Raw genomic sequence first — 144,179 nt, 5'->3', positions numbered from 1 at the left:
TTCAGCTGGTATTCTGGCCTGGAGAAGTCCATGGACTATATAGTCTATGGGGTCACAAAGAGTCGGACACGACTGAGTGACTTTTGCTTTAGTTATCTTGATCTAGCTAGTTAATTTAGTTACTAAACTAAATGTCAAATGTTTGGTAAATTATCTCACTCTCTTCTTGCACATAAAATCTCTTACAGGTCATTTCATTCCTTCCTGGTATCTGTCCAGCAAGGGCTCAGCCAATGAAAGGCCACATATCCTTGTTTACTCCAGCCCTCCCAACTTCCTTTTCCTCTCTACAAAGCCTTCTCTTTCCTTGCCTTGCAGAACTCACCATGGTTGTAGATCCTGAACTGCAATTCTCTACTGATCTTGAATAAAACCATTTTTGTTGGGAAAAAAACCAAACTATCTTTGCTGGAAAAAGTATCCACCCCACTCCAGTACTCTTGCCTGGAAAATCCCATCAATGGAGGAGCCTGGTAGGCTGTGGTCCATGGGGTTGCTAAGAGTCGGACTCGACTGAGTGACTTCACTTTCACTTTTCACTTTCATCTATTGGAGAAGGAAATGGCAACCCACTCCAGTATTCTTGCCTGGAGAATCCCAGGGACGGCGGAGCTTGATGGGCTGGTGTCTGTGGGGTCGCACAGAGTCGGACACGACTGAAGTGACTTAGCAGCAGTCTGTTTCAAGCCAACAGGACATATATAGGGAAATATTTATAAAGCACAGTTCCTGTGGTACTTGTTATCTGGGAGAATCAAGGGGAACGTCATAGAACTAGTAATTCTTAAGTGGGGACTTGAGGGGTAAGTTAGAGTTTTCCAAGTATACAGGAGTAGGAAGAGCATTCCAAGCTGAAGCACAAGTAAGCTGTAGAAGCACACAAGGCTTTTTGGCAAGTGCAAGAAAAGAGTGTTTTGGTCTCTGTTATTTCCGGAAGTCCTGGACAAGAGTTAGTTTTGTTGGTGGGAGTCACCTGGGCAGCACCACTGAGCTGACTTTATAGTAAAAATAAAAATGTGTGGTTCCAGTTTAAGATGGGCTCAGAGCCTGTGCATTTCTCTCTCTTCATTCCAAAAATGACCTCTAAAATGACAGTGAAGGGATAATAGCAACAATAATAGTAATAATAAGGAAAATGACAAAATGTTGGGATTCCCTTTTATGCCTCTACCATTTACTGTTGCATTTTGATTCCTGAATTGAAACTGGAGAAAAATAGGAAAAGCGTTAGTGGGTATGTCTCCTTGGAGGAGGCAGGGCAGGCCTGAGAACTCCTTGGCGTCCACTGCCCTCTCACTCATCTGCCTGATGCGTGGCCATTGACGATGGGTAGTTCAGGTCCTAGGGTCTCTGGCTCTGTAGTCCTGCCCCCCGCCCCCCATACCTGTCTTCCCAGCCAGAGCCATCCTCCCAATCATTCATCCCCCAAATCTTAGCATGCTTAACATAGCATGCACTCCCATGCTGTCTCTGCCCTTCCAGCCCCTGCAGCCCGCCAGGCTCACAGTTGTCCCATGCATCCGGATTTGGTGTCTCAGCCACGTCCTCTCTCATGTCCTGGCGCACCCATTCTCCAGACCTCAGTCGCGCCTTCCTCACCAACTTGCCACGCTGCTTCCTGCTTCTGTGCAAACAAGAGTTGCCAACACACAAAGATGTGTCGATGGATCTCCTGTGTATTTATTAAACACATCACACAGAAAAGAGGAGTGGGGTTTTGCTTCAGTTAAATTCTATTTGAGTCAAACTCTCAATCCAATATTCCTCATGCAGTCAAGGAAGATGGTCTCGATTCAACTTTCACGTGAAGAGTGTTTCCGCTTAAATTCGGCTCCCTGAACGTCCCTCCTCTCCACTGCAACACTCGTCTGTATTCCCGCTCTGCTTTCCTACTCCTTTCCTGTGTCAAGGAAAGAAACTGCCCTTCACCCCTCTGTGTTCCTCCATCTGTGCCGCGGGCTGAATTCTCTTCTACCTCCTCACACGTCTAGCATCGTCAGTTTTCTACACTTCTAAATTTTTCTGCATTCTCTTTCTTTCCATGGCTCTCTTTTCTGTCTTTTGATATATTAATATTTTCCAATCTTAAAACACATATCCCCCATACTCTGCTATCCCCATTAACAACTCCCCTTCTTTTTACCTTTGGAATTCTTGAGCTAGTAGTCGGCACTTCCTGCTTCTTATGCTATACTCCGCTCTTTGTCCCTTCAACATTGGCATTGTTTCCAATATTCTATTGCGACTCCTTTCTGGAAGGTTATCCATGACCTTCAACCTCCGAAATCCAGGAACTTTTCTCAGGTATAATTTCCCTTGACCTTGCTCTAGCATTTAACATTGTTCATGAACTTCTCCAGCTTGAAATCCTCTCAGCTCTTTGTTTCCATGACAACTCACTTTACAGATTCTCCCCGTTTTGATTTCTCTTTCTTCTTCTTCCTTTACTCTTTTCTCTTTCCTCTTCTTCCTCAAATGTAAACATCTATTTATCTGTTATATGTATATACAATATTATAACTTTTGCCATCATTATTAACACTAATATTATTTTCTTGAGCACTAAGTATCCACTGTCCTTCCCAGTGCTTTCTCTGTGTTAACGTGACTAATGATTATCACTAGTGGCAGCAACTACTATTATTCTAATTTACCAGATGAGACTTTTGAGGGACAAAGAGGCTAAATGACTGATCAAGATAAGATGACAGGGCTAGTGAATGGCGGAGCTGGGATTCAAGTCCAAGTTTCTAACCATCTTGGTCCTCTTTTCTTCTCATCTCCAGGTTTTCTAGATTCTCTCTCTCTTCCCAGGCTTTGAAGCTCATCCCTAGCTTGTGACTACTCCTGTACCCTTTTCCCATTTCACACTACTGACTCCATAGTACAATGTGAAGTGAAGTGGAAGTCTCTCAGTCATGTCCGACCGTTTGCAACATCATGGACTATACAGTCCATGGAATTCTCCAGGCCAGAAAACTGGAGTGGGTAGCCTTTTCCTTCTCCAAGGGATCTTCCCAACCCAGGGATCGAACCCAGGTCTCCTGCATTGCTGGCAGATTCTTTACCAGCTGAGCCTCAAGGGAAGCCCAAGTGGATGCCGATTAACACCCCCGATGAGTTCCATCCAGACAATGCACACACAACAGTACGTACACAAAAGCACAACCTCTTGCAGAGGGTACACACACTTGACCGTGTAAGCCAGACATGTGAATTAACTTATGTGACTGGACATGTGAATTCACATTCTCATCTTTGAAAGTTTGCAACCTGAGGGTTCGTATGTAAGGGACTTATAGTATTACCAGCCTGATAGCATTACCTTTGTTAATGGCTCCACTTGGCTCTGCCCTCAGCATTATCAGTGATGTTTCTACACCGATTCGCCCCTGTGAATTCTGTCTCTTCAACACATTTCTTCTGCTGCCGTCACTCTGCTTCACTCTCTCTGTTTCTTTTTCTCACAACTTCTCTGCTAGCTTCTTGTTCACCAGAAAGATGATTTAGGGTGTATGAATAAAATACATTGTTGTCTTAGAGGGGGCTCTCATATTCGTCTGTGTTTGATGTCACCAAATGGCTGCTCCATTTTTAAGAGCCTTTTAGCTCAACTCTATGGGTCTGTCAGCAGGAGCCTTAGCCAGGCCAGGTCTTAAGTACAAATGTTTACAACTTTGAAAAATAATCTCCCGTCTATCTCTACAGAAAGATGTCAGCAGCTTCATGAGTGATTTCTAACCCCACTTAAGGGAAACCAATTCTGATGCATCCATTATATGCCAGGCTGGAAGAATAGACCCCTGTTGAGAGGATATCATGGAAGTGGGTCCTGATGCTAAGTCCTCTTGACAGACGTTGGCCGTGTCCCCTGATTTTGGTTCATTGTTTAGTCTCCTGTTCTCACAGCTGACCTCTTCTCAGGATGCTATATTTTGGATTTTACCTCCCCAGCCTTATAATTTCAACACGTGGATTTTCTTCTCTATATTCTTAACGCAAAGGTTGATTTTCATAGCAGCTTTGTTTAGTGACTAGGCTTTTAAGCTTAAAAAAAGTAATTTTTTTTTAAACGAAAAGATTTTGTTTTCGAGTGAATGATACATAAAAGAGATATACTCAGAGCCTGGGGACCTAGGGAGTCCAGTCCAGTCACTCCCTTCTCCTGTGGGCAGCTCTCAAAGAGGCCCTGAGGGTTGTTTTGAAAATATACAAAGTGTGAGGAGAAGGTATACATGGAGCCCTTGGGTGTGAGGTTCTTGTTCCTTGGTTTTCCTTGGTAAAGCAATCAGTCCCTGGGAACCTTACTTTCCTTCTGTTTACAGTATGTCTATTAAATAATACTTGCCTTACCTGATCCTACCTTGATCTTGCAAGTAAGGTACTTTTATTTTTAAGGACAATATGAAAAAAGTGAAAAGTCTCTGCGAAATGGAAAAAGTTTTGCAAACGTTAATTGCCACATTCGGATTAAAAGAACTTCCCTGAATTTAGTCAGTATCTGTTGACTTTTAAAATGGTTTTAACAAATGAATGGGTGCCTATAATTATTTTTAGCTACTGTGCATCTTTCTCATTGTGTCTCCTCCAGTAAACAATTCCCAAGGCTGCTGCACTAAGCAAAACCAATATAAATACGAATAGAAAATCTCATTCTTGTTAAACGAGAGATGGGTACGCGCTGTGGTGTCTTTTGTGCTCTAACTGTGGCAGGCTCTGAAAGCATATTGTTGACTGAAAAACAAAGGCATTATATTTGCTCTTATTTTCATTTTCCATGTTCTGTATCTGAAAGCCACAAGGAAAAATGCCCAACGGACCAAAGTAATGGGGGTTCATTTATGTATTTGGCCCTTTATGCCCTGCAATAGAATTCAATTGGTGAATGTACTTTGCATGATTTTCCCATAGAGCATGCTGTATGTAATAGCATCTGGCACATCTCGGAGAGCCCCATTGCATATCATGAGATGTTTAAATTGTATTGAATAGTTTATAGAAGCAATTTCCATTCTGTTGTGTTCTTTCCACAGATGGTGATCCGAAACAGTTAACAGTGATAATACTCTTCACTTTACTTATTTGTGACTTATTGCTGTTGCAGATGAAAAACAGCATTTAGGGATCATTGTTTCTATTCCCTGACTTGGAGGCTGACTTCTCCTCAGATGATACCTCAGACTTCACATTTAGGTCCCTGGAGCCAGATGGAAGCTAGCGTTTGTGTGCATGGACTTGATTTGTACCTGTAATAGTCAAGTAGAGTGCTCAATTTAATAATGACTGGTACCTACAGAGACCAATGAACTCGATTCTTAAGGTAATGGAACCAACACAAATACCGTTTGAAGAATGTGTCTGTCTTGCCCAATTTCAAATGCCCATGAGCACACACTTATTCAACCAACATTGAGCAGAGTGGTTGGCTCAATGGGGCTGTGCTGTTAATAAGACACTCTTCCTGCTCTCAGGGATTATATAATCAAGCAGGGAGGAGTTATTTGACAATAACAAGTATTTGTTAAGTGTCTCCTTTGTTCCAGGCATTGCACTATTTAAGACAGTAGCAATTGTATTTTATTTAGAGTATTTCCAGGTAAACTTAACAAAATGTCCAATTTGAAGATTTAAGTAGGAAAAATAAAGACATTGAAAGTTACTATGATAGGCTTAATTAACCTTGATTGTCCAAATAGCCCCACAAAATACAGTCTGCCTTGGTAAACTGGTATTTGGTTGGTTAGTAAGCCGATGGCTATATGTTAACCCATTCGCCAAAGAAGTCTCTAACTTCTGCTTTTAAGATCTTAAAGTTTTGATCTAGGGAAGAGAAATAAAATCAATATCAGTGAAGTTTTTTTCTAATTCACTTAAGGAATGTGGAGATTTACATTTTAATGATAATCTCTAAATCTCACTACATATATATTCACATCCAGAGTTAAGTGCTAAGATGCTTTTTATGTGTGAAGTAGAACCATACATAATGAAATTGATTGTAACACACTAGAATACACACACACCCTCCTTAATCTTTGTGTTTCTATAGGGCTTCCCAAGTGGTTCAGTGGTAAAGAATCCTTCTGCCAATGCAGGAGCCACAGGAGACATGGGTTCAATCCCTGAGTTGGGAAGATCCCCTGGAGGAGAAAATGGCAACTCACTCCAGTATTCTTGCCTGGGAAATTCCATGGACAGAGGAGCCTGGTGGGCTACAGTCCATGGGGTCACCAAGAGTCAGACATGAGCACGTGTGCACACACACACACACACACATACACACACAGCTGTTTCAATATCTCTCAAACATCTACTGTCAGACTCTATAGGTAAGTGTTACTGAATTCATGCTGTTGATGATAGAGAAGAAAAAAAATCTGTCAACATTTATCCATTTGTTCATTTAATCATTTAGTTAAAAAATCTGTATGCATTAATACACATATAAATGTTTAAAGGGTACCTATTAAATACTAAGTATTGACTGTTGGAACGATAAATGAATTAGGCAGCATCCCTGCCCTCAAATATCATGAAAATAAATGTATTTAATACTGTGTGATAAGGCCTCGTGCAGAGGTAAGCAGTGGGTAGTGTGTTTTCATGGGAGGAGAGAGATGACTTCCTGCCTTGAGGGCCTGGTGAGCGGTAGTGACTCTTTGAGTTAAGCTCTCTCAGAAGTTGCTGTTGTTGTTCAGTCACTAAGTCGTGTCCAACTGACTCTTTGTGACCCATGGACGGCAGCACGCGAGGCTTCCCTGTCCTTCATTATCTTCTGGAATTTGGTTAGATTCATGTCTATTGAGCTGGTGATGCTATGTAACCATCTCCCCTCTGCTGCCCCGTCTCTTTTGGCCTTCAATCTTTCCCAGCATCAGGTCTTTTCCAGTGGAAAACGTGAGCCATGGTAGTGTCATATTCAGCAGGAGAGAGAAATAGGAAGAGAAGCCATATTTGGTTGCAGAGTAATGCGCTTAGTTTTGTCCCTGTTGGTGCTGGACCATGGAGGAGGGGAACTCCTGCAGGCAGTTTCGGCAAAGTCTCACAGTACCATGCCGCCTGGGAACGTGAGGGTAAATAAAACATGAGCTGCTGCAGAGAAGTCACAGTCTGGCAGAGGAGTTAGTGTCCACGTCCTAGAGGGATGCATGACAAGGCTGGCCCTGAGCTGTCACAGAAGATGTTCCCGGGGAGCTGTTCCCACCTGTGGTCCTGCCTGAAGACCGCCTGCAGCACTCCCCCCTGAAATCCAGGCTGGACCGGGCCAGACCTGGAACACATTTTTAATTACATCACTTCCTGGTTAAAAACCCTTTTGACAGTTCTCAGTCACCTATGGAGTAAATCCCGTACTCCTTAGTGTGTCGTATAGGGCTCCTCAGGGCTCGTATTCCACACCTCCTCCAACAGCGAGAGTTGGAGCCAGTGCACCTGACTGGCTGCCACTGTGCCTGTGCGCTCCTGCTCCTGAACTTGGTCCAAAGTGTTACTTGGCTTGGATTGGTGTCCCCAGCTGCTGTATGGGGATGGTTGTACTAATACTCTCAGCCTTGACCCCTGCTGCGCCTAGAATAATGACTCCATAATAGAAGAGAATACAATGAAGAGTGGATACTGGTTGGAAGACCTGGGTTCTAGTCTTGATCCCATACTTTCCAAATCCCAGTGGTCACGTATGGTTGTGAGAGCTGGACAGTAACGAAGGCAGGGTGCTGAAAAATTGATGCCTTCTAACTGTGGTGTTGGAGAAGATTCCAGAGAGTCCCTTGGAAAGCAGGGAGACCAAACCAGTCTTAAGAGAAATCAACCCTGAATACACACTCATTGGAAGGGCTGATGCTGAAACTGAAACTCCAGTATTTTTGGTCATCTGATGCGAACAGCTGACTCGTGGGAAAAGTCATGAGTCTTTCCCTGATTCTGCGAAAGATTGAGGGCAGAAGGAGAAGAGGGCATCAAAGGGTGAGATGGCTGGATGGCATCACCAACGCAATGGATATGAACTTGGGCCAACTTTGGGAGATGGTGAGGGACAGGGAGTCCTGGCGTGCTGCAGTCCATGGGGTTGCAAAGAGTCGGACTTTGCCTATAAATTTCTTATGTTTGATTGCATCTGTAAAATTGAGTTAAAAATGCTCTTGCAGTTTTCTCTGGATGATGGAGAAGTTCAAAATGATATATAGATGTACAGTAACATGCAAATGAAGTGCTTTATAAATGTATTTTATAAGGACATTTCATTTTAGGCATTGATATGCCTATTTCTAAATAACAAGATGAAATGTACAATTAATGACATCTTCCAATGGCACACCTTTTTTTTTCCTGAGAAATTTTTGATGAATATATGTTAAAAATAGAGACTACCATCTATCACCAACCTAAATCGATCACTTACTTTGTGCTTGGTGCCCTGCTAGATATTGAAAATGCATCACTTACTTTCTCCTTTTGGAGATCACGTGTATTTACATGTCACAAGTAACTAGGCAGCAAATTGTATGCTTTGATATTTCAGGGAAATTCAACGTTCTCTCAAATTCCATAACTAACTTGTACTTAGGTTTGGTTACACAATGGGTAATAGATAATTTCTTGCCCTTTTGCTCGGTGGTCCTCAAATATTTATGGTCCATTATTCTTCTCTTCTGGCTTCCCAGGTGGCTCAGCAGTAAAGAATCCACCTGCCAAGCAGGAGATGTGGGTGTGATCTCTGAATGGGGAAGATCCCCTGGAAAAGGAAATGGCAACCCACTCCAGTATTTTTGCCTGGAGAATCCCATGGACAGAGGAGCCTGGTGGGGTACAGTCCATGGGGTTGCAAAGGGTCAGACACGACTTGGTAACTAAACACCAGCAGCAGCATTCTTCCCCTCACATTAATCTGACGGTGCTTGGAAGATCCCTTGGTGAAGACAGCGCAGCTGGAAAGACAGTGATGGGTAGCCCCTTTAGCAGTTGCATTAAACGTTTATCTGCTTGTCTGCACAGCCACAAAAGTGAACCCACAAACACAGTGGAAGAATTGAAAATGGGCTACTTCGGAGATAAAGGTATGAATGTGTCTTCTGAGCTGGAGTCCTAGCTGGCCCTAGATAGCTGCTAAAAACTTTCTTTGATCTTCTCCTTTGACCGGGGCTTCTGTGTTCAAAATGATTAGTTTTTCTATTTTTTCTGTATCAGCAAGCATACAAAATGTTTGCTTATCCGCATTTTCTGAAAAATTCACATTTTCATCCCTCATTTCTAACCTCTAAGCACTGACCTTTAGCTCCAGACATTATTTAGCAACATCAGTAGCAATACTTGTATTACTAATCCAGCTAGTTTTATTGAACATTCCATGCACAGGCTCTGTGCAGAGTGTTTTATTCACAGTATCTAATTTATTCTTCACAACATAGGTGGATGAGACCAATTATATTAATAGATAGGGATTATTTGATCCCTGTTGTCCTGATTAGAAAAATGAAGCCTGGAGAAGTTAATTTGCCCAAGGGCACACACCTAGGTTGTGGAAAGGCAGAGTCTAAACTCAGAACTTTCTGATTCTAAAGCCTGCCTAACTAACCACTGAACTACACTGTCTTCTGAGGCTTTGTCTCTGGGTCACATTTCTCTTTTGCAAAAGCTATAACTCTTCAAAGAACCGCACATTAGTTTGCGTGTGTGCGTGCCTGGGTACTAAGCCGCTTCATTCAGGCATGCTAAGTCACTTCATTCAGGCATGCTAAGTCACTTCATTCAGGCATGCTAAGTCACTTCATTCAGGCATGCTAAGTCACTTCAGTTGTGTCCGACTATTTGCAACCCCATGGACTGTAGCCTGGCAGCCTCCTCTGTCCATGGGATTCTCCAGGCAAGAGTACTGGAATGGGTTGCCATGCCCTCCTCTAGGGGATCTTCCCGACCCAGGGGTTGAACTCGCGTCTCTTACTTCTCCTGCAGAGGTAGGAGGGTTCTTTATCACTGATGCCACCTGGGAAGCCCTCACATTAGTTTGCATCACCTGTTTCTTCTCTCGCAACCTTCCCTCCACATAATTAGATCCCAGTCTATGCCTGCTTGAAAGCACAGTGTCTGACCTGGAGGGTTTCGAACGAGTGACCAGCAGTGATAAGTGAGCCATCTCCCCTGTCCCTGGTAGCTGGTGGCTCTGGCTGTCACTGGCCATGAGTAGCATCCTTTGGTGTGCACGCAGACAGCAGTCTCTGTTTTGATGGGGGAAAAGCTCTGTTAGGGTCTGTGTCAAGCCTGGCTCCTCCAGAAAGCTTTCATAGAATTCTGGCTCCTCAGCAATCATAGCATTATGTTCATATTCCCTCTTTCCAAATCCAGCTCTTGAGGGGTCCCTGTTCACGTTTTACTGATCTTTCTAGAGTCCACGTGTTGACTGCAATTAGAATAAAACTTCCTGAGGCCAGTGTGAGGCACATAGGAGCTGCTTATCAATAGATGAGCATTATAAATAAATAAGCAAATAAACTTCTGCCCTGTACAATGACCTGTTATTATTCTGTGACTAGGTTTCTAAGTCAAAGTGAAATGGAAAATTGAAGTAATTATCTGGACAATTTAGCAGGAAAAATAGTGGCAGGTGAAATTTTCCAGATAATGTGTGACTGCGGCTCATCTCACTGAGATTAGAGAGTCTGAATCCTGTTTGCACACCTGGGTCTATATGTTAGGAGTCAGCTCTCAGCCCTTTAGGAGACAACTCTGGATGTTCATCCCGAGAATGCGTCTAAATGCACCTCCCGCGCCTGGCCTCCGGTAGTCTAGCAATGTACACAGTGTGATCACATGTCACGTTGTCTGCAGTTCCCGTTGACCACCCTGTTGGAGAAGCTGGTAACCGTAACTAAATATACATGTCCCACGTGTCTCAAAAATATCTGTACATGGGAAGTGTTGCGAAATGCCATGAGCTACAATACACACGGCCTGGATAAAATGCTTTCTTTATAGAACCATCTCTAGTGCAAGAATCATTGTCTAATTAAGGCACCAGAGCCCACCCCACCAATAGCTGCAAAGGACACAACACTGAAGCATCTCTCTCTCCCCAAAGGCGTGTTATTTTGTGCTGGAGACTCTCCATAGGTGGGAAAGCACAAAGAGAGACAGCACAGAATTTGGGCTCTTCCATTAGAGCAGGACGGTGGGGGGTATAGGAGCAGGGCAAGAACGGGGGGCGGCGGGGTGCTGGGGGGGTGCTGAGACGACTTATTTCCATTTCTAAATAACACAGAAAATTGGCCCCTTTCCTTGCAGTAGCTACGATACCTGTGAACATTTCTTTCTCTGCCCAGATCTGCACTGAATGTTTCCTCCTTGATTTCTCAGCTCAGTCTGTGGTCGTTGGTATAAACCAAACAGATCCTTAGAGCCCTTAATAAATCCAGAAGAGGCTTATAGGGGAGCCCTTATAAATACATAATAGCTACCTCTGGATAACACGTAGACATTTTAACTCCCTGAAAGAGATGTTATTTTGAGGGTCTCCAACGGTAACATCAGAAAAACAGCCACATGGATGATGAGGAAAAGGAAGGAGGAGGCTGCATTTAAGATGGCTTTTTCGGACCACTCTTTCATCAACTATTGATTTGATTGCAAAAGCCTTTAGTTAGTGTAGGAATTCCACTGGTAATAATTAAATTTTCAAGAGAAACGCTCGTAGGAGAAATGAGGGGAGTTGGGGAGGGAGGGGCTGCCTGTGGAGTGGGTTCCACGAATGTTAATGACTCCGTTAGAGTTACATAAAATTAACAGAAATTAGATCTACGGTTATTGAAGAGCCTCCTTTATATTGAGAGGAGCCATTTAAGTATAACGATTGGGGATTATGGTTCAGTGGAGCCTTTTAACTGTTCATTTGCCTGCCTAACTGACCGCTGGGCGGGATGTGATAAATTCAGGATATTGTACGACGACTCCTATTTCCCTTTAATTTGGATTCTGTTACCCAGTTTTCTTCCCGACATCAGAATGAGGGTTAGTGTTGGGGTTTATCTGTTCCTGAGTGAGGTTGACTGACTCTAACAGTTCTTGCAAAGTGTACAGTCATTAATGGTTTCCCAGCGCCCCATTTATCGCAATTTCTGTCTAAAATACACCCTCCCTCCATTTCTGCAGCATCTACTTGGGATGTAGTTTGGGCATGTCCTTCTTCCACAGGGCCCATGATTGCTTTCAAATGTTACCATGATCTGAGCTTTCATTATCTCCAAGGTGGGGTGAGTGAGCATTCTAACGGAGGAAGGCAATGTTTAAGACAATGGAGTTCAGCTCCTGCAATTGACAGATTTTTTTTTTCTCCTATAGACATATTTTGTATGCTAATGTGCTTCTGAAGGCGAAACCTGACTTTTTACTGCAAATTCCTGCATTGGCTGCCGAGAATGTTAGCTCAGGTTTCATGGGAAAAGATATTCTTTGTGAGTAATGGAGTGAGAAGAGAGAAGAAGAGTGCAATCTGCCTGCCTATGATGAAGACTTGACAAGAAAGAGTTAAATCCCCATCTATTGTCTGAGGCGGGCTTACTGTTAGGAAACTGGGGCGTATAGATTAATTCACTGGGGGCCAACTGTTTGATTTCTCTCCCTGCTGCTTGGCAGAGGAATGAAATTGTAGCTGCGTTTATAGCAGAAGGTTGGATTATATTCTCTTTTGTAGGAATTAAACCCCATAGAATAATTTATGCAGAGCCAAGCAAAATTAAGTTGAAACACATAAAGAGAAGTTGGTGGAGTTATCTCGAGGCAAACACCCTTGGTGTCAGTGTCAAAATGGTGTTTGTGGTGTGCGCCATTCTTTGGGCGGTGTGTGTTCCTTGGAAGAGAAATGTGTACAGAATATTCTTGGAGTTTTTGCTCTGGGTTCTCTTTATGGTATAACCTAGGAAAGCTTGGCTCCTACAGAGAATGGACAGACTCATTCACCCTCAGGACTCACCACTACCAGACATTATGATACTTTATTGGGATAGGAGTCCATATGGAAAAGTGTGGCACACATTAGCTTGGGACCTAATGTGCACTTACTCAGGTTAAATAATTCAGCCAGTTCAGGGAAAGCTAGGTTTTTACATAAATATTAAAGGGCCTGCTTTATTTAACTGCTTGTTGTGCCACAATGCCCATGGCATATGAGACAGGGGTGGCCAATGTTAAACTGATAAATCAAGGCAAATGATGACTTTTGTTCTAAGGGGCTATGCAAGGGATGATGAAAGAAGGATAAATTGCAGGATGCTGTGTTCGCCCCCTGCCCCCAATATGCGATGCTATAGAGGTCCCCCTTATCTAGGGGGGTATACATTTCAAGACCCCTTGTGGATGCCTGAACCATGAATAGTACCAAACATTACATATACTATATCTTTTTTTCCCCTTGTAGATACATACTTATGATAAAGTTGAATTTATAAATTAGGAATGATAATATCCAAATTGCCAGCATCACCACCCTTGTGCTTTGGGGCCATTATTAAGTGAAATAAGAGTTCCTTGAACACAAGCACCTCAGTCCTGTGACAGGGGCTCTGATAATGGAGATGACTGCTAAGTGACTGATGAGTGTGGATGCACCAGACAGAGGGAGGGTTCACGTCCTGGGTGGGAGGGCATGAGATTTCATTATGCTACTCAGAACCATGCACAATTGAAAATGTATGAATTGTTCATTTCTGGAATTTTCCATTTAATATTTTCACACCATGGTTGATTGTGGGTAACTAAAACCTCAGAAAACAAAACCAAGGATAAGGGGGGAGCCACTGTATTTTGAGAAGTGCTTTTCCAGGTAGTTAGGTATGTGGCACTCATTGTCAGGGAGAAAGGGAATCTCTCTTGGGTCGGGGCCCAGGGCCTGGTTTTCTATCCATAGGCTGTAAACCAGGTTTCTCTGGAGCCTGAACATGCTGCTGGAACACAGACTCTGCTGCTGGGGGCAGGGCAGACTTTCAGCTTTCAGTTTAGTTCAGTTCAGTCACTCAGTCATGTCCGACTCTTTGCGATCCCATGAATCGCAGCACGCCAGGCCTCCCTGTCCATCACCAACTCCCGGAGTTCACTCAGACTCACGTCCATCGAGTCAGTGATGCCATCCAGCCATCTCATCCTGGGTCGTCCCCTTCTCCTCCTGCCCCCAATCTCTCCCAGCATCAGAGTCTTTTCCAATGAGTCAACTCTTCGCATGAGGTGTCCAAAGTACTGGAGCTTCAGCTTTAGCATCATTCCTTCCAAAGAAATCCCAGGACTGATCTCCTTCAGAATGGACTGGTTGGATCTCCTTGCAGTCCAAGCAATTGGTATTATTGTCCTTGTTTTAAAATCACCAATGAATTTTTTGAATATCATTTTTTTTGAGTTGCTTAGACAAGAACAATAATTCGATAAACTTGGAGGAAGAACACTGTTTAGCAAAAGACTAAAATATTTGTAGGTCAGTTCTGCTATAAGATTTATGTTGAAATCATGAGTTTGTTCCAGTGCTAGCGATCTGTTAGGGAGTGATTTGAACACAAAGTGAATTTCGTTCATGTCAGCTTAAGTGTGATTTCATCAGGAAGAAACACTATGTGAATGCAGAAAGCTGCACCCAACTGAACCAAGCCTTAGACCCAAAAGGCACACGCCTCAAAAAGTGGCCAGCCAACCTTGTCCGCCACGTGTGTGATGGGCCACAGCCATGCACAAGGTGATCCGTGTCACAACTTTCCATCTTGTTCCGATAACCTCCCTGACACTACTTCACAACAACTCACAAACAGCAGCCTCATGAAGCACACAACCTTAGGTTGCTAGTGTGCCATATTTATTGTATATATAACTTCTTAACCTTTTAACATAAAAACTAATGTTTTATATAGGTTCTTGTCTTCAAATTTGGAAAAACATGTCATTCAGTTTTTGAGTCTTGTGCCCTAATCTCATTTTCTCCATAAACCTTACATTTTTTTATTGTATGACTTTGCATAGTATGATGACATGGTGATATTTAGGAGCACTTGTCACCTTATGGGCTTCCCTGTGGGTTCAGATGGTAAAGGATCTGCCTGCCACATAAGGGACACACATTTGATCCCTGGGTTGGGAAGATCTCCTGGAGAAGGGATGGCTACCCCCTTGAGTATTCTTGCCGGGAGAATCTCATGGACAGAGGAGCCTGGCAGGCTATGGTACGTGGGGTTGCAAAGAGCTGGACTTGACTGAGCAACTAAGCATTCACACGTGTCACCCTATAGTATAACTGACTGTATTTGTGACAGTAATTCAGCAAAAACTCATTTTTTTCCATCTCTCTTCTTCAAAATTCTGGGTTTAAAGCCCCTTCTAGTTTTAATATAGAATAATATTCAGTATCATATGGATATTTAGCTTTGTAAAATCATAGATCTCTTCATATTGAGTGATCTGAATAAATGTTTGTTGAAATGATCTGAATTGGCTTATTCACTCTTTAAATAATAGAACGTATAATTATGGATGCTAAGATTCCTGTCTCAGATATCTATTCAACCTCACTACTCTCATACCCATGAATTTTCCAGAGCTTATTTGCAGAATTTAAATTCTATGGGGATAGCAATATTTCCAGATTGAGTTTAATAATGATATATTGAAAGCAAGATTTTAATAAAATCAGTTAAAGGATCAATTCACTTTCTCTTTGTTCTGTTAATGTTGTTGTTGCTAGGTTGTCTCCAACTCTTTTGTGACCCCATGCTCCTCTATTCATGGGATTTTCCAGGCAAGACTACTGGAGTGGGTTGCCATTTCCTTCTCTAGGGTATCTTCCTGATCCAGGGATAGAACCCAAGTCTCCTATATTAGCGGGCAGATGCTTTACCACTAAGCCAACCAGGGAAGGCTGTAAGTGTTACTAGTTTCAGCTTAATCTAGGAGTGGGTTGATCAGATACTCTTGGCATGGTTCTTCCTATGCTAATTTCACCCTTACGTTGGAAGTAGTTGCATTGGAGGCCCGGTCACAATGCCAGAACTGCAGATCATATTGACAAGGGCAGTTTACTTGCTGAATTACTTGCTGAATGACTGAATACATGGCTTATGAACAGATCTTATTCTCTACTCATTTTCAGTTCTCTCATAATTCCCTTCTTTCAGAGGAAGAAAAACAAATTACAGTATGAAAATTCCCAGTACAGCAAATACAAGTTTCTAATCTTGGTACAGGAAGAAAGAAGTATTTTTAAGTAGATACTGGAGGTATTCTGAATTTTGAATTTGATGACCACCTTCTTCCACTGAGGTTGTATCAAGTAGCATTTAGTACACTCCTGGAGCAGATCAAAATGCTCTATTTGGTAGAAGAATTTTGCAGGACTGATGCCTTTAAAACACTGTATCCCCTCTCACTGAAGTTTGAAATATTCAAAAATATTTCTGTGAGAATTTACACTTAAAATTTTTTAAATGTATTTTTGAAATTAAAAATTACGTGCATCTCTTGCATCTCACTGCATTGGTAGACAGATTTTCTTTTTACTACTAGCGCCACCTGGGAAGCCCTTAAAAAAATTGCTCTTGGGTCATTTTAATTCCTGGCATTGCTTTTTCTTGATTCTTTTATTTTTCTTTGCTACTTTATTATTTTTTGTATAGCTTCTATGCTGATTCTTTTTTTTTTTTTTTTTTTGTGCCTAACTCTTTGTAAGAAATTATGGTGACTCAGAAATTAAGAATCTGCCTGCAATGCAGGAGACCCAGGTTTGATCCCTGGGTTGGGAAGATACACTGCAGAGGAGAATAGCTACCCACTCCAGTATTCTGGCCTGGAGAATCCCATGGACAGAGGAGCCTGGCTGTCTACAGTCTATGGGATCACAGAGTAAAAGACATGACTAAAGAGGTGAATCAAGTGAAGAGGTCAGAATCATGTTTATTAGCAATTCTCATTTCATAAGGTCGTGTGTGAGAGGAGATTCTTTTACTCCTTACTTCTCTTCAGCTAGCAGAATTTGGTAATCATAAGCCTGTTTACAATCTGACTTTCTCCATCACTGTATCATTTTGACAGATTGCTTCCTGCAAATATGGCTTGTTTGTGTAATTCTTTGTTCAGACTCAGCTATTCTGCACCTGATAGAATGATACTGGAGAGGAAAACTCCAACAACAGGAAGCCAGCATGCAATTGGTGGTGAAGAGGGATGGGTTAGAGGGAGGCATTCAAAAATACAGTACTCACATAACTTGGACCTAATCATACTTAGACTCTAAAGATAATTCTCCAAATTAGTTTAAGCAGTATTTCTTAGTTCCCCAGTATTGAGACTTCATCAGAGTAGTCACTACATAAAAAAGGGACTGACAGTTCCAGAAATTCCTTTTGTCCTTTCATCACTCACCCTATGGAAACAGAGGTGACGTTAGGCAATAAGAAGGCTGCAGGTAAAGGGAAATCAAATGCAAGTCGCTAAGTCGCGTCTGACTCTCTGTGACCCCATGGACTGTGGCCCACCAGGCTGCTCTGTCCATGGGATTTCCCAGGCAAGAGTACTGGAATGGGTTACCATTCCCTTCTCCAGGGGATCTTCCTGACCCAGGGATCGAACTGGGTCTCCGACATTGCAGGCAGATTCTTTACCATCTGAGCCACCAGGGAACCCCAGGTTAGGGGAAATTGCAAAGTCAATAAACTAAACCCTAGTTGAGTTTAAAAAATGGACAGGTGTTGTAGCCAGGAAATTTGAACCAAAAAATATGAGGGCAATTGAGATAATGAGTGAATCTTGGAATTAAAGAGTTGCAGGTCATTCTTGTTATTCTGGTCTTAGTCTTGCTGTAGTCTTGAGTAAAAATCTCTTATCCTTCTTAACATACATACCTTGGTTTTTAGAGCCAGATGTTTCCCCCTCTAAAAACAATATATTGCTCTTGGTTCATGTGATAAACATGTAATAAAGTAGTTTTAGAGATTTCAAAAATCGAAAGTCCTAAATATCCACCATAAAATATATATATTGAAAAACTATGTTAGGTAATGATCTCAAATGTTCAGAAAAGAAGAACAGTAGGCAGTGGATGTTCAGAAATCGCAAATAAATTTCCTCAGCCAGGCTTGTTAACTTCCTCCTAGTTTGCTGAGCTCTCTTTTTTTCCCACAGACTGAGAGAGAGAAAGACCAGCAGATAAAATCATTTTGCAATACAGAAGCAATCACACCAACATTGTGCCAGATAATAGCCCTGTTTAAGTCTGCAGGTGGGTCACTTTATTGACTGTAAACTCCTAGAACCTACGCACAAATATTGGCAGGCAGGTAACCAGCTAACAGCTGGAAAAGGTAGGCAAATAGATGAAGTGGAATCAGTCTGAAAAAAAGATCTTCACTGTTACAGCCACGTCAGGGGAGGATATTTTTGCTTATTCCTCTGCTTCGACCTTACTCCTTGGTCATCTTTCTTGAGTGATTACTTCTGGGCACACCTTTGGTCTACACCAGTGGTTTTCAATCCTGGCTGCATGTAAGCCTCACTTCGGAGGTTTTGAAAAATACTGACATTGGGTTGGCACCTTGGTAGAGTCTGACTTCTTTGGTCTGGAGTGGGGCCCAGGACTGGGTGGGTTTTAAAGTTACCCAGGTGATTCTAATGTGTGGTCCATTCTGAGTGGCACTGGTCCCATCTGTTTCCTGGCAGTGTAGCAGTTCTTGGGTCTAGAGAAGTGACTCTTAACCTTGGCTGCAGATTAGAATCACCTGCACCAGCTTTTTAACATGCCAGTGTCTAGGGCATGCCTCTGACCAATTAATTCAGACCCTCTGGAGTTGAAATCCAGGAATCATTATTTTTTAAAACTCCTTCATGATTCAGTTGTGCAGCCAAGGTTAAGAACCGCTGATGCAGAATGCTGTGGGGGCCACGCAGGAGAACAGTCCAGGTGTGAGCGTACCTGTCTGTGGAGAGTTGTGCTTTGAGGGGATGACTGGCTCTGTCCGGAGGCAAGGAAAAACCCCCGACACCTAACAGAAAATGGAGAACTGAATTGGCTTCCATAGTCTGTCCTTTAGGAAGCTGGGGTTTTAAGGACTTTAAGAGGGCACCTGAGCTCCATGGGGAGGATGATGGAGGAGGACAATGGGGGATGAGGAGAGAGAATCTAGCAGGTGTGGTTTCCCTGGGGGCTGTACCGGAGAGGCTGGGGGTCTCTGAACCCCAGGGCTGCGAGCATTCATCGCCCCCGCACCCTCACTGCTTCTCGTTCCATGCGGCACCCTTCTCCTCATTCCAGAAGATCTATGGCTGCCCCCAATTCCCAAATGACCCTTGTCACAAACGTGTCTCCAGAACACCCAGGTACCTAGATCAAAGCTATGGCAAGCCCTGTAGATGCATCTTCATTAAAGAGTAAATAACCACGACCTCTCAACAAAAGAGCTTCCAAAGTCTGTGTGTCAACATAGGAATTCCTCACAAGCTGGTCTGACTTGTGGCTTCCTGGCTGCCCTTCTTGTGGATCCACTCAGCCCATCTGCAAGGGCCCAGGATCTGCGTCTTGCAGTGGGCATCCAGGCTATCCCAATGGCCTCGGTTCTCCAACCTCGAGCAGAGAAAGTGTAGCAGTACCTGCGGGCCTTTGACTTTGAGGGGAAACGGCTGGTCACCCAAACGAAGATCTGCAAGCTGTTCTCTTATACCACATTCAACTTTATTTTTAACATCTGGCTGTTTCTGCAGGACAGGGTTTGGGCCCATATCTGTTGTGTATTTCTATGACATTTGTGGTTGTCTTGAGTCATAAGCTGCATATCATGTGAGTATAAAACAAGTCCTTGTCCCCAACGCCCCCCAATTCCTTAATGATGAGCCTCTCTTCAAAAGCATGGTTGGACAAACTGTACAGAGGCCTCACTAAAATTCTTATGAAACACAAAAGGGGGGCAATAATGTAATTTTCTCGATAGTATGGTTCTCCCATACTATAGATGGATGGTTACATAGCATCACCAACTCAATGGACATGAACTTGAGCAAACTGGGATATAGTGGAGGACAGGGAAGCCTGGTGTGCTGCAGCCCATGGGGTCACAGACAGTTGTACACAACTCAAAAAGATCAACAAGTGGTTCTCCCAGGCATGGTGAGGGGATGCCTAACAGAACTGACTCCCATGCTGGTCCTTGGACTGACTACCATGAGTGACGTCACTGGTCCTTTGTGTGTAGATCTCAAAGATGTTTAGGCTTGAGAACATGGGCTGGGCTTTTCTTTGATGCGTGATCTTAGCCCCCTTCAGTCCATGCTAAACTTGTCTATATCTGAAGTTGGGTTTTCTTTAGCATGACTGGGGTCTGAGAAAATTGAGTGAAACTTGAGACTTTTTTTTTTTTTAACAGTCAAGTATATTAATATGAGGACTCTAAATCAGTATCACCAATTTTGGAGTGCCTGCTTTTTACAGTCAAGTGTATTAGTATGAGGACTCTGAATCAGTATCACCAATTTTGGAGTGCCTGCTGTTGACCAGCCTTTGTAACAGAGGGATTTCAAGTTCATGTCTTGTCTGCTCAACAACTCAGGATTACTCTAGTTTATTCATGAGAAAATGGAAGTGCAAATAGGAAAGTAACCAGTTCAGTGGCAGGTAGATGACAAGCGGTCAAGTCATGATCCAGATCCAGATCTACCTGCACACAAGCTTGTGTTCTCTTTCTACTACCCTGTTTCTCTGCAAACTGCCCTGAATGAATGGAGAGTGGAAGTCTTGTTGTTGTTCAGTCTCTAAGTCTTGTCTGACTCTTTGCGGCCCCATGGGCTGCAGCACACCAAGCTTCCCTGTCCTTCACTATCTCCTGGAGCCTGCTCAAATTCATGTCCATTGAGTCAGTAATGCTATCTAACCATGTAGAATCTGAAGTCTACCCTAGACTGATGGAATTAAAATCTTCATGTTAAAAAGATTCCCATGAAATTTGCACACATGTCAAAGTTTGAGATTTCTTGCTCTTGAGTAACAGTTACTGGAAAAAGACTGGAATGTAGAATCAGAAACCTCTGATAGAACAAGAGAGTGGTAGATTTGTCTTAGATATCAGATTGTCCCACAAAACCAAATGAATTTTACGGTGTAAAGCTTAACAATACCAAGGATAGAGTTTACCTTGCAGTGCAGTCCCCCTCCTTTCCTCCTCTGCTTCCATCATCCTAATCCATAGGCAGAGACTTTCTGGAATGCCCAGATTGGTTGTTGTGATGTGGAATTCAAGGCTGTGATATAAGGGTGGCTCAGTGAGGAAGATGAGATGTTTGGGACTGGCTAGGGCAAGGGGCGGAGAAGGCAATGGCACCCCACTTCAGCACTCTTGCCTGGAAAATCCCATGGATGGAGGAACCTGGTGGGCTGCAGTCCATGGGGTCACTAAGAGTCAGGCACGACTGAATGACTTCACTTTCACTTTTCACTTTCATGCATTGGAGAAAGAAATGGCAACACACTCCAGTGTTCTTGCCTGGAGAATCTCAGTGACGGGGGAGCCTGGTGGGCTGCCATCTATGGGGTTGCACAGTCGGACACGACTAAAGTGACTTAGCAGCAGCAGCAGCAGGGCAAGGGAACAGGGTATCACCATGGCTGTCAGTCACTTTTCAGTGTCTGAACAGCAAACCCAGGTGGAATCTGGTCTGAACCTGCAAAAAGGCTGGCTGCTTCATTAGCAATAAATCATCACAAAGAAGGCAGGCCCTTAGTACCTGCAGCTGAGTGGAACTGAGGCCGGCCAGGCTGACTCTAGTCATTGGTGAGCATTAGTCAAGAGCTCACATGGCTGATGTGGGAAGAATGAGTCAAACTAGTCGCTGTAACAGACACTCCCTCTTGTCAAGGTTTAACCTAATGGAAGTTTACTTCTTGCTTGGGTCCCAGCCTACCGTGGGTCAGGTGGCTAGCCCAGGCTTCACACTGGGGACCAGGACTGTTTCCTCTCTGTGGCTGTGCCATTTCCTGGCTTCAGGCCTCCTTGACCTCATTCAGAACTCAAGACAGGATTGTGTGGGATGCTTTCATGAATCAGACCTGAATTGGCATCTGTGGCTGCAACCTACACATCATCCAGAATTTGGTCATCTGGTTCTACAAAATTACAGGAGAGCCTGGGGAAATGGCAGAGAGCAACTTGGCTTGGTGGCCATCCAGCAGAAATCTGCCTTTGTCTGAATTCATAGAGGAACCAGGACTGCCTCACTCATCGGGAAAGTGATGAAAAAAGTCCCCTCCTCTCCCTGTGTTTGTTCAGGTGAAACCCATTTGTCTGAGATAATATGTATTTTTCTGCCTGTGTTCTATATAAATGAGTGTGGGGAATACAAATTTGACAATGTCCTACAACTGATGGATAAAGATTACATCCTGGGAAATTCATCCAAAGACCTGAAGGAAGAGAGAGGGACCCAGTTAGCGTCCTTCATGCCCTTTGACATGCCCTTTAAAATCAAGAGGCCGCACACTGCGTGGGCCTTCTTTAAGAAGATCATCTATGTGTTTCAGTAGTCAGAGGAGGGCAGGAGGCACAGGAGGAAAGGAGGAAGGTGGGGAGGAACGACTTCCAACAAGCTGGCTGGTCCAGCATGCTGCCCGGGAGAATCCCCGTGGCTGAATCAGGCTGGCCAGTCTTTGGCTCCTGGTCCTTCCTGGTTGTCGAGCGTGGCCTTGGTCCTGTGCTTGCTGTCTGCCTGTCTGCTGTGTCTCACGCAAAGCACCAGACATAATTTCTGCCCCAGCTCTGTACTGCCCTTAGCTCCTTTTCTTCTCCTGGATCTCACCCTGAATTTCTCGTTTTCACACGTGGACCAGTTTAATGGCAGAAAGAAGGAAACCAGTCCTCACTGAGCACCTGTCATGTTCTGGCTCTGTGAAACTGGCATCGTCATACTATCAGTCTTTGACATGGGTGTTAATACTCCCATTCAGAGGAAACTAGGGAAAAAAAAAAGACCCCAAAATCCTGACCCAGATGAAGGTTAAATTGTTTTTCTATGTCACCCTTCTAGTGAGGGCTGGAGTTAAACTTTGAGCCAGATGTTTAACTCCAGACACTGCCCTTTTCTATCCCAGTTCGGATCAGCCTGCCATGAACCCTCATTACCCCATCACCCCCACCCTGGAATTTGTCTTTATCAGTATCACCTTTGAAGCTCGGTTTTGATAGCCAGCTTTCTCAGCTGACAACAATAGAGGCAGAGTCTGGCCTAGACCAGGGCAAACACTCTGATGCTGCTGGAGACTCAGAAAAGAAGAGATGAAAAATCAGGCATGGGAGCTAGAAGGAAGAGGCCAGAGCCTTTATCTTTTGCTTCTTCTCATCTTCACTTGATTTTCTGTGGGAAGCACTCAATAAATTGTTGTTCAGTGAATGGACCCAAATCCCTGTGATGTTAGCCGTGGGGCTGACCAGAGGTGAATACCGGGATTTCCTGTCTGGGGCTTTGTTAGTGACCGACAACCAGCACTGAAGCGGTGGTGATCGGGGACCCAGAAAATCCTGACAAGGTCATTGCTTTTGGGAAGCCCTTCTGTGTGCTGCCCGGGGCAGCGGAGCCTAGCAGAGGAGCAGCGTGGTGAGAGGAAGCACACGGGTCTGCAGAAAGACAGATGGGTTTGAGTCTCGGCCTGACTCCTTGCTGACAGTGTGGCTTTGGGTAAGTCACAGAACAGGTGTGAGCCTCTGTTCCCTTATGTTAAAATTTTAATTAAGTAACAACTGTATTGAAAAGGCTATTGTATGGAGTGTATGTGTGTGTGTGTGTGTTGGCAAACAGCAAGCTCTCAATAAATTGTAGCTATTATCTTTTTTCCAAGCAGATGCAGCCTCTGCCCTGTGGAAATGTGTTCTCTGAACCAGCTAATATTTACTCTGATTCCTTACTGAAATGATAAATGGCAGTGATAGGGAAAGGTCCACTTTATGTGCAATAGGAGCTGGTGCCATCTAAGGCTTTGCTACTCAAAATTTGGTCCATGGATCAGCAGCAGAAACATCACCCGAGAGCTTGTAAAGGCTTCAGACTCCCAGGCCCCACCCCCGGCCTCTGACCCGGAAGCTGCCTTGTAACAAGAACTGCATGTCATTTATAAACATATTAAAGACCCTGGCAGCATCTGCAGGCTTAGACCCCTATCTTTAAACTGCAGAAAGGACAATGCTTAATTCATAGCACAAGGAAGAAATGTTGGCATTTTTCTAATTTTCTCCTTGGGGCACAGATTTGCTGTGTAGCTGAGCAACATCTGATGGGTTCTCTCCCACCACATGGAAGAGGTATCCACCCTGTGTGCAGTGCTCAATCTCAGTGTGGTAGAGTTACAGGGAAAGCAGCTTCTCGCCTACATTGACTCTGGGCCTCAATCTGACTGATTGCTTTTGGCGGCGCGTGGCTGGGATGCGTGGCCTCCGATGCTGAGTCAGGGCGTGCTGAGGAGGGGAGAAAGGCTTGGGTCTGCTGGTGGTGGCATCTGCAGTGGTGACCCGTGGCCTCCACGGAGCACAGTGCAATGGTTGCCATGGTAACAGCTGTGCATGGCCAGGGGTGACTAACTGAGCCGCAAGAGCTGGACCAATGGCCCCGCTGTCGCTGACACAGCAGTGTGAGTGTGGCTTGGGCTCCGCCCACAGGGGAATTTGACAGAGAGGCACATTGGAGCCTTCTTGTTCCTTGTTTGCTGTATGTCCTTCATTCTGGGGAAAACCCGGAGATCTAGAAAAACTGAAATGAAAACAATATGAAATTGAAAGTATTCTGTGCTAAGCACGATGAACACAGAGCACATAACGGGGGTAGGAACTGAAGGCACAGAGGGAGGGGCAAGCCTGGCACCCCTACTTCAGAGCTAATCAAGCTGAAAGCTCCCTGGGAGCTACTGGGACCGCCTCCTCACCCCTCATTCTACAGATGACACGTCTGAAGCCCAGAAAGGGTCAGCGATTAGCTCAACATCACACAGCAGTGGGTAAAATAAATAAAGGCACCTTATGGACGGAGGAGCCTGGTGGGCTGCAGTCCACGGGGTCGCGAAGAGTCAGACACGACTGAGCGACTTCAGTTTGACTTTTCACTTTCATGCATTGGAGAAGGAAATGGCAACCCATTCCAGTATTCTTGCCTAGAGAATCCCAGGGATGGGGGTGCCTGGTGGGCTGCCGTCTATGGGGTCACACAGAGTTGGATACGACTGAAGCGACTTAGCAGCAGCAGCAGCAGCAGCAGCATGGTCTTTAGGGGGCTTCCCTGTGGCTCAGCTGGTAAAAAATCCACCTGCAATGCAGGAGACCTGGGTTTGATCCCTGGGTTGGGAATATCTCCTGGAGAAGGGAATACTCCAGTATTCTGGCTTAGAGAATTCCATGGACTGTATAGGCCATGGGCTTGCAGAGTCGGACATGACTGAGTGACTTTCACTTTCATGGTCTTTAGAAGCTTTTGGTTTTGAGAAGCTTAAGAGAAGGGCCGATTCTAGAGCTCGGGGGTCCTTACTCCTAGTGCAGTGCTCTTTCCAAGGTAACACACTGCCTTTTTCTCTTATGATTTATGTTTTTTGGATCTCAGTGTTTCCCAGGCAGAAAAGAATAACGTCACCTGTATCTGCTTTTTGGTGGTGTGGGCCAGAGGAGTGTAGGCCTGTAGTTGCGCTAACTTGGATTCTAGCCATGGGTGTGTTACCTACTAACAGTGACTTTGAATCAAGTTATCTTCCTCGCAAGTCTTTATGTATACAGTGGAAATAACCAAAACGAGAACATCTCACTCCTAGGGGTGTGAAGATCATATATGTAAAGTGGCTGACGTAGTCAGTGTTCGATAAATGTTAGTTTTCATTCCTGACCTAACCTTGAGATGGAAGGGGCTTCCCCTTTGTGTACCTGACCTAATGACTAGGGAAAATTTGCAATATTGAGTGGAGTGCATATTAAATGTATATCATTAGTGTGTGATTTCAGAAATGATGAAGTGAAAGGCAAACAGTAAATGGGTTATAACCTCTAAACCTACAACAGTCTGTGGTTCCTATGTGACAATAGCTAGTACTTGAAACCACGATGATAAAGCCATACAGAAACGTACCAACAGCTTTCAGAGGTGTGAATAGAGTGTATTGAATTTGAGTCAAAGGGAATTCTTCTACCATTATGTAAAAGGACTAGCGGAGTCTCATTTAGAATATCATTTTCAATTCTTATCACTTTGGTGTAAAAAGGATGTTGTATTGAAGGAGAAGGTGAAGAAAAAGCAATGAAAATGATTCAGGGACAAGAGGAACCTGGTCAGATGGAAAAGTCAGAGAATCCAGGCTTGTGTTGAAACTAAGGTGATGTCAGAGAGGCATAGGCAACCCTTTTGAGATCGTGATGAATCACCACTGCACAGATACTGCATTTGTGCTCCTGAGAGAAGGGATCATGCAGGGGGCAGAAATTAAGTTTTGTGCTACATCCAAGCAAATTCCCGATGATTGTAGGGTTTATATGCATGGTATTAAATGCATTAGTTTCCTAAGGCTGTTTGAACAAAATGCCACAAACGGATGACTGAAAACAACAGAAATTTATTATCTCATAGTTCTGGAGGCTAGAAGTCCAAAGTCAAGGTGTTGGCAGGACCAAGGTCTTTCTGGAGGATCTAAGAGAGAAACTCCCTCGTCTCTGCCAGCTTCTGGTGGTTGCCGGGAATTCTTGGCGTCCCTGTGCTTGCATCTGCATCCCCCAGTCTTTGCTTCCATCTTCACACGGCCTCCTTCCCTGTGTGTGTCTGTGCGTCTCCTCTTCTTATAAGCTCGCCACTCATATAGGCTTAAGGGCCCACTCTATTCCATTATGATTTCTTTTAACTAATTGTATCTCCGATGTCTCTATTTCCAAGTCAGATCACATTCAGAGGTCCCAGGACTTGAACATATATTTTGGGGGGACACAATTCAACCTGTAATACATAGAGATCATTCACTGAATAGTCCACTGAAAATTACTGTCTGCTCCCATGAGGGTGACCATGGAGATTTCTGAACACAAGATTTTTTTTTTTTTACTTGAAAAACTTTTTATATTTTAAAAATTGTGGCAGAAAACACAGAACAGAAATTTTACCATCTTAACCATTTTGAAGTGTACAGTACAGTAGCATTACTACACGTAAGACCACAGGGTGTCTGGGGGCCGAGTGGTGGGCCAATGGGAGAAGACTCTGAGATGTGCCAGAGTCCAGCGCAGAAAGCATGGACAGAAAACCCCACAAATTCTATAGCACCGGGCAGCACAACTTCACTTTTGAGTGAAAGTTGCGGAGTGGGCAAGAAAACACACTCATCTGGAGATTAAAAGGAAAGAGCTGGCAAAAACAGCAGCTGAAATGCATTGAATGGGGAGTAGAGGTGGGTTGTTCGGCTGTGATCCCAAAGCAGAATGGAAGCTGAGAGCAGCGGGGGCTGGAGTCACTGGTTTCTTGGCTCCAGAAAGTTTCCCTCACTGGGCATTCCCACATCCAGAGGACGTGTGGCGCGCCATCAAGGAAGACAAGGGGCTTCCCGATGGTAAAGAATCTGCCTGCAATGTGGGAGACCCAGGCTCGATCCCTGGGTAGGGAAGATCCCCTGGAGGAGGGAATGGCCACCCGCTCTAGTATTCTTGCCTGGAGAATTCATGGACAGAGGAGGGCCCTCCATGGGGTCACAAAGAGTCGAACACGACTGAGCAACACACACACACACACCCCCAAGGAAGGCAGGGGGAGGGAAAGGAATCCTCCAAGATCCATACCAGCTTCTGACCTTCCTGCTGTGGTTTGGTGGGGATGACAGGGAGGAACAGCAGGCAAGGATCCCCCGGCAGAGAAACCCCTCCTCCCCTTGACTGGAAGTGGGGGGCAAGAGTGAGGACCACAGAGGGCGACCAAGACTTGGACTGCGTCCTCCATCTGCTTGTCCCCGCTCTGCTCTTCTTCCCTCTAAATCAGAAGCCTGCCATCCTTTTCCAGGGAGAGGGGGAGAGAAACAGGAGTCTGTCCCACCGCCTCTTTCCCTTCCTTTATTATAACTGGGTTGCAGGAGGCAACCCTCATTATCTCATGAGCTGGCTTGAAGGCTGTCTGAAGAGGAGGCAGGCACTCTGCTGTGTGTTGGGAGGCGAGGGTGCCTAGCACCCCTTCAGAGGGGTGTTAGGGACAGAAGGTGCAGGTCTGAATGGGAGAGGGCCCGGTGCTGGGAGCCCCGAGGGTGTATGTCCATCTGGTGGATGAGGCAGGGGCCCGAGTTGTGAGCAGGAGTACCCAGGTGAAGGAGGAGGCAGGGGTCGTCCCGTGTGAAGGGACAGTGCGTGTGTCCGGTGCGTGGAGTGTGGGGTGTGGGGGCAGTGGGCAGCCCCTGAGGCTGGAGGAGGAGGCCTGGATGGCATCCGGGTGATGAAGGTCCACTTCTGTCAAGAGGGCGATGGTGAGAGGTATCAGAGGATGACTTAGATTACAGGCAAAAAGCAAGACTGTTCCAGTATATTGTCTAATGGCAGGCAAACTCTTAACAGGGTATTATGGACTGAATGTAGTATCCCCTCAAAATTCATATTTTGAAGCCTTAACCTCTGATGTGATGATATTCGGAGATGGGCCTTTGGGGATAGTTAGGTTTGGATGAGGTGAGGCTGGAGGTCAGTGTTCTAGAAGAAGCACCCTCTCTCTCTCTCTCATATGAGGATAGAGGGAGGGCAGCTGTCTGCAAGCCAGGAGGAGGGCTGTCACCAGGAACCGTGTCTGCCTGCATCTTGACCTTGGACCCCTCAGCCTCCAGACTGGTGAGACACAAATGTCTGTTAACACATTTCGTTACTGATCCCCCGAGCGGTTTGTGAATTGGGTCTCATGCAGAGCTCAGACTGTAATGGAGAATGCCCAGATCTGTCTGAATGGGCAGAGAGAAGAAGCCCCTGGAGTGTGCCCAGTGCTGAAACCCTGTGGCTTTGAACCTCATCTGAACAGTTCCCAGTCGAACTGCCCCCACCCTGTACTGCGAGCTTCTGCGTCTCTGCTCTGCGTGTCCGGAGTCAGACCTGCCTTTCCCGGTCAGCGGGTCGGTAGCATCCGCTCCTCGCCCACCACGGCCACAGTGCGTGGGAGGCCAGGTCGAGCCTTTAATGCGCATGGCGTGGAGCCCTTCCATAGACTCAGATGAGATGGCTCCCTCCTGCTCCTCCTCTCTCTGCCTCTCTCCCTTTTCTTCAGTTCTGCGGTCTCGCTGGTCTGAACTCCTCACTGACCTACCAATGACACCTCCCTCCCTGCGCTCCTCATCTCGAAGCTTCATGCCCAAGGTGCTGGCGCTGCCTTTTCAAACCCTAAGCAGAGAACGGGTGCCGGCCTGGTAAACAAGCCTTTCCTGCAGCGTGGAGGAGAGAGCTCGCCTCGCTTCCAGGGGCAGCCGAAAGCCAGCATCGCTGGGCTGCCCGGAGCCCTGATTTCCTGGTGTGTTGTTGACAGTGAACACATGAGTGCCCAGCACTTGCTGACATCGGGAGCTATAAACGTGCCCGGAGAGGGGAGAGGCAGGCCGGCTGGGGAGCTGGGAGCCGGGCGGATAATACTGCAGCGTCGTGAATTATTTTTACGTGGATAATTAATATTGGAGAAACAATGCAGCGACACAGAGCCTCCCACGAGAGAACACTGTCAGTCTCCGTATTCATTTATTCTTTTCTAACCAAATTGATGGGCCAGTCGACCGCCTTTCTAGATCCACGCGGATGATGAAACTGCAAACAAGTTTCATTTAAATAATGGGCAAATCTTCCAATTAGTCAAAGCCTAATCCTCATGCCTTAAAAATGACAAACTGCTCCTACCACGGTTTGTTTGTTGAAAAGGTAGAAAGAAAAGGTGTGTGTGTGTGGGGGGGGAACCCAAATGAAAACATTGATTGAAAAAAAAATTTAGATGTGCAGATTCTATTGCACATTAATCTAGGGGGAGCTTTACAAAGTCAATAATTGTCATAAAGATTCATTGGTCAACATTTAGGGCCTAATTAAAAAATATATATTTTGATGGTTTTATTCCTTGAGCATCTGCCTTTTTTAAACTATTGGGATATTTTAATTTCCTTGTAAAACCATAGAGTTTTCGATACAGGAGCATGTGTAACTGATATAAATAAGTAACTTTTAAAAATAAGTACCTTAAAGTGAATTAATTTACTATCTATATGTTTAAAGTTTTCTGCTGCTGATAAAGATAAAATGAATCCTTTACCAGATAACTGCTTCAGTTCTGGTTTAGAAATCATTCCTAAATATGTAAGAACAAATACCCTTCAACATGTTCATCACTCCTCATCTACTCAGGAGGCATCTCTGAAACACCTAGTAAGTCACAGGCCCTCCTAAGAAACTTAGCAACACCAACTGCCTGTCTTCTAGGAGACTGATAGGTAAATAAGCAATTGCCGTGCCTTTAAGTTGGCCAGTCCCCTGACTTGTAGTGCTTGGCAAACCTTAATGAGAATAGGGATCACTTGAGGTCTTGTTGAAATGCAGCTTTCAAGGTAGTTGGTCTGGAGTAAGACCCAAGATTCCACACTCCTAACAGAATCCCTGGAGATGCCAGGGACCACTCTTGGAGAACAAGTTCCCCAAAGAGGCACAGGGGGTTGTAGGATAATGGAGAGGAGGGCGCTTCAGCATGTGGGTTGGGGCTTGGCCATGGCAGTGCTCAGGAAATGGCCTCCTGGAAGAGTATACAAGTGAACTGAGAGGTGAAGGAAGGAGGGGGCAGGCCTAGTTGGGGAGCTCTTGGGAAGAGGGTATGTCCTCACATTCTAGCCTCAGTTTCAGAGGTCAGAAAACCCCTGTGTTTGGAAAATCCCAATTAGCTTGATGTGGCTGGAATACAACCGAGTTAACCAGTTGCATCTGCCAAGGAATTCGTATCTCTAAATATATAAGCTTCATCAATATAAATTTGCCCTGGATAGGTTGATTTTCAAAGTGTGACCCTTGGGACTCCCCAAGACTGTTTTGGGAAGTCTGTGGGGTCAAAACTGTTTTCATAATAACATTAGATATCATTTGCTTTTTCTCACTGTTACAATGTCTGCAATAATGGTGCCAAAGCAATGATGAGACAGACTGTTGGTGCCTAACGGTTGAATCAAGGCGGTGGCCCCAAAGTGTGCTGGTATTCGTCCCATTCCTCACCACCAAACACTCAATGCCAAAAATTAAAAACAAATCTAGAGAACCAAAGAAATCCCAGTTTCATGTGAAAATGTCTTGTGGATTCTTTGCCATCTGAGCCACCAGGGAGGCCACTAATATGGCATTAAAAAATTACTAACTTTATTAAGGTTTGGCCCTCGGTACACATCTCTTTAGTGTTATGTGTGACAAAGCAGGAAGCAAGCATAAAGCACCTCCATTACACCTCGGAGCCCCAGGGTTGTCTGTAGGAAAAGCAGTTGTGTGATTGAGTTCTGGGCTGAACTAGCTGCTTTGTTCCTGAAACACTGTTACTTGAAAATGTCTGACAGACAAACTGGTTATTCAGACTTGGATATTTGGCAGACGTTTTCTTTCAAAAATGAATGAAGGGAGCCTGTCACTTCTAGGAAAATAACTAACAGTATTTGTTGCCAATGATAAAATCTGAGCTTTCAAGTGAAAATTAGAATTTTGGGAAACTTGAATCTGCCTCTATGAGTTTGACAGCTTCCCGATGCTTATAGACATTTTTGGTGAGGTTCATGGTGATATTAATGAAGTTTTAAAAGTGTTTATTTATTGAAGTATAGTTGCTATACAATATTATATAAATCTGACTCTTTGCAACCCCATGGACTGTAGTCCGCCAGGCTCCTCTGTCCCTGGGGATTCTCCAGGCAAGAATACGGGAGTGGGTTACCATGCCCTCCTTGAGGGGAATCTTCCCAACTCAGGGATCAAACCCAGATCTCCCACATTGCAGGCGGATTCTTTACTGTCTGAGCCACCAGTGAAGCCCATTATATAAGTTACAGGTGTACAATATAGTGATTCACAATTTTTAAAGGTTATACTCCATTTTATTTTGTTGTTGTTCAGTTGCTAAAGTCATGTCTGATTCTTTGTAACCCCATGGACTGTAACCCACCAGGCTCCTCTGTCTTCCACTATCTCCCAGGTTTGCTCAAATTCATGTCCATTGAGTGGGTGATGCTATCTAACCATCTCGTCCTCTGCCACCCCCTTCTCCTTTTGCCTTCAATCTTTCCTAGCATCAAGGTCTTTTCCAATGAGTTGGCTCTTTGAATCAGATGGCCAAAGTATTGGAGCTTCAGCTTCAGCATAGTCCTTCCAATGAATATTCAGGTTTGATTTCCTTTAGGATTGATAGATTTGATCTCCTTGCTGTACAAGGGACTCTCAAGAGCCTTCTCCAACACCACAGTTTGAAAGCATCAATTCTTTGATGCTCAGCCTTCCTGATGGTCCAGCTTTCACATCGGTACATGATTACTGGAAAAGCCATAGCTTTGACTAGATGGATCTTTGTCAGCAAAGTGATGTCTCTGCTTTTTAATACACTATCTAGGTTTGTGATAGCTTTCTTTCCAGGGAGCAAGCATCTTTTAATTTCACTCCATTATAGTTATTATAAAATATTGGCTACACTCCTCATGGTGTACAGTATATCCTGGTAGCTTATTTTATGTCTGATAGTTTGTACCTCTTAGTCCCCTACCCTATACTACCTCTCCCTCCTTTCATCTCTCCACTGGTAACCACTAGCTTGTTATCTCTATCTGTGAATCTGCTTCTTTTATGTTATATTCACTAGTTTGTGATATTGATATTTTTACGTTCCACATATAAGTGATATCATACGGTATTTATCTTTCTCTAACTTATTTTACTTAACGCAATGCCCTCCAAGTCCATCCATGTTGCTGCAAATGACAAAATATCATTATTATTATGGCTGAGTAATATTCCATTGTGTATGTATACACCACGTCTTCTTTATCCGTGCATCTGTTGGTAAATACTTAGGTTGCCTCCATATCTTGGCAGTTGTAAATAATGCTGCTGCTATGAACACTGGGGTCCATGTATCTTTTCGAATTAGTGTTTTTGTTTTCAGATATATACCCAGGAGTGGAAATGCTGAGTCACAGGGTAGTTCCATTTTTAGTTTTTTGGGAAACCTCTGTACTGTTTTCCATGGTGGTGGTACCAATTTACATTCCCACCAACAGTTTGTGAAATTTCCCCTTTCCCCACATCCTTTCCACACATTTGTTATTTGTGTTCTTTTTGAGGATAGTCATCCTAACAGGTGTGAGGTGATATTTCAGTGTGGTTTTGATTTGCATTTCCCTACTGATTAGCGGTGTTGAGCACCTTTTCATGTGTTTATGCCTTTTTGATATTATGTAATAACAGAGCCGACAACTGGAAGGTATGCATAAATCAGTAAACCGATCTTTTCCAAATGATCAGTACATGAGTAAAAGATCCATTTGAAGTGTGATGAATGGATTTAATACAAACACACACAGGGAAAAGTTCATCAATATGGTTTTGGATTCCATATCACAACTAACCTTTAAGAAATGACCACTGTTGGGTTTCGGCACAGTATTGAAGAATATCCACAATTATCTGAAATGGCTATAAAATACTCTGCCCTTTTCCAACTGCACATCTTTGTCAGATTGTATTTTCTTCATATGCATCAACCAAAATAAATATCTCAACAGACTAAATGCAGAGAAGAAATGAGAATTCAGCTATGCTCTGTTAAGCCAGATATTAATGAGGTTTGCAAAACTGCAAAGCAATGTCATCCTTGTCACTATTTTCTGTTTAGAAAATAGTTGTTTTCTCATAAAATAAAATAATTTTGGCAGTATTTGATGGACTTATTTTTTTTGAAAAAGTAAACTAATAAATATTTAAAAATTACCAGTTTCAATTTCTATTATGTATTAATCAATATATAAAATCCCCATGAACGAAAATTCTTTGGGGTCCTCAATAAATTTTAAGAATTTTAAAAAGTCCTAAAACTAAAAATTTTGATAGTAAATGTTTTGAATTACACATTTATAGAGACAGAGATGGGAAAAAGATAGATATTTTTGCTTTCCCTGTGTTCCGCTTGTGAACAAGTATCATCAGCATCTATAGAGTTGCTCAAGTCTCATATCTAGAAATTATTCAGTGGTTAACCCCCACCCTAGTGAACTACCTGGTCCTGTTGGATCCCCTTCTCAGCCCTTGTGCTCACTGGCCTCACCCACAGCCCAGACAAAGCTGAGGAGGTGGCGGGTTTCTTCTCTCATCAGCAGGCAAAGGGGAGAACAGAAAATGGGGGAAAGGAAGGTCCCCCTTCCTTCCATGCCGAGGTGATAAAAATTTCAGCAGATCAACAGGTCCTGATATGTATTATCTATTTAGATTTCTAGCATCATTCCTAGGAATTTGGGTGTCATTAAAATGTTCCCATAATAGCTGTGGACACTGAGCTAATAGGTAACGGGACACCCTCACCCCTTAGGTTTATTGAGAATGGAATGTGTTTTCAGTTTCTAAGTTACTCCATAAGCACTAGAGCTGAAGTCATGTGATGCCACACTGGGCCACAGATTTGATCAATGTAGTTTAATAACTGCTTCACAAGGGCAGGAGCTTTGTTGTTGTTGTTTAGTTGCTAAGTCATGTCCAGTTCTTTGTGATCCCATGGACTGTAGCCCTCCAGGCTCCTCTGTCCATGGGCTTTCACTGGCAAGAATACTCGAGTGGGTTACCATTTCCTACTCCAGGAGATCTTCCCAACCCAGGGATCGAACCCACATGGCCTGCATTGGCAGGCGGATTCTTTACCATGGAGACACTGGTGAAGCCCTAGGACAGGGGCATCAGGTGTTTAATGGAATTACCTAGTAGTTGAGATGGCAGTTTGGGGGTTATTTAGCAGTTTGGCTGAGAACTGGTAGCTTAGTGAGGACAGCTTCTGAGTCATGTGCTTTATTTATGTAATATGTGTGTGTGTGTGTGTGTGTGTGTGTGTGTGTGTGTGTGTTTTGGACTGTTTATCTGATACAGCATCAGGTAAAAGGTGGAAAGGATTTTAATAAAATGCTACAGTAATATAAGAATCTTAACTTCATTAGATGTGTCAGAAGCCATAAGAGTGCAGCAAGTCTGGGGCATCATGAATATTTTGGGCGCCGGATCACCCGAGTGGACACTGTTAATCCTTATGATACTGGGGCTTTGAACCAGTTTCAAAGTTGTGAAAAAGACTGCTTTTGTGTCAACTCAAAAATAAAAGTATACATGCATGTTTAGAATTCAGTTCAGTTCAGTTCATTTCACTGGCTCAGTCGTGTCCGACTCTTTGCAACCCCATGCACCACAGCACACTAGGCCTCCCTGTCCATCAACAACTCCTGGAGTTTATCCAAACTCATGTCCATTGAGTCAGTGATACCATACAACCATCTCATTCTCCATCGTCCCCTTCTCCTCCTGGCCTCAATCTTTCCCAGCATCAGGGTCTTTTCCAGTGAGTCAGTTCTTCGCATCAGGTGGCCAAAGTATTGGAGTTTCAGCTTCAGTATCAGTCCTTCCAATGAACACCCAGGACTGATCTCCTTTAGGATGGACTGGTTGGATCTCCTTGCAGTCCAAGGGACTCTTGGAGTCTTCTCCAGCACCACAGTTCAAAAGCATCAATTCTTCTGTGCTCAGCTTTCTTTATAGTCCAACTCTCACATCCATACATGACCACAGGAAAAACCATAGCCTTGACTAGACGGACATTTATTGACAAAGTAGTGTCTCTGCTTTTTAATATGCTGTCTAGGTTGGTCATAACTTTCCTTCCAAGGAGTAAGCATATTTTAATTTCATGGCAACAATCACCATCTGCAGTGATTTTGGAGCCAAAAAAAATAAAGTCAGCCACTGTTTCTACTGTTTCCCCATCTATTTGCCATGAAGTGATGGGACCAGATGCCATGATCTTCGTTTTTTGAATGTTGACTTTTAAGCTAACTTTTTCACTCTCCTCTTTCACTTTCATCAAGAGGCTTTTTAATTCTTCTTTACTTTCTGCCATAAGGGTGGTGTCATCTGCATATCTGAGGTTATTGATATTTCTCCCGGCAATCTTGATTCCAGCTTGTGCTTCTTCCAGTCCAGCGTTTCTCATGATGTACTCTGCATAGAAGTTAAATAAGCAGGGTGACAATATACAGCCTTGACATACTCCTTTTGCTATTTGGAACCAGTCTGTTGTTCCATGTCCAGTTCTAACTGTTGCTTCCTGACCTGCATACAGATTTCTCAAGAGGCAGGTCAGGTGGTCTGGTATTCCCATCTCTTTCAGAATTTTCCACAGTTTATTGTGATCCACAGAGTCAAAGGCTTTGGCATAGTCAATAAAGCAGAAATAGATGTTTTTCTGGAACTCTCTTGCTTTTTCGATGATCCAGCAGATGTTGGCAATTTGATCTCTGGTTCTTCTGCCGTTTCTAAAACCAGCTTGAACATCTGGAAGTTCACGGTTCACGTACTGCTGAAGCCTGGCTTGGAGAATTTTGAGCATTACTTTTCTGGCCTGTGAGAACTGTGCAATTGTACAGTAGTTTGAGCGTTCTTTGGCATTGCCTTTCTTTGGGATTGGAATGAAAACTGACTTTTTCCAGTCCTATGGCCACTGCTGAGTTTTCTAAATTTGCTGACATATTGAGTGCAGCACTTTTGTAGCAGCATCTTTCAGGATTTGAAATACCTCAACTGGAATTCCATCACCGCCACTAACTTTTTTCGTAGTGATGCTTCCTAATGCCCACTTGACTTGACATTCTAGGATGTCTGGCTCTAGGTGAGTGATCACACCATTGTGATTATTTGGGTCATGAAGATCTTTTTTGTACAGTTCTTCTGTGTATTCTTGCCACCTCTTCTTAATATCTTCTGCTTCTGTTAGGTCCATACAATTTCTGTCCTTTATTGAGCCCATCTTTGCATGAAATATCTCCTTGCTATCTCTAATTTTCTTGAAGAGCTCTCTAGTCTTTCCCATTCTACTGTTTTCCTCTATTTCTTTGCATTGATATTTAGAATTACTAAATTGCATATTTGACCTTGGTCAAAATTAACATTACATTTTATACAGCACTCATCATGATGATACATAACAATCACATTTAAACATTATGAAGTATCTTATTACAATTGCTTTGATATTTGATAATTTTTCCAAGTAATTAAATATGTTTCCCTTCCTTTGAATTTTCCTTTTTATTTGTATCTAGGTGGGCCTCCCAGGTGGCCCAGTGGTAAGGAATCCACCTGCCAGTGCAGGAGACACTGGAGATGTGGGTTTGAACGCTGATGCAGGAAGATCCCCTGGGATAGGAAATGGCCACCTGCTCCAGCATTCTTGCCTATGCAATTCCATGGACAGAGGAGCCTGGCAGGCTACAGTCTCTGGGGCTGCAAAGAGTCAGACATGACTGAGTGACTGAGCATGCATGTTCTATGGATATACCAAGAGTATGACTTGGTTAAATTCCAGATTACTTTTTACTACCTAATTGCTCATGGAATGCTACTTTCAATAGAAGGCACCCTCCCCATATAAGTCTCACCAGACTTTATGGTCAGGGGAAGCTACTGCCATATGGGAAAGGAATGGGCATTTTGTAGAATTCAGGGATGAGTGAAAATCAGAATAAGTGAATACATCATGTTAAAAAGAAAGCTCCTTAACATTCCTAGAAAAAAATGAGTGGTTTAAGTTTCAGATCCTCCACACACATAATCAAGCATAATAGTAGGAAGAGAAGCATTTCACTAGTGGAACCGCAGAGCCTGACACAAGGCAGAATTGCATCATTGTCTCCTCACTTCCTGCTGCTCCTGTTATGACCTCAGACTTGAGAGCATCTGCCTTAACCTCGGCAACGCTTCAGAGGGTTTTAGGTCTGACTCTGCCTCTCACTGCTGTGTATGAGTTGAGGCAAGTCAATTCAGAGCTCTAAAATCTCATTATTATTATTATTATTATTTTTTCACAAAATGAGGAGCTTGGATTAGTTTAGTAGGCTTCAGACTTAAAGAAATTCTGTAAGGTTGGAGCAGATAATGGTGGGATGGTCTAGCTGAATGAAGGAGGTGAATGGCCCAGAAGCTTCTCTGATGAATGTTTAGAGTTCCAGGGAATGCAGTTTGAAGGTGTGTGGACAAGTCAGGCTCTAGGATCCTAATAACATGTCATCGAAAATAGGCATTGGTAATACGCCTCTATACTACTAGCCAGGTGGTTGGCATATGTAACTAATATTTTTATGGTAACTAACCCTGCCAGCCTAGCTATGTTCTATAATATGCAAGTATTGACCAACATCTCAATTTTTGTACAGCAGAATATATAGATTTGAAACAACTAACAAAAATATTGTCATAGTACTTTTGGTGATTTTCTTACAGTAACTAAGAGAAGGCTATATTTCTTACACCCATGTCTCTAGGAAAAGTGAACACATGAAAGGTAGATTACGAGAGTCTGTGTTTCAAGAAAATGAGGATATTCCTATGGGTTTAATGTGCAAGCACACACACCACCACCACCACCACCACCACTAAAAATAACAAGGCAGAGTAGCATGGAAACATAGACGTTACCATAAGTAACACAGAGAGCCAGTAGGGATTTGCCGTATGACTCAGGGAGCTCACACCCGTGTTCTGCGACAACCTAGAGGGGTGGGGTGGGCTGGGAGGTGGGAGGGAGATTCAGGAGGGAGTGGGCATATGTATGCCTATGGCTGATTCATGTCGAAGTGTGGCAGAAACCAACATAATATTGTAAATTATCCTTCAATTTAAAATAAATAAATAAATTAAAAAAACCCCCAAACAAACAAACAGAAAGAACCACAAGAAACCCCACAACCCTTCCCCACGTATTTTTCTCCCTTGGCTACCAGGGAACCACTGGTGACCACCTGCTTTTCCTCGGCTCGCCCCTTTTCAGTAGCTAGCTGTGCTTTCCGAAGCTGCACCTTCTTCCTGTTTCTCTTCTGGCTGGAAAGGCAGCTTCATGTGCTTTGCTGCAACAAGTCCAGACTCCTCCTCTGGCCTCACCCCAGAACCCCACCCTCCAAATCCAGTCTGTGCTTCTCTTCCAGGGCTAATTTTGAGGATTCCCTCTTGTGCTTCTCTTGATCCAAGCAGGCTTATTTCTTCCCCCAAAGATGCAGATGCTCCCAAAGCGACCTTGCTTCCTGCCCAAAGGCCAGACTTCTGTTCTTTCCACTTGACTTGGGGCAGCCCTAAGCTTGTGTTAGGAAGAAGGACTATTGCTACTGGAAACCTCTCATAACTTAAAAAAACAAGTAGGATGTCAAAATTTATAATTATTGTAATTTTTACATATGAGGAAATACTAGAAATAAATATTTAAAAAATCACATTGGTGATATTAGAAGGTAGAAATCAATCGGAGATTCTCTCTTTCGTTATGTTTCTGTAAGATTCTTATATTGCATTGATAATTACACTGAAAAAAAAGACAAGTAGTGAGTTTTAACTTTGCATTAAATTCTGGACCAAAAACAGATCTCTAATAGTCCAAATTTAAAATTCTGTGGCTTCGTAAAATGAAGTAAAAATGTCTGAAGAAGATGAAAGGATGAATAAGCCAATAGATTGTTTATAACCATCTACAAACACAATCTTCATATGTACAACTGTAGGTAATATATATTAATAAAAGATAAAGGTTAAAAATTTTCATCTATTGAATTAAGAACCTGGATGATAAACTATATTTGTTTAAGAAAGATTATTATTTTTTCAGAAAAAAGTTCTCTGCTTTTTCTTCCCAAGCTTGCTATTAGAGATGAGGTTTTAAGGCTTATCCTTTTCTTTTTTTTTTTAAACACACAAAGCCAACTTTAAAAAAAGAGGAAAAAGAAAAACCAGCCTCTGATAGATTGCCCAGTAGAGAATTATTTATATGAAAAATCCTGCCTAAGCATAATTTTTTGAGATGACATGTGCTTTGAAAATACAATGTGATTTCATCTTGAATGTAAAAGGAACTTTTTTTTTTTTCTGCTGACACCAAAAGATACAGAACCTGCTGATATAACACAGATAGTAGTTGGCTCAATCAATCCTGAAGCCTATAAATCCATGTGATATACAGTATACAAAATGGTATTGAGGAAAATATCATTGATTTATGTAATTGGAAATTTGAGCAATACAATTTTACTTAATTATGTTTGGTTTTCCTCCTTGAGAGCCTGCGTCTCTGATGACGGGTTGGCTGTGACTCTTAACAGAGCCTGTTTCTTCCATCCTGGTTCCTCTTTGGAGAGCAGTTTTGGGTCTATCACAGTTGTGTTTGTGGTCCACTGAGTGTGAGAGCATGGTGTGCTGGAGAGTAAAGATGGGAGTGAGTTTTAAGGGTTACTCATGAATAAAACTGCAGCACATGACACTCAGGAAAGGGGAAAAAAACCCCAAAACCACAAACAGATAAAAGCAGACCAGCCAGCTAGTCTCCTGAAAGTGTTCATATCCCGGGCTTCCCAGGTGGCTCAGGGGTAAAAGAATCCACCTGCCAAGCAGGAGACACAGGTTTGATCCCTGGGTCAGGAAGATCCCCTCGAGAAGGAAATGGCAACCCACTCCACTATTCTTGCCTGGGAAATCCCACAGACAGAGGCAAATCTCAGTCTTACCTGTCTCCCTTAATGGGTATTGTGAGTGTACTTGATCGTTTACTCTAGAAAGTATGTTTGTTGTATATTAGCTCTTTTCACACCGAGAGAGCAGACTCAACAGGTGTATGTGGAATGAATGAATTCCTCTCCAGTGAAGTCTACATCCCTCTGCCAGAAAAACCATTCTTAAATGTTGCTTTCATTACTTCATTTCCTGTTTTCAAAACTTCAGAGAGCTCACTTCACCCAGAGCCCACATTTATCTTTCATGGTTCTGTGCAATTTGGCTTCAACTCTGATTTTCTAGCTTGACCACCTGCTCAACTTCTTCCCTAGGTCTGCCCCCTACTGTGCTAGACGTCCAGCTCCTCACAGACTCCTGGAAGGAAGTGCAGGCCAAGAGCCGTTGTTTTCTCACTTGTTCCCGCTTACTGATCTCAGCTGCGCCTCTGCTCGATCCCTCCTGCTTCTAGGGAGCTTGTCCATAAACTTCCAACCCGTGAGTGGTGCAACCCACCTGGTGAGTGGTCGCACACCGCTCCTTTGAAGCTGTGCCAGAGGTACAAGTACTTCTCGGTTGACCCTTCTCTCTTACTTTGCCGTAATATCAGTTGTGCACTTGGCTATGGTTATGCATACGTTTTGTCATGTTCTCAAGTATGACAAATGTTATGAGACGACCTCAAAATATTTTGAATTCCCAACAGAGCCTGGCACAGTGTTATGTACATAGAGTGTTATGAACTGAACTGTGTCTCAGCAAAATTCCTATGTTGAAGTCCTAACATTAAGCACCTCAAACATGACCATGTTTGGAAGTAGGGGTATTGCAGGTAAGTAGTATTTGAATCTCAATCAGGGTGACTGATGCTCTTAGAGAAAGGGGAAATTTGGAGACAGACACATAGGGAAAATACCATGTGAACATGAAATCAGAGAATGGGAATGTCAAAGATTGCCATTAGACCACTAGAAACTGGGAAGAAGACATGGAACAGTGCCCTCAGAAGGAACCAGCTCTAATAACACTTTGATCTGGACTATCTAGCTTCCAAAACTGAGAGACAATAAATTTCTGCTGTTTAAGACCTAGAAAACCAACTTATGGTTACTGGGGTCAGGGTTGGAGGGATAGTTAGGAACTTTGAGAAGGTCATGTACATACTGCTATATTTAAAATGGATAACCAACAAGACCTATTATATAGCACATGGAACTCTGCTCAGTGTCATGTGCCATCCAGGAGAGGAGAGGGGTTAGTGGGAGAACGGATACATGTATAGGCTGAGGCTCTTCGCTGTTCACCTGAAACGACCACAATATTGTTAATTGGCTATATCCCAATACAAAATAAAAAGTTGAAAGCCCAAAAAAGAAAACAACTCTGCTGTTTAAGCCATGCAATTTGTGGAACTTTGTTAAGACAGCTCTAAGAAATTAATACCACATGCTTAATAAGCATTTATTAGATCAAAGTGAAAGAAAGGTCAAGGGCTCATGGTGGGTCCCCCCTTTAAAAAAACACACATTTATTGAAAGAAAATTTTAAAAAGTAGACTATTTTCAGAGCAGTGTTTTGGGCTTCCCAGGTGACTCAGTGGTAAAGAATCCACCTGCCAGTGCAAGAGACATGGGTTTGATCCCTGGGTTGAGAAGATCCCCTGGAGAAGGAAATACAGCCCACTCTGTATTCTTGCCTGGGAAATCCCATGGAGAGAAGAGCCTGGCAGGCTACAGTCCATGGGGTTGCAAAAGAGCTGGGCGCAACTTAGCGACTAAACAACAACAGCAAAGAGCAGTTTTAGGTTCACGGCAAAATCGAGTGGAAAGTTCGGAGATTTGCCGTTCTTTCTGGTCATGCATGCACACAGCCCTCCCCACTACTGTCATCCTATGCCAAGTGTTCCATTTGTTCCAGCTGGTGAAACTGCACTGATGCAGCATTCTCACCCGAAGTCCGTAGTTTACCTTAGGGTTCTCTCTTGGTGTTGGCAAATGTGGTCACTGTTACAGTATCATACAGAGTATTTTCACTAAAATAAAAATGAAAGCTTTTAGGATTTCACTTACAAATCCTCTGTGCTTTGTCTGCTCATTTGTCTCTCAACCCCAGTTCTTACAGCTCCTGATCTTCGCATTATCGCCATCGTTTTACAGCATGTAGCCTTTCACATTGGCTTCTTTCACTTACCGATAATGTATTCAAGATTTGCCCACGTCTTTTCATGGCTCAATAGTTCATTTCTTTTTAGTGCTGAATAATTTTCCATTGTATAAATGTACCAGTTTATTTATCCATTCACCTACCAAAGAACCTCTTGGTTACTTCCAAGTTTTGGTAATTATGAATAAAGCTATGGACATTCATGCCCATGTTTTTGTGTGAACCTAATTTTTCAACTTATTTGGTTATATACCAAGAAGTGTGATTGCTGGATTGTGAGGTAAGAGTATATTTAGTTTTGTTAGAAACTGCCAAAGTATTTTTCCAAAATAGCTATATAGTTCGGTTCAGTCACTCAGTTGTGTCCAACTCTTTGTGAACCCATGGACTGCAGCACATCAGGCTTCCCTGTCCATAACCAACTCTTGGAGCTTGCTCAAACTCATGTTCGTTGTGTTGGTGATGTCATCCAACCATCTAATCCTCTGTTGTCCCCTTCTCCTCCTGCCTTCAATCTTTCCCAGCATCAGGGTCCTTTCCAATGAGTCAGTTCTTCGTATCAGGTGGCCAAAGTGTTGGAGCTTCAGTTTCAGCATCAGTCCTTCCAATGAATATTCAGGACTGATTTCCTTTAGGATTGATAGGTTTGATCTCCTTGCTGTCCAAGGGCCTCTCAGGAGTCTTCTCTAACACCACAGTTCAAAAGTATTAATTCTTTGTTGCTCAGCTTTCTTTATGGTCCAACTCTCACATCCATACATCACTACTGGAAAAACCATAGCTTTGACTAGATGGGCTGCTGCTGCTAAGTCGTTTCAGTCGTGTCTGACTCTGTGCGACCCCATAGATAGCAGCCAACCAGGCTCCCCTGTCCCTGGGATTCTCCAGGCAAGAATACTGGAGTGGGTTGCCATTTCCTTCTCCAACGCATGAAAGTGAAAAGTGAAAGTGAAGTCACTCAATCGTGTCTGACTCTTTGCGACCCCTTGGACTGTAGCCTACCAGACTCCTCTATTCATGGGATTTTCCAGGCAAGAGTACTGTAGTGGGGTGCCATTGCCTTCTCCGTGATTAGATAGGCCTTTGGCAGTAAAGTAATGTCTCTGCTTTTTAATATGTTGTCTAGGTTTGTCATAGCTTTTCTTCCAAGGAGCAAGCATCTTTTAATTTCATGGCTGTAGTCACCATCTGCACTGACTTTGGAGTCCAAGAAAATAAAGTCTGTCACTGTTTCCATTGTTTCCCCATCTATTTGCCATGAAGTGATGGGATTGGATGCCATGATCTTAGATTTTTGAATGTTGAGTGTTAAGCCAGCTTTTTCACTCTCCTCTTTCACTTTCATCAAGAGCCTCTTTAGTTTCTCTTAGCTCTCTGCCATAAGGGTGGTGTCATCTGCATATCTAAGGTTATTTATATTTCTCCCTGCAATCTTGATTCTAGCTTGTACCATTTTGCATTGCCACCAGCAATGAGTAAGAGTTTTTACTACTCCATCCTTACCAACATTTGGTGGTGTTAGGATTTTTGTCATTCTAGTAGATATGTAGTGGTACCTCTGTTGTTTTAAGTTGCATTTCCACAATGATATATGATATTGAGCATTTTTTTCATATGCTTACTTTGCCATTGGTATATCTTCTTTTGTGAAACATAAGTTCAGGTGCTTTGCTTATTTTAAAGTCGGTTTGTTCATTTTCTGATTTCTGAATTAAAAGTTCTTTCTATATTTTGGATAACAGTCTTTCATCACATATATCGATTGCAAATAGTTTCTCCCAGTCTGTGGCTTGTATTCTCATTCTTTTAGCACAGTCATTTGCAGAGCAGATGATTTTACTTTGTGAGGTCCAGCTTATCCGTTATTTCTTTTGTAGATCATGCGTTTGGGGTTGTATCTAAAAAGTCACTGGCAAATCCAAAGTTACCTACCTAGATTTTGTCCTCTGTTATACTTTAGCAGTTTCCTAGTTTTGCATTTTACATTTAGATCTATGAACCATTTTGAGTTAATTTTTGTGAAGAATGTAAGGTCTGTCTAGAGGGTTTTTTTTTTTTTTTTTTTTTTTTTTGGCACTTGAATTTCCAGCTCCTCCAGCACTATTTGTAAAAGACTATCTTTGCTCCATTGTGGTAACTTTTCTTTCTTCATTTCTATAAATACATTTAGTTGAATAACATTTTGTGTGGGTCTGTTACTGGGTTTTCTGATCTGTATCATTATTTGTCTATTCTCTTGCTAATACTGTGTTGATTACTGTGGCTCTAATGAAGTGAGTCTTGAAGTTGAGTAGTGTCAGTCCTGCAATTTTATTCTTCTCCTTCAATATTGTGTTGGCTATTCTGGATCTCTTGCCTTTTCACATACATTTTAGCATCATTTTGTCAATATTTGAAAATAACTTGCTGTGATTTTGATTGGGATTCAGTTCAGTTCAGTAGTTCAGTCATGTCCGACTCTTTGCAACCTCATGGACTGCAGCACACCAGGCCTCCCTGTCCATCACCAACTTCCGGAGTTTACCCAAACTCATGTCCATTGAGTTGGTGATGCCATCCAACCATCTCATCCTCTGTCGTCCCCTTCTCCTCTCACCTTTAATCTTTTCCAGCATCAGGGTCTTCTCAAATGAGTCAGCCCTTCGCATCAGGTGGCCAAAGTATTGGAGTTTCAGCTTCAACATCAGTTCTTCCAATGAACACTCAGGACTGATCTCCTTTAGGATGGACTGGTTGGATCTCCCTGCAGTCCAAGGGACTCTCAAGAGTCTTCTCCAACACCACAGTTCCAAAGCATCTATTCTTTGGCACTCAGCTTTCTTTATAGTCCAACTCTCACATCCATATATGACTACTGGAAAAATGGCATTGAATCTATAGGTCAAATTAGGAAGAACTGATATTTTGACAATATTGCCTTTCTATCTATTTCTGTGGATGTGGAAATTTTTGTTAGATTATTAAATTTACACCTAAGTATTTCAATTCTGGAGTGCTAATGTAAAACATATTATATTTTAAATGTCAAATTCTACTGGTTCATTGTCAGTGTATAGGAAAGCAGTTGACTTTTGTGTATTAACCTTGCATCTTGCAACCTTACTATAATCACTTATTAGCTCCAGGAGTATTTTTTGTCTATTATTAATTTTTAAATTTTCTACATAGACAATCACGTCATCTGTGAACAAAGTTTCATTTCCTCCTTCCTAATCTGTATATTTTTATCTTCCTCTTTTCTCTTATTGCATTAAGCTAGTACTTCCAGGATGGTACTAAAAAGGAGCTGTAGAGGGGACATCCTTGCCTTGTTCCTGAACTTAGTAGGATAATTTTGAGTTTCTCATAATTAAGTCTGATGTTAATTATAGGGTTTTTTTGTTTTTAGAAATATCTTTATCAAGTTGAGAAATTTCCCCTCTGTTTCTAGTTTATTAAAAATCCTTATCATGAATGAGTGTTGCATATTGTTCAATGCTTGTTATGAATTTTTTGATCCATTCATGTGATTTTTCCTTTTTGGCCTGTTGATGTTATAGATGACATTAGTTGATAATTGAATGTTGAACCAGCCTTGTATACCTGGAACAAATCCTACTTGGGAATGGTGTATAATCCTTTTTACACATTATTGGATTCAGTTTTCCAGTATTTTTTGATGACTGTACATGGCAGTGTATTGGGGAGGAGGAGCTGTGGCAGATGGACCTTTAGTGATGTGGAGGGGAGGTGTAGGGAGGGCAGTGTTCTGCTGCCCTCTGGTTAGGTTTTAGTCTCTCAGTGAGCCTGTTCCTCTGGGCTGGGAACTTCACAAGTGCTTCTTAATTTCCCACCACTTTTGATGGGATGTGATAGCTTGAATGAGCTAGTACTTCCCTTCCCCCAGGTCACTTAAGCTCTGATCAAACCCCAGTATTTTAGGATCTTTACATAGTTTTCTTTTGAGGAAACGCTTTGTTAAGAAAGCCAAATGTTCTAGCATGTTCCTAAACGGTTTCTTCTTCCCTCCACCTCCCAGATACAAGGAATTTTTCCTCTGATAGTCAGAGCCTGGTCCATCTTTTGGAGGTAAAACTCACAAAAATGTGGAGCCCCTCCATGACTGAGCCCCCTTGGAGTTTCTGTCTCTCAGAGTTGTTTACAATGAACGTCCAGCAATTTCTCAATGATTAATCAGGTTTTTCTAACCCGGTAATAGTTGCTGTGAAATTTTCTGCTCTGTAAGTTGCGATTTTCAGCATCTTTCCCATTTTTGAGACAGCAGTTTGCACTGTGACCTTAGGTCTCTGACCTCTTATTGAAAGTGACACCTTCCAAGCTCCTTACAAATTAGACTGGAAACCAATAGTCCTGTGGACTTTTTAATTACTTGCTGGAGTCACACACAGCTACTTTGGCTATGTGTTCAAGGCAAAGATGACTCACTATTGTGAATATGATGCAGTTTTAAAATTATAGTCTACTGCGGGAACTTCAGTAGGAGTTCATTAGATACAATATGAGTTTGCATTAAAATACCAATAAAAGCTTTCTCATAAATTAATTGCTGTAAGAAATAAAATTTAATTCATCAAAATAGAACAAAACCCCCCAAATTTAGGTAAATTTAATCCTTTATATTTTATTAAGAGCCAATATATATAGAAATACAAAACATCATTCATTTTGCTTTTTGCTGCTCTAATACGTGACATTAAAAAAACTCCATTCAAAAAAGTGAGAACAATTTGCCATTTCTAGGCTCACATAGTCATCTGATATCAAGAGTCACGTTGGATCATATGCATGCTCAGATCTTCCTCCACCTCCCTTTTTACATTCATAGCTCAATAATCTAATTCTCATTTCACAAGAGTTTCTCTTTAATAAATGGAAGAGAAACATCACTGCACATTTTATAGCAGTTGCATTTTTTTGAACTAGGCTGCTCCAAAAATTAATTGCTTCATTGTGTAGAGCTCCTCATGTGATTTTTTTCAGAAATGGGAGCTATAGCTTGCCTTCTTTGAAGTGTTTCATCATTTTGCTTGTTTTGTTCAGATGTTTTGAAAATCCCTGAAAGATTAAAGAAACTGAAATGTAAAATATCTTTTTTTTCAGTCATGGTAATATTTAATAATAATATTAAATATGAAATAGACTGGATTCTTTACTGGCTGAACCACCAGGGAAGCCCCCAAAGAACCTGAAGTGTCCCAAATCTATATTGAGTTAACTGGGTGTCTCCAGTGGCTTAGCAGCAAAGAATCTGTTTGCAAGGCAGGAGCCATAGGAGATGCAAGTTCTATCCCTGGGTTGGGAAGATCCTCTGGAGATGAGAATGGTAACCCACTCCAGTATTCTTGCCTGGAGAATCCTATGGACAGAGGAGCCTGGTGGGCCACAGTCCATATGGTTGCAAATAGTTGGACATGACTGAAGTGACTTAGCACAAGCATGCAACAACATAACTAGAGGGAAGTGGGTGACATTCATATGTCATGTGATTTCCCACAGTGTTCTGGGCATGGTCTGCCTTTAAAGACATATTGTGTATATAATATATATTATACAATTGCAATTATACTATATACAATCATATATAATATACAATATATCAATTATAATATTAATATATAAATAGTATAATAAAATAATTGTATATAATTATTGTATAATTGTATATTGTGTAATTATATATAATTGTATAATGTAGAATACAACAATATATAATTATGCATATACATGCAGCTAGTCAGGACTTTTATTTATCTTTAATTAATCTTTTGCCCATAGAATAGCTATTGCTGACTCATGGAATGCTCTTTCATCAGTGATTAGGAATCTTCTCCTCCTGGTTTGAGCACCTAGAGGGGTTTATTTTTAATGACATGATTTATTTGCATGTTTGAAAAGCTTTACTCAGTTGAAGAACATTTTATATATGTGTGTACAAAATCCATTACTGGGTTAAGCTATGATTTTGGGGGAACAAAGAAATAAATCTCTCTGCATTGAGTTGTAGTTAAGCTCTGAATTTTCTCAATTTCCTCTCTGACTTGTATCCTAATTTCCCTTCCTCCAGTTTGATAAATAATATTGGCCTCATGGTTACCCATTTATCTGTTATGCCTTTATTTGAAGCTCTTTAGGAGATGCTATGTGTAGAAATACCTGGTCCCTCAGAACTGATGAAGTCTTTCTGTTTGACATATTCTAGCTCAGATGTGTTAGTATTCATCACGTTTGTTTTTCAGGGGGTAGTTTGGAAGGTTACCTTATCTCCTCCGTGGAGGCCAGGGTCGAAAGAGACTAGCATGCTGAGTTTCCATTCAGCGTGTGCTCTGCTCCAGCCTTTTCCTCCTCTCTGAGCTGACATGTGTGGGGAGACACAGAGACAAGTTTATAAAAGACTGTAGTCCTGATCTGAGGCCATCAGTTAAACCTTTTCCTCCAGCCCTCAGCACAGCATGGGTTCCAACTTGTCTAGGGCACACATCAGAAGAGGGGCAGGGAGGATGAAAAGGTGACACGTGTATGGAGCAGAAAGCCATCATGTCCTTGCATGCATCTCTTCCCTTATCCAACTTAACTCCGACAAAAGAATCGGAAGCTCTTGGTGAAGATATATGTCCTAGACTCCTATGAAATAATAATCAATAGAGTAGTGGAATTTTTTTTCCTCAGGATGAATGAGTATTAGAGTTGTTCAATGAGATAAATCTTTTTTTCTATTTTGTTGTTGTTGTTTAGTCGCTAAGTCATGTCCGACTCCTTGGGAGTCTCCAGAGGGTTCCAGAGGAGCCCATCAGGCTCCTCTGTCCATGGGATTTCCCAGGGAAAAGTACTGGAGTGGGTTGCCATTTCATTCTCCAGGGGCTCTTCCCAACCCAGGAATCCAACCCACGTCTCCTAGATTGGCTGGCAGATTCTTTACTGCTGAGCCACCAGGGAAGCCCATACCTCTCTCCAACTCTACCACTAGCCTCATAATTTTTAATCTGTGCTGCTGCCTTTACGATCCTGAATATGCATATATTCATATATGACTGTCTGATGTATGGCAATGACTTGAATAACAGTATCAAGTCACAACTGTCACTCAACTTTGTAGTATTTAGTTGTGTATGTGTGTTAATTGGAGAAGGCAATGGCACCCCACTCCAGTACTCTTGCCTGGAAAATCCCATGAACGGAGGAGCCTGGTGGGCTGTGGTCCATGGGGTCACTAAGAGTTGGACACGACTGAGCGACTTCACTTTGACTTTTCACTTTCATGCATTGGAGAAGGAAATGGTAGCCCACTCCAGTGTTCTTGCCTGGAGAATCCCAGGGATGGGGGAGCCTGGTGGGCTGCCATCTATGGGGTCGCACAGAGTCGGACATGACTGAAGCGACTTAGCAGCAGCAGCAGCAGTGTGTTAGTTGCTCAGTCGTGTCCAACGCTTTGTGACCCCTTGAACTGTAGCCCGCCAGACTTCTCTGTCCATGGGATTTTCCAGGCAAGAATGCTGCAGTGGATTGCCATTCCCTTCTCTAGAGGATATTCCTGACCCAGGGATCCAACCCAGGTCTCCTATGTTGGAGGAAGTTTCTTTACCATCTAAGCCACTGGGGAAGCCCTAGTATTTAATTACATGTGATCAATGAAATTACCCAATCTGACAAAAAGTCTATAGGATAGTACCTCTAAATGGTAAATATATTGGTATAATTTAGAGATTATACATTATTGAAATAGAAAGGTACACATTTCTATCATTGTGATAGATGCAGTATTCCCAATTCAAATGTTTCTTCAGAGAAAAATATCAAAATAACATTCTCTTCTGCTCACCACCTCTCAATTTCTTTTATTTTTCTGCACCTAAATATATATATACTTTGAGTATGGAAAGACCTATGATTGCTGACATATGAGAAGGAGCTTGTTTTGACAGTCTCCAGATTAGTTCAGTAGAGGAATTTCTTGAGCTTTGGTGAGCAAGATGATTTATAAAAATTCTAGGATTTCAGCAAACTAGTCAGGAAACATTAAAAAAATTTGAGTGTACATCTCCAATGTTAAGTAATTTTTTCTGTCATTCTTCTTTTGCCAAGACATACAAAATCAGGAATAAATAAGTCCCTGAGTAAAAATGCCAGTGGTTTTTGACCTCAAAGTACCAAACGAGTGGAAGTACTGGAATTCAAACACCGCCTTGTCCTTCTTTTCTCTGGGTGCCTTGGCACTTTCCTGATGGTCTTGGCATCCCCACAGTCTTGGGCAGCTTTACGCTGGCTCCTTGCTCTCTGCTTACAACGGGGCAGGCATCTCAGCCTTCTGTTTCTCTCCTGATCAACTTCCAGGGGCGGAATAGAGGCTCTTTGAGTACATGCCCCAGTGCCACACACACCTCTCCGCATCAGATAAGACCTCAAGGTCTTCAGCTTATTCTTTCCGTTCAGTTCAGTCACTCGGTTGTGTGTGACTCTTCGCAAACCCATGGATGGCAGCGCGCCAGGCCTCCCTGTCCATCACCAACTCCGGAGTTCACTCAAACTCATGTCCACTGAGTCGGTGATGCCATCCAACCATCTCATCCTCTGTTGTCCCCTTCTCCTCCTGCCTTCAATCTTTCCCAGTATCAGGGTCTTTTCCAATGAGTTGGCTCTTTGTATCACATGGCCCAAGTATTGGAGTTTCAGTATCAGCGTCAGTCCTTCCAATGAATATTCAGGACTGACTTCCTTTAGGATTGACTGATTTGGTCTCCTTGCAGTCCAAGGGACTTCCAGGAGTCTTCTCCAACACCACAGTTCAAAAGCATCAGTTCTTTGGTGCTCAGCTTTCTTTATAGTCCACCTCTCCCACCTGTACATGACTACTGGAAAAGATGATAGCTTTGACTAGATGGACATTTGTTGGTAAAGTAATGTCTCTGCTTTTTAATATGTTGTCTATTTTTGTCATAGCTTTTCTTCCAAGGAGCAAGTATCTTTTAATTTCATGGCTGCAGTCACCATCTGCAGTGACTTTGGAGCCCGAGAAAATATAGTCTGTCACTGTTTCCATTGTTTCCCCATCTATTTGACATGAAGTGATGGGACCAGATGCCATGATCTTAGTTTTTTGAATGTTGAGTTTTAAGCCAACTTTTTCACTTTCTTCTTTCACTTTCCTTTTTAGTTCCTCTTTGCTTTTTCCCCATAAGGGTGATGTCATCTGTGTATCTGAGGTTATTGATATTTCTTCCAGCAATCTTGATTCCAGCTTGTGCTTCATCCAGCCTGGCATTTTGCATATTATTTAACTCTGCATAGACGTTAAATAAGCAGAGTGACAATATACAGCCTTTCCCAATTTGGAACCAGTCGTTGTTCCTTGTCCAGTTCTAGCTGTTGCTTCTTGACCTGCATACAGATTTCTCAGGAAGCAGGTATGGTGGTCTGGTATATTCCCATCTCTTGAAGAATTTTCCACAGTTTGTTGTGATCCACACAGTCAAAGGCTTTAGTGTAGTCAATGAAGGAGAGGTAGATGCTTTTCTGGAATTCTCTTGCTTTTTCTATGATCCAGTGGAGGTTGGCAATTTGATCTCTGATTCCTCTGCTTTTTCTAAAGCCAGCATGAACATCTGGAAGTTCTTGGTTCATGTACTGTCGAAGTCTGGCTTGGAGAATTTTGAGCATTACTTTGCTAGGATGTAAAATGAGTACAATTGTGTGATAGTTTGAACATTCTTTGGGATTGGAATGAAAACTGACCTTTTCCAGTCCTGTGGCCACTGCTGAGTTTTCCAAATTTGCTGGCATATTGAGGGCAGCACTTTCACAGCATCATCTTTCAGGATTTGAAATAGCTCAACTGGAATTCCATCACCTCCACTAACTTTCTTCACAGTGATGCTTCCTAAGGCCCACTTGATTTCATACTCCAGGATGTCTGGCTCTGGATGAGTGATCACATCATCGTGGTTATCTGGGTCATTAAGATCTTTTTTGTATAGGTCTTCTGTGTATTCTTGCCACTTCTTCTTAATATGTTCTGCTTCTGTTAGGTCCATACATTTCTGTCCTTTATTGTGCCCATCTTTGCATGAAATGTTCCCTTGATATCTCTAATTTTCCTGAAGAGATCTTATTCCTTAGCAAAAGCAAATTCTCTGTCTCCAAAGGACACCTCCCACCAGACTTTGGGGAGCTGCTTACATTATTTTACTGGGAAAGTTAATTCTGGGCTTTAGAGGTTCAGTTCTCCATCTGACATTTTTCCAGGATTTCTCCCAAGGTGCTAATGAGTCTTCAACAATTAAAAAAATTCAAATATTCAGTTTAGGAGTTTCCTTTTGCTACAGTTGAGGCTGTCCAGTTTATAATTAGTGATTGAGAAGATGCCTGTATGTGTATGGGATAAATAGTCCTACAAAGTTCAATATCAATCACCTGTTTCCCTAGGATCAATAATGATGTGTATTTTGTTACCATGTTTCTGAACTATGTCCCAAGGGAACAATATTCAGAAGGAATAGTAGTCTCCTTAAATCATCTGTTCTTGTTTGTAGTAGTTTATACTATTAATACACCTGTAATAGGCATTTGAAAATTCATTTTGCCATCATTTCCTGTTTCAATGCCACTGAATCATTCTTTTTTTTTTTCCCCACTTAGTAGCTAGGTGTTGGGCATTTACTCCTTGGAGAAGGAAGTGGCAACCCACTCCAGTATTCTTTCCAGAAAAAATCCCATGGACAGAGGAGCCTCACGGACAGAGGAGCCTGACGGACTACAGTCCATGGGGCTGCAGAATCAGACACATCGAAGCAACTGAGCATGCACACACACTGGACGCTTACTACATGATTGCACCGCGATCTGTGCTAGGCACACCAAGCAAAGAAGATGGGCAGGAACTTGACTTCACAATCTTATGGGCTATTGCCTGTTAATCATATAAATAGTTAACATCATCATAACTGCCCATCTCAACTTGGAATGATTCTTTTGTTAAGACCTGGCACTCCAGTTACTTTCAAGGTGAGAACAAATACCATTTTAAAACACAGAAGTCAAATAATTCAGAAAGGCACTAGTATATCTTACATGACCTTCTGAAAAATCTTAATATGCAGTGTGTTTCCATATTTGGCAGTATGCTCTGGGAGTTGTAACGAATGGTATCTGCTTATTAATGCAAAATGGTTAATTGTGAGTATAATATACTTGTTTGTATAAAATGCAAATTAAATATCAAGAATACATTTGATTGTTTTGAGAAGTCAACATAAAATGTAGAATGTTAATGCTGTAGGGACCTGGAGAATGTCTCCTCTCATCCCCTTGTTTTATAGAAAGGAAATGAAGAGGCAAGAGATAGTGCCAGGTCACCCCTACCCCCTGCTTCACACAGAGGGTTTAATTGAGATCAGCTGAAGCCGAATGGCCTTACCACTGACTCCAACTATAAAAAGAGAATTGCAGAGGAAAACAAAAACTTAGAAGGGGAAGCTGGGTTTTCTTCAGGGAATCGGTCTAGCGCAGAGCTTTGTTGTCCAGGACAGCTTAGAGAAGGCTGTTACAGAGATGTTGCTTTAGGAGGTCACTGGCTTGAGGTTTCCAGGAAGAGGAGATGGATGGTTTTGAAATCCTGGAGAATAAGGGAACCAAGGGCTATTCTCAAAACTTCACTCTAAAGGTAGTCAGTTGAAATTCCTTGGGAATTTTAGCCATTTAAGGCTGAATTGCAAAATGTTTTAGAGAGAAAGGATTGGCTAAAATACACTTATTAGAAAGCAGTTATCCATTTCATTAATTATGTCACAATTGACTTAAAATTCTCCATTATTTTATATGCCACTGAGAAGGAAAGAAACATGAAACACTGATGCAATGCTTTCTTACCACTTAGAATTCATTTTATACTCATTTGAAGTCTTCGGACTTAGATATAGGTTTTTTTTTTTTTTTAAAATTAATCATTTATCACTCTTTTGCCTACAGAAGGAAGGAAAACAGAAGGGAACTGAGTAATTGTGGTATTCTGATGTTTCTTCCCATCCAGAGGCCAGTTCTTCTGCATCCCTGTTCATTCATCGTCATTAATGTCCTTGTTTGTGTGTATATCAGCCTCTTCCTTTGAAGACATTGAGGGTTGTTGTTTCTTAAAGAATCTGTAAGATAACCCAAAGCCATGGTGCAGGGCCCTTCACCTGGCTTTGACTTCTAGGTCAGGAATGGGGCTCATCATTTAGTTATCACCCCAGACCCAACTCGCCCCCAACATTTGATTGTAGGCTCGTTACAAGAGTGCCTTTCTCATTTTCCAGGAATTTTTTTCCAAGTTGTTGATGTTAGGTCACATCTGGGCAATGAGAACCCTGTCATGATTGCCACAGGTCAGACAGAGATTGTTAGATACCACCTAGAGACATCCTGATTTTGGATTTCAGGGAGTAAAATGTAAAGAAGTGTGACTCTCGGAACTAATGAAAATATGGCACTAAAGGACTCCTCGCCTTTATTGCTTTTCTCCCTTTGGTATTTGACCTATTCTGCAGACAAAGTAAATTAGCTGCTTTGTTTTGTTACTGTGAGTAATTGAGCTTGGGGCTGTGTGTAGTGCGTGCTGCGGTTCTCTTGGTCAGCGTTTTCTGTATGCCTCTGCAGAATGCAGGGGATCTCCCAGTGGTTAGCAGGTTTCCTATGTGGAAAGAATTCTGTGGTTGCAGAAGTCTGGGAGATGCCACCCACCACCTTTATCTCTTGAAGAAGCACCATTCTAATGAGCAGCAAAGCCTCTGAGTTGTCCTACAGTAAAGAATCCCACTTAAAATCTCACCTCTGTGTTTTCAAATTTGTGTGACTATAGAAGTCTTTTCCCCCATTTTTTATGAGTACACTCTAGCAGAGTTTGAGATATTCTCCTCTAGGTCCCTCTTAGCTTGTACCATTCCTCTCATATGACCCATTCTCACCTATGGGTCAGTACCTTAACACACCATTCCTGGATGGTCTTCTTAATGCCCAAGGCTTCACTGTGTACATCCCATTGAAGACTTTCAAAGCCACTTCACCCTGGACATGATCTGGAGACACTGGCTTGGCAACAGATCATCCCCAGGTCAGAATCTCCCATGCTCTTCCACCTCAATGTGTTCTAAAAGAAATTAATAATATTCATGTGTCCCCAAACCCAGGGTTCTTGGGTTCTCTCTCGATAACACCCCATCAAGGCACAACCATCCTCTGACTCAGTGCCCCATGGTCAGCCCCCAGGTCGTGTAATTTCAAATCCTTGAGTCTCCAGCTGGGTCCTTCCTCGTCTGGCCACTGCTGCCTTACTTCAGCCCCTCTTTGACTCCAACTAGAATACTGATGCCCTTGGAGTTCTTTTTGCTGGGATTTATCCTCCTTGTTGGGCTTCCCAGATGGTTTAGGGATAAAGAATCCACCTGCCAAGTGGGAGAGGTGGGCTCAAACCCTGGGTTGGGAAGATCCCCTAGAGAAGGAAATGGCAACCCACTCCAGTATTCTTGCCTGGGAAATCCCATGGACAGAGGAACCTGGTGGGCTACAGACAGTCCATGTGGTCTTGAAAGAGTTGGCCGTGATTTAACGACTAAACAACAAAAGCAGTTTTTGTTTTAACCAGCCCCTCTGGTGGTTTTCAACTTAGTTATGCTGGACATTCTAATTTAATGGGAACTAGGAGGTTTGTTTTCTTTTTAAGAAGGAGAGTGGCATGATATTATTGTAAGGAAACAATCAGGCAACAAGAAAGATAGTTTTTGTTGTTTAGCCACTGAGTAATGCTGACTCTTTGCGACCCCATAGCCTTCAACCTACCAGACTTCTCTCTCCATGGAATCCTCCAGGTAAGAATACTAGAGTGGGTAACCATTTCCTCCTCCAGGGGATCTTTCTGACCCAGGAATTGAACCTGCACCTATTACATTGGCAGGCAGGTTCTTTACTGTTGAGCCACCAGGGAAGCCATACCCCCCCCAATTACATATGCATTTATGGTAAAATACTATGCAGTCACTTTGAAAGTTGTACTTATTTTTATATTTCTTGATATGGAAGACAGTTCAGGCTATATTCTTAAGTGAAGAAAAAATCAGATTACAAAATAGTTTGTATCATATATTCCTCACTGCTGCTGCTGCTAAGTCGCTTCAGTTGTGTGCGACCCCATAGATGGCAGCCCACCAGGCTCCCCAGTCCCTGGGATTCTCCAGGCAAGCATACTGGAGTGGGTTGCCATTTCCTTCTCCAATGCATGAAAGTGAAAAGTGAAAGTGAAGTCGCTCAGTCACGTCCGACTCTTAGCGACTCCATGGGCTGCAGCCCACCAGGCTCCTCTGTCCATGGGATTTTCCAGGCAAGAATATTGGACTGGCTTGCCATTGCCATCTCTGATATTCCTCACTGCTGCTGCTGCTGCTGCTGCTGCTAAGTCGTTTCAGTCATGTACGACTCTGCGACCCCATAGATGGCAGCCTACCAGGCTTCCCCACCCCTGGGGTTCTCCAGGCAAGAACACTGGAGAGGGTTGCCATTTCCTTCTCCAATTCCTCACTAGGGAAACATAAATATTTTCCATATATATATATGGCTTCCCAGGTGGTACTAGTGTAAAGAGCCTGCCTGCCAAGGCAGGAGGCATAAGGGACCCAGGTTCAATCCCTGGGTCAGAAAGATCCCCTGGAGGCGGGAATGGCAACCTACTCCAGTATTCTTTCCTGGAGAATCTTATGGACAGAGGAGCCTGGCAGGCTGCAGTTCATAGGGTCACAAAGAGTGTGACATGACTGAAGCAACTTGCCACGCATACCATATATATGCAAAGATTATGCAAGTATATAAAAATGCTAAAAATCATTTATCTATTGGCACTGGGTATCACACATGGTTTTAATTTATTTTTCTCTGTTTTGCTTATGTGTTTTGAATTTTTTAATTCTGAAGTGGTATACTTCTAAAATTAAAAAGTTAAAAATTGTTTGAAAGATTTGATCCTAAAACACTATTCCCTGTGTAAGTTTCCCTAATGTGACTCTTCCCAGCACTCACCACTCACGTGCTTTGTTGCTCAGAGAACAGTCCAGGCTGTGCTCACATCTGTTCCGTGTGCTGGGCTGTGAACTCCTTGAGGACAGAAGCCATGTCTTAATTATCTTGTATCCTGTTATTTAGCCCAGTTTGACCCTCAGTGAGTGCTCAGTAAATATTTAATGAATGATTGAGGCTGGTTTTGTAAAGAAGGCTAGATTTAAGGTTCTTTCTTGCTGGTACATGTGTGTGTGTATATGTGCCTCTGCTCACTAATGCTGGGCCCTGCTCTAGGCACGTTATATGCATTCCCTATGAGGTAGATAATCCCATCATTACTGCTGTTACACGGTATATATGAAGGCTTGAAGGTAAGATTGGCCTGTGGATTTGCTGAGTTGCATATGCTTTACTCGAAAACCTCTGCTTTTAAATGCTATGACACTGTCCCCTAAGGGATTCTCTGGTGGCTCAGTGATTAAAGAATCTACTTGGAGTGCAGGAGCTGCAGGAGCTGCAGGGTTCGATCCCTGGGTTGGGAAGATCCCTTGGAAAGGGCATGGCTACTCACTCCAGTATTCTTTCCTGGAGAATCCCATGGACAGAGGAGCCAGGTGGGCTACAATCCATGGGACTGCAAAGAGTCAGACACTGCTGAAGCAGCTTAGCTCCACTGTCCCCTGGGGCTCCACCATAACCACACAACACTTGGAAATAAATGCACTTCATGCACCAAAGGCCTGGGATGGTGGCAGGCTCCTGATGAAGGGAAGGGTGATTCTGGTCTGAGTGGAGACCTCTTCAGAGCCAACGCTATTTTCCTGCCCCACAGTTCTGCCCAGAGTGGCTCTGTGTGTGGAACCTGATGCGGTGCCAGGTCACCATGCTGACCTGAAGCCACACCTGTGTCTTAATTTGGCTCTTGAATGTGTGGGCCTGGCATTCATAGTTCCAGAGCCCTGAGGAGAAGAGAAAGCAAAGCAAACACATAAGCCTAGAATCTTCTATTCTGTGTGTGTATTAGTTGTTCTGTTGTGTCCGACTCTTTGAGATCCCATGGACTGTAGCCTGCCAGGTTTCTCTGTCTCTAGATTCTCCAGGCAAGAATCCTGGAGTGGGTTACCAGTTCCTTCTCCAGGGTATCTTTCCGACCCAGGGATCAAACCCAGGTCTCCTGCTTTGCAGGCAGATGCTTTACTGTCTGAGCTCTACTATTCTAATCCAATCTAAAATCCTTTGTTGTCATTCTGTCACTCAGTTGTAGCCAGCTCTTTGTGACTCCATAGACTGCAGCATGCCAGGCTTCCCTGTCCTTCACTGTCTGCTCAAACTCATGTCCTTTGAGTCAGTGATGCTTTTCCCAGCATCACAGTCTTTTCTAATGAGTTGGTTCTTTGCATCAAGTGGCCTAAGTGTTAGAGCTTCAGCTTCAGCATCAGTCCTTCCAATGAATATTCAGTACTGATTTCCTTTGGGCTTTAGGAGTGATTGGTTTGATCTCCTTGCTGTCCAAGGGACTCTCAAGAATCTTCTGCAGCCCCACAGTTTGAAAGCATCAATTCTTTGGCATTCAGGCTTCTTTATGGTCTACCTCTCACATCCATATGTGACTCCTGGAAAAACCATAGCCTTGACCAGATGGGCCTTTGTTGACAAAATAATATCTCTGCTTTTTAATATGCTGTCTAGCTTTGTCATAGCTTTTCTTCCAAGGAGCAAGCATCTTTTAATTTTATGTCTGTAGTCACTGTCCACAGTGATTTTGGAGGCCAAGAAAAAGTCTGCCACTGTTTCCATTCCCCCCACCACTCCGCTGCCATCTATTTGCCACAAAGTGATGGGACTGGATGCCATGATCTTTGTTTTTGAATATTGAATTTTAAATGAAATTTTTCATTCTCCTCTTTCACCTCAAGACTCTCTTTAGTTCTTCTTTGCTTTCTGCCAATAGGGTGGTGTCATCTGCATATCTGAGGTTACTGATATTTCTCCTGGCAATCTTGATTTCCGTTAGAGCTTCATCCAGCCCGACATTTTGTATCATGTACTCTGCATAAAAGTTAAATAAGCAGGATGACAACATACAGCCTTGACATACCCCTTTTCCAATTTTGAACCAGTTTGTTGTTCCATGTCCAGTTCTAACTGTTTGACTTGCACACAGGTTTCTCAGGAGGCAGGTAAGGTGGTCTGCTATTCCCATCTCTTTAAGAATAAAATCCTTTTATTACCTTGCCCTGAATCAGCAACATGCCTCTGTATATGAAAAAAAGAATATGGTGAGAACATAGAGTTGCTCTTACCTTTCCATGCATCTAGGGTGTTGCCTGGATTCCACAAATCTAAGTATCCTGAGCAGCTCATCAGGAAGAGTCAAGTGGCTCCCAGTTGGTGAGAACTATAATGGCATTGGTATGACTCCCCCTCCCAGCAGCATCTATGCCGTCCCCTCACCTGCTTTCCTATTGGGTGTCCAGCCATCCAGATGTGGTTGGGACCGAGGGCTTTTCTGCAACCAGTTTTTGGTGTGAAAACTGGCATGGTGGGCTGCTCACCACCTCTTCCCTACGTAACCCCATTAGGCAGCTTCTTACCCTTTCCACCACACACACACACACACACACACACACACACACACACAAACACACATTGCAAATACCATTTACTGTTTTTTCTCATAAAAAAATACTGCATTACAAGAGGTTTGGAAAATAAGAAAGGTGTAAAGAAAGACAAAACATGTACCCACAGAATCCTACCATCATCCAGGAATAACTACTATTAGCATTGTGATATATTTCCTTTCAGTTTTTTTTTTCTATATGGACAACCTTTCTGTGACTTATTTTCACTTTTCACAGCTGCCTTCAATACTCATTCCAACCAAATTATCTTCATAAAATTATTTGTAGGTGTGAGGACAGCCTTGGATGATTTATTTCATTCCATAGTCCTGAGATATGGTCCTGGACAGATGCCCGAGGTGTAACATGCAAGAACTACCAAGGACTTCAGAACCAAGTAATTAAATTCTTAACAGAGGGTAGCAACCATTTTTGAGGTTGATAGGTAAAAGAAAGCAGGGGAAGTTGCAGGGTGTTTAGCAGAGAAGCACAACAACCTTGGGATATTGCATTATGAGACTGCAGAGTTAATTCCATAATTATGATCAGTATGTGAGTATTTCTTATATGAAAGAGAGTGATAAATTATTGCCTGTACCTCTAGTGAACAGTCAGACAAAAAGAAATGAGTCTTGAGCATAGTGTGAAGGATTTAGGCTAGATAATAAGAAAAGTTATTAACTACCTTAGTGGGTTAGAGAGAGTCTAAGAAATCTTCTCTGAAAGTCTTTAAAAATGATAAGAGATTTTCCTATCAAGGAAGGATTAAGTGTGGGCCTGCCTAATGGAGAAGAATAAACAAAATAGCTTTGTCAGAGTCTTAGCCAGCCCTTAGGTTCTATGATTCTATATAGAACAGAGAGCACATAAATTACATGTAAAATTGATTTTTATTTCACATTTTCCTTTGAGAAACAAAGAAAAATATAGTGATATTTTCAAAGTCTGAGTCGAATTTTCAGATGGTGACAGAGCAACGTGTTGCTTAGGGTTGGATAGTCACAGCAGAGGAGGGGCGCTGGGCTGTGATGAAGTTGACTTTCATTATTTTTCCAAATTGCATTCTTGTTGCTTTTCCCTGAAACTTTAAAATAGGTTCCCTTAGTTTAGTAAATGTCTTAGCTGAGATTTTAAGCCCTATTTGTGTTTCAGGGGATTAAACAAATCTGCCTGGCTTGCAGCACCATGGGTGACTTCCGGCCTCTGCTTCTTCATGCCTGTTACGCAGATCCTTCTTAATTGTTCACAATGTTCAGCGCAACACGCTTCATATTTTCTGCTGGTCTTCCCCTCTCCTGCACAGTCATGCGAAGAGTGTATTCATGGTAAATATGGTCCATGGAGAGAGCAACCCTTTCTATGCAAATTGGTTGCTCAGGGAATAGTTGGGAGCTTACAATGTCATTGAAAGTCACACAAATCAATTGGCAAACATTACTTTCTGTGATTATCTTGTTTTTGCACTTACATTTTTAATTTTGACAGTTTAAGTGTGTTTGGGGTTCATGGTAGTGAAAGGCCAAGTAGAATGTGGGGCAGGTCACTGCTGAGATTCCCGTCGCTTAGCTAATGAGGTTTTCGTTGGACCGTTGGTGTCATTTAATCTCATTAAGATTAAAGAGAGATGCTTTAGAACAAAACAAATGAACAAATATTTATTGGGTGTCTGTGATGTACAAGGGATGTATTAGGTAGAATAGGGCATGCAAATTAGAAGCACTTGCTTTTAAGAGCTTTACTATCTAATTAACAAGAAAATAAACAGGAAAAATAAAAGAATACAGACCACACAGAAAAAGGTGCCACAGAGCAGGACATGATTGAATGTCAGTTGAATTATTCAGGTGAAGATGACTTGATTTTGGAAAGAAAACTGTGTCAGGCCCCTTTCTTCAGATTATAAGCTACAAGTTGGTCTCAAAAGCCTTGGTTAAACAGCAAAGGGACCTTTCAAGATAGCAAGTTAATGTGTGTGAAGGCTGCCTAGCAGAAAGCAAAAGGTATGTTCAGGAAGCAATGAAGATATTTTGGTTGGAAAGGAAACTTGGAGCAGGAGAATAGTGGGAATGTTTGGAGAAAGATTCTCAGTTAATACCACATGAATTCATTTTCTATTGCTTTGTAATAAACTTCTGCAAATTTAAAAGCTTAAAACAGTACCCATTTATTAGCTCATAATCTTATAGGTCAGTAGTCTGTGTAGGTGCAACTAGATTCTCTGCTTAGAGTCTCACAAAATCAAAGTCAAGGGGCCAAGTGGGCTAAACCAGAGATTCTGAAGAGAATGCTTCTGTTGCAGAAGAACGGAGAGAAAGCAGTCATACCCCAGGTCTTGGGTGAGTTCCTGGAACAGGCCACCAAGAGAGCGTCCTTGGCTTCACAAAGGAAGAATTCAAGAGAGCCAGAGTAGAGTGAAAGCAAGTTTATTTAGAGAGATGCACATTCTGTAGGCAGAATGAGGTCTGTCTCAGAAGGGATGTGGGATGGTTAGTTTTTATGGGACAGGTAATTTCATATGCTAACAAGTGGGAGGATTATTTCAACTATTTGGGGGAAGAGGGGAGAGATTTCCAGGAATCGGGCCACTGCCCACTTTTCGGCCTTTTACGGTCAGCCTTGGAATTTGTCAATGGCACCTATGGGTGTGTCATTCAGCATGCTAATATGTTACAATAAGCGTACAATGAGGCTCAAGGTCTGCTGGAACTCGAATCTTCTGCCATCTTGGCCCTTAGTTGGTTTTAACCAGTGTTTGTCTCATCCTCAATGGTCATGTCATTCTTTTACCGGTCGTGCCCTGACTCCATCTCTCCCATCTCACGTCCAAGCTCATTCAGATTGTCTTCAGGTCAAGTGCTTGCAGGACTGAAATCCTTGTTTTCTTGCTAATTACTGGAGAGGTACCACCGTCAGCTCTTAGATGGCACACTCATATCCTCACCTCATGGTTCCTTCCATCACAGGGATAGCCAACCTTCCTCACATTGAATCCCTCTCCCTCTTCTCATCTCCCTTACTTCCTTTTCTGCTACAGCTGGAGAAAACTTTTTTTTTTTTTTGTAAAGGTCTCCTGTGATTAGTTGAGGCTCTTGCACATAATCTCCTTTTTTGATTAATTCAAGGTCAACTGCTTAGTGACTTTAATTATGTGTGCAAAATCTCTTTTCTCCATGAAATGTAACAATCACATTCACAACACAAGAAGATGAAGATTGTGAGGGGTCAACATAGAGCCCTGCCTCCCACACCCAGCCTCTAACATTCTGCTGCCATGTCCCCTTCTGTTACCTAAGAACTCAGATGCGTGAGGAAAAAGAGCCTAGTTTAAATAGAGACAGAAATATGGTGGAATTTGGCACTTTTGTCAACTCTGTTTTATTTTCAATCAAATATCTTTTTCAAGGAGGAAAAAATGAACATGTAAGGAAAGTTCTTAGATAGCCTCCCATTCATCTTTCAAGGTTATGAGCATGTGAAAGGCTTCCTTATGCCCATAAAGACTTTGGCAGCATTACTGACTTGACCTAGATGGGAAGACATACTTCAAAGAGTAAGAAAAATTCCACTGAGGGTGTGTATACTATTCATAAATCCTCCTTTTTTTTTCCCTGGCCCAAGTATTCTTATATTTGTTACATTTTTAAAGCGTCGTGTCATTCCACAAAAAGTGCAAAATCCTATTTCAAGGGATAGGCAGGAGAACTGGTGTCAGAATTTAGTTAAGAAAAAATAACTCTAGATGTTTATAACTCAAGTTTACCACGCTGATGGCATTCTCTGTTCCAACATGGCTGTAACATGTTGAATCATTCAGGGAAGAAACTGTTTATTTATATCTCGCTCACTGAGTCACTGCAGTCAGTCTGAATTTGGATAGTCATCAGAGTGGGCAGAGGAAAGGGGAAGGCTGGGTATAGAGTGCAAAGAACAAGGAGATTGTTTCTTGTATGATACTGCTGGACTCAGTTGCAGTGCAGTGTCACCAGCAAGTCGGATAAATATTGCCAGTTAATACGTTCATCGTGCCCCTACTAGTTTTGCAGAGAGCACGGCACAAAGTGTTGCTAGACTTTTTCAAAATTGTTTAAGTCCGTTTAAACTATAAAAGTAGCTCTTTCCCTTCACCGGTTGCTTAACTTCATTTCGGAAGAGTGTTAAGACCTTTCTCATAATCTATGAATCCCATGCTAATGGATGAATGCAAATATTGTTATCACCTTCCATTGACAGAGGACTCCATTATTACAGTGGAGAAAAGTGTTAATCCTTTTGTAATTAATGCCTTATTGGGGTCTGTACAGGTCAAGGATGTAGTTGGATTTTGGTAAATTAACTTTGAAGTCCTATCCTTAAATCCTCATTTTTTCTTTATCTTTAAAAATAACACTGCTATAACTTTGTTCTTTTTCTTTTACCAGTGATATAAGATGTAGTTTATATGCTGAAATGAAACTAAACTGGACAAAAAGTGAATATGAAGGACACATGGCTCTTAATATAACACCTTCTAACAAAACAGGAAGATTTAATGTAGAGAAAGGACTACGGTGGTGTTATACTCGTGGTAGAGATGAACCACAAATATAACAACTTGGTCTTATTATACTGGTCTTTCCAAAAATGATAAGGGAAACTATTTCTCCTAAATATTGTCACTGACAATGTCTTAAACCCAAATGGAAGCTAAAACTCAATATATTAAGTAATGAGCTCATCAGTCCATGAATATTTGTTGAGGATTGTGTGACATAGAAATGTGAAATGTATTGATATTTTTCCCTCTTGGTTGCAACATGGAATTGGAGAGACATGAAACCAGTAAAGAGCTTGATGGGGTGTTTGAGTCCAGGGATGCTAAATGTGGCTCAGACATGAGAGGCAGGTGTCCAGGAAGGTGCTCAGGAGGAGTCTCACTCACTGAGGAGGAGATTCTGGGTTGGTGGGGACAATAAAAGGTGAGCTTAGCAGCCCAGAGAAGGGCATGGCCAAAGACACCATCACAATAGCTTTGTTATAACTGATGACCTTGTATGTATACGTATATGTTGACATACAAAATGGTGATGAGCAGTGTGGGCTTTGCACCAAGTCAGAGCTTGGTTTCAGTCCAGCACCATCACTTATGAAATGGCCGTGGGCAAGTTATTTAATCACTGGCCTTCAGTTCCCATCTGTAGAATGAAAATGAAAATAATGATTACCTAGAGGTTGTGAAGAGGACTGAATGAGAGGATATCTATTGATAGCAAGCACTTAGAATGTATCTGACATGTAGAAATATTCAATATTATTTAGCTTATTATTATTTTTTTTTTTTGGTAAAAATAGTTATGGGATTGATAAACCAAGAGCTCCTGTTAGCTCGTGAATAGAGTAAAAATATCCAGCTGCTGTTGTTTCCTGCATGCCAAACATTCTTTGGGAGTACCTGGCACATATTACCTTATTTACTACTTACACCATTGCTCTGCCCGTGTTACCTGTGGGGAAAGCCAAGAAAGAAGTGTAGTAACTTGTGCAAAGTCACAGTGTTTAAGAGCTAGGATTTCCACCCAGGCAGTCTGGTGCTGGTATCTGGCTTTTGGTCACCATTCTGTGCCATGAAGGACTCCAACTCCATAACTGAGGCATTTAACCCAATTATGATTCTACTCCGTATCAGAGAGGAAGGAGGCTAGGAGTCATCATCTCCTAGTCTATACTGAGTGTCCTGAGTATGCCCCATTATGGGGTACCAGCCTATGGCAGGATGCTCAAAGTTGTTTTTGTTTTGTTAAAAAAGATGTCTATCCCTTACTAAGAATGCCAGTAAGTTGTCATGGCTTCAAACATCTTTAAGAATTAGGCAGTTCATTCCAGAATAAGAATTTATCTTAGGAGATACAGGATTTTCTTCAATAAACATTTAAAAGATTTTTTCAAAAGAGCAGTAGAGGAAATAGGGTAATATACATTGAATCTACAAAGCTCATAAATCTGAATAGTCTGTTGTTTTATTGCGGATCTTATTAATGGACATGTATGCTGAGAAGTTACCAAACGCCTGATACTCAGAAAAGCAAGGCAGTCTCTGATTCTTAAGGATGACCCATCCAATTGAATGCATAGAATGCTAGAAGAGAGCTTGGTGTATGGATTACACAAAGACCCAGAACTGGCTTGCTAGCTGTGTGACCCAGACTTTGAACTTTCTGAGCTTTGGTTTCCTTATTGGTAAAATGGAAATAATGGCACCTACCTGCAGGGTTGTTAGAGCTGAATAAACTAAGGTTATATCTGCAAAGTACCTGGTATGATAGCTGGAAAGTAAAGGGTTCTTCTTAAATGGTATCTATTATGGTTATGATTAATATTATTTTGACATCCATACATAACCAGCCATTACAAATATATGAAACTAGAGGTGCAAACAATAATTTTACTAGGTTCAGAGGGGTGAGGACGATGGGATGGAGTATTCAGAAGTTATTTTCTGAAAGAAACGGAGTTTGAGTTCATGTTTTCCTGAGTGGTTTCTAAAATAATCCCTCTTTTGTTAGGAGTAAAATGATCCTGGGGCTTCCCTGGTGGCTCAGATGGTAAAGCATCTGCTTGCAATGCAGGAGACCCAGGTTCGATCCCTGGGTCAGGAAGATCCACTGGAGGAGAGAATGGCTACCCACTCCAGTATGCTTGCCTGGAAAATTCCATGGACAGAGGAGCCTGGTGGGATATAGTCCATGGGATCGCAAAGAGTCGGACATGACTGAGCAACTAACATACACGAAACGGTCCTACAGGCAGAGACATTTAGGAATCACTGGCTGCTGCTGCTGCTGCTAAGTCGCTTCAGTTGTGTCTAACTCTGTGCAACCCCATAGACGGAAGCCCACCAGGCTCCCCCATCCCCGGGATTCCATGGGCAAGAACACTGGAGTGGGTTGCCATTTCCTTCTCCAATGCATGAAAGTGAAAAGTGAAAGGGAAGTTGCTCAGTCATGTCCGATTCTTACCAACCCCATGGACTGTAGCCTACCAGGCTCCTCCATCCATGGGATTTTCCAGGCAAGAGTATTGGAGTGGGGTGCCACTGCCTTCTCCGAATCACTGGCTAGAAAGGTTAAATGAGTTTTTTCACAGCGCTGTTTCTCAGGGTCTTTTTATGATGAACACACAATAACTCTCCAAAAGGAACTCAACGTGCTATGTTTCTCAAGCATTTTTATCTCTTTGTTCTGTCATGGAGTTCTCACAGGCTGGGTGGTGGAGCAGGCTCTGGGAAAAGTGTGGTGGGACCCTGTCTGGAGGATGGACTGGCAGCTTTCTGGAGGGAGATGGGGCAAGGGTACGGGAGTAGCGGCTGGGGCAGGGTGCCCCACAGGAGATCAGACTGAAAGGGTAGACTTGGGACTTGTGGGCCAAAACAGCGGATAAGGGGAAGGTTTTGCTGTTGTTGATAAGGGTTGTTATTTTGTTTTCAGAATTTTTCTTTTTTCAAGAGTGTTCCCTGGTGGCTCAGATGGTAAAGCATCTGTCTGCAATGCGGGAAACCTGGGTTCGATTCCTGGGTTGGGAAGATCTCCTGGAGAGGGAAATGGCAACCCACTCCAGTATTCTTGCCTGGAGAATCCCATGGATGGAGGAGACTGGTGGGCTACAGTCCATGGGGTGGCAAAGAGTCGGACACGACTGAGGCGACTTCACTTTCACTTTTCAATCTGACAGCATGGTCCAGAATGGTCTGGATGGGCCACGTCTGCAGCAGGAAAGCCCATCAGAAGGTTTGGGGTTAGTCTAAGCATCAGATGACTGGGTTTCCCAACCTTGTCTTTCTATTATGAAGTCTCAGCTGACGATGGTGTGATGACTGCTGTGCTTGGATGCATCACTGCCAAGTGTCTGGCTTCATCAAGGGCACCCAGCATTTATACCAGGTCTGCAATTCAGTGCCTTTGTTAGCTCAGGGATATGCCCTCTAACATTTCTGTTGCTCTATGTCTTCTAAAAAGTCTTTTGCTTCGAAATCATTTAAAAAGGACATTTAAACATGTGGAGATATTCACTGTTAGGTACAGTTTCTTTCACAGCTGGCCGATCTAAAACTTGCAGAAACCACAGCCCTTTATGGTGCATTTCATATTTGCGTGTCTGTCATTTGAAATGCCTCCCAGAATATATTGGCAGCTCACCAGGCTGAGCACATAAATGGGATGGCCTGCCAGCCTTCATGGCCTTTTCCTTTGAATTATCAAAGAAACAAAATCAAGAGGTAGGTTTTTTTTTGTGTGTGTGTATGAAAATTAAAAAGATAACTGGAGAAAGAGCTGGTAGATCACAGTTTATAATTACTGGAAATCCCAGCTAAGAAGGATACAAATACTATGTGATGATCTGCATGGAAAGAAGAAATATTCTTGTTTTTTTTTTTTTGAATCCTCTTTTTCTCTCTGTCTTGATGTTTCTCTATTCTCTGCATCCTCATATTACTGGGATTGGCAGGTCAATGCTAGTGAGTTCTAGATGCAAAAAGAGTTCCCTGTCTTCTCCCTTACTTCCTGGTTCACTTTGACCTTGACCTGGAAGATACCCTTCCACCAGGCAGGAATCTTCAGCAAAAGTGTTGTGCTTGGCAATAGCAGCAGTTTGGTCACATGGCTATTTGGTATGAATTGCTTTTTAAAAAATATACAGAGGATAATTTATTTATATTTCCTTATTTAAAAAGTGAGGGGTGAAATAAAGGAGGTCTTCATATATAGACACTGAAAAACAAACCAACAAATTTTAACCACCTTACAGCCAACAGCCAACAGCTGCCTGTTGAATGTCATATGCGTGGATAGCAGAAGCGGTCAGTGACAACACAGCAGAAGGCAGTTCAGGTCACAAATCCAGAACAGGAAATATATTTTCATCTTGTTATTTATGACCCAGCCTTAAAGGAAAACAGATGGTAGTACTTTCAGAGCTGTTTTGCTCTTGTTTCAAATGGCTAATTCAAATCAAACATGGGATTCTATTCTTAGTCAAGGCAGCTGCTGCATTGTCTGAACTGGGCTGTTTTTCCCAACCACCCCCCCACCCCCACCCCGCCCGAACAGAGTAGCCAGACAAGACCATAGTGAAGTTCCCATCACCCAGCAACCCTAAGAGAACTGCAGCTGCCCGCAGCAGAACTGCATCTCCTGGGATGTCACCACTTCCAATAAACTGGCTGCATTTTGAGTATAATCCACAACTTCCACACCCTGTGCTCGTGCAGTTCACCCTGTCAGAAGCATAACTTGCCCTTTGAAGGCAGTGATTTGTTCCAATTTTAGAGCCGAGTGGCCTCTCAGGGACTCCTTTAGGGTGGGGAAGATTGCAGAGATGGGAATAGAAGTCAAAGAGGGCCAGAAGAGGAAATGGAAGATGAGATGTTCCCACAAGTTGAAGGAAGAGGCAAACACTGTGGAAGTGGCTTCACCCTGGGTGGCCATATTGCCCTGTTGATTTCCTTTAGCCAAAGGCTCTTTTATAAGACTCAGTGGCATAAATCACAGCAGGATCCTCTATGATCCACCTCCCAGAATTCTGGAAATAAAAGCAAAAATAAACAAATGGGATCTAATTAAAATTAAAACCTTCTGTACAACAAAGGAAAATATAAGCAAGGTGAAAAGACAGCCTTCTGAATGGGAGAAAATAATAGCAAATGAAACAACTGACAAACAACTAATCTCAAAAATATACAAGCAACTTCTGCAGCTCAATTCCAGAAAAATAAACGACCCAATCAAAAAATGGGCCAAAGAACTAAATAGACATTTCTCCAAAGAAGACATACGGATGGCTAACAAACACATGAAAAGATGCTCAACATCACTCATTATTAGAGAAATGCAAATCAAAACCACAATGAGGTACCACTTCACACCAGTCAGAATGGCTGCGATCCAAAAATCTGCAAGCAATAAATGCTGGAGAGGGTGTGGAGAAAAGGGAACCCTCCTACACTGTTGGTGGGAATGCAAACTAGTACAGCCACTATGGAGAACAGTGTGGAGATTCCTTAAAAAATTGCAAATAGAACTACCTTATGACCCAGCAATCCCACTTCTGGGCATACACACCGAGGAAACCAGAACTGAAAGAGACACATGTACCCCAATGTTCATCGCAGCACTGTTTATAATAGCCAGGACATGGAAACAACCTAGATGTCCATCAGCAGATGAATGGATAAGAAAGCTGTGGTACATATACACAATGGAGTATTACTCAGCCATTAAAAAGAATTCATTTGAATCAGTTCTGATGAGATGGATGAAACTGGAGCCAATTATACAGAGTGAAGTAAGCCAGAAAGAAAAACACCAATACAGTATACTAACACATATATATGGAATTTAGGAAGATGGCAAGGACGACCCTGTATGCAAGACAGGAAAAAAGACACAGGTGTGTATACCGGACTTTTGGACTCAGAGGGAGAGGGAGAGGGTGGGATGATTTGGGAGCATGGCATTCTAACATGTATACTGTCATGTAAGAATTGAATCGCCAGTCCATGTCTGACGTAGGGTGCAGCTTGCTTGGGGCAGGTGCATGGGGATGACCCAGAGAGATGTTGTGGGGAGGGAGGTGGGAGGGGGGTTCATGTTTGGGAACGCATGTAAGAATTAAAGATTTTAAAATTTAAAAAAAAATAAAAAATTGAAAAAAAAAAAAAAGACTCAGTGGCAAGCAGTTGAAAAGTAAATGCTTGAATTAACCACTCTTTTCAAAAATGAATTTTTGAAAACAAAGTAATATATGTACATCATTGAAAAAATAAAGCACCTTCCAGTCTTTGGTTTTCTTTCTTCTCTCTCTGAGAGAGTTCCTTAGCTCCAGCCTCCCACAGAAACCTCCTCCCTGCCATCCCATAGCCCGGAAGCAATCAGTTCAGATACTTCTGGCTGTTAACTTCGGGCATTTACATCTGTATTTCTAAGAAGTACACTTACATTGTTGGTTTTTAAAATTTTAGACACTATTTCTTAATGTTCTCTGGTGATATTTGAGGATTTACCTCCCTAGAATTCCTTTCCCAACTTACCCATTCTCCAAATTGAGCTATAGTACATTTTTTGGTTAATTACCTGACAGTTTGTATATTATTACAAGTAAGTAAATATTTTTCATTGTCAAAATATATGTCACAGTATTATTAGACTTCCTTTCTTGTACAAAATTTTGCTTTTTTGTGCAGTTAATTATTGCTCAGTTTTTACATTTTCTTTTTTTATGTTCTTTATAAAGTTTTCTCCTTTGATATAAAAACTTATCCAATGTATAACTATAATATTTTTCAAATAATCCAGTATGTCCAATAATCTTTTAGCATCCTTCTACTCCCTTATTCCCCCTTTCTTCTGGAAACCTTCCTTCTCACTCTTTCTTCTTGCTCTGATCTAGGCTAGGTCTTTTGCACAAGGCTTAATCTAGGACTTTTTGTTATTTTTACTCTGTGTTGGCTCCTTTCCCCAGAATTCCATGTCCTATGATAGCATCTTAAACACAGATGGATGGGGAGTAAAACTTCTGATTCCTTGCATTCCTGAATCTATTGTTATTTTACCCTGACATTATACATATAATAGTTTGACATGGCAGTGATAATAAGAAACTAAGATTAATGAACTTGAAGTCATACCAATAGAAACCTAAAACTATAAAACTTCTATAAGAAAACATAGGAGGAAATCTTTATGATCTTGGGGTTAGACAAAGATTGCTGAGATACATCACTAAAAGCATGATCCATTAAAACACTGCATTTTACCAAAATAAAAAACTTTGACTCCTTCATAAGAGAAGGAAAATAAAAGTCACAGACTGGAAGAAAATATTTGCAAACCACATATCTGATAAAGAACTTGTAAGTGGAATATATTGTTAGCTTAATTAAACAAGAAAGCCATTAAGCTGAGTTGGTCTCGATGCCTTAGCAGCCTACATAAGCAAACCAAAACCTAAGCCTATAAATGCCTCAAGGTTAAGAAATCAACACCTAAGAACTACCAGTTACAAACAACCAACTAACCTTTTTCCAAATGAGGCAAAGGCTTAACCATTGTCTCATCAAGTAATTTCATGGCTTTGCTTCTGCTCTTTCTCTATAAGTCTATACCCTTGCTCTTATTGATGGAATATTCCTAAGCACTTCGCATTTGGCATCACCTGATTTAAATAGGTTTTTGCTTAAGTAAACCCTTAAAATGTTTAGTATGCTTTAGTTCATCTTTTCATTGTTCTGGTGCCGTAAGTGGAGAGCCCTGATGGCCTCCAGCAGCAACAAGCATAGAGCAGGCATAAGAAAGTCCCTGCGCCCTTTGTGCCCAGTGTTCTCTTCCTGCTCTTGAAAATCACAGTAAGTCCTTTCCAGATATTTGTGCTACTGAACACAGGTTTGTGCCTGATGTGCAGTGAGACCAAAGAAACCAAATGTTAGAATTTGGAGCAGGGAAAGGTTTATTGCAGAGCCGTGAAAGGAGAATGGGTAGCTTTTGCTCCAAACTTCTTAACTCCCCAGTGAGTTTGGAGAAGTTTTTAAAAAAATCATTTATTTATTTATTTTTGAAGGATAAGTGCTTTATAATATTGTGTTGGTTTCTGCTGTATATCAACATGAATCAGCCATGAATCAATAGGTATACATACGTCTCTTTCCTCTTGAACCTCCCTCCCACCTCCTATTCCATCCCACTCTGCCTCTAGATTGTTACAGAGCCCCAGTTTGAGTTCCCTGAGTCATACAGCAAATTCCCACTGGCTCTCTATTTTTACATATGGTAGTGTATATATTTCCACTCTACTCTCTCCATCTGTCTCACTCTTTCTTCCCCGCACCCCACCCCATGTCCATAAGTCTGTTCTCTATGTCTGCATCTCCATTATTGCACTGCAAATAGGTTCATCAGTACCATCTTTCTAGATTCCATGTATATGCCTTAATATATGATATTTGTTTTTCTCTTTCTGACTTACTTCATTTTGTATAATAGGATCTAGGTTCATCCACCTCATTAGCACTGACTCAAATTCATTGCTTTTCATGGCCAAATAATATTCCATTGTATATATGTACCACAGTTTCTTTATCCATACTTCTATCAGTGGACATCTAGGTTGCTTCCATTTCCTAGAGTTGCAATGAACATTGAGGTACATGTGTCTTTTTCAATTATGGTTTTCTCAGGATATAGGCTCAGTGGTGGGATTGTTGGGTCATATGTTAGTTTTATTTCTAGTTTTTTAAAGGAATCTCCATATTGTCTTCCATAGTGGCTGTATCAATTTACATTCCCACCAACAGTGCAAGAGGGTTCCCTTTTCTGGGGGGGAGAAGTTTTTACAGGCAAAATTTGGGGTGAGGGCTATAAGGTGTGTGACTTTCTTCTCATTGGTTGGAGGTGAGCTAACAGGGTTGTGCTCCAAGAATCTTGCATTCAGCCTGAAGTCACCATCCTTGACCTGGATGGGGGCCTTCGTTCCAACAGAAGAACTCAAAGATATAGTTGTATATATTCCTTGAAGAGAAACCAGGACCCTGTCTCAAGGCTGCAATTTTATTTCTTGGCTGCTCTTCCCTTGTTCCTGCATTCACTCCATTCCTTGATGAGCAGCCTTTTGAATCTGCCCTTTGGAGCTCAGGGAAGAAGGCTGAAATCTTTTCCCTGAAAATAAGAAATGGAGGACACAGAAAGGGTTTGTGCCTAGGAGGGTCCCACAGAGTCATTGGTTTCACTGAGCCCCACAGATTTTGAGCTCTCAGACTTTATATGCACACTTCTTATTCTGAACAGCATCCAAGATTGAGCTGCATCTAACTTAAAATGTACTTGGTCCAGTGTTAGGCCTCAGGTAATCAAAACTTTGTTTCAAGGGGGGCAAAAAAAAAGAGAGAGAGAATATGGGTTCCTATGAGTACAAAGTCTCTGAGACTCCTCCACCTGGGACTCTGGCTAACTATCTGTATAAAAATTATGGCTCCACTTGTGTTTGAACAAGTAGATTAAACTTACTGAAGATAATCTTAATTACAGTAGCCACAGTAGGAAACTTTTAATCTAGATAAGCTTATCAATTTACTTGATGCCCTAGAGAAACAGGGATCTTAGCCAAGAATTCAATGTAAAGGGTAAAGAGAAAAATGTTTTTTTCTCCTCTATAGTTTCTGGTGACCAAGATGGGACCTGCTGAGACATCCCACTTGGTCTGGAGCTTGCAGATGGAATCCGAGGAAAACTGGCAGAAGCTGGTGAAGGGTAAGAGCTTTTATGAAAGTCGGCTGTTTCAAATCTCTGTCTATAGGGCCTGGTTGAGAGAGGAAGGTAAAATTTCATGGTGTCCTTTTCTTTTCAAATTCAGACTCCTGACACTTGTTTTTGGAGTATCTTTTGGTTATAGGTTCTTTCCCTCCCAAGGAGGGCTATTTTTTCTTCTTTGTATTGTTTGGTGTCCTTAGAACTTGGCTTTCTGCCATTTGTGGTTAGTACCCTATGAACTGTTGCCCATCTCATGGGAAATGGCTAAATCATGCCTCCTTTTGGTTCTCTTTAGCAGTGGTTCTGGATCTTGGGGAGGCTGCATCTTTTGCACCCTCTTAGGTAATGCCTCTTGTATCCATGGATAAGCCTTACTTGGTTTGGTTTTGGGTCACTTAATAAGTATATACCTTTTTTTTTAAAAAAAAGGAAAAAAGTTCAATACTGCCAGGAATATTTACTGTTTGTCCCAAGTAAAACCTGGTAAACACATATTTGAAAGCTTTTTTAAACATGAATTCTATGGGCAGAAGTTGGGCAAACTGGAAACTGATATTCAAAGTTTGATAGAAAAAATTTAAAGGCCTTTCCCCCTAACTTAGAAAGAAATTACATGCCCACAAGGGGAAAACAAAACAAAACCACTGAAGAAGAATTTACTTTTGAAGCCATTGTGAAACAATTTACTGAAGCATTCCAAAGACACATAACTCTAAATCTAGAACACAGAAATCTTTTGATTTCCATCTTAGATGGAATTCTTTACATTATATATAAGCAAATTGAAGATAATATTGTTCCTTGGGTGGGACAATTCCTTGATATCATCCAGGTTGCAACTCAATTCTCTGAGGAATTAAAAACAACTGTACTTGCTTTCCCACTCCAGTACTCTTGCCTGGAAAATCCCATGGACGGAGGAGCCTGGTGGGCTGCAGTCCATGGGGTCGCGAAGAGTCCGACACAACTGAGCGACTTCACTTTCACGCATTGGAGAAGGAAATGGCAACCCACTCCAGTGTTCTTGCTTGGAGAATCCCAGGGATGGGGGAGCCTGGTGGGTTGCCATCTCTGGGGTCGCACAGAGTGGGACGCGACAGAAGCGGCTCAGCAGCAGTAGCAGCAGCAGTACTTGCCTTACAAATGGACTAACTCTATAGAAGAACAGAATTGAAGCTCTAGGAGCAATTCAAAGCTCACCTATCCTTTTTACCAATCCCCAAACATCCCCTATTCATCTCAAAGGTGTGCCGATATTGTAAAAAAGGTCTTGACTTAGGAAACTAAAGTCCTTTTGGAGGAACTTACACCCTTTCTCTGTGCCTTTGAGGTGTAAATGTTCTACCAGGTCTTCTCTAAGAACCAAGAGCCATCTCTTTGAAATGCAAACTTCTGTGGGGGTAATTCTTATCAGAAGGAAAAAGGAAGCTATCTGGAAACTAGGTGAATAAAATTGTTAAAAGTCTTCTCCACAAATATTAGTAGAAAGCTTAAGCCTTTTGAGCAGGAAACTTCAAATTATTTTCATCTTCCTGAAACATAATTCAGATCCAACTGTTCTTCTATGAACTAGTGAGTTTTGCGTTATTGTACTTGTCTCATGACTAAAATTTTAAAATGAAATCTGTAGGATCTCTGTTTGAGTCTGTCTATATGTTTATGTATGTCTATATACGTATGTTATAGATGTGTGATTTTTCTGCCTATGGATAGTGTTTCCAAAATTTGTAAAAGAGCTCTATTTAATTGACTTAAGGAAAAATAAACATGTATATAAATTAGTTATTCCCTCTGAATTATAGAAAATAACTCAAATGACTTTCAAGTTCTCATGATTTGGAATAATCTTTAGCAAATAAAAACTGGTTTAGGTGTTGCTTTAATTAAAATAGGCATGTCTTCAGAGTTATCAAGATTAAATATAATGCAGACATGAAACTTTTGTTCTACTTGGATTTCCCAAAAGTCAGATAAGCTCATGTTATGTGTTATAAAGTTTGTCAGCAAGAAAAATTACTTATGATGATGGTGGTTTACTGTCTCATGAAATTTTTATGAGTAACCCAAATGTAATTGTTAAGAATAAGAATTTAAATAAGAGTAAATAAAATAAACATTCATTTAAAAACTTTACAATAATAATTATGTTTTATGGTATCTTTACATAAAAATAGTTTCCAAAATCTTTTTGGTAACTTGAAACATTAAAGTTATATTAAGTTAAATAAAGCATATTCATTGGATGTCTAGATTGTTTCCAAAAAAAATAAAATACTGAAGCATTAATTACTGAACAAAAGTTAATCTACTTTTGGTATTTTGTTAGAGGAATTTAAGATATTTTTGTTTCTGACAGCCAAGAATTATAATCAATACATGTAATTAAAACTTCTAGAAATAAAAAGGATAAAAGGAAGTAACTGTGTATGAAAAATACATAAGAAAAGTAGAACACATTTTTGGGATAAGCCAAGGTATAAACGGCATGTTGTTGTTAAGGTAAGAAATCGTTTTGCCCAAAGTAGGATGACTGGTTGTTCCAGATTAAGAAGGAGGAAAAAATATAGGACAATAGTCTGAATGAATATAAAAAGGTTATAGAAGATTTATGGAAAAGGAGTCTTGGAAAAGAAATTTTATGAATGGTCAAGATGGCAAAGATTGGGTTAGATTTTAAGTATTTTAAGAATGAGTCTTAATATAAAAATATCCTGGTACAAAATTAGAATTTGGTTGTCTCTATGTTAAAAGAATAGTTTATTTGGACTATTGGCCTGCTCTTGACAGTGATTCTGAAAGGGTTTTTCTTTACCCTTTGAGTAGTCTGCTTGAAGAGCATAGATTTTGAATGTCTTACCAAAATAACTTTTCTAGGCTTCATACCGTCTTTATCAAGACTTGGATTACTTGGGAGAACTGAGTTTTCTCAATATTAAGAGAAAAAAAAATTTTTAACAACCATGTAACCTTCTGTATTTGCCTTTAAGACCTTCTACTGTCACTTTTGGAGAGGGCGATGGCACCCACTCCAGTCCTCTTGCCTTGAAAATCCTGTGGATGGAGGAGCCTGGTGGGCTGCAGTCCATGGGGTCGCTAAGAGTCGGGCACGACTGAGTGACTTCACTTTCACTTTTCACTTTGATGCATTGGAGAAGGAAATGGCAACCCACTCCAGTGTTCTTGCCTGGAGAATCCCAGGGACGGGGGAGTCTGGTGGGCTGCCATCTATGGGGTTGCACAGAGTCGGATACGACTGAAGCAACGTAGCAGTAGCAGCAGCAGCAGCACTGTCATTTTGGTTAAATAAATAATTGAGTCTTATTTCATAGTTACCTGTGGTTTTACATAATCAAATATAAAAGCCTTTTGACAACTTCCCTAAATCATATTCTAAATGGAATGTTTTTGACAATAAACTAACTTTGAGAATTCCTGGGGGGTCCCTGAGGAATCTCAAAGGATTTGTGTCTTACCTTGTGCAAGACAGATATTGAACTGATTAGGTTTATTTGGTATGTTAATAATTTACCAAAGAGGCATTATCAAATAAGAAGTGATGATAAACCTCAGGTTATATGTGTACAGATATATGTTACTAATATAGATACTCCAGAAATTGTAGTTCATAGAAATTGGTCAATACTCTCATTGGTCAATTGTTATTTTAAACTGTTGTATGCTATAGAAATAACTATAGTTTTATATCAAACTCTCATCATATGTTTAAACATTGCTGTTTTTTTCAAAGTTTTTTTAGACAGTTATTGTTTTATTTTCATGCTTTTGTAGAAGACTTTGTTTTCAGAGAGATTTACTGAAAGGACTCTGCTAAATATCCTAGAATACAGATTTCTGATAACTTTATGATCATATCGCTGAACTGGGTAATAATTTCTAGAACCTTATAGGAAAAACTAGATTCAAGCACAAGAATTAATAACCATGGATTGAACAGATAAGGATGATTGTAAGTTTTCATGAGTTTTTGTTAGAAAGATTGCTGTTTCTTTAATGTTTTGGCTTTCTAAGTTTAAGGAAATCTTTTCCTCTTTTCTCTTAATCTATCTATGAATTATAATAGTTTGGCATATATACTTTTGTTAACAGAATTGAAACATTTATTTTTTTTCCCCAACCTGATCCCTCCTCTATATTTTTTAAAATTTATTTATTTATTTTAATTGGAGGCTAATTGCTTTACAATATTGTAGTGGTTTTTGCCATACACTGACATGAATCAGCCATGGGTGTACATGCGTCCCCCATCCTGAACCCCCTTCCCACCTCCCTCCCCATCCCATCCCTCAGGGCAGTCCCAGTGCACTGGCTTTGAATGCCCTATTCATGTGTCAAACTTGGACTGGTGATCCGTTTCACATATGGTAATATACATATTTCAATGCTATTCTCTCAAATCACCCCACCCTTGCCTTGTCCCACAGAGTCCAAAAGTCTTCTTTATATCTGTGTCTCTTTAGCTGTCTCGCATATAGGGTCATCATTACCATCTTTCTAAATCCATATATATGTGTTAATATACTGTATTGATGTTTTTCTTTCTGACTTACTTCACTCTGTATAATAGGCTCCAGTTTCATTCACCTCATTAGTACTGATTCAAATGTGTTCTTTTTAATCGCTGAGTAATATTCCATTGTGTATATCTACAAGACCTTTTAGAACTAACACCCCAAAAAGATGTCCTTTTCATTATAGAGGACTGGAAAGCAAAAGTAGGAAGTCAAGAAACACCTTGAGTAACAGGCAAATTTGGCCTTGGAATGCAGAATGAAGCAGGGCAAAGACTAATAGAGTTTTGCAAAGAAAATGCACTGGTCATAGCAAACACCCTCTTCCAACAACACAAGAGAAGACTCTACACATGGACATCACCAGATGGTCAATACCAAAATCAGATTGATTATATTCTTTGCAGCCAAAGATGGAGAGCTCTATACAGTGAACAAAAACAAGACCAGGAGCTGATTGTGGCTCAGACCATGAGCTCCTTATTACCAAATTCAGATTTAAATTGAAGAAAGTAGGGAAAACCACTAGATCATTCAGGTATGACCTAAATCAAATCCCTTATGATTATACAGTGGAAGTGAAAAATAGATTTAAGGGCCTAGATCTGATAGATAGAGTGCCTGATGAACTATGGAATGAGGTTCGTGACATTGTACAGGAGACAGGGATCAAGACCATCCCCAAGGAAAAGAAATACAAAAAAGCAAAATGGCTGTCTGGGGAGGCCTTACAAATGGCTGTGAAAAGAAGAGAACCACAAAGCAAAGGAAAAGAGGAAAGATACAAGCATCTGAATGCAGAGTTCCAAAGAATAGCAAGAAGAGATAAGAAAGCCTTCTTCAGTGATCAGTGCAAAGAAATAGAGGAAAAGAACAGAATGGGAAAGACTAGAGATCTCTTCAAGAACATTAGACATACTATTAGGAAACATTTCATGCAAAGATGGGCTCGATAAAGGACAGAAATGATACGGACCTAACAGAAGCAGAAGAAATTAAGAAGAGGTGGCAAGAATACACAGAAGATCTTCACGACCCGAATAATCATGATGGTGTGATCACTCATCTAGAGCCAGACATCCTGGAATGTGAAGTCCAGTGGGCCTTAGAAAGCATCACTAGGAACAAAGCTAGTGGAGGTGACGGCATTCCAGTTGAGCTATTTGAAATCCTGAAAGATGATGCTGTCAAAGTGCTGCACTCAATGTGCCAGCAAATTTGGAAAACTCAGCAGTGGCCACAGGACTGGAAAAGGTCAGTTTTCATTCCAATCCCAAAGAAAGACAATGCTAAAGAATGCTCAAACTACCACACAATTGCACTCATCTCACATGCTAGTAAAGTAATGCTCAAAATTCTCTAAGCCAGGCATCAGCAATATGTGAACCGTGAACTCCCTGATGTTCAAGCTGGTTTTAGAAAAGGCAGAGGAACCAGAGATCAAATTGCCAACATCTGCTGGATCATCAAAAAAGCAAGAGAGTTCCAGAAAAACATCTATTTCTGCTTTGTTGATTATGCCAAAGCCTTTGACTGTGTGGATCACAATAAACTGTGGAAAATTCTGAAAGAGATGGGAATAGCAGACCACCTGACCTGCCTCTTGAGAAATCTGTATGCAGGTCAGGATGCAACAGTTAGAACTGAACATGGAACAACAGACTGGTTCCAAATAGGAAAAGGAGTACATCAAGGCTGTATACTTTCACCCTGCTTATTTAACTTCTATGCAGAGTACATCATGAGAAACGCTGGACTGGAAGAAACACAAGCTGGAATCAAGATTGCCGGGAGAAATCTCAACAACCTCAGATATGCAGATGACACCACCATTACGGCAGAAAATGAAGAGGAACTCAAAAGCCTCTTGATGAAAGTGAAAGAGGAGAGTGAAAAAGTTGGCTTAAAGCTCAACATTCAGAAAATGAAGGTCATGGCATCTGGTCCCATCGCTTCATGGCAAATAAATGGGGAAACAATGGAGACAGTGTCAGACTTTATTTTTTGGGGCTCCAAAATCAATGCAGATGGTGACTGCAGCCATGAAATTAAAGGACGCTTACTCCTTGGAAGAAAACTTATGACCAACCCAAATAGCATATTCAAAAGCAGAGACATTACTTTGCTGACTAAGGTCCGTCTAGTCGAGGCTATTTTTCCTGTGGTCATGTATGGATGTGAGAGTTGGACTGTGAAGAAGGATGAGCACCAAAGAATTGATGCTTTTGAACTGTGGTGTTGGAGAAGACTCTTGAGAGTCCCTTGTACTGCAAGGAGATCCAACCAGTCCATTCTGAAGGAGATCAGCCCTGGGATTTCTTTGGAAGGAATGATGCTCAAGCTGAAGCTCCAGTACTTTGGCCACCTCATGCGAAGAGTTGACTCATTGGAAAAGACTTTGATGCTGGGAGGAATTGAGGGCAGGAGGAGAAGGGGACGACAGAGGATGAGATGGCTGGATGTCATCACTGACTTGATGGATGTGAGTCTGAGTGAACTCCGGGTGTTGGTGATGGACAGGGAGGCCTGGTGTGCTGCGATTTATGGGGTCGCAAAGAGTCAGACATGACTGAGTGACTGAACTGAACTGAACTGAATATTCCATTGTGTCTATGTACCACAGCTTTCTTTTCCATTTGCCTTCCAATGGACATCTAGGTTGCTTACATGTCCTGCTATTGTAAATCGTGCTACGGTGAACATTGGGGTACACATGTCTCTTTCAATTCTGGTTTCCTCAGTGTGTATGCCCAGCAGTGGGATTGCTGGGTTGTATGGCTTTGAGTTCCAATTTTTTAAGGAATCTCCACACTGTTCTCCATAGTGGCTATACTAGTTTGCATTCCCACCAACAGTGTAAGAGGGTTCCCTTTTCTTCACACCCTCTCCAGTATTTACTGTTTGTAGATTTTGCCATTCTGATCAGCGTGAGATGGTACCTTATTGTGGTTTTGATTTGCATATCTCTGATAATGAGTGATGCTGAGCATCTTTTCATGTGTTTGTTAGCCATCTGCATGTCCTCTTTGGAAAAATGTCTGTTTAGTTCTTTGGCCCATTTTTTGATTGGATCGTTTCTTTTTCTGGTATTGAGCTGCATGAGCTGCTTGTATATTTTTGAGATTAATTCTTTGTCAGTTGCTTCATTTGCTATTATTTTCTCCCATTCTGAAGGCTGTCTTTTCACCTTGCTTATAGTTTCCTTCGTTGTGCAAAAGCTTTTAGGTTTAATTAGGCCCCATTTGTTTATTTTTGCTTTTATTTCCTTTACTTTGGGAGGTGGGTCATAGAGGATACTGCTGTGATTTATGTCAGAGAGTGCCTTGCCTATGTTTTCCTCTAGGAGTTTTATAGTTTCTGATCTTATGTTTAATCTTTAATCCATTTTGAGTTTATTTTTGTGTATGGTGTTAGAAAGTGTTCTAGTTTCATTCTTTTACAGTTGGTTGACCAGTTTTCCCAGCACCACTTGTTAAAGAGATTGTCTTTTCTCCACTGTATATTCTTGCCTTCTTTTTCAAAGATAAGGTGTCCATGGGTGCATGGATATATCTCTGGGCTTTCTATTTTGTTTGCTTGATCTATATTTTTGTCTTTGTGCCAGTACCATACTGTCTTGATGACTGTTGCTTTGTAATATAGTCTGAAGTCAGTCAGTTCCATTCTTCTTCCTCAAGATTGCTTTGGCTTTTATAAGTTTTCTGTATTTCTATACAAGTTTTGGAATTATTTGTTCTAGTTCTCTGAAAAATGCCATTGGTAGCTTGATAGGGATCGCATTGAATCTATAGATTGCTTTGGGTAGTATACTCATTTTCACTATATTGATTCTTCCAATCCATGAACATGGTATTTTCTCCATCTATTTGTGTCATCTTTGATTCTTTCATCAGTGTTTTATAGTTTTCTATATATAGGTCTTTTGTTTCTTTAGGTAAATATATTCCTAAGTATTTTATTCTGTTGCAAGCAACAGGATGCTTTCCCAGGGCTTTGCTGAGGTCTAGCAGAGATTCAAAGGTCTTCTGGCTGGTCATTGGTGTTTTAATGACCTCCACAATCTTCATCAAAGGCACTGGGTTGAAGAAGTGGAGCCTGGTGAATTGGTCCTGTCTGATGGTGGAGTTGGCTAGGCTTGTGATCTGCAATGAAGAAGTGTTGCTGGCAAAGACTTGTGTTCCACAGCAAACTTGTCTAGCCTTTTGAAGAGCTCATTCGTCACCTGTAGACTCTCTACAGTGGCCTCTACCAGCAGGTCTGTGCTGTGGACCACGGATGCTGCATCCATGCTGGGCGATATGCTGCTCAGGGTCTTTGCCACAAATTTATCAGCACTCTTGGGGTTTTCTGCAAACTTCTTGGCCACTTTCTGAAGACTTTCCTCAATACCCTTTCTAGATTTTGCCAGGATGTCCTCTGTTTGGTCCACCAGCACTACTGTGTGGTCAGTTGCTGCAGCAACCTGGGCAATTCTGGAGCCCATCAGCCCACCGTTGATGACCATCACATGCTTGATGAGGATTTTATTTGCTGAGGCTGTGGCAGTGGAGGAGGAGGACATGGAACGCATGAATGGCCTGGTTATGAAAGCCATAGTGCAGATGGTGAAGGCAACAACAGGGACAAGACCTGGCGAGAATGATTCCTCTTCTCTTAATCTATCTATGAATTATAGTAGTTTGGCATATATATTTTGTTAACAGAATTGAAACATTTATTTTTTCACCTTCCTGATCCCTCTAGAATTCAAGAAATTATTGAATATTCTTATTTTCAGGTTAATATAGTTATTTGCATAAGTTTAATAGGAACTTGTTTTACTTGTAACAGGACACAATTAGAAACACTGATTACATTACTAAGACTTTGACTGGAATGTCTTCTCTGTAAATGATGTGCATAAAATCACAAATGTACAGATAATTTAAAGGAACTAAGGTTGAATTTCTGGAAACAATAAAGACCCTTGGAAAACTAGTTTACAGAATTCCAAGCCTTACAAAGTGAGGAAGAAAGGTCAATTCCTGGAAGCCCTAAAACTCTCAGGATATTTTGGGGACCTTGAGAAAAGTGGAATTAACCCAAATCTCTCTATCTATATCTCTCTATAGAGATCACAGGCAAAGTCTGATGGTGTTCTGGGCTTGGCTTCTTAGCCTCAAGAGATTTTAAAAGTCCAATTTGAGATTCCTCATGAAAAGTTCCAGCAAAGATGATTTAAACAAAGTCTATAGGGTCAATCACTATTTTTGCTTCACTTATGCAAATAGTCAGGTCAAGTTTAAAACAAATTAGTCTTACTATGAGTATCTGATAAAAAAGATGGTGATTGTACAGAAAAGAAAATTAAGTGTCGGTAGGAAACTATAGCACAGTCTTGTGGATATTAAATTCTGGTCCTATCAATTGTTTTGTCATATACCTGTACACCAAACTAGATCCTGAATTATTCTAATTTCCTTAAATATATGGCTATGACTCTCCAAACTAACGTGTCTGACTTTTCTCCCACCTTTTGATTTGGAATCACTAAGAACAATATTTGCCCTTGAATTTTGTTGGGAAGGGCTGTACCTTGTCCTCCTCACTATTCAGACTGCAGTCAGACTTGAACCTTGTGTCTGCATGGCCCAATTACGAATGGCTTCTCCAGATTCTTGGACTTATATACCAGCTAGAGATCTAATATTGAAATTGACTAGAGATGTTCTTCCTCAGATGCAGATGGCATCTTGAGGTAGATAGCTTTCCAAAGATCTCAGAGCAACATTTTCATCTTCAATATGAAACCTTTATTTCTTTTTGCCTTTTCCCAATGTGTGCTTTCTCTTTGTCAATGCTTGGGCAGAAAATATACCTTAACTCTAAATTATCCTTGAATCTATTGCTAAGGCCACATCTGTACAACAGAAGTCACTAGACTTTCTTGCTAAGGTGGTTTTAGATGATCAGATTGCTTTAGATTACTTACTGGCTGAACAAGGAGGAGTCTGTGCTGTGGCAGATATCACCTGCTGTGCCTGCATCAACACCTCTGGTACTGTAGCAAAATACAAGAAATTAACAAACACACCATTTGGCTAAATCAAGTTCACACTCCTTCAGGTATATTTCCTGATTTATTTGGTAATGAACTGATTTGGTTCATAAGGCCTTCTGGCTAAGAGTAGTAATTCAGTCTGTTGGTTTTATTCTCTTGATAGTCATTATTGTAGTCTCTCTGGTGCATGGTATTCTCTCAAGGGTCTTAAATACCCATTTTCAGCCATCAGCAGTGAATCAGATGATCTCTCTGTGCCTGGACAGACAGAAACAAGATGAACAGCAAAGACAATTTTTCCATGAATCTGACATTATAACCTATGAGTTTCATGATGAGACAAAAACAACCCTGATGGTGAGTGGGAATGTTGCTAATAACAAATTTTTGGTCAATTTCTCATGTATGCAAAGATGTTCAAAATGGGGGAGTTATTAAATAAAGTGAACAAGGAGGCCATTAGATTGAGGTGCTTCTAATACCTTAGCAACCTATGTAAGCAAACCAAAACCTAAGCCTACAAATACCTCAAGGTTAAGAAATAAAAACCTAAGGACTGCCAATCAACAAACCTTTTCAGAATGAAGTAAACACTTAAGCTGTGTGTGCATGCGTGCTTAGTCATTTAGTCGTGTCCAACTCTTTGTGATGCTATGGACTACAGCCTCATCAGGTTCCTCTGTCCATGGGATTCTCCAGGCAAGAATACTGGAGTGGCTTGCCATGCCCTCCTCCAGAGGATCTTTGTGACCCAGGGACTGAACCCGTGTCTCCTGAATTGCAGGTGGATTCTTTGCTGCTGAGCCACAGGGAAACCCAACACTTAAGCGATAGCCAATCAAATGGTTTCCTACCTTTGATTCTGCATCTTCTCTATGAAAGTCTTTCCTCTTATTTCTGCAGAGGGAGCGCTCCTACTTTCAAGTTAAAGTGCTCCCTGATTTGAATTGATTTTTTCTCAAATAAACTCTTAAAAAATTTTAATATGCCTAAGATTTATCTTTTAACTGAACAGTACGAAAACAACCCAATTAAAAAATTGTACAAAGATTTGAACAATTTACCAGAGAAGATATATGGATGATCAATAAGCAAATGAAAAGATATTCAACAGTAGTCATTGGGGAAATGTAAATCAAAGTCACAGATAGATAGTACTTCATACCTATTAGAATGAAAAATTAAATAGACTGACCATATCCAGTATTAGCAAGGAAGTAGAAGAGCTGGAACTCTCATACACTGCTGGTGGAAATGTAAAATGTCCGAATAACTTTGGAAAGCAGTCTGGCAGTTTGTTAAAAAGTTAAAACTTATACCTATTATGTAATGGTCAGTTCAGTTCAGTCGCTCAGTCATGTCTGACTCTTTGTGACCCCATGAATCGCAGCACACCAGGCCTCCCTGTCCATCACCAACACCCGGAGTTCACTCAGACTTGCGTCCATTGAGTCAGTGATGACATCCAGCCATCTCATCCTCTGTCGTCCCCTTCTCCTCCTGCCCCCAATCCCTCCCAGCATCAAAGTCTTTTCCAATGAATCAACTCTTCACATGAGGTGACCAAGTACTGGAGTTTCAGCTTGAGCATCATTCCTTCCAAAGAAATCCCAGGGCTGATCTCCTTCAGAATGGACTGGTTGGATCCTTGCAGTCCAAAGAACTCTCAAGAGTCTTCTCCAACACCACAGTTCAAAAGCATCAATTCTTCGGCGCTCAGCCTTCTTCACGGTCCAACTCTCACATTCATACATGACCACAGGAAAAACCATACCCTTGACTAGATGGACCTTAGTCGGCAAAGTAATGTCTCTGCTTTTGAATATGCTGTCTAGGTTGGTCATAAGTTTTCTTCCAAGGAGTAAGCGTCTTTTAATTTCATGGCTGCAGCCACCATCTGCAGTGATTTTGGAGCCCCCCAAAATAAAGTCTCACACTGTTTCCACAGTTTTTCCATCTATTTCCCATGGAATGATGGGACCATTCCACTAATAGGTATTCATTTGAGAGAAAACAAGGTATATGTCCAATGTTCTTAGCAGATATTTTGTAATAGCCCAACCCTAGAAACAACCCAATTATTTATCAACAACAGATAAACAAATTACGTCACAATTCACACAATATGATACAACTCAGCAATAAAAAGAACAAAATATTAATGTATATAACTATATGCATGAGTTGCAAAATAAGTAAGCTGAGTAAAAGAAACACACCAATATCAGTACATAATGATGAGCACATTTATGTAAAAAACTCTTGACAATGCAAATTAATAACATGGATTATTTGGGATTCTCCCTCAGGATTTACTGTCTTGATATGATGATGTTTTCACAGATATTTACCTATGTCAAATCTTATCAAATTGTACACTTTAAATGTATGTAGTTTTTACATGTCAATTAGAACTCAGTAACATTTTTTGAAAAATTTAAAAAGGGTCGTAGGGAGATATCTAAAATGTGCATTTTAACAGATTACAAAAATGCTTTCAGATCACTGTTGTCTATTCACCATCAGTATCTTTTTAAAAAATTTTTTAGTTTTTTTTCACTTTCTTTTTTTTATTATTTTTTTATTTTTTAAATTTTAAAATCTTTAATTCTTACATGCGTTCCCAAACATGAACACCCCTCCCACCTCCCTCCCCATAACATCTCTCTGGGGCATCCCCGTGCACCAGCCCCAAGCCTGCTGTATCCTGCGTCAGACATAGACTGGCGATTCAATTCTTACATGATAGTATACATGTTAGAATGCCATTCTCCCAAATCATCCCACCCTCTCCCTCTCCCTCTGAGTCCAAAAGTCCATTATACACATCTGTGTCTTTTTCCTGTCTTGCATACAGGGTCGTCCTTGCCATCTTCCTAAATTCCATATGTATGTGTTAGTATACTGTATTGGTGTTTTTCTTTCTGGCTTACTTCACTCTGTATAATCGGCTCCAGTTTCATCCATCTCATCAGAACTGATTCAAATGAATTCTTTTTAACGGCTGAGTAATACTCCATTGTGTATATGTACCACAGCTTTCTTATCCATTCATCTGCTGATGGACATCTAGGTTGTTTCCATGTCCTGGCTATTATAAACAGTGCTGGGATGAACATTGGGGTACATGTGTCTCTTTCAATTCTGGTTTCCTTGGTGTGTATGCCCAGAAGTGGGATTGCTGGGTCATAAGGTAGTTCTATTTGCAATTTTTTAAGGAATCTCCACACTGTTCTCCATAGTGGCTGTACTAGTTTGCATTCCCACCAACAGTGTAGGAGGGTTCCCTTTTCTCCACACCCTCTCCAGCATTTATTGCTTGCAGATTTTTGGATCGCAGCCATTCTGACTGGTGTGAAGTGGTACCTCATTGTGGTTTTGATTTGCATTTCTCTAATAATGAGTGATGTTGAGCATCTTTTCATGTGTTTGTTAGCCATCCGTATGTTTTCTTTGGAGAAATGTCTATTTAGTTCTTTGGCCCATTCTTTGATTGGGTCGTTTATTTTTCTGGAATTGAGCTGCATAAGTTGCTTGTATATTTTTGAGATTAGTTGTTTATCAGTTGTTTCATTTGCTATTATTTTCTCCCATTCAGAAGGCTGTCTTTTCACCTTGCTTATATTTTCCTTTGTTGTGCAGAAGCATTTAATTTTAATTAGATCCCATTTGTTTATTTTTGCTTTTATTTCCAGAATTCTGGGAGGTGGATCATAGAGGATCCTGCTGTGATTTATGTCTGAGAGTGTTTTGCCTATGTTCTCCTCTAGGAGTTTTATATTTCAAGATTTGTATGGAAATACAAAAAACCTCGAATAGCCAAAGCAATCTTGAGAAAGAAGAATGGAACTGGAGGAATCAACTTGCCTGACTTCAGGCTCTACTACAAAGCCACAGTCATCAAGACAGTATGGTACTGGCACAAAGACAGACATATAGATCAATGGAACAAAATAGAAAGCCCAGAGATAAATCCACACACATATGGACACCTTATCTTTGACAAAGGAGGCAAGAATATACAATGGAGTAAAGACAATCTCTTTAACAAGTGGTGCTGGGAAAACTGGTCAACCACTTGTAAAAGAATGAAACTAGATCACTTTCTAACACCGCACACAAAAATAAACTCAAAATGGATTAAAGATCTAAATGTAAGACCATCAGTATCTTTTAAGCTAGGCACTGAGCAAAACTGAGTTCCTGACATTACTGCCTTCCAGTCCAAGTGCGGAGTGAGACAATTGTTTATGTAAAATAATGGACTGGAATGGGTGAATTTAACTCAGATGACCATTATATCTACTACTGTGGGCAGAAATCCCTTAGAAGAAATGGAGTAGCCATCATGGTCAACAAAAGAGTCCGAAATACAGTACTTGGATGCAATCTCAAAAACGACAGAATGATTTCTGTTCATTTCCAAGGCAAACCATTCAATATCACGGTAATCCAAGCCTATGCCCCAACAAGTAATGCTGAAGAAGCTGAAGTTGAATGGTTCTATGAAGACCTACAAGACCTTTTAGAACTAACACCCCCAAAAGATGTCCTTTTCATTATAGAGGACTGGAATGCAAAAGTAGGAAGTCAAGAAACACCTGGAGTAACAGGCAAATTTGGCCTTGGAGTACGGAATGAAGCAGGGCAAAGGCTAATAGAGTTTTGCCAAGAGAAAGCACTGGTCATAGCAAACACCCTCTTACAACAACACAAGAGAAGACTCTACACATGGACATCACCAGATGGTCAACACCGAAATCAGATTGATTATGTTCTTTGCAGCCACAGATGGACAAGCTCTATACAGTCAGCAAAAACAAGACTGGGGGCTGACTGTGGCTTAGATAATGAACTCCTTATTGCCAAATTCAGCCTTAAGTTGAAGAAAGTAGGGAAAGCCACTAGACCATTCAAGTATGACCTAAATCAAATCCCTTATGATTATATAGTGGAAGTGAGAAATAGATTTAAGGGACTAGATCTGTTAGACAGAGTGCCTGATGAACTATGGACAGAGGTTCGTGACATTGTACAGGAGACAGGGATCAAGACCATCCCCAAGGAAAAGAAATGCAAAAAAGCAAAATGGCTGTCTGAGGAGGACTTACAAATAGCTGTGAAAAGAAGAGAAGCAAAAGCAAAGGAGGAAAGGAAAGATATAACTGTCTGAATGTAGATTTCCAAAGAATAGCCAGGAGAGATAAGAAAGCCTTCCTCAGCGATCATTCCAAAGAAATAGAGGAAAACAACAGAATGGGAAAGACTAGAGATCTCTTCAAGAAAATTAGAGATACCAAGGGAACATTTCATGCAAAGATGGGCTCGATAAAGGACAGACATGGTATGGACCTAACAGAAGCAGAACATATTAAGAAGAGATGGCGAGAATACACAGAAGAACTGTACAACAAAGATCTTCATGACCAAGATAATCGCGATGGTGTGATCAATCACCTAGAGCCACACATCCTGGAATGTGAAGTCAAGTGGGCCTTAGAAAGCATCACTATGAACAATGCTAGTGGACTGATGGCATTCCAGTTGAGCTCTTTCAAATCCTGAAAGATGATGCTGTCAAAGTGCTGCACTCAATATGCCAGCAAATTTGGAAAACTCAGCAGTGACCACAGGACTGGAAAAGGTCAGTTTTCATTCCAGTCTCAGAAAGGCAATGCCAAAGAATACTCACACTACCACACAATTGCACTCATCTCACACGCTAGTAAAGTAATATTCAAAATTCTCCAAGCCAGGCTTCAGCAATACATGAACTGTGAACTTCCAGATGTTCAAGCTGGTTTTAGAAAAGTCAGAGGAACCAGAAATCAAATTGCCAACATCTGCTGGATCATCAAAAAAGCAAGAGAGTTCCAGAAAAACATCTATTTCTGCTTTGTTGACTATGCCAAAGCCTTTGACTGTGTGGATCACAATAAACTGTGAAAAATTCTGAAAGAGATGGGCATACCAGACCACGTGACCTGCCTCTTGAGAAACCAATATGCAGGTCAGGAAGCAACAGTCAGAACTGGACATGGAAAAACAGATGGTTCCAAATAGGAAAAGGAGTACAACAAGGCTGTATATTGTCACCCTGCTTATTTAACTTCTATGCAGAGTACATCATGAGAAATGCTGGGCTGGAAGAAGCACAAGCTGGAATCCAGATTGCCAGGAGAAATATCAATAACCTCAGATATGCAGATGACACCACCCTTATGGCAGAAAGTGAAGAGGAACTCAAAAGCCTCTTGATGAAAGTGAAAGAGGAGAGTGAAAAAGTTGGCTTAAAGCTCAACATTCAGAAAACTAAGATCATGGCATCTGGTCCCATCGCTTCATGGGAAATAGATAGGGAAGCAGTGGATACAGTGTCAGACTTCATATTTTTGGGCTCCAAAATCACTGCAGATGGTGATTTCAGCCATGAGATTAAATGATACTTCCTCCTTGGAAGGAAAGTTATGATCAACCTAGACAGGATATTCAAAAGCAGAGACATTACTTTGTCAACAAAAGTCCCTCTAGTCAAGGCTATGGTTTTTCCAGTGATCATGCATGGATATGAGAGTTGGACTGTGAAGAAAGCTGAGCACTGAAGAATTGATGTTTTGAACTGTGGTGTTGGAGAAGACTCTTGAGAGTCCCTTGGACTGCAGGGAGATCCAACCAGTCCATCCTAAAGGAGCTCAATCTTGGAAGGACTGATGTTGAAGCTGAAACTCCAATACTTTGGCCACCTCATGTGAAGAGTTGGCTGATTGGAAAAGAACCTGATCCTGGGGAAGTTTGGGGGCAAGAGGAGAAAGGGACGACAGAGGATGAAATGGTTGGATGGCATCACCGACTTGATGGACATGAATTTGGGTAAACTCCGGGAGTTGTTGATGGACAGAGAGGCCTGGCATGCTACAGTCCATGGGGTCGCAAAAAGTTGTACACGACTGAGCGACTGAAGTGAACTGAACTGAACACTTAGTGAAACCTTTCTGTCTCCTGAACATTAAAAAAAAAACATATTTATATAACCAGTTATGTACTGATGAGAAAACTGAGGCAAAGAGAAGGAAGTGCCCAGTGTCACTTGTCCAGCGTCACTCAGTAAGGGGCAGAACTGAGATGCAAACCCAGGCATTGTGGCTGTGATGTCATGGTCCTCCCTGTTCTGCCTTCAGGATGACAAGGTGAGGGGTGCGAAGTGTGCACAATGCAGGGATGGCAGGTCACAAGACAGTGTCACCTAATGTACGAGGGAGGGGTGAGGAGAGGCCCGCTGGTGGACCTGCGTTGCAGTGGAGAAGGGACCCGTAGGAGCCACACAGGGGAAGGCAGTGCATTTTGGGCAGCAGGTGTGCGAGACTCTATGCCCATATTTACCTATCTGGTTACTTTCTCCATTTTTCTTGCTCTGTGTCTCTTTACTTTTCTTTCTCTAAAATGCATGGGGATGGGGAACTGTATATGCGTAGCTCTTGATAACCACAGGGTGTAGAACTAGATGAAGGGAGTGGGTGCTGGAAGCAACCATGTCATCTTTCCTGGTGGAGCCCTGGAAGGCTTGGCAAGAGTGATTGGAGAGCTATAAACATTGGCTGAAGACTCCACTCTACTTTCAACAGGCAGGGTCTTTCATATATATTTAGAGACTCTTATTAAGTCTTCTGAGAGATTCCTGCAGCTGCTGAAAGCTATGTCCAAATCCAATTTTTTTTGAGAAAATATGTAAATGATTATGATATTGTAATAGTGTCATTCAACGTACCAGTCTGAACTCGTGCTTATTCACATCAAGAGGGGAGATAAACTCAGATTTGCAATTGCAAAAGGCCAAAGCTGATCCTCCCCAACCCCCCAAATCTCTAAGCTAAACACATTACAGAATTAAAATGTTGAATAATTGGTAATTAGCAGTGGTCCTAAAGAGTGCCGGGCACTACTGCAAAGCTGCCATAACCCGCGGATATTACTATAATTGTTTTTCAAGGAAAAACTGGATTAGAGATGAGACACGATGACATGAAGGACGTTCAGTGTTCGGCAAGTTCAGACAGGCAGCTCAGGGGCCCCACTAATCTTTAAGTCCCTGAAAGGTATATTGTTAATACTACATGACAGATAAATTATATTGCGAACCCCAAGAAATGCCTAGGGGGAAATCAAAAAATGCCGTTAGCAGACAGACCTTTTATGATTTTCCCAGGATACTGCTGTGTTTCCAGAAACACAGCTCACAGTCTCACTGAATCACGTACGTCACATTACCAGAAACACTTGCTGACGAATACTTCATTTAAATGGTATTGAGATAAAAGCAGGAAGGCTGTGAACAGTTAAAGGCGGAAGAGTAACATATGTGTTCATTGGTGTATTGTCCCAAATGGGGAGCACCTTTATCATTTTTTTTTTTTTCATTCTGCCTTGTTCTGCCAGGGGACTGGAAAACATATGTCACTTTTCCACCTTCATGGGGCATTTTCTAGTTTGTTTGGATTTATGTCACAAGCTTAATGAGATTTAAATGGAATTTTTGTATGTGAATAATATGGAGCATTAATGCAAAAATTTTAGTTTGCTGGGCTGCTGACAGAATTTGCATAAGGGTTTAAATATGAAAAAAGGATGTTGAAGCCCTTGTAAATCACAAGGCACAACACTGCTGGAGACATTTTGTTGTTATTGTTTGTTGTTTAGTCGCTAAGTCATGATTGACTCTTTGCAACCCCATGGACTGTAGCTCACCAGGCTCCTCTGTCTATGGGATTTCCCAGGCAAGAATACTGGAGTGGGTAGCCATGCCCTTCTCCAGGGGATCTTCCTGTCGCAGGGATCGAACCTGCGTCTTCTGCATTGGCAAGCGGATTCTTTACCATTGAGCCGCCAGGGAAGCCCTACTGGAGAAGCAGAGGGAGCAGATCAAGTTATCTAAGTAACTATGGTCTTAGTAAAAAAGTGACATCTTTAGTTTCATGAGAGTCACCTCTGTTGGAAGAACAGCAAGCCGGTGCTAGCCTGGAAGAGGCACAGTGGTACCTTGGCATCCTTGAGTGAAGTGAAAGTTGCTCAGTTGTATTGTGACATGTCTGGCTCTTCGTGACCCCAAGGACTGTATGCCACCAGGCTCCCCTGTCCATGGGATTCTCTAGGCAGGAATAATGGAGTGGGTTGCCATTTCCTCCTTCAGGGGATTTTCCTGACCCAGGGATCAAACCCGTGTCTCCTGCATTGCAGGCAGATTTTACCATCTGAGCCACCAGGGAAGCATCCTTGAGAGTACTTCCCGATTCCTGCCTTGATCCACACTAAACTTCTATACAAAAACGGATTGTCATGGACTCCTATTCCACACTGTGCTGTGTAGACGGGGTTTGATGGAGAGCTGGGGAAGAGATAGCAAGTAAGCTGTTAAAATCCCTGAGAAAGAATGCAGCTTGCTTTATCTGGGCAAATAACTCAGCATTTCCAATTCAGAGACCCCCTTGCCCTTAGAGGAGCATGGAGATCATTTTGCTGCTCCTTTGCTAGTCTCAAGGGCATTCTAAGGCCTCCTACCACTTTCTGGAACCCTCTGGAGCTTGGGGGATCTCTATTAAGTTGCCTTACTTGTTTTGAGTCATGTTATGGGGGTCCCCACCCTGGCACATCACTCCCATCCCCACTCCTGCCCTCTCAGGAGCAAAAGGAGATGGTTTGATGTACTCTGGAGGACTGGAAGCTTTGCCCTGACGGATGTCACCCTTCCCTGAAGCTGGGTGGGCAGGGAAACAGGCAGAGGAGGTAGGGGACAGCCTTCCAGAATTTCTGCGTTTCTTCCACGGTTTTTCAGTCTGAAGCTGCATCTTAATCCAGTCAGAGCAGGTTGGGCTGCGGGGTGGTGCCCAAGGCGGCTTGCTGGAAGTCTGGGCCCTCCCGGGGCTCTTAGGGAAATGAGATTGTGATTTCCATCTTGATCATGAGCAGACGTCCTGAGGTGGAGCCACATGAAGTCACCATGTCTCTGGGACAGCGAGAGGAGAATTAAAAGGAAGGCGCCAGCCACTGTCACAAGTCACCCTGGAGATGCTCCTCCTGGGCTGCAATGGCGTGACTCTCCCAGGTTTGGGGGTGGTGGTGGTAATGCATGTCCAGGCTACCAGTGGGGACAAGAAGCCTGGTACTAGGATGTGAGAGAGAGGAGTTTAGAGATGGTCAAAATCATGATGAGGAACAGAGCTGTGCCGAGACTGAAGGAAAATCAGCGATCCCCAGCCTGTCTTTATTTAAGCATTTGCTATTTTGTTTATCATGCATCTTTTGCATACAGGGGCTTCCCTGGTGGCTCAGGTGGTAAAGAATCTGCCTGCAATGCAGGAGACTCTAGTTCGATCCCTGGGTGGAGGCAATCTCCTGGAGAAGACAAGGGCAACCCACTCCAGTATTATTGCCTGGAGAATCCCATGGACAGGGGGGCCTGACAGGCTATACAGTTCATGGAGTGCAAAGAGTCAGACATGACTGAGTGACTAACACTTTCACACTGAAGTTTTGGTGGTCCTGTGCATTTTGCACAGGGGGTGACTAACCTCACTTGAGTCCCCCCAGTCCTGGCCCTGGGTCTGATCTAGTCCCATAGATTTCAGATGAGTAAACTGAGGCACAGAGCACAACGTGGCTTATGCTCTGTGACAGAGATAATTAAATGGAAAATGAATTCAAGTTTATATTCAGCCTAGTGAATTTTTTTTTCTTTCCTACGTTACCATACTGCTCCTTTGCTTGCTAATTTTTTTTCTTAATGAAAAAAAAAAAAATTCCAGAAGTCTTGAGAAAGTTTCCTTCTCATCTAGTTTAAGGCCTGTGCTGAGAGGTGAGGAGGGAGCCAGGTGAGATGACAGATGTGCTGTGGGAAGGAAAAGCCAGGAACCTCAGCGCAGGTTTCACAGAGTGGGTCTCAGTGGAGCCCACTTTTTCTGTAGCTACAGGTTATTTCTTCTAAGGTAGGTCGAGTAGACTCTTTAAATGGCTGCTTCTTCAGATTTACAGCTATTTTAATTTAACTCCAAGTGCTCAGAGGAACGCTTTTATTTAACTTCAATAGAATATAGCTTTATTAAAGTCAAATAAGGAACAGGGGGAAAAAAATGAACCCAGAAAGAAAATATGCCAATGGAAATTCTTATTTGAGAAATGTCCAGATATTACATGCCTTTCATTTGAATTCATTTCTTAAGCACCGAATGAAATTTTAGGCCCACCTGAGAAGCAAAATAAGATTAGTCTGCCGAACAATAGGTAACCAAGTTTTGAAAAAAAGACAGCAAAATTTGCAGAGATAAAAGTTTAATTATGTCCTAGTTGCTTGCTGAGATCTGGAAATCAATGTAGTTATTTCAATATAATTCTTGGTGGGCTATCAAATGACACGAGGGATCTTTGTCCCCCTTCTGTTAAAATATAGCCACCATAAAATAATTAACAATAATGGAGTTGACATTAGATTAATGTAGCTAACCTCAGGTTGGTAGTGGAATTGCTTTTTGAATGAAACAGAAAAAAAAAAAATTAAGAGCAGACCTCTGTGTGAGTGAAATAGTAAGAAACGTGCTTGGAACTCTGAAGACATTTTCTTCTTTGTCTCAGTGTGGAATAAAATTCTAAACCCTGCCTAAAGAGTCCCTTTTAGGAAAAATATGAAATATGCCTTAAATGGAAAAACCTGGGTGGTATGAAATTGATCAGTTTTATACCTTTTCAATTAGGTCTAAAATACTTAATATACCACATTGCAAAATCATCACTTCCCCCCTGCCTTTTTTTTAAGGGAATGGTGTTGATCATGAGAGACTAAGATAGATTTGATTCCCACTTGAGCTACTTAGCAGACAGACAACTAAGCCTTAGATTTTTCATGTATATAATTATAATAATAATAACACCAACTTATTTATCTTGCAAAGTTGTTGCACAGAATAAATTCCCAAATTCTCTCTATCTATATATATACATATATGTAAACTTTTATTTAATATTTATTAAAGATAAATATTTTAGTATTTTTTTAGAAGTTAGAAAAATCTTCAGAGCTGCTTACTAACTAATCCAAATGTTCTTGTGGATATTATGTGTTTGGCTTCATAAACTAAGAAAGAACATTTAATTAAAAAAGAGAAAAAGTTTCTTTGGAAACTTGCTCTCTCTGTGTATATTCTGTGGGTCAGCTGGATCTCAGTAGGATAGATTTTCTTGTTTTAACCTCATAAAAATACCAGTTGTTTCTGTTGATATTATCCTGCTGTCTGAGATATAATTCTACACTTTGTTTTTTGAAATGTATGAAATCAGATTCCATGGTAGCCATTCTGGGAACCAGTTGCTTTAGCCTAAATACCCAAGAAGCTTCTTCTTGAAGTTTTAAAAATGTGGAGGTGTTATTGGAAGTTCCTTAATCTGACCCCTTTGCTCTGGGCTTCTGGTTCCAACAGCTGTCTGGATCTGACTGCACATCATTGCAAAGAGATGAAATTTTTGTGAAATCATTTAGATATGCATTGGTTTAACTAATGGGAGGGAACATTTTATGGCTCAAAAACAACAGCCACTACCAACTTAGGGCTCAGAATATGGAACCAACAGCACCCTTGAATCATCAGTCTCCTAACTGATTCTTGACTTTAATAAATATTTCTTGCGCACTGACTATAATGCTAAACACTTTGCCAGATTATGGGGATATATTGTTGAGTAAAGCTCAAAGGCAGAGTCCCTGCCTTCACATAGTATTCAGTGTAGTAAAGTAAGATTTTAATCGAAGAATCACATAAATGAACATAAAATAATGACTCTCCTAAGTGCTACAAGGGAGAGGTCCATGGTGATTTCAGACTTTGCAATAGACGATGTGACAAAGCCTTCCCTTGAAGAAGATGTAGTTGAGCTGAGATCTGAAGGAAGACTGGCAATTACAGAAAGGAAGGCAGGCAAAGGAATAGGGAAGAAGAAGAAGCACTCCAGGTAGAAGGCGCAGCAAGTGCCAGAGCCCTGGGACAGCGGGAACATGGACATCAGAGGAACTGAGAGGAGCCTGGGTGGCTGAAACAGGCTACAAGGTTACCATGTGGATGTGGATAGGAACCAGACCGTGGACCTGCTGGTAGTCACATTAAGAATTTTGGTCTGGATCCTCAGACCCCTGAGAATCATGGTTTAATCTGCTGTGGGCCCCATCTGTGTATGTGTGTGTGTATGTGTGTGTGTGAAGATCAGATTTTTCAGTTTGAAAAACATGACTGTGGTTAAAATATGAACAAAAGATTGAAGGTGGGCTCAAGTTGATGCAGAGAGATCCTTTAAAAGTTTCTTGTTGTCTTGGAAAGAGCTAATGGTGGTTGGGATTAAGGTGAGCAGGGCAAAGGTGGGAGGTTTTGAAGGATACTTAGGAAGTAACTTGATAAAATTTGGTGCAAAGATAGGTTTTACCTTGGAATTTCTTCTGATAGTTTTAGGAAAGCACATTTTATTTGTTCTGATTTTTCATATTCTGTCCTCTCAAAAAAATTTATTTATGCACAACAAGAGTCAAGGAGTGTGCAAGACACTAGGATTTTATGAAGAGCCAAAGAAAATGTGCCTGCCCTCTTGTGTTTACAGCTGGATGCTATGATTGCTTGCTGTATAGGGGTACCATAGGGCTTCCCTGGTAGCTCAGATGGTAAAGGATCTGCCTGCAATGCAGGAGACCCAGGTTCGATCTCTGGGTCGGGAAGATCCCCTGGAGAAGGAAATGACAACCCTCTCCAGTATTCTTGCCTGGAAAGTCCCATGGATAGAGGAGCCTGGTAGGCTACAGTCCACGGGGTCCCAAAGAGTCGGATGCAACTGAGCAACTAACACACACACACACAGGGGTACCGTGTGCCCATTTCTAGGCTAACATCTTTATGTTTCTCTCACCTGTACCTTGAAATGCCATAGATATTTCAGCATTGCAATGGTTGTCATCATGAATCGTAATGAGCAGCTGAAATCTGTTCCATGTACAGATAACCAAGTTTCTTACAGTATTTTCACTTGTGGGTTTCTGACTTGATCTTATATTGACATTCTTGTTTAAATATACTGAAACTTCCTGTGGTCTAAAAGTGTGGGGAATCTCATCTTTCTCCTTTAAGAATTTGGTTTCCATTGCTCATGTTACTTCTATTTCCAGTGGCACTTGGCAACAGGCTCTGAACAATGATGAAGGGACTGGGCGCCCAGTTACCTGAATGCTCTAGATGAGGACATTGAGCACAAATGGAAAGGTGTAGTATTAAATCCAGACAGCTCTCAGAATTTAACCTCCCACTGGGCAGTTCTGCTATGTGGAGGATGAATTGTGCTAGGTGTTTTTTGGGGGAAACTGTCTCTCTAATAGCTAACTTCAAAACCTTTCCCCTTTGACTGTTTTGGAGTCTTTGTTGTTAAAAACAGAAGGGAGTTAAAAGTAGAAAGAATATAAAATAAAGAATAAAAGGCATTCTCTTAAGCTGTTTTCTAAGCACAGTGGGAACTGTAATTTCTGTCTGTCTGTCTAGTTGCTATCTATATACATTTTAAGATCTTTCTTTCCATTTAGTGGAACAAAAAAGTTAAACAGTGAATTTATCTCTATTAGAAGCAGAATGATTTTTTCTTCACAATACCCTTTCATCTATCTTTGTTTAATTTAGATGGACACATTTAACGACTTCTTATTTATTCTGATCTTTAAGATTTCAATTAAGAAATTACTTCCTATTAAACTCCAGTAGGAGTTTAATGTCTCTGGGTTCTCTTGCAGGAAAACGCTTCCTGTCTGTGTGTGATGTTTTTCTTTTGCCTGATCTCTCACAAGTGTTTTGACTCTCCTGGGGGTTCTCAGAATTGCACAGTGATTTTTAAAATGCTCTATGCCAAGGCCCTGACATTTTTACTCATTAGATCTAAGATGAGGCTGAGGAATCAGAGTTTTCATGTGGCATTTCAGGTGACTCTCTTTTTCAGCATCCTAGGACAACTTTTTGATGCTGCTTTTAACCAGTGTCAAATAAGAGAAGGCAGGATTTAGCAAACGTATTGGCTATTTTAAAAGGTTCCTCAGGTGAAGCACCGTCGGAAGAGTGTCAGTTGTATGTACATTTTTGTTCCCTCTAGTTTCTGCTGCATGTCTAATAAGTCTAGTATGAAATGTTACTCTTTATTTTCAAGTTCTCTTATTGGAAAGTTTTGCTCCTTTTGTCTCTGGGAGACAAAAACTCAATATTCGCTTAATAAACTTAAAAAAAAAAAGAGGACATTAAGCCGTGAATTGAGTCTTCAGATCGCTGAGCCCATTGCTAATTTTTGTGCCTGCCGTAAGTGATGTAGAATTTCCATTGTTACCTTTTTTATTTAATGTATCTGTCATAGAGCTGTCACATCCCAGCCCCGCATTTTGCCAAACTTTCTTTAAACATATTTGAAGTGGATGAACATCCATATAACAGATTTAGCCTTTGCATATGGAATATTCTAAGCCATCCTCCAGTATGCATTTAGGTCCTGCTAACTACCACGTGGTGATAACCAGTGTCTTGTTCAGTGACTGCTAGATTAAAACGACCAAAAGAATCATTCATTTGCTTTTAGATTGTGCTACTTGGCCTTGCTCTTGTGGGACACCTGAGAACCTCAGATGACACAAAATAAATGTTCCATGTTCAACAATACAGTGAGGATTTCTATATTCTTGCCATTGTTACCTACAAGAGTTAATTCTTTCTAGGTGCATCTTGAAGATTTGATTAAAACAGCCCCATATGAGTTGTCATTGATTCACTGGAATAACGTCTTCAACCTCTGAATCCGTGAGCAGTTGGAACAAATGCATGTTTCACCCACCCACGCATGGGATGGTTTTAGAAGACTTTTAAAATAGGGGCTTTCAGAATTGATTTTCTAAGACAGAGCTCAAAATATTCAGGTAGAATGGGGTGGCATAAATAAACTGATTACCTTAGAAATACTCCAGGAGGAGCAGTTTATTAGGGGTGGAGGTTCCTATGTGGACAGCAAGAGAGATACCAGTGGGTTATTGTTTGTTCTGGCTGCTTAACCAAGAGTCATGACTCAGAGGTTGCCGAACTTACACTTGTTGATGAACATGAGATCTGGAATATTTGCGCTGAGCTTAAGAAATTCCTTGATAAGTTATTCATGAGAATTTCCATATTATTGCCATAGGGGAGGTGAATTGACCAGGATAAGGAAAACTAGCTGCAAAAACAGCAATCTCCAAATCTTAGTGGCTAACAAGTCTGGGTTTATCCGTGCTCCTGTGGCAGTCTGGTGCAGACTGGGCATTCTGCTCTGAGAGATGGCTCAGACTCCCAGCCTCTTCTAAGCTGTGAGGCCGCCGTCTTACATATGGAACCTCCGTGGATACAGAACTAGTGTGGAGAGACTGCAAGATGCTCTCTGGCCAGGCCTGGAAGGTGCTCACATTCCACCAGCCAGAACCTGGTCTTGTGGGCCCAGCCTGTGTTCACAGAGGCAGGAGTGTGGTCTTCCTGCGTGCTCACTCAGAGGAAGTCAGCCTGGTGAGGACTAAGCCAGTCCCTACTGAGGAGAAACAGGCAACCTCTCATAGTGTGATACCTCTCCTGGGTGTGGCTGGATCTTGACAGAAAACAGAGAGACTTAGCTTAAGGAAAGGAGTTTGTATTCTGTTTTGGGAAAGAAGTCCTGAACTTTGGCAGACTTGGGTTCTAGTTCTTATTCTGCCACTCAAACTCCTGTGTGATGTTGGATGAGTTTATAAAATGAGAATAGTATCAGTATTTCGTTCATAGGATTAGTGTGAGAATTAAATGTGTTAATGCTCAGAAATTGCTTGTATAGGCTTAATAATAATAATAATAATAATGGTTATTATAAAACAACACAATTATAAACAACTAATAATACTTAGTATTAATAATTAATAAATATTTTAATAATTATTACTAAATATTGGGATTCCCTGGTGGCTCAGAGGTTAAAGCATCTGCCTGCAATGCGGGAGACCTGGGTTCTATCCCTGGGTCAGGAAGATCCCCTGGAGAAGGAAATGGCAACCCAATAATAATTGTTACTAATCACAAACAATGGTTATTAATAGTTGTTTATTTCCCCAGTGACCTGAGAGGAAAAGGATTTACACAGTAGTGATTTTTGACCCTGTGTCCATAGGGGACTCGCAAGTGTGATGGAGAAGGACACGTGGTAAGGGGCAGTCCCAGCTGTGCTGAGCCTGAACCTCCTTCTACTGGAAGGCCATGCAGTTGGAGGCCCTGCACAGCCAGGACGTGGAAGCTCTGGTCTACACCCACACAGGATGGCTGGGGGGATTCAAAAGGTGGGAAGAATACATGTATTTTTGTTAATTGAAGTATACTTGATTTATAGCGTGGTGTTAGTTTCAGGTGTACAACATAGTGATTCAGTTATACATGTATATCTATCTATTCTTTTTCAGCTTCTTTTCCCTATCAGTTCAGTTCAGTCACTCAGTCATGTCCGACTCTTTGTGACCCCATGAACCACAGCACACCAGGCCTCCCTGTCCATCACCAACTCCCGTAGTTCACTCAAACTCATGTCCATCAAGTCGGTGATGCCATCCAGCCATCTCATCCTCTGTCATCCCCTTCTCCTCCTGCCTTCAATCTTTCTGAGCGTCAGGGTCTTTTCCAATGAGTCAACTCTTCACATAAGGTGGCCAAAGGATTGGAGTTTCAGCTTCAATATCAGTCCTCCAAATGAACACCCAGGACTGATCTTTAGGATGGACTGGTTGGATCTCCTTGCAGTCCAAGGGACTCTCAAGAGTCTTCTCCAACACCACAGTTCAAAAGCATCAATTCTTTGGCACTCAGCTTTCTTCACAGTCCAACTCACATCCATACATGACCACTGGAAAAACCATAGCCTTGTCTAGAGGTAACTTTGTTGGCAAAGTAATGTCTCTGCTTTTGAATATGCTACTAGGTTGGTCATAACTTTCCTTCCAAGGAGTAAGTGTCTTTTAATTTCATGGCCGCAGTCACCATCTGCAGTGATTTTGGAGCCCCCCAAAATAAAGTCAGCCACTGTTTCCACTGTTTCCCCATTTATTTGCTATGAAGTGATGGGACCAGATGCCATAATCTTAGTTTTCTGAATGTTGAGCTTTAAGCCAACTTTTTCACTCTCCTCTTTTACTTTCATCAAGAAGCTCTTTAGTTCTTCTTCACTTTCTGCCATAAGGGTGGTGTCATCTGCATATCTGAGGTTGTTGAGATTTCTCCCGGCAATCTTGATTCCAGCTTGTGCTTCTTCCAGCCCAGCGTTTCTCATGATGTACTCTGCATATATGTTAAATAAGCAGGGTGACAGTATACAGCCTTGATGTACTCCTTTTCCTATTTGGAACCAGTCTGTTGTTCCATGTCCAGTTCTAACTGTTGCTTCCTGACCTGCATACAGGTTTCTCAAGAAGCAGGTCAGGTGGTCTGGTATTCCCATCTCTTTCAGAATTTTTCACAGTTTATTGTGATCCACACAGTCAAAGGCTTTGGCATAGTCAACAAAGCAGAAATAGATGTTTTTTCTGGAACTCTCTTGCTTTTTCGATGATCCAGCAGATGTTGGCAATTTGATTTCTGGTTCCTCTGACTTTTCTAAAACCAGCTTGAACATCTGGAAGTTCACGGTTCATGTATTGCTGAAGCCTGGCTTGGAGAATTTTGAGCATTACTTTACTAGCATGTGAGATGAGTGCAATTGTGTGGTAGTTTGAGCATTCTTTGGCATTGTCTTTCTTTGGGATTGGAATGAAAACTGACCTTTTCCAGTCCTGTGGCCACTGCTGAGTTTTCCAAATTTGCTGGCATATTGAGTGCAGCACTTTGACAGCATCATCTTTCAGGATTTGAAAGAGCTCAACTGGAATGCCATCACCTCCACTAGCTTTGTTCCTAGTGATGCTTTCTAAGGCCCACTTGACTTCACATTCCAGGATGTGTGGCTCTAGGTGAGTGATCACACCATCGTGATTATCTGGATCATGAAGATCTTTTTTGTACAGTTCTGTGTATTCTCGCCACCTCTTCTGAGTATCTTTTGCTTCTGTTAGGTCCATACCATTTCTGTCCTTTATCAAGCCCATCTTTGCATGAAATGTTCCCTTGGTATCTCTAATTTTCTTGAAGAGATCTCTAGTCTTTCCCATTCCTCTATTTCTTTGCATAGATCACTGAGGAAGGCTTTCTTATCTCTCCTTGCTATTCTTTGGGACTCTGCATTTATAATCACAGAAAACCAGCCAATCCTATCACATGGACTGCAGCCTTGTCTTACTCAATGAAACTAAGCCATGCTGTCTGGAGCCACCCAAGATGGACAGGTCATGGTGGAGAGGTCTGACAGAATGTGGTCCACTGTAGAAGGTAATGACAAGCCACTTCTGTATTCTTGCCTTGAGAGCCTCATGAACAGTATGTTAAGGCAAAATGATAGGATACTGAAAGAGGAACTCCGCATGTTGGTAGGTGCCCAGTATGCTACAGGAGATCAGTGGAGAAATAACTCCAGAAAGAATGAAGGGATGGAGCCAAAGCAGAAACAATACCCTGCTGTGGATGTGACTGGTGATAGAAGCAAGGTCTGATGCTATAAAGAGCAATATTGCATAGGAACCTGGAATGTTAGGTCCATGAATCAAGGCAAATTGGAAGTGATCAAACAGGAGATGGCAAGAGTGAATGTTGACATTCTAGGAATCAGTGAACTAAAATGGACTGGAATGGGTGAATTTAACTCAGATGACCATTATATCTACTAGTGTGGGCAGGAATCCCTTAGAAGAAATGGAGTAGCCATCATGGCCAACAAAAGAGTCTGAAATGCAGTACTTGGATGCAATCTCAAAAACGACAGAATGATCTCTATTCGATTTTAAGGCAAACCATTCAAAATCACGGTGATCCAAGCCTATGCCCCAACCAGTGATGCTGAAGAAGCTGAAGTTGAATGGTTCTATGAAGACCTACAAGACCTTTTAGAAGTAATGCCCCCAAATGATGTCCTTTTCATTATAGGGGACTGGAATGCAAAAGTAGGAAGTCAAGAAACACCTGGAGTAACAGGCAAATTTGGCCTTGGAGTACGGAATGACGCAGGGCAAAGGCTAATAGAGTTTTGCCAAGAGAAAGCACTGGTCATAGCAAACACCCTCTTCCAACAACATGAGAGAAGACTCTACACATGGACATCACCAGATAGTCAACACCAAAATCAGATTGATTATATTCTTTGCAGCCACAGATGGACAAGCTCTATACAGTCAGCAAAAACAAGACTGGAAGCTGACTGTGGCTCAGATCATGAACTCCTTATTGCCAAATTCAGCCTTAAATTGAAGAAAGTAGGGAAAACCACTAGACCATTCAGGTATGACCTAAATCAAATCCCTTATGATTATATAGTGGAAGTGAGAAATAGATTTAAGGGACTAGATCTGATAGAATGCCTGATGAACTATGGACGGAGGTTTATGACATTGTACAGGAGACAGGGATCAAGACCATCCCCAAGGAAAAGAAATGCAAAAAAGCAAAATGGCTGTCTGAGGAGGACTTACAAATAGCTGTGAAAAGAAGAGAAGGGAAAAGCAAAGGAGAAAAGGAAAAATATTCCCATTTGAATGCAGATTTCCAAAGAATAGCCAGGAGAGATAAGAAAGCCTTTTCCCTTATAAGTTAATACAAAACGTTGACTAGAGTTCCCTGTGCCATTCAGTGAGACTCTGTTCATCTATTTTATATACAAAACTTGTGAAAGTTAGTTGTTCAGTAGTGTCCGCCACTTTATGACCCCATGGATTGTAGCCCACCAAGCTCCTTTTCATGGGATTCTTCAGGCAAGAGTACTGGAGTGGGTTATCATTCCTTTCTCCAGGGGATCTTTCCAACCTGGGGATTGAACCCAGGTCTCCTGCATTGCAGGCAGATTCTTTACCATCTGAGTCACCAGGGAAGCCCGTTTTATATATAATATAGTGTGTATCTGTTAACCCCAAACTCCTAACTTATCCCTCCCTGCCGGCTCTCCCCTTTGGAACTAGAAGTTTGTTTTCTATGCCTGTGGGTATGTTCGAGGAAGAGCCTGTCCAATGTAGGTCTGCATGGAGAATCTGAGACAGGATAAGATTGAGGGTAAAAAGACTTCACTAGTGGAAAGGGGGTTTAGAGTCTAGCACTGCCTGTCACTCCACAAGGTTAGGGAAATCTCATGCAAAGTTAACAGGAGAAAGCTTTGGGAGTGGACCTGTGACATCTGGTATTGGCATCTCAGATCCTGGAAAGTGCCTCTCTGTGGTTCTTTTTCCACTCATCTCTTGATCCTCATCCAATCTGAACCATTTGCCTAGGAGGTAGCTGGAGGGATCTAACCATTCTAAGAAAGAGGGAAAAAAATCTTCCTCTCCCTTATAGGATAAGGGCATAACTTCCATATGCTCTGGGTCATTCCTTTTCTTGGGAAACATAAAAAAGTTCACACCCACAGAAATCCCAGACTCAGGGGTGGCATGCTGAAGGCTTTTATTTTCTTCTCCTCAATTCCCCTTGGAGAGAAAGCCTGAGAACATTTCATGGGTGAAGTTAAAAGGAGGTATAAGTCAGGATAGGCTTAATTATGCTGCAGTAACAAACAATCCCCAATTCTCATTGCCTTATTAGAACAAAGTCTTCCTACCTGCCCTTGTTACATGTCACTCAAGGCCAGTTGGGGGCTCTGCTTCATGCTCTTCTCTCTTCAGGACCCAGGCTGAAAGACCAAGGGAATGTGGCATGATTCTGAGAAGAGAGTGCTGTGCGTGTCTAACAGGGACAATTAAACGCTCCCATGTGTACATGAGAGAGTCAGATGTCAGAACTATGGCTGACTTTCAAGCACTTGCCTAAAGAAAGTGAAAATAGTTGAGAAAAAGCATGGCCATTTTGAGTAAATATGTCAAAGAAAAACCTCTTAACCCAAAAATGCACTGAAAAATTACTAACATTAGCTTTTTAAGAGGAATTTCTTTTCTCAATTTTGTGAAGTGGCTAAAACAGAGTTTATCAATGGCTTGTTCTTGAGCTAATAGCTGAATTCCTTGGAAAATTTTTATTTTTCTATTTTATCTACTGAAAATTTTTTGAGAGGTTGGGAGGTAGATTTTTCTTATCTTAAAGAACAAGTGAATGGTCTTTTTGTTTTAGGATATTGGTTTGTTTCTCTGCTCCATGTAGGTGGGGACTATCTTAAAGTATTAGTTTTTGTATCCTTACTGGCTATCCAGCTGTGCCTAGTATAGAACAGTCAATCTTTTCTTATTGACTGGAATCAGCATTGCACGATGAGTGAGCATGAAAAATGAATAAGCACTGGTTTCATAACACATCAACACATGTCCCAAGTATTTCTGAGGAAGTTGTGAAAATTTCAAAGCAAACTTCAATTGATTTCCCCTTAAGAAAAAATGTGACACTTCTGGTAATGTCATCTTTGAAACAATAAAACCATATCTGTTATGTAAGTTTTGAGATATTATAACAAGATTCCCTGGAACATCAGAATAAAGAACATATTTCATCTTTGGTAAGAGACTCCTGCTTGCTTGTGGGCATGGTACTTAGCAAGGTATAGTGTGAGATCCTAATTACGTAGAATTTTCCAGATTGTCCCTGGAAATATTTCAGGGATTATTTGTTGACAGCAGTGTATTTTTATTAGTCTTTTGTAAAGTTCTTTGTGAAAGGCATTTCTCAAGAAGAAAGAAGTTTTCTTAAGACTTTCAGTTTGAGCACTTCCTGGGTGGCTAAGTGGTAAAGAATCTGCCTGGCAGTGCAGGAGACCCAGACTGGATCCTGACCCAGGAATAACTGACATGCCGTGGAGCAACTAAACAGCGGGCACCACAACGACTGAGCCCTGCTCTAGAGCCCTGGAACCGCAATTACTGAAGCCTGTGGGCCCTAGAGCCCGTGCTCCGCAACACGCAGAGCCGTGGCTGGGAGCTGTCCGTGTACTGCAGCTAGAGAGTAGCTCCTGCTTGCTGCTACTACAGAAGAGCCATGTAGCAGCGAAGACCCAGCACAGCCAAAAAGAAATAAGTAACTAAATAAAAATTAAGTCCTTCAGTTTGAAACTCATGTCTGAAAAATCAGGATATTTGAATATGGATTGATTGTGACTTAGTTTAGCACCCAGCTTATGAGCCTAATCAGGCAAATGACATAATTTTCATTCAGAAGATTAAAAAAAAAATCCAGTCTCTCTTGTCTTTCAGTATCTTCTAAAAAGTATTCTTCTTATTATATGCCTTTTGCATTTCATAATATTCCTCCTCCTTTCTCCTTGTGTATGATGTTTCTTTCAAAATGCACCTACAGTTCCCCAGCACTTTCTCAGCCTAATGCCTCCTGCTTTTCCCTCTGAACATTGGATTTGTCATGGCCATTGTTTAAATAGCAGGGACAATTACCGGGTGTCACTGAATGTGGCTGGTTCAGCTTGTCCTCTCTGCCTTGGCCTGGGCAGTACAGTCACGGCTGAATGGGAGCCCATTAGTCCTTGTATCCATCGACAACTAGAGAATAGATTGCACACCAGGCGGTTCTTTCTTACCTCGTCACTGTTCCCTGACTGTAGGCATTCTCAAGGCTAGAAATCACCATAATTTAAAAAATTTTTATTTTATATTGGAGTATAATTGATTTACAATGTTGTGTTACTTCAGGCATACAGTAAAGTGATATAGTTATACATATAAGAAGTCACTCTTCTTTAAAAAAGAGATGGTTGCACTAATCCAATCTGCTCTAAAGATGTATAACAAATACTATATGTAACAATATAAAGCAAAAAAATAAACACTGAACAAATACTGCAGCAATTAAGAAATGCTCTTTTTTTTTTTTTTCCTCCCAAATGCAGCTGGAGTTGTGCATAAAATTCTTAGGCCTACTTTTGAGTTATCAGCTCCTCGGAACCAATGGAAAAATCATAGACTTTGATGTGTAAAATAACTGAGAAAAAGAGTGTAGAGCCTTATGAAATACCTGAGTTTAATCTGGACCAGTCAGGAACAAGACTTGAAATCCTCTTATTGAGGAAAATGGACGAAAGCACACTTGCCTTCTGAGGCACAAAATAAAAGAAACCTATAAAATGTGTGTGGTGCAGTGTCCCAGAAATCAATTATGTAATTTTGTACAATCATATCAGGTAGAGTATCAACCCATTACTGAAACTCAGAGCTTTCAAACCTAATGGAGACTATTTGACATTCCTAGGCGAGCTGCCAAAGGCCCATTTCCAATTGCCAACATGACAATTATTGACACAGACATGCACAGGCAGGGAAGGGTTTTCAAGGAAATAACGTCAATAATTTTCTACTGTGTCTTAAGCGAAAAATCAGTAGAAGGTGAGTGACTAGAATCCTTATGGAATCCATACCTGCGAATCCCTTGAATCTTGGCACAGAGGGGGAAGTGGGTATCCACGGGAAATCCAATTAGGTTGGAAGGGGAGAGCTGAGCTGTGCCTGCTGAAGGGGGACAGAACGTTTTCAGTCTACTGTCCCCAGGTATGGAAGAGGACCGCTCTCAAGTTCCTCCTGGCTCCACACACTAAGCTTATCCTGGCCAGCTGGGCTGATCTTCTGAAGCTCTGATTTCAGCAGGTTCCCCTGCTTTAGAGCCTGGGATGGCTGGATTTCTGGTAGCTCCTCAGTCTGCTTCCTGGCATTAGTAGTTTCTTTAGCCCATCTTACCTGTCACTGCTTCCCAATGTATTTCACTCACCATTCCCTTTTCCCGAATTCTGCTCATATCTGATATCCTCATTCTTATTCTAAGCTGGTCCCCATGCTGTCCCTCGTCCTGCAATATCCTCTCCACTCAATTTTCTGACCTATTTCTGCTCACTGTTTGAGGCCATACTTGAGTCTAGTTGTCTTACATTCTTAAGACTAGCTCTTGTTTACTGAGCATGTCCTAAGTCAAGGACTGTAGTAGAGATAACTGATACGTTGTATCTATGGTCTTGGTGGGTTTCCCTGGTAGCTCAGACAGTAAAAAATCTGCCTGTAATGCAGGAGACCCGTGTTCAATCCCTGAGTTGGGAAGATCCCCTGAAGAAGGGAATGGTAACCCACTCCAATATTCTTGCCTGGAGAATTCCATGGACAGAGGAGCCTGGTAGGCTACAGTCTATGGGGTTATGAAGGGTCAGACGCAACTGAGCAACTAACACAGTTTCGGTACATCTATGTTTCTCTCCTATGTGGGTAAGTAAATTGAGTTGTTTTCTGTCCACAGATGAAATATACTATACATATTAATAATGTATATTATTAATATATAATATATATTAATAATATATTATTGAGTAATTAAATAACTTTTCTTTCCTTAGAGAAAAATATAATAAATATGCATAGTAGGTGTTACTGTTCCCATCTTAAAGAAACAGAGTTCAGAAGGATTGGGTTCCCTGTGTAAATTTGTTTAGATAATCAAACCTCTGTTTATTTATCTCTATTATCAAATCTTCAAATACTGGCCTCTCTGACTCTAGAACCCATATGAAATTAAGTTTTCCCAGTTTCCAGCATCCAAGGATCTCTTTCTCTGAAATTTTCTAACACTTAAGTAATAGTGATGATGGCAACAAAACCATAATGAAAACACTAAGATTTGCCAAGAGCTGACTTAAGGAGCGGCATCGGCTACGTTCTCCACATCCATTATCTCGGTTGGCTCTCACAACAGCCCCAGGAATGCAAATAGTGTTAGTGCCAGATAGACAAGTGGTATCTGGAGGAAGAAGAGAGATCTTTCCAAGCATGGGTCACAGCAGAGCCTCAGTTCCTTGGAAACAAGGAACCAGACACCTAGGCAGAGTCCAGAGGGAGCACTCTCCCCACAGACAGCAAGACTGTTCGGGATGGGCTGAGCAGCTGTGGTCATGATTGAGGACCACCCTCAAGAGACATCTGGGGTAGTGAGCACCAATGTGGTGGGTTGGGGGGCGGGCAATGGGATGGCCAGTTAGACTCCAGGGTAACTAAGTGAAGATTTGAGAAGGGTGAGAGGTATGTCCCACAGCTAGACGAATATGTGTGTATGACTTAAATAGGTGCTTAATTCAGCTTATTTATTCTTATTGATAATAGGAACTTCATTAACACCCACTGGCTGCTGAGGCCAGGGGAAACTGGACCACACACCCAAGTTGCTTCAAAGTATGGATGGGCCATGTAGGCAGGAGGGAAAAGAATTCACAGTGTTTCTCCTTCAATGTGAGCTCCCCAGACCTTGAGCAGCATTAGCCGCAAGGCCGCAAGTATGCTGCTGGGCCAGTCCCCTCACCTGTAAATTGAGAGATCTGGGCCAGATGGCCTCCAAGATCATTTCATCTCTTGAATTCTCTGCTCCATTACTCAGTACAAACTAAGAGGCCGGAAGTCCGTGAGGATGAGACAAAGGACCACAGAAGCAGATGGAAGGTGAGGCTGCTGGGCTGTGGGAGTCGAGAAGGGTTGGAAGAGTCAGGCATCCTGGGTTTGAATCCTCTCCTGCCTTTTAACCTTGAGCAGTTGCCTAACCACTCTGCACACAGATTTCTCCAATGTAGATCCAGAATACCAATCCCAGCCACAAAAGTGGGTGGTGAGTGTTCTATGAGTGTGTGAGCGTGTGTGTACAAGCTCCCGCTGGGGGCTGGCCGTGGGAGATGAGAGCTGCCCAAGGAGTGGTGTGTGCTTCTGATTACTATGCAGCCACAGCGCCAGCCTTGCAAACCGCACGAGCCTGCCTCTGTGGCCTGGAGATGTGGAAAGGGACAGGCCTTATTTTGGCCAACAGATCTGGGTCTGAAAATTACCGCTGCCATTTATTAGAGACAGTAGGGAATAGTTGAGGGCCTCATTTCCTCATCTATAAAATAAAAGTACTTGGGTTACCTAAAAACGTCAAAAATCTTTTTCTTATGATTCCAAGGTCTGTAACTAATTAACCTCCTCGAAGGTAGCTGCAGTTTAAAAATTTTAATCTTCCTGCTTCCCACTACCTCTTGCACATAGTAGGTGCTGGGAAGTCCTACTTACCTGTGTGAATGAGGAATAAGATGGTATTAGTAATGTGATGCTCTCAGCCTCAAGAGAGTAAGAAACCTCACGTAAAACCAAGGGACATGAAACCTTAATTTTCTGAGTGCTGAACTATCTGAGTCAAGCCGTTTCAAAGATTTGGGCTTGGGGCCTAAACCGATAACAAATTCTTTCCATTAAGAAATTGCTCTTTCCTGTGAGCCTGACTTTTGAAACCGTGCAGGCAGTGCAGATACCAGCAGAGTGCCTGAGTTGGCTCATAAAATGATTGCTGCCATGGTGGGCCCTCTGAGCTGAGCACAGAACATCCCAAAGATAACAGCAGAGTCCAGCTAAGACCTGCAGTTGCTGAGAAGCTGGAGGTGAGAATAGCCATTGCCTGTGCACAGCCCAGTTCCTCCCATTCAAGGTTCAGAAACCTGATTTGCTATCTCTGTGTGTTATTCATTCAGTCACGTTCGACTCTTTGTGACCCCATGGACTGTAGCTCCCCAGGCTCTTCTGTCCATGGAATTTTCCAGGCAAGATTATTGGAGTGGGTTGCCATTTCCTTTGGAGGATCTTCCCAACCCAGGGATCAGCCTGGGTCTCCTGACTGCAGGCAGATTCATTACAATCTGAGCCACCGGGGTGAACCCAAATAGCGATTTTTTTTCAAAGTAAATATTCACCAGTAAGCATCTAACTGGAGCGTGAGGGGAATCTCGCTGTTTAGAACATTTGTCTTTTATGCTTAAGTAGTTCACAGTTCGAGGGACACAGGATGGCAGATGTGGAAATGCCATTCTGTCTCTCCGACACAGAAGGATGAGTTGCATGTAGAGAGTCTGGAGCCCTTGCTTTTTTTTTTTTTCCCACCTGTTTTTGGGAAATGTATTTGTCAGACCCCAGCTCAGTTCTAGTTCTAGAATCTAGAACTGGGTGGGTGGGGTGCTTTGGATGGAAAGGGAGGAAGGTGAAGGGACATCTTTGCAGCGTCCTTTCAAGGTCTTCTCTCTTCAGGACATTTTCCCCATCTTTTCTCCTACAGAACAAGTTCACAGCCTCTTGGTCTGCAGGATAAGAGTCCTCCTTCTCTGTTGGGGTCAGTGAGTGGGAGGAGGTTTCTCTCTCTCTGTCCATTTTCTACATCCTCCTGTTTTCTCCTGGTGCATTTACAGATCACCCAATCCATCAGGGAGGCTGGAGTTGGACAGGGACCCTCTGGAATTCAGTAAATGTCCATCAAGTGGATGCACAGATACCAGGCAGCTTGAAGACTTGCAAGCCTCTGTTTGTTTTTATTTTTAAGGTCACTGGGGGGAAAGTGCACCATCAAGGTTTCATCCAAAGCAAAGACTGGTTGCTATTGACTTTTATCCACTTCCTAAGCACTGCATTTCTTTCAGGCTTCATCAAAGGCCTAAGCCTTCATTCAGAATCTTTTTCATCACTTTAAATAGTCCTCCTGTCTTTGTTGAAGTTTTCTGCCTTAAGACAGCCGAGGTCAAATGTGCTCCAAAGCAGGAAATAAAATGAGGTAGGAAAACTGGTTGTAACCTTTGTGCTCAAGTCCTGGTAGCTGGTGTATGATTATCATTTTTTTTTTTAAGTGAGCCACTGCCTGGCTACCCTGATCTCTTAAGTAGCTGAAAACATAGCTTTTTTTTTTTTTTTTAAACAGAAAATGTCAAGGAAAAAGTCTGTGCTAATATATATATTTCAACAAAGTTTTTAGAGAGAAAAAGTGATCTCCAAATTGTTTGAGATAGTCAACCTGGCTCTATTATATCTGTGTAGCAGTGGGGTATAACAAAGCTAAAGATTTAAGGCAATTTTGACACCTTAAAGCAGAACTGCTAGCACTGCACAGGCTTTTAAACCCAAAGAGGATTCAGCCTGCTCACTTATTACTTTCCGCATCTTCAAAAGGACAATGTCTCTCTTTTAATCTTTTGGCTTTGCTGTGAAGCCATGGGAAGTTATTGACTTTTCAGGCACTTTAAGTATACAATCAGGCGGAAAAGGGACGCTGGTGCACTGGGAGCTGTGAGTTCAAATTCTTGTCTCTTTGTGCCCCTCTCCTCCCCGCATGAATAGAATTAGAAAGGGCAGAGAAAACAGCGAGGGTCCGCCATGCGTTTTGATTGGGATCCTCTCATTGAGTCACGGGCACCTGGAGCCATTCTGCTCAAGATGGACTCCTTTCTCATTGCTGTTGTTATTTTTTAATCTTGACAGCTCCCAGGGTTCTGGTGGATGATGTGCTCGGAAATGCCTGGCTTCCTTGTAGCCCCTGTGAGCTAAAATAATGAACAAGCAATTAAATCTCATGCTTGAGGGCCCGTGCTGATTGCTTGCAGGAGAGGGGCCCGGCTCAGACTTGTTCCCTGCACGGGGGACGGGTCGGCTCCTGGCTGGAGTTCTCCTGGAGGACGAGCTGCGTCAGCTGCTGGAGAGCTTGGGGTGTTCCAGGAGAGGGAACTAGCGAGAAACCGAGGTTCCCTGAGACACCTGCACCAGGAGGGGGCAAGGTACTCTCAGGATTGTGATTTGAGAGCAAAACACAACAAGCTGGGACTCCACCTTTTCTTCTTTTTAAAATAATATCCTCTGCAATGACTGATGTTTACAAGCACATGTTTTTAAAAAACATTAAATGTATTTTTGGTATTTGGTTAAAGATGGGCTCTTGTAGTTGCTGGGGAGCTAACTGCCATCTTGCTGAGTTTCCTATGCCAGTGACCCAGTTTTGGAGAGAGGGTGTGGGAGACAGTGCCAAATTCACCAACAGGAGACCACGAGTAAGTGGAAGAACCAGAAGTGGATCCTGGCAGTCTGCTTGGGGAAGTGGGGTGCTTAACCACTCTGCGGGTCCACCTCAGTATTAATTAGTTGAAGAAGTGATTCATAATTTAATAAATAATCCCATGACTAATGAACAGATACATACAGAAGTTACACTGGGACTTGCCCTTGGGAACTCGAGGAGGAGCGAGACCCACCAATTTCTGTCCTGCTGGATGGCACACTCTAGCACGGGAGACTGACACTCATGAAAAGAAACACGTGGTTAGATAACAGCAGACTGTGACCCTGCCGTGCAGAAAAATCATGCGATGAGGTGGGAAAGTCTCGAAGAATGTGTAGACTCATTCCAGGGGTCATAAAATGCCATTCTGCAGAAGTGAACTTGAACTGAGGTCTGATGGATGACAAAGTTGGGGGCTGGGTGGGAAGAAGGCAGCATGATACGGAGATGGAAAGCAATGGGGGATGAGAATGGTGAGGCAGCCGGGGCCAGTTCAGGTGCGATTGTACAGGTCTCACTGTGAATGTTGGTTCTGATCCAAACAGCAATGCAGTGGAGTGGAAGGACCTAAGGAGGGGAACCACACCAGGACTTCTGTGCACTGCGAGGGGCACTCCAGCTGTAGCACAGGAAGGAGGGGGATGTGTGGTTTAGGAGCAGATGGTGATGGTGACTGGGGTCAGTGGCAGGATGAGATCCAGGTTGAAAGATATATTTAGGAGTTTTTTAGGAGGCAAAATGGACAGGACTACTAATGGACTTATTCACAGGGCAACAATTGAGACATACACTAACACATATAAAATAGATAGCCAATGGAAATTTGCTATATGACTCAAGGATCTCAAAGCAGAACTCTGTAACAGCCTAGAGGGGTGGGAATGGGTGGGAGGTGGGAGGGACATTCAAGAAAGAGGGGACACGTGCATCTATGGCTACTTCGTGTTGATGTATGGCCAAAATCAAACCAATATTGTGAAGCAATCATCAATTTGTTAAAAATAAATATAACTTAAAAGAAGAATGGGCAGGACTTGCACCAGTTGGATTTGGGGCCTGAGTGAGGTGTCAAGGATGGTTCCTGGGTTTCTGGCTTACCCAGATTGGTGAGCAGTGCCATTAGCTGAGACGGGGACACAGAGGTGGGACTGCCCAATTTAGGAGAGGATTTGAACTTGGTTCAGGCTGTCGAGTGTGAGATAGCCCCAAATGCAGCTACGATAGTAGCTATTCTAACAACTGTAAATCTTTGCACATAAGGGTCTGCAATTCAAATTAGAGATTGGAGGTAACTGGCACTGAAGCCATGGATGTGGACAAGATACAGTAGAGAGAGGCTGAGAATGAAAAGGGGAGAGTCTAGGATGGAAACCTGAGGAACTCCAGTGGGTGCAGGCCATGACGTGGAGGATTAGAAGAGTCCAGAGCAGCAGGAGAGGACCCAGGAGCGTGGGCGGCTCAGAGGAGGGACTTTCAGGATGAAGGGCTGGGTGCTCCTGCTGAGTCCATGAGATGAGGACTTTCACTCATCCTTGAAAACACCTTGTGAGGCAGGAATGATGATTCTCTTCATTTAATAGGTAAGGGAGGGCTTCCCTGGTGACCCCGTGGTTAAGTGGAATCCACCTTGCAATGCAGGGGACATGGGTTTGATCCCTGGTCCAGGAAGATCCCACATGCCACTAAGTCCTTGTGCCACAACTACTGAGCTGACTCTCTGCAACTGCTGAGCCCAGCATCTGCAGCTACTGAAGCCCATGGCCCCGGAGCCCATGCTCTGCAACAGGAGGCCTCGGCAATGAGAGGCCCACGCACGGCAGCTAGAGAGTAGCCCGTGCACCAGTGAAGACCCAGCACAGCCAAATGTAAATAAATATTAAAAGAAATCTTAAAAAAAAAAAATACGTGAGGGAGTTGAGGCACAAAGAAGTTAAATAATTTGAGGCAGACCCTGCAATGAATAACTGATGAAGCAGGACTTGAAACCTGATCTTTCGGTCCAGATCCCATGCTTTTGTCCCTGTCTCTCTGTAGCTTAATTTCTTTCCATTCAACTTCTTTTCTCCCCCTAGGAAAGATAACAGCATAATGGTATTTTGGATTGTGAAGGAATCTTGATGAGAAAGAGAATGACAACTGACATTGACTATGAGGCTCCTAAGCTGATTAAAGGTTTTGAATATATGTTAAGTAAATAGGCCTTAAAATGTCATGTATCTGACCCCTCATCAGGCTGTTAATGTCAAAACGGACAGCACAGCTGAAACAATCGCTAAGCGACCGCATATGTCCTCTGTTTCAATTACTCTCAGAACCAATTTAGTCAAGATGATTTTTCTCAAGTTGGCCAATGCAATCCCAAACCAGATAGGTAAGAGGAAGACCCATCATTGAAGATGCATGCAGAATAACGTTCGGGACTAAAAATTAAGGTAAATGAAGGTTTTTCTTTTTTTTTTTTTTTATCTTTATGAGATCAGAAGTTGAGACAAAAGGATGAAGTGAATGTCTGCTGATTTTAAAAGCAACTCTAAGCCCACTGCACTAAGAAAACCACCTTCCCTGAATCCTGTGTGAATTAGGAAAACTCAAACATGGGTTGAGGGGGTTTGATTAAAGGGGTTGTAAGTATTCTGGTGTTTGTGGTATTATTTATAATGAGAAGGGGTATGGGGTGTATATCACCTGTTGGCTGAAAAGCAATATGGCAATTCAGCCTGGGAGTCAGGGTAGGTGACCTCTGACATGCCCCTCTCTATGGAGAAGGCTGACAGAAAGGGAAAGATTTAAACACTTTAATAAAACCAAACTCTGGAAACACATGCAACCTGAAGAATGAGAACTAGACAGAGTCCCTGGCTGGGTGGGTTGGTTATTTTTGAGAGTCCTGTAATGCCCTGGGCTTAACCCCATTCCTGCCCTTCCACTGTGTTCTCGAATAATCTGGGTGGCTGGTCTCCCTCACAGCAACATGAACTTATTTATGGCAAGGACTATCTCTTAGTCATCTTTGTTTCCTGGCACGTAGTTAAGTATCTGGATCGTTGTGGATAGTTGTTAAATAAGCATTTGCTGGAAGATTAAACAAGGGAACAAATGCCACGAAAGGCTTGAGAATTATGAAGGCAGTCAGGGGCAGGAAAGGAAGAGGACTTTGATCTCTGTACTTGGAGAAAGAGACTCTGGAGAAAGCGTGTGTTCATGAATACCCAGGAGAGCGTTACTAGTGGTCTGAATTGAATGGAAGTCTAAGACCTGGATAACTCAGGCAGAAATCTCTCCCATTCTTCAAAATGAAAAGAACCAGAGGACCACCCCAGAGTGGCTCATATGGAAGAGCAGTTCCTTCATGGGTCCAGCACAGTGGGCTTGGCTGCCAGGAGGGAGGCCTGAGCAATGCAAAGGTGTGCACCAACCCACAGGAGGGGCGCCTCTGTGGAAGTAAATGAAAATAGCCTAGCGGTGGTGGTTGCCAAGGAGGTGAAGGGAAAAGGCCCTTATTCCAAGGGTGCAGAATTGGTCTTTGGAGATGGGCCTCTTCTCCTCCTCATTTACTTGTTTTAATTCTTGGGAAAGCAGAGGTTTTAAATCCTGGTGATTAGTCAGATTAAAAGTTAAATGTATCCAGTGATGGAAGTGATGGATGTAAGAAGAAAAATCAAGCCAAAGATAACTGGTGTGATTCACTTATTTTTAACACTGGCTCGCACTCCTAATTGACTCATTGGAGGCCAGTGTGTGGATTGTAGTGCATTCTTGAAGACCTAATTTTCTTGGTGAACTTACAGAGGACATGCTCCCCTGAAGGTGGCCTCCGACTGTTGTGAAGGTCGGAGACTTCTGAAGGATCATTACTTTTTCCTCTCCTTCGTGGGCCAAGAAGCTCTCTGGATAAGAAAATGAAATTTATTTGCCAGGGGCATTAATTAATTAACTAACTAATTAATTAAATTAATTAATTAAAGTGTATCATTGTGATTCACTATATTTCATATAAATTAGTCTGTTGAAGGGGGAGTTATCAATTATCTTGAAGCTGGTTGCATTTTTTTATTCCTTCACAGTATTTGCAGCTTCATGGTACAATTTGATAGGTTTAAAAGCAGTCAAATAGGAAAGGATGAAGCTCAAAATAGGAATCACGTTGTTGAGAGTGATGAACAGCAAAGTAGTGAAAATATGTGCTTTTATATAAATTACTTGCTATCAGGCTTTGGGAAATGTTTCCATAAGTAAGATTTTAATGGATTTTTGAATCCAAGTTTTCAATGTTATAAAATGATGGCTTTTAGATTTTTGTCAGTGCAGGGGAAGAAGCAGAAGATGAGACTCAGTTCTTTGCACTAATTGAGAACTGAAAGAAAGTTCCAGGCAGCTTTAGGGAGTGGGTTTGGAGTCAGATAGCCCCTCAGACCTGCCTGACCTTTGACAACATCCTTAACCTCCTTGAATATATGAAATGGGAATATCTCAAAGGAACTTTGTGGTGATGAAGTTAGATAGTCATGTATGTTCCTGGTGCTATACCCTTCCTAGTGTATTAAAAGTGCTTAATAAATACTGACTGCATATATTTGCAATATATTTGTTTTTTCACATAACTGAAATTTGCTGTTAGAGTGTAATGTGACTTTCCTTCCTTGTCCCTTTGATTCAGAAATTTTCTGAACATCTTCATTATTCCCTTTACGTCTGATGCTTTCCTTAGGTTTGCTGACATTGGTTGAATACATTGGTGGATATGATAAACATTCTTAGACACCGCATTTTATCTGAAAAAAGGTGTGTGTGGGGGAACTACATCTTTAGATACCTTAAAGTTACCTGGAGATTAAATACATTAAAACCTTTTAAAAGACATTATGGCTCTTAAAGAATTTATCCTACAGTAACTTTCTTATTTCAAGAGATACTTTTAGGTTCCAACGATGTCTATATATATATAGATGTATACACATGCCCACACACATGTGGGCGGGCATGTGTGTGCATTCATTTCTGACTCTTTGAGACCCTATGGACTGTAGCCCGCCAGGCGGCAAGAACACTGGAGTGTGTTGCTGTTTCCTTCTCCAGGGGATTTTTCTCGACCCAGGGCTCAAACCCACCATTCTTGCGGCTCTTGCATTGGTAGGCAGGTTCTTTAGCGCTGAGCCATCTGGGAAGCAACTATGTCTGTAATCTACATTTATCTTTAAAGTAACTTTTGGTCCTTTGAATAATTTTTTGACGAGCTTCTCAGGAAGCCACCATCCAAAATTTCCTGTCTTGTTATGTTTTATGCAAGACTTTCCTCCTCAGATGTATTTACCCTTTATTGTTAATTGATTTGCTGTGGCCACCTGCACATTGAATGATAATTGGTTGAGAAAAAGACTTTACTTTCACTCATATATCTACAAAAAGCTTTGACAACAGTTTGAATCATATTTTGGAAAGGTACTTTAATTTTTCCTGGACTATAATAGATTGCCCAAGTAGATGATCAAGGTTTGGGCACTATTTTTAACTTTCAGCAGTTTCTAATCTAGGTTCTACCATCAGCTTCCAAGTAGCTGCTAAAAACCTCTTTTATTCTTCAAATGTTTCTTTCTCTCTTTCCCCCCCCGCCCCCTAGTATTAAAACTAGCTTTTAAGATTTTGGAGAAGAGAGTGAGTAGAACACATTGGGCACTGGGGGCTAGAAAATTCCAACTTTCTGGCTCATTGCGTGTGGTTTGTTTGCTCTCTCTATGCATGTCTTGGTTTCTCGGTGATTAAAACTTGGTAATAAATGTTGTTACTTACCCACCTGTCAAGGATGGTGTGAGAATGAGTAATAATATCTGAGCCATATTTTTGCTCCTTAGAAGAAAGGTGCTATATAAATACAAAGTGTTATTTCATTAAAAATGCTTGCATGATAACAGCATATGTTAAATTCAATTTCCTTGACCAATTTTACAAATATATTTTGGTGTTACAATATGGTTGTTCTTATGGTTAGTGTGTGTGTATCCTACACTCTATGTTTTATTTTCTCTCTGGGTGGTGTAACATATCACATGTTTAAGAAAAATAAAGACATCATTCTTGATAGATCATGAAGCTACTGCTAATGTTATTTACTTTCATGCACTTCAACTAGATGCTAGTGACATACCTACTAATATAGAGGAAATAAACTACAGACCAATGTAACAAGATACTATCAAAATGCAACTTGGGTAAACAGTATGTGTTTCTTATTAATCTCAGCTCTGTATCAATGATTAGTAGACCATTTGACAGAGGTGCTGTCACAAATATTAAGACCCTGGGTTCAGTGGCTGGGCTTGCTGTTTATTGGTGTCACACAGAGGGACGCTGGGATTCATGCTTGCCCCAGGTGAAAGGTCACCTCTTCTTGCTTCAGGCCACCAATCAGGAAACTTCTCCTTTTGCTGAAAAGGTACATTTGAATCTCTTCCATCACTATAGCATGCCCAGAAAACACAGGGGTGGCAGATATACGTAGGCATAGCACAATTACAGCACAGTGTTGTGATTTGGGGGGATAATTTGTTAAAATGCCGAGTAGACTTTCTGGCAAGAAGTAATAAGGGCTTTCAGCAGTCCCTTTGTTCTACCCTTACTTTACTCAGCAAATTACTTGGCCTCCTACCTCGCAGATCAGGTATCTCCATCTGTACTGTTCACCATATTATTTGCAGCCATACCTCATTTTCTTAACTTTTTAGTTTGAAATCTTTTATATTTACTAAAGAATTAGTAACAACATGAAGTGTTCTGATACACTAGCTTTTCCTGAAGTTGACATCTCACCTAAACATGGTACATTTATCAAAACTGAGAGATTAACATCGGTCAATGTTATCAAATAACTACTGACTTTACTTAGGTTTACCAAGTGTTTCTACTGAAGTTCATTTTCTGTTCCAGGGTACCACATTGCAGTTAGTCATCACGTCTCCTTAGTTTCTTCCATCTTGGACCATTTTTCTTTCTTTTTCTTTCATGACCTTAAACATTTTGAAGAGTAGTGGTTAGGTATTTTGCAGAATGTCCCTCAGTTTGGGTTTATCTAATATTTTCTCACAAATACACTGGTTATGGATTTCAGGAAAGAACATTAGAGGTGACTGCCCTTCTCAGTATGTCATATCAGTGGGCCCCTAACATCAGCATGGCTAATTATGGCTAATGGGCGTGAGTTTGAGCAAACTTTGGGAGATAGCGAAGAATAAGAAGGCCTGGTGTGCTGCAGTCCATGGGGTTACAAAGAGTCAGACATGACCAAGTGACTCAACAACAGCCAAATTGCAGGTGATACAAACCTTGATCAGCTGGTTAAGGTGAGGTCTGTTAGCTCTCTCCACTGGAAAGTTACTATTTTTCCCTTTCTCTAACATGTTCATTAGAAGTTGTCCCTAGGTCTGACCCACACTCAAAGGAAAGGGTATTATACTCTACCTCCTGGAGGAAGAGATATAAAGGGATTTGTTGTCGTATTTTCAAACCACAACAGTAGTTAGTAAATTTGGGAGATATAAAAGTATGAAAAGATATCCCATTTGTTCTTAAAGTTTCACTGTTTTCAGCAATTATCAATTAATCTTGTCTGCAGCAATAAATATTGTGGTATTCTAATGGTGATTTTCTGTTTTCCTGATTCCTGCTATATTTATTAATTGGTATTCTTCCTTAAGGAAGCTTTACCCTTTCTCTTTATTCAATTATTTATTTATATAAGCATGGACTCATGTTTACTTTATTCTTTGAGTGATAAAGCAATGTAGTTTTATTTATTTTATTGCCAAAATCCTCTTAGTTTTGGCCACCAGGAGCCTTTATAGATTTGTTCTTAGATCCTCTGGACATGCTGCCATTAAAATGTGTGTTTTTTAAACTTTCTGGCACTAAAAGATGTTCTGGGATCATCTTGGATTTTTTTTTCCTGTTGTTGTTTTGTGCTGTGGTCTTAGAATCATGGCAAGACCCATGAGGTGAGGAGTTGAGGCTTTCCTACCAATAGCCATGTGAGTGAGTCCTCTTGAAATTAGATTCTTCAGCCCCAGTCAGCTTTGAGACAACTGAAGCCCTTGCTGACCTCCTATCTTAGTTTGACCTACGATAACTAAATACCATAGGCTGGGTGGTTCAAACAACCTATTTTTATTTCTCACAGTTCAGGAGTCTAGGGAGTCCAAGTTCAGGGCACCACAGATTTGATGCCTGGCAAGGACCCTCTTTTGGTTTATGGACAGCCAGCCTCTGGTTGTGTTCTCACATGGTGCAGAGAGGGAACTCCAGTCCAGTCTTCTTATAAGGACACTAACCACAGCCTGAGGGGCTCCACCCCTTCGACTTCATCTGAACCGTATTAAACTTCTCAAAGGCATCATTTGCTGATATAATCTTAGTAGGGATTAGAGTTTCTACATATGAATTATGAAGGACACAAACATGCCGCTCATGATGCATCCTGACCCTAAACTCATGAGAGGCTCTGAGCCACAACCACTCAATTAAGTCCTGAATTACTGACCCAAAGAAACTATGTTTTCAGCCACTATACTTGGTGGGAATTTATGGCACAGCAATAGATAAGTAGTAGAGATTTTGTACCTGGAAGTAGGGTGATTCTGTAACAAACTTCTGAAATGTGGAAGTGGCCTTGGAAGTAGACAGTGGGCAGAGGCAGAAAGGACTTTGAAGAGACAGTTCGTGAAAGATGAAAGAGTCAGGAAGAAACTGGCCCTAGAATTGCAGGGGCCTCTGATGACGCTGTGGTGAGGGCTGAATGGAAGGTGAGGGAAACTTACTGCGTACTCTGTTTGTTAGAGAATGGCAGAAAGTTTAGCAAGGTTGATGAAAGTAGAGAAGGCACCTGATGAACTTGGTGGCCCACAACTAGGGAGGTGTCACACAGACAACTGAAGCTGCCCTATGGCATATTCCTGCCTCTTATAGTACAGTGGAGAGGAAAACAAAAGGGGAGACTGTTACAAACAGAAAATGAAATTAAGGAATGACATTAGGTAACGATCAAGCTGGGACCCTGCCAAGAACACCTGGTCTGGAGTAGAAGCCATGACCTTGTACCAGCAGCAGGAGCCAGAAGGTGTCTGTACCTGCCTTCTGCCTTCTAATCTTATGCACATTCTTAATGTGATAGACCTAAATTTGAATCCAGAATCCTAGTTACAATGAAATGAGGGAAATAAAGTTGCTGATTGGGTAACTACATGCTTTTAGCTATGTGCTAAAAGCCTGGAAAATCCCATGGACGAAGGAGCCTGGTAGGTTGCAGTCCATGGGGTCGCTAAGAGTTGGGTACGGCTGAGCGACTTCACTTTCACTTTTCACTTTCATGCACTGGAGAGGGAAATGGCAACCCACTCCAGTGTTCTTGCCTGGAGAATCCCAGGGACGGGGGAGCCTGGTGGGCCGCCCTCTATGGGGTCGCACAGAGTCGGACACGACTGAAGCGACTTAGCAGCAGCAGCAGCAAAAGCCTAATACTATGAAAGAAGAGGAGAACATATTTGGGGGGACAATGAATGGTCTCTTTCAAGCCCCAAATTCCCTCGCATTTGAAGGAAGAACTAGTAGGCTATGCTTTTTGAGAACTTAATAGGAAATGGGAACCCACTCCAGTATTCTTGCCTCGAGAATTCCATGGACAGAGGAGCCTGGCAGGCTATAGTTCATGGGGTCACAAAGAGTCGGACATGACTGAGCAACTATCACTCACTCACAACAAGAAATGGAAGTTTCTATCTGTGGCAGGCCATCTACAGAAAGGAGAGCTCAGTGAGATAGTTGATTGGATTAGCATAGGGATCCACAGACTTAGGGTGATATTTTGGACTTTTCTCTTTCTTTTTCCATGGGGAATGTAGAGGTGCCCATGGACAGAGTGTGAGGGGATCCCAGAGAATTGCTCCTGGAGGTTGGGGTGCCTGCAAGAGGGAGACCATAGGCTACATTGCACAGATACCAGGGTATAAAACAGGTTAACAAAAATTCAGGTGGAATCTGTTACTAAGTCAGGGAATTGTACCGTTTATGGGTTCCTATAAGATTCACTGATAAACTCCTGGCTCAGTGTGTGGGCCAGCAGTGGGCTCCTGCCATGATGGAGAACAGGACAGCCAGAAGCTGAGCCAAGAGAGGGAGTGTCCACAGCTCCAGCTAAATGGAAAGACTTTTGATCCTATAGTGAAAGTGAAAGTGAATGTCGCTCAGTCCTGTCTGACTCTTTGCGACCCCATGGACTATATAATCCATGGAATTCTCCAGGCCAGAATACTGGAGTGGGTAGCCCTTCCCATCTGCAGGGATCTTTCCAACCCAGGGATCGAACTCAGGTCTCCCACATTGCAGGTGGATTCTTTACCAGCTGAGTCACAGGAGCATTATTATGATAAATGATTACTATTATTATGTTGGTGTTCTGTTTCTCTCTACCTCCTTTCTGACCTGTTCTTCCTGACAGAAGCAGAGTGAGTGGAAGAAGAGGATGAGAAGGGCCAGGACAGAAGAAGGAAGAACAGGTCTTACACTCTTCCTTGTTGCCTTGAGCCAGGAGCCCCGCCTGCAGTGGCAGAAGGGAGAGGCTTTGAGTTGGATGTGATATTAAACTTCTGATTTATGCTGGAATTTATGGTTCACAAACCAAAGGCGCACGGTGGAATGTCTCCCTCTCAACTTTCCTTCATTACGACTGACACTTTTGATACATGAAAATGAGCTTGGAATTATGCTACTCTAATTATGAATGGAAGTAACCCTAAAGCTATGAAGTTTGCATGAGGTATCAAGTGGTGAGGAAGGGAGAATGTAGGGGTGGGGAGAGAATAAACCCATTTTCTGTTTGTGCACTCGTGGAGGTCAGCCTGTGCCCTTTGTGTCCTGGTCACCCTCTGGCTGTTCTCCCGTCATCTGACCGGAATGGACCAAGTGAGGATCTTAATATCATTGATGATGACACCATAGTTACTTACTGTAGCCTGAGTGTGGCTTTGAGTTCAGATTAAGAAAAATTCTCAAAAAACAGAACACATGACCTTGTTTTATGTTAGACCATCCTACATTTTATTATGCAACTGATTATTTAAACATAAATGCAAGACTGTTGAAATGGATCCTGAGGTTACGCTCTTCCAGCTTATTTAGATTTTCTGGTTGATGTTGAATGGTTTGGTTTTCCTCCCCAGCTTAATGTCCCCTGACAACCAGATAAACATACTCAGCTACTTAGGATATGGTTCAGGTGCTCAACAGAGATGCAACATAATAGTGGCTTAAATAAGATAGAAGTTTATTTCTTTCTGAACTATCTGGGTATAAGTCTAGAGCTGTAGGCAGGCTCTGTGACTTCAGAGATCCAGCTACCTCCTATCGTATTCCTCCCCAAATCTGAGGCCAAGTGCGCAACAGGTTCATATCCTAATCATTACGAAGGGCAAAAGTGAAGAGGGGGCACCTCTTCATTTTAAGGACAGGATTTCCAGAGCGTATCAAATCTGTTCTTATCCTGTTGGACAGAGCTTAGTCACGTGGTTATTTCAACTTGCCAACAAGGCTGGGAAGAGTAGTCTTTTCTTTTGTTTTTTCATCCACTCTGTCTTTTCTTTTGTTTGTTCTATTATCTGAAAGCAAGAGAAAATAATTATTGGAAGACAGTGAGCTATCTTTGCCACATACCTTTCAGAGTATGTATGTATGCAGTTCTATATACATCACTGTTATGGGCATATCTGTTGGACTTAAAAAAAACATTTTTTACACCCCCACAGGCCTTTATTTTATTTATTTTTAAAAATCTTTTAGTTGCACTGAACAGTATGTGAAATCTTAATTCCCTGACCAGGAATAGAACCCGTGCCCCTGAATTGGCAGCATGGCCTCTTAACCACTGAACCACGAGGGAAGTCTCATGCCTGTGGGAGTTAATCTTCAAGTTTTTAATGCTTCCTTGATTAACTTCCCGGGTTCATAGATTTCAGTCAGCCACAGATCCACCCGATGCCAAGCCTCGCTCAGTCTACATTTCTCTGTTTTCTCTGAAGGATCATTTGACAGCCTTTTACAAAATATCTTACTGAACTCTAGATACAGTATGATTGTAGCCTTCCCATGACCTCCAGCAACTAACCTATCAATAGAGGAAATGAGGGTAGCTCAGCATGCCTTAATCTGAACCTGGACTTTCCTTTATGGCTCTATTTTCTAAGAGCTCACCAGCCACCTGTTTAACAATCCTGTCCAAAACGTTGTCAAGGGAATTCAGTTCAACTGTACCCACCTGCAATTTTTGGAATTCATGCTGTTTCCATTTTTGAAAGTCAGATGGACTATTTTGAAAGTGTCTATTTCCATCTTGCAGTTACCTGTACTATTTTCATTACTTCCTCTTAAGTTGCAGGCACTCAGTGAATCACACATGCAAATTCTTTTAATACGACAGTGTGTTTGTTTCCTAAGGCTGCTGTATCAACTTACCACTAACGGGTGGTTTAAACAAGAATTTACTTCCCATGGTTCTGGAGTCCAAGACCAAGGTGTTGGCAGGTTTGGCTACTCCATGGGCTTCTCTCCTTGGTTTGTGGATGGCTGCCTTTTCACTGTCTTTCTTCTGTGTGTGAGCACCCCTTGTGTCTGTCTCTTTGTGCATCCAAATCTCCTCTTGCTATAAGGACACCAGTTAGGTTAAATTAGGGTCCCACTCTAACCGTCCCATCTTCACTTACCATCCCTTCAAATAATGTATTTCCAAATACAGTCACTGTATTTGGTATAAGGGGTTCAGAATTTCAACACAGGAATTTTGGGGGGCATGATTCAGCTTATAACATGTAGTTTATTTACTTATAACATATAGTGTTGTGTATATAACACTAGAGGTAATCTTATCCCCAGTGATGCCGCGGTAAAGAATCTTCCAGGAGTGCAAGAGATATGGGCTCCCTCCCTGGGTCGGAAAGATCCCCTGGAGGAGGGCATGGCAACCCACTCCAGTATTCCTGCCTGGAAAATTCTAGGACGGAGGAGACTGGCAGGCTACAGTCCATGGGGTCACAAAGAGTTGAACAAGACTGAGCAACTGTGTGTGTGTGTGTGTGTGTGTGTGTGTGTGTGTATCTTCTGGGATTGAAGTAATAATTTCATTTTCAGAAACCAGGTACTTTCTTATTTTGGGAAATTGGGGAAAGTTTGGAAGGCAATAAGATGGCATAAGACCTTGCTAACTTAGAAGTTTTTCAGAAGTGTGCACTTGAGGTCTTCCTCAAGACCTACTGTGTTTAACTGACTGACTCATTGGAAACAACCCTGACTCATTGGAAAAGACCCCAATGCTGGGAAACATTGAAGGCAGGAGGAGAAGGGGACGGCAGAGGATGAGATGGTTGGATGGCATCACCAACTCTATGGACATGAGTTTGAGCAAACTTTGGGAATTGGTGAAGGACAGGGAAGCCTGGTGTGCTGCAGTCCATGGGGTCACAAAGAGTTGGGCATGATGGAGCGACTGAACTGAACTGACTGTGTTTAACAAAATACTCCTCTCCCTCACAAGTGATTTTTGTGCCCACTAAAATTTGAGTATTACTGGGCTAGGGACCCAGCAATTTTTCATATGTCCCAAGATGTTCCTGGGGGAGATATACACAGAAGGGACACTGGCAAAGGAAATCAAAATATTCACATCACTGGGCTTTGGATAAAAGAAAAAATAATGAAGAGAATGAGCTTCCCTTGTGGCTCAGATGGTAAAGAATCTGCCTGCAATGCAAGAGATGTGGGTTTGATCCCTGGGTTTTGAAGATCCCCTGGAGAAGAGAATGGCTCCTCACTCCAGTATTCTTGCCTGGAGAATCCCATGAATGGAGGAGCCTGGTGGACTATAGTCCATGGGCTCACAAAAAGTCGAATATGACTGAGCGACAAATACAATGAAGAGAACTTCCTGATAACTTTCTTGGGGCACAAGGAGAGAGACATAAATCATTACGTTTCCCCCTATATTCAAGTATCAACCTAGATATGGCTTTTTTGGTCAACTATAAGTAAGACAAGATTTTTAAAAAGTGACACAGTTGGTCTTGGGTCAAGTCAGTGATTCTGTTGCAGGGGTAGAGTATTTTACGGGACAGGGAGAGATGAGGGGCTAAAGATAGTGTTACCAGGTGATGGGAAGGGGTCTGCAGAGGAAGGTAGCTGTCCTCATCCAGACCTCACTGTGCTCTCAGCTGCCATCTCTCCATGTGTTGCTTGGTGATATTACCGGTCTCTGTTTCCAGAAGAAACTCCCCTAAACTTTCAGGGTCAGGTTCTGAGATGTCAGAATAAGAAAAGCAACATTCCTTCTGAAGCCAGAGGGCCTGCTCTGCTGTGGTCCCTTTGGGTGAACCTTCCCACTTTCTTTTAGTCCCTCCTACTCCAACATGGGGCTTTCCAGATGGCTCCAGGGGTAAAGAATCCACCTGCCAATGCAGGAGACACAGGGTTTGATCCCTGGGTCAGGAAGATCCCCTGGAGAAGGGAATGGGAACTCACTTCAGCATTCTTGCCTGCAGAATCCCATGGACAGAGGAGCCTGGCCGGCTAGTCCATGAGGCTGCAGAGCTGGACGCGACTGAGCACAGCAGGAGCGCTCCAACATAGCTTTTCGTATGTGTCTTTCAGTATGATATGCTTCGTCCAGGAGGCTTTCATTCCCTCCTCAGGACTGAATTAGGAGCCCTACTCACATGGCACTTCCTGCGCTTTGCAGTGCTGGCCGATCGATCTACTTATCTGTTTTCCCCACTATGTGAAATGGAGGTTTTGTTCATCACCAGACTTCACACGTGGCAGCGGATATACTTCAAGACCTACAGAAATGTTTCATTTGAATGACTGTTAAAGTATGTTTCTCCAGTTTTTAAAAAATATTTATTTATTTATTTGATTGTGCTGTCTTCGTTGGGGCATATCGGATTTTTCAGCTGTGGCATTCTCCAGTTTAAATATGCATCCATTACATGTTTTCAGTTCAGTTCAGTCACTCAGTCGTGTCCGACTCTTTTCGACTCCACGAGTCGCAGCACGCCAGGCCTCCCTGTCCATCACCATCTCCCGGAGTTCACTCAGACTCACGTCCATCGAGTCAGTGATGCCATCCAGCCGTCTCATCCTCTGTCGTCCCCTTCTCCTCCTGCCCCCAATCCCTCCCAGCATCAGAGTCTTTTCCAATGAGTCAACTCTTTGCATGAGGTGGCCAAGGTATATTTGTATTGTTATTGCAATAAAATTGCATAATCATGGGAACAGCCCAGATTATTCCTTTTCAAAAGGTTTAATTCATAGTCTGAGTTTTAAAAAGCAGTTTCTTCTTCAACCATTTAAAAAAGCTATCTTACTCTTTAAGGGGCAGATTAAACGTGATTTTTTGGGGGGAAACATTTTTTTAGTAATGAACTACTTAGAGCTGTTTTTTTATCATAGAGAAGGTCAACAAGCTGGGAACACTGGTCATTTTGTAAAGGAAAATAATGTGTAGTCAAATGTAAATTTGACAGTTATTTTACAAACTAAACCGTGAACCTCTTTGTAGAACAACAGATTTTCATCTCTCTTGCCTAGTTTATTATGAAATATTGTGAATTTTGTACTGTATTTTAGAGGTCCTCTTTTTCGAAATCAACCACATGGACGACAATCTGTAGCCTTGTACGTGTCTCTGGTTCAGCGCCTTTGTTGCCATGATCTTCCTGTAAGCGATCTGGTGAATGTATTTGAAGTATGGTGTTATCTCTGTAAACTTAATCTGGAGCATTTTAAGGGTCTGTTCATAGTGGCTGAGAGGAGTTCTGTGTTGGGGTACTGCCACTTCCCTTGGGGTACTCACCCCACGGTAGGTGACCTCTGTTTACTGACACAAGCCCCTTAGAAGGATGAGGTGTCTGTCTGCATATTAAATACTGGTCAAGATTAATATTTATTCCAGTTTGGTTAAAAGGTCTATAGAAAATTTAAAATGCTTGCTCTCATCCACTGGTGGATTGACCCCACTATAATTTATTGAACTCCCAAATAAGCTTGAGATTATTACTTGTCCTTTACTACTATTGCAATTATGTGTAATTCTGTCATTGCATTTATTAATGCTATCAAGCTTATTTAGTTATTCAAACTTTAAAATAAGCCTTGGCATATCATAGGCAAATTTCATCTCTCTTTTATTTTATTGGAGCTATCTTGATAATTCTTGAATTTATAATCTTTCATATGAATTTTAGTTTCAAATTTCACCAAACTCAATCAATTTTTGGTGTAAATTTTGTGTTGAATTTTAGACTAATTTGGAGAGACCTGACATTTTTATCATGTTGGCCATTTTCATCTATGAGTACACTATATCTCCCATTTATTTAGTCCTTAAATCCTTCTATAATATTTCAGAATTGTATCTCTAATGATTTTCTGCATTTTTCTTGCATATATTGTAATGTATCTGTAATATTTTATATTTTGGTGCTAAAGTGAGTGGGATCTTTTCGCCAAGTGCGTGAGTGGAAATACAGAACCAATTATATGTCCCATGAAAGTGAAAGTGAAGTCGCTCAGTCGTGTCCAACTCTTTGCGACCCTGTGAACTGTAGCCCACCAGGCTCCTCTGTCCATGGGATTCTCCAGGCAAGAATACTGGAGTGGGTTGCTATTTCCTTCTCCAGGGGGTCTTCCTGACACAGGGATTGAACCCATGCCTCCCGCATTGCAGGCAGATGCTTTAACCTCTGAGCCTGCTATTTGTTTTTCCTGAGCTAGTTGGATGTACACAGCCTTATGCTGTTGGACTCTGGTAAAGTCTTGAAAGTTAAAGTGTTAGTCACTCAGTCGTGTCCGACTCTTTGTGACCCATGGACTGTAGCCCGCCCACTACAGACCCTGTGGACAGGACAGGCTTCTCTGTCCATGGAATTCTCCAGGCAAGAACACTGGAGTGGGTTTCCTTTTCCTTCTCCAGGGGACCCTTACTTGTCTTTCCTGAGCCAGCTGTACATACACAACCTTATGCTGTTGGACGCTGGTAGCGTCTTGACTCTGTTTAAATCTCTGCTGAGAGATGCCCTGCTGGGCGCCAGTCCTTTGGTGATAATGAGTGAAGAGCTGGTTGAGGTCCCCATCAGTGGACTGGAGGATGGAGCTCATGAACCATTTCAGAGCACAGAGCAAATGTATGAGGAGGCAGAGATCATGAGGGAAAAGAGACAGAGACAGACCCTGGAGACTAATAACAGCTAAAAATCATTAAAAGAAAACATGCGCAGAGTAAAAGGAGACTTAATCCCGGGGTAGAAAGGCTCGTGGAATTTCAAAGAGGACTGAGGGGTACAGACACACATCCAAGTGCATCCTGGCAAAATTTGTAAAACTGAATGATAAAGAATAAAAGCCTGTAGGCTGCCAGATGGACACAACAAGTTTTTATAGATTTTTTAAAACAAATTATTATATTAAGACAATATTTTATTCTGCTGTAGAGAAAAATACTGATTTTATGGGGGTCTTAAATTCAGAAATCTCTGCGAATTGTCTTATTTGGTTTTAATGATGTTTTTGCAAACTGTCTTAGATTTTTTTAAATGTAGATAATTGTTTTATCTATAAGTAAGAAAGTGTTGGTTTTTCTTTTCCAGTTCTTGTGTATTTAATTCGTTGGTTTATTATTGTCTTGCTAAGACTTCTAGTATCATGCACTCTAAACTTGGTGTTTGCAGAGAATGTTTTTAAAATGACTCCACTATCTGTGTCTTATCTTATAGATTTTTGGTAGAAATTCGTATTGAGACTTTACAAAAGCTACCTTCATTTTTTGTATATAGAATCCTTATGATTAGTGAACTATTGATTTGATTAAATTCTGTTTTTCATTTATTTAGATGGTGAAATCATTTTTCTCCCTTAATCTGTTAATCTGTAAAGTTTTTCTCTAATAGCAAATTATCCTTACGTTTTTGAGGTAAACTCTACTAGGTTATTTTGTTTTTTGTTATACTGTACTGATTTTTAAAAGATGTTACTTTAGTGGATTGTATTTACTAATATTTTAGTTAACAAGTTTTTGAATCTGCTTATGATATTAACTATACGGAGAAGCCTGGTAGGCTACACCCCATGGGGTCTCAAAGAGTCGGACACGACTGAGCGACTTCACTTTATACTTCTCTGGTGGCTTAGTGGTAAAGAACCCACCTGCCAATGCAGGAGATGCTAGTTCAATTCCTGGGTTGGAAAGAATCCAGAAGGAATCTTCCTCCTGAAGGAGGAAATGGCAACCCACTCCAGTGTTCTTGCCTGGGAAATCCCATGCAAAGAAGAGCCATGGGGTTGCAGTCCATGGGGTTGCAAAAGAGTTGGACGTGACTTTAGCGACTAAACAAATACTTTTGCTTCCTTGAACTTTTGTTGTTGTTCAGTCACTAAGTCATATCTAACTCTTTGCTACCCAATGAACTGCAGCACACCAGGCTTCCCTGTCCTTCATTATTTCTTGGAGCTTGCTCAAAGTCATATCCGTTGAGCCGATGATGCCATCCAACCATCTCTTCCTTTGTCACCCTCTTCTCCTCCTGCCCTCAATCCTTCCCAGCATCAGGGGCTTTTCCAGTGAGTCGGCTCTTTGCATCAGGTGGCCAAAGTATTGGAGCTTCCACCTCAGCATCAGTCCTTCCAATGAATATTCAGGACTGATTTCCTTGAATCATATATATCATCTTTTGATATATAGGGGGATCTCTCCCTTTTCCTATTCTTAAAAATTGTTATATATTATGTATACATCATGTAAAATGTTCATTGAAGATCTGTTAGTGGATCTGAGTTTTGTATCTATTCTTGGTAGAAGATACTAAAAGTAAACTTATACAAAATTATGGCTTATATACTGTTAAGGTTATAAAATAACTTCTAGTGATTTGCATTTTTCCCTAGAAAATTGTACATTTTGACTATGTTTTCAAATATATTCGCATGAACTTGTTCACCATACTCTATTAAGCTTTAAAAATGTCATATGTGTTCAGAGTTATTTCCCTTTCTTTTTTCCAAAAATTGTTATTTGTATTTTCTCTTCTTTTTCTTGATCAGTATTGCCAAACTTATAAAAAAATGTTATGTAATTAGTTAAAAAAAATTTGTCTTACAAATAGTCTCTACATTTTCTAATTAATCTTATTCATTTGGCTCATATCTATCAGTTCCTTTTTATCTTTGAATTTATTGATTTTCCCCTCAGATTCATAGGTTGCCTACTTAATTCATTTAAGTATTCCTCTAAAAATATATTCAGGCCATATATTCTCTAATTACGTCACATTTGGCTGTATTTCATAAGTTTCGGCATATGGTAGTTTTAATGCTCTTTTGTTTCAAATATGTTCTTATTTTTACTATGATATTTTCTTTAACCTATGAATTATTCCATAATATGTGGGGAACAGAGATCAAGCTAGATCAGACACATATGATATTCATCATCCCTTTATTTCTTGACTTACAGTTAAATTACATTGTCATAAGAGAATGTGTTCTCAGCAGTATCACTTCTTTTAAAATTAATCACAATATCCTTCATGATCTAGTAGGCAAAACAGTTTTAGCAAATATTTTATGTTTGTTCTTATAGTTAGCTTATTAATATTTCATTGAAATATTTAGTCTCAATAATATTTCTGAAATAGATCTTTCTGTTTGATAGAGGTGTATCAATTTTACATTGTAATCTTGTCATTTTTGGCTTTACATATTTTGAAACTATGCAGTGAGTGCATGTAATTTTGTAATTTTTTTCATACTTTATTGCTAGAAAAATTTTCTTTGTTATTACAGTATAACTTTTTATATCTATTAACTATTTCACCTTAAATTCTATTTTGTTGGATAATAATATGTTGTATCATATTGCTTTTCATATTTGCCTGGAATATGTTTTTGTATCTTTACTTTCAATATTTTTTTGATGTTTGTTTTCAGTTCAGTTCAGTTGCTCAGTCATGCCCCCTTGGACTGCAGCACGCCAGGCTTCCCTATCCATCACCAACTCCTGGAGCTTATTCAAACTCATGTCCATCGAGCTGGTAATGCCATCCAACCATCTCATCCTCTGTCATCCCCTTCTCCTGCCTTCAATCTTTTCCAGCATCAGGGTCTTTTCTAATGAGTCAGTTCTTCACATCAGGTGGCCAAAGTATTGGAGCTTCAGCTTCAGCATCAGTCCTTCCAATGAATATTCAGGACTGATTTCGTTTAGGACTGACTGGTTTGATCTCCTTGAAGTCCAAGGAGATTTTAGTATCTCATGAAAACACTGCATAGCTGAATAAAATTCACCTGATAATCTCCTTTTTGCAAATAGATGAGTTTAATTTATTTATGTTTTTTAATGATTACTGATGTGGTTGTACTTTTTTCCAGTATCTAATTTTGCCTGTCTGGTTTACTATCCTTTCTTTCTTCTTCTGGGTTGATGGAATTTTTACTTCATGTTGGTTAGTTTTACTTTTCCCTGTGCTGGTTTGGAAGTTATAAATGGCATCTCTAATATTTTGGTAACTTTAAAATTGAAAAATATATAACCAGCTAAATTTTGTAAACAAATTGAGACTTGTTCATTATTTTTTTGTTCTCCAAAGGCTAAAAAGTTTTTATATACATTAAACTCACTTTTAATTTCTCCAGTTCTACATTATTGCTCTCTAGAATGTTAGTTTCACTATTCTTTTTTAAAAAAGAACCTCATCCATTCCTATGTAGTTTAGGTTTCTTCTCATTGAAAATTTTCCCTTAATAGTTCTTTTAAAGAGGTTGTTAACTCGATCACTGTGAGTCTGAAAGTATCTTTATTTTACCTTGGTCAAGGATGATCTATGAACTAAGTGTAACTTCTAACTGGGTAGTTATTTCTCCTGAACATTTTTAAGCTATTGCTCCAATGTTATCTGGACTTTCTTGTTTTTCAGGAAAGTCTGCAACTTTGCTATAATCTTGCCATTCTTTTCTAGCATTTTCTTTCTTTAAGGGAACGCTGTGTCAGAGATTTATTTAACTCATGAATGAGAAAAACCAATGGGGTGGTGAGCCAACTCTGAAAAGTGTATGCAAGGCAAAAGCGTTTATAGTAACTGAAAGGAAGGATGCTCTATTACACACAAAACTGATTAATGCACAAGACGGTCAAAGCCACAATGAGGGCAATGCCACTCTCACCTTTGAGATGAAATCCTCTCTCCCAAACAGAAACCATTTGTTCATCCACAGGAAAAAAATTCATCTACATTGCCATAGGACAAAAATCATTTGAATAATTATTACTTTTGTAGAGATTGAAGACTATCCTTATAGATTTGTAAAATACCCTAATTAATAGTAAATGATTAAAGCACATACGCCTAGAGGATCAGAGATTGCTCTAGGTATGAGTTTGAAACATGAGACCATCTTTTTATCTATTTCCAAATTTGGGATATTTTTTCTTAGTAGTCCCTTTTTGTGTTCCCGAACTATCTCCAGGGGACTATTCCTGGTTCAAATAAGGGTGATCTCATGGTGTTTTGGCCTGCTCTCATAGGTACAGCATTCAGTGTTAATTAGCAAGTATAAACTGTGGTATGATCTTCAAATCTGGAGTCATATGGCATTAAGCAAGTATAAAAAGCCATAAAAACAACTATGTCCATGATTTTGTAAGAAATCTAGGACTGGATTAAAAAAAAATTGTCTCTATTCTCCAGAGATTAAATAAAACATCGATGATATTTGTTCTTCTACTTTGAGGCTTTGAAGCCAAACCCAGGGAATTCATCTCCATCAGCTTTTGCCTGGAGTACCTACAGATTTGTGTGAACTCCTCTCTGCATAATATCCCTCAACCTTCTAAGCTTCCTGGCCTGCCAGGGGGCGACCTGTCTTACTACCTGTGCATCTGGGACTCTGTGAGACATGAGAACAGTTCCTGGAAGAATACTGAAGGAGTTGATTCTACCTATGAAGTATTACCCTTCATTCTTAATGGTGGGCTTTTCATATCTGAATACATGAGATTTATTCTGATATATGACACTCCATGTATAGCCTTTATTACACGTTCAGTTTGTGCAGTTACATTCTGATTAGTTTTACTAAACACATGCAAATAATGACATTGCCATTAAAAGTAAAGAAACTCAATAAAAATATTTTTTTTCTGAATTTTTAAGAGTCAGAGAGAACATAATACAAGCACATAGTTTTAAGTTGGGGTCAGACAGAGATCAAGAATTGACCCAGCTATTCGTCTCCTAAATCAGTTGTCTCCGAAATTTGCAAATGGAGACTCATATAGGTACTTTAAGGCAAATGCCCATTGCAGTATTATTCATAATAGTCAAAAGATGGAAACAATCTAAGTGTCTATAAACAGATGATCGGATATACAAAACATGTATACGTACAAGGAAATACTATTCGGCCACAAAAAGTGAAGTTCTGACAGGTGCCACAAAATGGATGAACCTTGAAAACACTATGCTAAGTGAAGGGAGCCAGACATAGAAGATTAAATATTGTATGATTCTACTTATATCAAGTATCTGGAGTAGACAAATCCATAGAGACAGAAAATAAGTTAGAGATTACCAGGGACTGAGGACAAAGAGTGGAAAGTTATTACTTAATTGTTACAAAGTTTCTGTTTGGGGTAATGAAAAAGTTCTGGCAGTAGATACAGTGATGTTTACTTAGCATCGTGAATGTAATTAATGCCACCGAACTGTACACTTAAAAATAGCTATGCACATTTTACCACAATTAAAACAAAAAGGAAAAAAGAAATCGATTGACATAAAAGAAAAGGGCTTTCTCATAGAGCCATCAGAAAACAGAATAATACAAACTCTACAAACATTCCAAAATAAATCGTCACAGTGAGATATTCTTGAGTTGATTCAGCCGTTCTTAACTGGGTTTTGGCTTTCATGGTACCAAACTCAAAAGCATCCTGGAAACCCTGAGTACCTCTGACAATTTTCTAAGAGATACCAGCTCCTAAGTCTATTCCTTGAAATATCAATTGTTAAAAATACCAGGCAGAGTCCTTTTCGTGAGGCTCTGAGGCTGTTCTTCCTTATTGCAGACCAAATTTCTGGCCAGTGCCTTAAAGGAGAACCTTCAGAGAAACATGGGAGGAAAGCAGCCGCCATCTGTTGGTGACGGAGCAGCTGACAATATCAGAATGAGTAAAATCTCTGCTAGGATATGACACATACCTTTTTTTGTGAGGTTTTGATCAGTGTTTCCTTGTAGTGTAAGGCACTATATATATATATATATATATATATATATATAAATATAAAATCGAGAAAAAGACATATTCCTGAAGGTTTGAGCAGATAAAATTCCAGTGACATTCTCCCAGTGCTTACTGCATGTTTGATTATTTGCTGCTGTTGCTTATGTATAAAATCAGCAGATATAGCAAATAAATCCTTGCAACTCTGCTCTGTGCCCACTGTTTACTTTATCTTGCAATGCTCACTGCACCAACAAAGGTACTTGTGGTTTTAATTTGCACGACTAGCCACAAATTAATTTTCCCTTTATTGTACTTACTGAGGGATCAAAATTTTAAAAATCAGTGTTGTCAGTAATTTCTATACTAGAGATTGGCTTTTGTCTCTTTTCTGTTGATTAGTGGCGCAGACCATTATAACCTATATTAAAAATATAAGATTAGAAATATTTCCATATACCCCTCTCAAGTTTATACTACCCATAAAATTGGTCCACTAATTAGAAGTGGTTAAAGTGAGTTATGGGCTTCCCTTGTGGCTCAGCTGGTAAAGAATCTGCCTGCAATGTGGGAGAGCTGGGTTCAATCCCTGGCTTGGGAAGATCCCCTTTAGAAGGGAAAGGCTGCCCATTCCAGTATTCTGGCCTGGAGAATTCTATGGACTGTAGAATCCATGGGGTTGCAAAGAGTTGGACATGACTAAGCACCTTTCACTTTCACTTTCAAAGTGAGTTATGCAGGTATCTTAAAAATTTTTTTGAAATATTGTTGATTTACAACATTATATTAGCTTCAGGTGAAGTTAATAGTGATTTGATACCTTTATAGATTATACTCCATTTACAGTTATTATAAAATGATGGCTATATTTTCTTGTGCTGTACAATGTTCCCTTATTGCTTATTTATTTTATACAATAGTAGTTTGTACCTTTTAATCCCTATCTTGCTCCCCTACTTTCTTCTCCCCACTGGTAACCACTAGTTTGTTCTCAATCCCTGGGTCGAGAAGATTCCCCTGGAGAAGGAAATGGCAACTCACTCCAGTATTCTTGCCTGGAGAATCCCATGGACCGAGGAGCCTGGTGGGCTACAGTCCATGGGGTCGCAAAGAGTCGGACTCTTTCATGCTGTTTTCTGCTAAAGAACTTCATTCCACAGCATCTGACTCTGACAGCTGACTCAATGCACAGATATGCAAAACACAGTTTTCTGTGAGACAACTTCTGGGAGAGAAAAACAGGTTGTTTAATTAAAGACTGATTGACTCTCTTCCCAAGTTATGTGCTTATTTATTCATTTGGATGAGTTTAATAACAAATACACTTGTGAAGATAAGAAAGATAACACAAGTAATCACTCTTTAGAAAGCCAGATATTAGTAGTAGAGCCTGAAGTCAGGCAAGTTGATTCCTCCAGTTCCATTCTTCTTTCTCAAGATTGCTTTGGCTATTCGAGGTTTTTTGTGTTTCCATACAAATCTTGAAATTATTTGTTCTAGTTCTGTGAAAAATGTGGCTGGTAGCTTGACAGGGATTGCATTAAATTTGTAAATTGCTTTGGGTAGTATACTCATTTTCACTATATTGATTCTTCCGATCCATGAACATGGTATATTTCTCCATCTATTAGTGTCCTCTTTGATTTCTTTCATCAGTGTTTTATAGTTTTCTATATATAGGTCTTTAGTTTCTTTAGGTAGATATATTCCTAAGTATTTTATTCTTTTCGTTGCAATGGTGAATGGAATTGTTTCCTTAATTTCTTTTTCTACTTTCTCATTATTCGTGTATAGGAATGCAAGGGATTTCTGTGTGTTGATTTTATATCCTGCAACTTTACTATATTCATTGATTAGGTCTAGTAATTTTCTGGTGGAGTCTTTAGGGTTTTCCATGTAGAGGATCATGTCATCTGCAAACAGTGAGAGTTTTACTTCTTCTTTTCCAATTTGGATTCCTTTTATTTCTTTTTCTGCTCTGATTGCTGTGGCCAAAACTTCCAGAACTATGTTGAATAGTAGCGGTGAAAGTGGACACCCTTGTCTTGTTCCTGACTTTAGGGGGAATGCTTTCAATTTTTCACCATTGAGGATAATGTTTGCTGTGGGTTTGTCATATATTGCTTTTATTATGTTGAGGTATGTTCCTTCTATTCCTGCTTTCTGGAGAGTTTTTATCATAAATGGATGTTGAATTTTGTCAAAGGCTTTCTCTGCATCTATTGAGATAATCATATGGTTTTTATTTTTCAATTTGTTAATGTGATGAATTACATTGATTGATTTGCGGATATTGAAGAATCCTTGCATCCCTGGGATAAAGCCCACTTGGTCATGGTGTATGATCTTTTTAATGTGTTGTTGGATTCTGATTGCTAGAATTTTGTTGAGGATTTTTGCATCTATGTTCATCAGTGATATTGGCCTGTAGTTTTCCTTTTTTGTGACATCTTTGTCAGGTTTTGGTATTAGGGTGATGGTGGCCTCATAGAATGAGTTTGGAAGTTTACCTTCCTCTGCAATTTTCTGGAAGAGTTTGAGGAGGATAGGTGTTAGCTCTTCTCGAAATTTTTGGTAGAATTCAGCTGTGAAACCGTCTGGACCTGGGCTTTTGTTTGCTGGAAGATTTCTGATTACCATTTCAATTTCTGTGCTTGTGATGGGTCTGTTAAGATTTTCTATTTCTTCCTGGTTCAGTTTTGGAAAATTGTACTTTTCTAAGAATTTGTCCATTTCTTCCACGTTGTCCATTTTATTGGCATACAACTGCTGATAGTAGTCTCTTATGATCCTTTGTATTTCTGTGTTGTCTGTTGTGATCTCTCCATTTTCATTTCTAATTTTATTGATTTGATTTTTCTCTCTTTGCTTCTTGATGAGTCTGGCTAATGGTTTGTCAATTTTATTTATCCTTTCAAAGAACCAGCTTTTGGCTTTGTTAATTTTTGCTATGGTCTCTTTTGTTTCTTTTGCATTTATTTCTGCCCTAATTTTTAAGATTTCTTTCCTTCTACTAACTCTGGGGTTCTCCAACTCTTCCTTTTCTAGTTGCTTTAGTTGCAGAGTTAGGTTATTCATTTGACTTTTTTCTTGTTTCTTGAGGTATGCCTGTATTGCTATGAACTTTCCTCTTAGCACTGCTGGCACAAAGACAGACATATAGATCAATGGAACAAAATAGAAAGCCCAGAGATAAATCCACACACATATGGACACCTTATCTTTGACAAAGGAGGCAAGAATATACAATGGAGTAAAGACAATCTCTTTAACAAGTGGTGCTGGGAAAACTGGTCAACCACTTGTAAAAGAATGAAACTAGATCACTTTCTAACACCGTACACAAAAATAAACTCAAAATGGATTAAAGATCTAAATGTAAGATCAGAAACTATAAAACTCCTAGAGGAGAACATAGGCAAAACACTCTCAGACATAAATCACAGCAGGATCCTCTATGATCCACCTCCCAGAATTCTGGAATTAAAAGCAAAAATAAACAAATGGGATCTAATTAAAATTAAAAGCTTCTGTACAACAAAGGAAAATATAAGCAAGGTGAAAAGACAGCCTTCTGAATGGGAGAAAATAATAGCAAATGAAACAACTGACAAACAACTAATCTCAAAAATATACAAGCAACTTCTGCAGCTCAATTCCAGAAAAATAAACGACCCAATCAAAAAATGGGCCAAAGAACTAAGTAGACATTTCTCCAAAGAAGACATACGGATGGCTAACAAACACATGAAAAGATGCTCAACATCACTCATTATTAGAGAAATGCAAATCAAAACCACAATGAGGTACCACTTCACACCAGTCAGAATGGCTGCGATCCAAATATCTGCAAGCAATAAATGCTGGAGAGGGTGTGGAGAAAAGGGAACCCTCCTACACTGTTGGTGGGAATGCAAACTAGTACAGCCACTATGGAGAACAGTGTGGAGATTCCTTAAAAAATTGCAAATAGAACTACCTTATGACCCAGCAATCCCACTTCTGGGCATACACACGGAGGAAACCAGAATTGAAAGAGACACATGTACCCCAATGTTCATCGCAGCACTGTTTATAATAGCCAGGACATGGAAACAACCTAGATGTCCATCAGCAGATGAATGGATAAGAAAGCTGTGGTACATATACACAATGGAGTATTACTCAGCCGTTAAAAAGAATTCATTTGAATCAGTTCTGATGAGATGGATGAAACTGGAGCCAATTATACAGAGTGAAGTAAGCCAGAAAGAAAAACACCAATACAGTATACTAACACATATATATGGAATTTAGGAAGATGGCAATGACGACCCTGTATGCAAGACAGGAAAAAAGACACAGATGTGTATAACGGACTTTTGGACTCAGAGGGAGAGGGAGAGGGTGGGACGATTTGGGAGAATGGGAATTCTAACATGTATACTGTCATGTAAGAATTGAATCGCCAGTCCATGTCTGACGTAGGGTGCAGCTTGCTTGGGGCAGGTGCATGGGGATGACCCAGAGAGATGTTGTGGGGAGGGAGGTGGGAGGGGGGTTCATGTTTGGGAACGCATGTAAGAAAAAATAAATAAATAAATAAACATAAAATAAACGTAATAAAAAAAAAAAAAAGAAAGCCAGATATTAGATGGCAACCTACCACAGGGAAATTTCTTTCTACACGTATTTCAGCTTCTGTATTTTAAAAAATTCTATCATTTTTAATACGGACTTGTTTTGGTTTTGGCTACAGGACCTTGGTTCCCCGACCAGGGATTGAACCCTGTAACCCTCTGCAGTGGAAGCACAGTCTTAACCACTGGACCACTGGGGAAGTCCCTCAGCTTCTGATAATGTCTTGCCTGCACCCCTTCTATCTGGTCCCTTCCTCTTTCCAAATTAGGGCTGATTACTGATGGGAAACTGGACAGGTTTGGGTGGAAGAAGATGATTAGAGGTGAACGCCAGCATCAAAGAGGCCTGGGGCTTCAGGATGGATCCAGATAGGGAAATGTTCTAGCAGGTGGTAACACTGGCCTCTGCTAATAGACAGAGGCTTGTTCAGCCAGGAGGCTGGTGGAAGAAGAGTGGATGTGGGCATTGAGAGTTGAGGTCAGGAAGAGGCTGTGGGAAAGCAAGGTACTATTGTGGTAAGCTAGGGACGCCCAGGGAAGGAAACCAAAGCAGGAGTTGTAGGGTGCTCACTAGCAGCTTTGGGCTTCCCAGGTGGTGCCATGGCAAAGAATCTGCCTGCCAAAGCAGGAGACGCAAGAGACATGGGTTCGATTCCTGGGTTGGGAAGATCCTCTGGAATAGGAAATGGCAGCCCATTCTAGTATTCTTGCCTGGAGAATTCCATGGATGGAGGAGGCTGGAAGGCTACAGTCCATGGGGTCAGAAAGAGTCGGACATGACTGAGCTCACACACAACATAACATAAGCAGCTTCTGTTTCAAAATTATTTGTTCAAAGTCTGTTCACTGTAGGAAGTATGGACAGTGTTCTGGTTCACGGGCAAGAGCCTCGTGCTCAGCAGAATTTCTGGCACGTGTGTGTGCTAAGTTGCTTCAGTTGTGTCTGACTCTGTGTGA

The 144,179-nt window shown here is 41.5% G+C and overlaps 1 pseudogene; it reads right to left on the bottom strand.

The window, feature by feature from the left end:
• LOC102168634 lies at positions 29,333-83,916 on the bottom strand (annotated as a pseudogene).

Source organism: Capra hircus, chromosome 9, assembly GCF_001704415.2.
Source record: "Capra hircus breed San Clemente chromosome 9, ASM170441v1, whole genome shotgun sequence".
NCBI classification, from domain to species: Eukaryota; Metazoa; Chordata; class Mammalia; order Artiodactyla; family Bovidae; genus Capra; species Capra hircus.
The sequence above is the reverse complement of the archived record's forward strand: the minus strand, read 5'-3'. Positions and strand labels throughout refer to the sequence as shown.